At 38.5% G+C, this 144,179-nt stretch overlaps 3 protein-coding genes across 4 annotated transcripts; 2 read left to right on the top strand and 1 right to left on the bottom strand.

Moving 5' to 3' along the window:
- The first annotated feature begins 33,673 nt into the window (after window positions 1-33,673).
- LOC133632776 (leucine zipper putative tumor suppressor 1-like) lies at window positions 33,674-74,427 on the top strand. Its single transcript, XM_062025447.1, has 9 exons — window positions 33,674-33,842; window positions 52,718-53,024; window positions 53,114-53,233; window positions 60,229-60,385; window positions 60,450-60,766; window positions 66,407-66,580; window positions 66,656-66,787; window positions 69,147-69,341; window positions 73,566-74,427. The coding sequence occupies exons 2-9, from the start codon at window positions 52,809-52,811 to the stop codon at window positions 74,094-74,096; spliced, it is 1,842 nt and encodes a 613-aa protein (XP_061881431.1). The 5' UTR covers window positions 33,674-33,842; window positions 52,718-52,808; the 3' UTR covers window positions 74,097-74,427.
- Window positions 66,892-116,019, bottom strand: hspb11 (heat shock protein, alpha-crystallin-related, b11). 2 transcript variants are annotated; one of them, XM_062025450.1, is made up of 6 exons: window positions 115,837-116,019; window positions 108,765-108,871; window positions 94,986-95,054; window positions 94,858-94,901; window positions 94,653-94,760; window positions 66,892-67,733 (listed from the first exon to the last, which is right to left on the bottom strand). In XM_062025450.1, exons 1-5 carry the CDS (start codon window positions 115,926-115,928, stop codon window positions 94,668-94,670), a joined length of 405 nt encoding a protein of 134 aa, XP_061881434.1. In that variant the 5' UTR covers window positions 115,929-116,019; the 3' UTR covers window positions 66,892-67,733; window positions 94,653-94,667. The 2 variants fall into 2 exon arrangements, with proteins under 2 accessions (XP_061881434.1, XP_061881433.1); XM_062025449.1 differs by lacking the exon at window positions 66,892-67,733 and having other exon boundaries at window positions 94,096-94,760.
- Window positions 116,020-116,048: 29 nt separating this feature from the next.
- On the top strand, window positions 116,049-131,350 carry smn1 (survival of motor neuron 1, telomeric). The gene is made up of 8 exons (XM_062025448.1): window positions 116,049-116,203; window positions 117,433-117,504; window positions 117,580-117,687; window positions 123,762-123,953; window positions 127,082-127,261; window positions 127,351-127,425; window positions 131,047-131,154; window positions 131,227-131,350. Exons 1-8 carry the CDS (start codon window positions 116,156-116,158, stop codon window positions 131,281-131,283), a joined length of 840 nt encoding a protein of 279 aa, XP_061881432.1. The 5' UTR covers window positions 116,049-116,155; the 3' UTR covers window positions 131,284-131,350.
- The last annotated feature ends 12,829 nt before the right edge of the window (window positions 131,351-144,179 follow it).

The following is a 144,179-nucleotide window of genomic DNA, read 5'->3' as shown; positions in this document are numbered from 1 at the left end:
TATGGAGTGCTAATCAGGCATATTTGGTCACTGCATAACTGCAAACTAATCGATGCTAACATGCTATGTACATATTGCATCATTATGCCTCGTTTGTAGGTCAATTTGAGCTCATTTGATTTCCTTTACTTATGTCCTCCGTGTATTTAGTTTATTTGTCCATGTTTCAAGACACATTATCTGTATGTAATATTGGCTGCAGCTCTGATAGTTGTTAGTGTGCCATGTTGTTCCAGACCACAGCAAACGTTACCCAGCTTGCATTAGAAGAAGACAACCTGCAGTTTCCTTTAACTTGGACACACACATCTACACCTTTGGCCATTCTAAGACAGTCATTTCCAGGAGTTATCTCACCCTCTGAGAAGTTTGACTAATGTTTTCCAATGTTGTGACAATGTGTAGAATAAATATTACATTTCAACATTTCTGTCAACAAAGATTTGCGTCACCCTGCGACACATAGTCATTTTGATAGTAGGCTAATATAGCTAATATAGACACTCACATCATGTGTTGCCTTCATTATAACACTTATATAAGGCTTTTAATTTTTTGCGGCTCAAGACAGATTTTTTTTTTTTTTGTATTTTTGGTCCAATATGGCTCTTTCAACATTTTGGGATGCCAACCCCTGGCTTAAATGAAAGTGAAGTGGATAACTTTGCACAATTTGATAGTAGTGTCAATCGATTTACGCTAGCATGTCAAAATAAGGCTACCTCAGGGTTCGAAACGCTGATTTGGATAACAAATAAACATGATTTAGTTATTTATATGTCACAGAGGTAGTATATTTACTGTGTTTTCCGGACTATAGAGCGCACCGGTATAAAAAAAAAAAGTGTTTACATATATTAGTCGCACCGGACTATAAGCCGCAGATATATACGTTATGAAATAAGTTATTTACACAGAAATATTCTGTAAATGTTTATTTACATACCTTAATTGTCTCTAACAAATTTGACATTGGTGAGAAAGTTTGTTGGCACCAAAACAAGTTTTGGCAACAAATAAATACAAACTACAATATTTTTGGCGGATATTTTTTTGTATCATGACTTGTTTTCAATGCTTATCTTCGTATTTTTGTACGCTGTTATTGTTTTTGTGTGTTTCACCGTTTTTTTATTTTCAACGTTTCCCTTCTCACATTTTTTTACGGTTTCAAAATCATGGCGGTGCTTTGACAGGAAGGGGTGCCTGTGGGCGGGGCTTACAACAAGTTTACCTGGCAGTTTTACTAGACTTAGGCTTTCAGGTAAAACACAGTGGAAGAAGTCAGGCGAAGTTGAAGTTTATATGATGCATTTGTGCAAACCGAGCCATACTTTGAGGATGTACCGTATTTTCCGGATGATAGAGCGCACCGGTATATAAGCCGCACCCGCTAAATTTATAGAAAAAACAAATATTTTCCATATATTAGCCGCACCGGACTATAAGCAGCAGATATATACGTTGTGAAATGAGTTATTTACACAGAAAAAATTCTGTAAATGTTTATTTACATACCTTAATTGTTTACAAACAATTTGTAACACGGCAGTAAAACGGCTGATCAAACAAAACAGAAGTCATCGTCATGGACCCACTAGCTGCGGACACTAGCTCTCCAATCAGCTAAACAGACTCAATAACTCCACGTTGACGTTTTGGTGAATTTTCTGAAGAATTTGGGAAACTGAAACAATGCAAAAAGAATGCCATTGTAAGTTAGTAATACTAACACAGCCCCTTGTAAACGTGTTAGTGAATGAGCTAATGTTTAACAGCGCTGGCTTGATAACGCGTACGAATATGCATGAAAACACTCGTACAGACATCACACATGGGACGTTTTAGTAGGTAAGAATTATTTTAGTTATATTGTAAAAATTACAAACGTTGCTTGGAGTGATGAATGAAGAATCCATACGAGTAGAAACGCTATGGACGGAACAGCACTTTAACTTCCAGTTGAAAGCTCAGTCTAAAAAGAAGGGCGCTGCACCACCTGCAGTGAGCAAACTTGTCCAAAGGATGGCGCCATAGCACAAACATTAACACACCTTTTCAATGTCTTTTCCTGTTGTTTTTTTAAACTATTTGCATTATGGCCGTCAGAAAAGAAAAATCCATAACTTAGCCGCACCATTTTATAAGTTGCAGGGTTCAAAGCATAGGAAAAAAGTAGCAGTTTATAATTTACAATGCTCCCACTACCGCTAGCGTGCGACTTTTATTGTTGTTCGTCGGCGCGCACGCAACCTTTGTTTTCACTGGAATTGCTATTGTTGTTTCAACGGTGATGAAATCAAAAATGTACGCTACCAATATTAGCATCAATGTGAACTTGCTCACACTGTAAATGTATACGTGCTGACTGACAAGACACTTTGAAATAAAAAATGTTTTTTTAAATTACTTGGAGTGCCAGTGACAAAGCCAACTCTTATACCTACACGAGGTTGCTCCTTCCGATGGGTTTTCAACTCGAAAAAAACGTTTAGCGATGATGCAAAATTGCAATTTCCCCTCGGGGATTAATAAAGTATTTCTGATTCTGATTCTGATTCTGATGCGCATTTTGACGGGTAGCTTATTTCGACAGTACGGATAAATTGTCCGCTTGATGGTTTTCTTCGTCTCTCGCTTCAAACAGGGAGAACGAGGCCTCACTCTGTGAAATCGCTCCCTTTACTTAACGGTAGAGTTAACTGAACGCAGTGAGCCCTCTTGCCAGTCATTCACGATCTTTGTCTCGGTACGCGGACCGGATTCCACGGACGTCGCCTTCCTACTCGCGACTCGCAAAGCCACAAAAATTAAGAAGAAAAAACATGATTACCGCGCTAAAATGTCCCGCTGTGGGAATATATATCGGCTTCAAACCGGATGGGCAATACGAGCCCATCAACACAGACGGACGAGCGAGAATGCCGTGACGGCAACAAAAAACTGGGGGAAAAAAATTTACTTTAAGATGTTCAGCGTGTATAAAAGTAAAATTTTTGCTTACAGAGATTTTTGTTTTTGTTTATTTATTCAAGGTAACACAGCTGTCTACCTTCCAATTACAGTACAGTGGTAAACAATACAAGTTCATATACTTTTAAAATGTTACTTGCATTATTGTTTTGTGTTATAATTACAATAGTGCCTAATTGTAATCTAATCGTATGTGGGCTCTGTACCGAGGATGTCGTTGTGGCTTGTGCAGCCCTTTGAGACACTTATGATTTAGGGCTATATAATTAAACATTGATTGATTGATAATTTGCTCAGAGAAAATGCTGAAAATAATCAAATAATTTTGTAGGAGAAGATATTTACCTAAGTGCGTACTTTTGGAGCTTAGGTCTGAGTCTGGTTCCTCTTGTGGACGTCGGCTGCACCGAGCCGTGATGACCCACTGAGAAAGACCAAATAACTGTCCCAAATAGAGTAGCAGTCACGAGCGGGCCCATATTTGGCATTTTGACGTTTATCTGTATCGGCCTTTTTTTCTTTTCTTTTTATCTGTATCTGCCTTTTTATTTTATTTGTTTTACAACAACAAGTCTACTACATCAGCAGATACAATATCTTGTTTAAAAATAAATAAATGATTAGTGAAGTAGATAAATAATGAATACTGAGCAAGCACCAGCCCTTCTGTTTTAATTAGAAACGTTTTTTTTCACATTCTTTGAAGAAAAAAACCTACTCATTGTCAATAATTCTCCCCAAATACATTTTGGTAACATTTATTTCAGTTCTTGTGAGAGTTCTTCTCCGTGGCCACACCCCCTTTCTTACCTTGCAGTACGTTTTCCTCTGCCTAACTGTCAAAATGTTAAATTTTTTTTGCTGGGGAAAATCCAGTTGTTGTCCTTCTTTCCTGGTCCCGTTTTGTTTGCGCTCGCCACCGCGACGATTGAGTCGCCCGACAGGCCTCCGTCCGCAGCACTCGGAGCGTGGGCTGGTTAAAGGACCGCGACAAAGATGAACATCCAAACTTTGTGTAAACATCTCGACAAATAAGAGATGATTATATAAATAAAGAAGGTGAGGCAGCAGCTCACACATTCTCATACTTTCTGTAACACCCAGCTTGAAAAATGTCTCAACTATAATCTACGTAAAGGAGCATAGAGTTGTTTTTATTGAAATGGACAAGCATTTCACCAGGTAACCTTACAGTCTATAAACGACTATGAAATTGTGTAGATGGCGAGTTATTGAGATGTAGAGAAACTGCATATTTTCACCAAATTTTCCAGGAGATTTCTCATATTTTGAAATGCAAATGTCGATGCCCCTCTTAGACACACGAAATAAAGGTGTTTTTTGACAACTTTAGCGCCGTATTAAACATTACGTCGCTACTGGTCTGACGTTACCTTAAAAAAATAGATGAGGCAATTCCTGAAGGAATTGCGTGTGAATGCTCCAATGCTGAAGTTGAACTGAAATGCTGACAGAATGTAGTATGAATATAAGAATGCTTTGAATGTTTCCAGGAAAACCGGAATTTGGTTTGGAAAGTGTTCATTTGAATGTGTTGATGTTGGAATGGTTTGAATTAGAGATGTCCAATAATGGCTTTTTTGCCGATATCCGATATTCCGATATTGTCCAACTCTTAATTACCGATTCCGATATCAACCGATACCGATATATATAGTTGTGGAATGAACACATTATTATGCCTAATTTTGTTGTGATGCCCCGTTGGATGCATTAAACAATGTAACTTTACCATGAATTGATTAACATGGACCCCGACTTAAACAAGTTGAAAAACTTATTCGGGTGTTACCATTTAGTGGTCAATTGTACGGAATATGTACTGTACTGTGCAATCTACTAATACAAGTTTCAATCAATCAATCAAAAACAAGGTTTTCCAAAATAAGAGAACAACTTCAACTCCAGTTATGGAAAAAAGTGCCAACATGGCACTGCCATATTTATTATTGACGTCACAAAGTGCTTTAACATGCCTCAAAACAGCTTGGAATTTGGGACATGCTCTCCCTGAGATAATCCTGATACCCACTACAACTATGGTAAATACTATACTTTGACTTTCAAAAAGTGCATTATTTTGTATTTTTTTTAAACATGCTTCAAAACAACAGCTACAAAAACAATGAAGGCACACAGCTTCAGTCCAGAGTATACTAGAGCATTCTTGCCAACCTTGAGACCTCCGAATTCGGGAGATGGGTGCGGCGGGGTTGGGGGGGGGGGTGGTGTTTGATGGTAGCGGGGGGTGTATATTGTAGCGTCCCGGAAGAGTTAGTGCTGCAAAGGATTCTGGGTATTTGTTCTGTTGTGTTTATGTTGTGTTACGGTGCGGATGTTCGCCCGAAATGTGTTTGTCATTCTTGTTTGGTGTGGGTTCTCATTGTGGCGCAAATTTGTAACAGTGTTAAAGTTGTTTATATGGTCACCCTCAGTGTGACCTGTATGGCTGTTGATCAAGTATGCTTTGCATTCACTAATGTGTGTGTAAAAGCCGCATATATTATGTGACTGGGCCGGCACGCTGTTTGGAGGAAAAGCGGACGTGACGACAGGTTGTAGAGGACGCTAAAGGCAGTGCCTTTAAGGCACGCCCCCAATAATGTTGTCCGGGTGGAAATCGGGAGAAAATCAGGAGAATGGTTGCCCCGGGAGATTTTCGGGAGGGCCTCTGAAATTCGGGAGTCTCTCGGGAAAATCAGGAGAGTTGGCAAGTATGCCCTACGTCCGTGTTTTACCGGATATGTACCGCTCCGTACAGCGGCGTTTTAAAAAGTCATTAATTTTACTTTTTGAAACTGATACCGCTAATTTCCGATATTACATTTTAAAGCATTTATCGGACATCTCTAGTTTGAATAGGTTGAAAAATGTGGGAATTGTACAACTTGGGAAAATGTCAATGGGAACTTCCTGGAAATTTGGGAATTCAAGGAAAAGCTCGATTTTTTTTTAAATTATTAGGAGCATGAATGAGCTGGATTGGTTGGTGTTGGAATAGTTTAAATCAGTCAAGAAATGTTGAAGTACTAACAGTTTTTTAATTGAAAAATGGTATTACGGAATTTCGGGAAAACAGGGAATTTTTCAAGTTCTTAAACCAACTTTGTTTTTTGTCCTGACTAGGAAGAATGTTATGACAGTGGAACGGTTGAAATGGGTTGAAAAATGTGAACGTAGTCATCGCACTTAAAAAGGTTGGAAATAAGGTTTGGAAAAAAAACAGCAATTCCTGGAAATTTTTGAACGTGTAAAAATGGTTGTTTGAATTTCCAGGATGAATTGAATGTGTTGAAGGTAGAATGGTTTGAATCAGTTGAAAAATGTGGGAATTGTGGAAGTTTGAAAAATGTAATTCTGTGATGAGGTGGCGACTTGTCCAGGGATGTACCCCGCCTTCCGCCCGAATGCAGCTGAGATAGGCTCCAGCGACCCCCCGCGATCCTGAAAGGGACAAGCTGTAGAAAATGGATGGATGGATGGAAAAATGTAACTTTCATTTTGAATGGGGAAAATGTCCCTAAAAACTGGGAATTCTAGGAAATTCTGGAATTTTTTTTAGAATTGTTGTAGGAGAGCACGCAATTCCTGAACAGGCTGAATATTTTGAAGTTGGAACAGTTTGAATTGGATAAAAAAATGTGGGAGTTGTGGAACTTTGAAAAATGTCCCGCTCTTTTCAATGGGAATTTCACGAAAATTCAGGAATTCCGGGAAAGGAGAGAATTTTTTTGGAAATGCTAAAAAACTTGAATGTTCGAAATGGTTGGTGTTGGAATTTTTCAAAATGTTGGAGAAATTTTGAAGTAGTAAAATTTTTAATCGATAAATGGTATTACGGAATTTCTGGAACTTCGGGAAAACCGGGAATTTTTCCAGTTAAAAAACAACTTAGTTTTTTTGTCCTGTTTAAGAGGAATGTTTTGACGCTGGAACGGTTAAAAAAATGTGGAAAGAGTAGTTGACAGAAAAGAGGGTGAAAATAGGGTTTGGAAAACTGTGAATTCTGGGAATTCCTGGAATTTTTTTGGAACTTGGGAAAATGATAGTTTGCATCTCCAGAATGAGTGAAATATGTTGAAGGTGGAATGGTTTGAATCTGTGGAAAAATGTGTAAATGGTGGAAGTTTGAAAAATGGCCAATTCATTATGAATGGGAAAAATGGCCCAGAAAACTGTGAATTGTGGGAAATCTGGGAATTTGGTGAATTTTTCAATGGACAGCCTGCAATTCCCGAATAAGCTGAACAGTTTGAAGTTGGAACGGTTTGAATCGGATGAAAAATGTGGGGGTTGTGGAACTTTGAAAAATGTCCCGCTCTTTTCAATGGGAATTTCACGAAAATTTAGGAATTCTGGGAATAGAGGGAATTTTTTTTAGAAAATGCTGAAAAAAACTTGAATGGTCTGAATGAGTTGGTGGTTGGTGTTGGAATTTTTCAAAACGGTTGAGAAATGTTGAAGTACTAACATGTTTAATTGAGAAATGGTATTACAAAATTCCTGGAACTTCCGGAAAACCAGGAATTTTTCCAGTTAAAAAAAAAAACTTTGTTTTTTTGTCCTGATTAAGAGGAATGTTTTGACGGTGGAACGGTTGAAAAATGTGGAAGGAGTATTTGACAGAAAAGAGGGTGAAAATAGGGAATTTGTTTTGGAACTTGGGAAAATTATTGTTTGGTTGAAAAATGTGGAAATGGTGGAAGTTTGAAAAATGGCCAATTCATTATGAATGGGAAAAATGTCCCGGAAATCTGGGAATTTGGGGAATTTTTTGATGAAAAGCCCGCAATTCCCGAATAGGTTGAACAGTTTGAATTTGGAACGGTTTGAATCAGATGAAAAATGTGGAAGTTGTGGAACTTTGAAGAATGTCCCATTGATTTCAATAGGAATCTCCCAAAAAATTGGGAATTTCAGGAAAAGCGGGAATTTTTTTGAAAATGGTAAACAATTTGAATGGTCTGAATGATTTGAAATGGTTGGTGTTGGAATTTGTCAAATCGGTCGAGAAATGTTGAAGTAGTAACATGTTGAATTGAGAAATGGTATTACGGAATTTCGGGAAAATCTGGAATTTTTCCAGTTCAAAAAACAACTTTGTTTTTTGTCCTGATTAAAAAGAATGTTTTAACGGTAAAACGGTTGAAATGCGTTGAAAAATGTGGAAGGAGTAGTCGCCAGAAAAAAGAGTGGAAATAGGGTTTTGGAAAACCAGGAATTCTGGAAAATTCTGGAATTTTTTTAACTTAAAAAAAAAAAAGTAGTTTGCATTTCCAGGATGGTAGAATGTGTTGAAGGTAGAATGGTTTGAATCAGTTGAAAAATGTGGAAATGGTGGAAGTTTGAAAATTGGCTAATTCATTTTGAATGGGAAAAATGTCCTGGAAAACCTGGAATTATGGGAATTTTTAGAATTTGTCAAGGGAAATCCTGTGATTCCCGAATAGGCTGAACAGTTTGAAGTTGGAACGGTTTGAATCGGGTGAAAAATGTGGAAAGGTAAGGGTGCCAAAAATCTGGAGAAGAAGAAGAAGTTTAATAAATAGAATAATTTTGGTGTAGAAAACCATATGTGTGAATGTTTGGAGCATTCACACAATAATGATTAAAAAGCCTGGCCCAGCTCTTTAATGACATATAATACACATAACTTTTACTGCAATTGAGTATCGGCCCCAAATATCAGTTATTGGCCTCCTTGACTATTAATAATCGGTATCGGCCCTGAAAAAAAACATATCGTTCGATCTCTACTCCTATATTCTGTGATTGGAGTGAGAGGACCCCTGTAATGGTCTATCAAAAAGGTCAAATAGCTTCTAACCTGTAATAAATGAAAATAACATAACATAACATAACAAAAAGTGTCGCCGGAGGTTCATTTTCCGAGGGGCTTCCCCCCCAAAAACACCACACACACACCAGAATGTGAGCTGACTGTGCGTCCTCCTCCTACAGAATGTGAGCTGACTGTGCGTCCTCCTCCTCCTCCTACATTCATGCCGCCTGGGCAGATTAGGAGGTGGGAGAACGGTTATGCTCCGGAACGACAACCTTATCACTCGCTCCTCAGCTTGCAGGGTCATAGGGCCCCCCGTGCCAGGAAAGACCTCATTCTTCACTGCACCTATAATAACATGTGTATGTGTGTCTGTGTGTGTGTGTTCCTGTATTTCTACCCTTCTTGAGACATCGACAAGGATAAGTACCTTCCATATGAGGACCGGTGAACAAGTTAGGACCGAAATCATGGTCCCAATACGGAAAACCATTGCGTCTAATAGAGAGCCAAATACTGGAGTCCGTGAACATTGCTCCAAAGTCAGGATTTTTTTTTTGTTGATTTAATGTGCATACAAACTTAAACATTGACAGGTGCAAAGGCAGCAATATATGATAAAACAAGACGGCAGTTAAAGAAGGACTTCCCTATTCATCCCCGAAAAAACCCGTACATTTTGCACATTACAAAAAACAAAAAAGTAGAGATCTCATTTGCACCCCTGGTGGTGAAATCTATCAAAATTAGGGTGGACCCAAAAAGGAGGGATTTTTCAAATTGACTTTGTGTCGGTTTTAAAAGTGCTCCCCCTCTGGTCAACATATGAAATAACAAGTGTGTGTAAAGATTTGAAGCAAGCATATGTAATAACATGTGTTTGTGAGAAATTGAAATGCGCCCCCTTTGGCCAAAATGTATGTAAAAAAAATGTTTTAAAATATGTATATAGAGACATACTGTAATAACTTGAAGTAAATAATGAAGATTAAAAACCAATTACAAACAAAACAATTTTAAAAAAATTGTAAATTTACTAAAAGCTTACCTTTTTATATTTGCATAGTATGTATATATGATTAATGTTGTAAATACAAATCTTTATATATCTAGAAAGGGTGGTCCTAAAGAGGTAGGCATTTTTCGGAGGTCTCAAGAATGTAAGGAATAAAAGAATGTGTGTGTGTGTGTGTGTGTGTGTGTGTGTGTGTGTGTGTGTGTGTGTGTGTGTGTGTGTGTGTGTGTGTGTGTGTGTGTGTGTGTGTGTGTGTGTGTGTGTGTGTGTGTGTGTGTGTGTGTGTGTGTGTGTGTGTGTGTGTGTGTGTGTGTGTGTTTCTATCCTTCTTGAGACATCAACAAGGAAAAGTACCTTCCATATGAGGACCGGTGAACAAGTTAGGACATACATGTAATAGATGCATCTAATAGAGAATGTCTCATTTGTACCCCTGGTGGTGAAATCTATCAAAATTAGGGTGGTCCAAAAAAGGAGGGATTTTTTAAATTGACTCTGTCGGCTTTAAAAGTGCTCCCCCTCTGGTCAACATATGAAATAACAAGTGTTTGTAAGACATTTAAATGCGCCCCCTTTGGCCAAAATTAATTTTAAAAAAATTAGAAACAAAAAATAACTAAAAGCTTACGTTTTTTATATTTGCATTGTATGTATATAAAATCTTTATATATCTAGAAAGGCTGGTCCTAAAGAGGTAGGCATTTTTCGGACGTCTCAAAAAGGTAACAAATACAAGAATGTGTGTGTGTGTGTGTGTGTGTGTGTGTGTGTGTGTGTGTGTGTGTGTGTGTGTGTGTGTGTGTGTGTGTGTGTGTGTGTGTGTGTGTGTGTGTGTGTGTGTGTGTGTGTGTGTGTGTGTGTGTGAGGGTAATGTGCTGATTTTTCTTGGAAAAACATAATGTGTAATTTGTGCCTCCAAGGGGTAATCATGCAAAGGCGGCCTGCAATTAGTAAGCAATTCAAAAGGTGTGTAATAAATGTTGAGGAATATACCCGTAACACTTTCACCTCATGTTTTCACTCAGTGAAGTCAATATTTGATGTTACCGAGCTACCGGATTTAATATAAGGATATAAGCAGAGGTGGCCAGAGTAGACCAAGAATGTACTGAAGGGGCCACATTGAGTGAAATGAATTTGGCCGGGGGCCGGCCTACCTATTTGTGTGTATACAGTATGCAAACACACACATAAATATATATGCATATATATATGTATATATATATGTGTGTGTGTGTGTGTGTGTGTGTGTGTGTGTGTGTGTGTGTGTGTGTGTGTGTGTGTGTGTGTGTGTGTGTGTGTGTGTGTGTGTGTGTGTGTGTGTGTGTGTGTGTGTGTGTGTATGCGCACACACACATGAATATATGTATATATATATATATATATATATATATATATATATATATATATATATATATATATATATATATATATATATATGTGTGTGTGTGTGTGTGTGTGTGTGTGTGTGTGTGTGTATACAGTATGCACTTATACATATGTGTGTGTGTATGTGTATACAATATGCACACACACACATAAATATATATATATATTTTTTTTTTTTCTTTTTTTTTTTTTTCTTTTTTTTTTTTTTGTGTGCGTGTATACAGTATGCGCACACAAAAAACATACAAAAAACATTCATGAAGTTTGGTTCTTTTATGAATTTATTGTGGGTCTACTGAAAATGTGACCAAATCTGCTGGGTCAAAAGTATACATACAGCAATGTTAATATTTGGTTACATGTCCCTTGGCAAGTTTCACTGCAATAAGGCGCTTTTGGTAGCCATCCACAAGCTTCTGGTCCAATTTTTGACCACTCCTCTTGACAAAATTGGTGCAGTTCAGCTAAATTTGTTGATTTTCTGACATGGACTTGTTTCTTCAGCATTGTCCACACGTTTAAGTCAGGACTTTGGGAAAGCCATTCTTAAACCTTAATTCTAGCCTGATTTAGCCATTCCTTTACCACAGAACTTTCCTCCAGAAAGTCTTATTTTTATCCATGTGAAGTCACATGAAACAAAAATTGAGCTGTTTGGCCACAATAACCAGCAATATGTTTGGAGGAGAAAAGGTGAGGCTTTTAATCCCAGGAACACCATGCCTACCGTCAAGTATGGTGGTGGCAGTATTATGCTCTGGGCCTGTTTTGCTGCCAATGGAACTGGTGCTTTACAGAGAGTAAATGGTACAATGAAAAATGAGGATTACCTCCAAATTCTTCAGGACAACCTAAAATCTTCACTCCTGGAGATTGGGTCTTGGGCGCAGTTGGGTTTTCCAACAGGACAATGACGTCAAACACACGTCAAAAGAGGTAAAGAATGGCTAAATCAGGCTACAATTAAAGTTTTAGAATGGCCTTCCCAAAGTCCTGACTTAAACGTGTGGACAATGCTGAAGAAACAAGTCCATGTCAGAAAACCAACAAATTTAGCTGAACTGCACCAATTTTGTCAAGAGGAGCGGTCAGAAATTCAAGCAGAAGCTTGCCAGAAGCTTGTGGATGGCTACCAAAAGCGCCTTATTGCAGTGAAACTTGCCAAGGGACATGTAAACAAATATTAACATTGCTGTACCTATACTTTTGACCCATCAGATTTGGTCACCCTGATGTGGATTTGGAGAAGGCGTATGACCGCGTCCCCCGGGAGATCCTGTGGGAGGTGCTGAGGGAGTACGGGGTGAGGGCAACCCTGCTGAGGGCCATCCGATCTCTGTACAACCAAAGCGAGAGTTGTGTCCGGGTGCTTGGATGTAAGTCGGATCCGTTTCCAGTGGGGGTTGGTCTCCGCCAGGGCTGCGCTCTGTCACCTATCCTGTTTGTGATTTTCATGGACAGGATTTCTAGGCAGAGTCGTGGCCATGGCGGAGAGGGTATACGTCTCGGGGGGCTAAAGGTTGCGTCACTGCTGTTTGCAGATGATGTGGTCCTGATGGCACCTTCGGTTCGTGACCTTCAGCTCTCACTGGATCGGTTCGCAGCTGAGTGTTCGGCGACTGGAATGAGGATCAGCATCTCCAAATCTGAGGCCATGGTTCTCAGCAGGAAACCGATGGTTTGTACAGTCCAGGTAGAGAACGAGACTCTGTCCCAGGTGGAGGAGTTTAAGTATCTCGGGGTCTTGTTCACGAGTGAGGGAAAGATGGAGAAGGAAATCAGCCGGAGAATCGGAGCAGCTGGGGCAGTATTGCAGTCTCTCTGCCGCACTGTTGTGACGAAACGAGAGCTGAGCCAGAAGGCAAAGCTCTCGGTCTACAGAGCTATCTACAGTCCTACTCTCACCTATGGTCATGAAGTGTGGGTCATGGCCGAAAGAATAAGATCGCGGATACACGCGGGCAAAATGAGTTTCCTCAGAAGGGTGACTGGCATTTCCCTTAGAGATAGGGTGAGAAGTTCAGTCACTCTAGAGAGACTCGGAGTAGAGCCGCTGCTCCTTCGCTTGGAAAGGAGCCAGCTTAGGTGGTTCGGGCATCTCGTGCGGATGCCTCACGAGCGTCTCCCTAGGGAGGTCCTCGTTGCACGTCCCACTGGGAGGAGGCCCCGCGGCAGGCCAAGGACCAGATGGGGGGATTACATCTCCTCTCTGGCCTGGGAACGCTTCGGGATTCCCCAGGAGGAAGTTGCTAATGTTGCTCTGGAGAGGGAAGTCTGGGGGTCTCTGCTGGAGCTGTTGTCCCCGTGACCCGATTCCGGATAAGCGGTTGAAGATGGATGGATGGAGATTTGGTCACATTTTCAGTAGACCCATATTAAACTCATAGAAGAACCAAACTTCATGAATGTTTTTTGTGACCAACAAGTATGTGCTCCAATCACTCTATCACAAAAATAAGAGTTGTAGGAATTATTGGAAACTCAAGACAGCCATGACATATATATATATATGGAGGTGTACCGAACGAGTTTCCACACGGACATATTAAGTAGCGTAACGCAAGTTGTGTAAACAATGCACACCGAGGCACAACACACGGCATGCTAGCAACGACCGGGCTACGATAGACTGACCATACGTCCTCTTTTCACCGGACATGTCCTCTTTTGCGGAGCTGTCCGGGCGTAGTTTCTTAAATGCCTCAAATGTCCGGCATTTTGAGTTAGGGTTGCGTGTATTTTCAATGTACGTTCAGGGTTAAGAAGGGGTTGAAAACAAAACAAATTGTGCGCGCAGCAGCAGTCGTGAGGGAGGGGCGGAGACAGAGAGAGCGAGAGAGTTATGATAAACGCGCATGCGTCGCCAGGCTCTGCTTTTTATCGATAGATTTATCAGATTTAATTTGTTATTATCTATAGCAGGGGTGTCAAAAGTGTGCCCCGGAGGCCATTTGCGGCCCACAGCTAATGTTTTAAAGGCCCACGGCACATTCTAAAAATACTATTAAAATAAACAAAAACATAACAAAAGTGAAATAAAAAAGCTTAAAGGTTAAATATAATTTAGAAAAAGTTGCAATGTTGACTAATAAAACAAAGCTGTTTTTTTTTTTTTCAAACTGTCATTGCTCAAAACATAATATTGAATCAAAATCAATGTTATTATGAATTATTGACCTATCCAAGGTTCCGATTACTTCACATCAAATATTCCACTAAGAAAAATATTTTTGGTGGAAGATTTTGCAAATTTGGTAAATAAATAACCAAAAAATTTATATTTTGTTGTTTTCTTACTGTACGGAAAATGAACCGAACCGTGACCTCTAAACCGAGGTACGTACCGAACCGAAATGGTGTACCGTTACACCCCTAATATATATATATATGTATATGTACAACTCCTTTTCACAGACAAGACCGTGTGCGGGACAACGCAGCAATCTTTAGTGTGTAACGCTTTGTCATGTTCGCTCCGCACACACCTGGCGCTCCCGCCCGTCACTGTGGGCGCCCGCCATGATGATCTGCTCGTCTGCTCTTCATCGCTGAAGCCCCATTCATGTTCCAGCTCCTTTACAATGCACTAAAAGGATTAGCCAATTAGATGCTATTTCGCATTGTGAGTGCACTAGTGTGCGCGTGTTTGTGTTTGTGTGTGTGTGTGCGTGCGTGCGTGTGTGTGTGTGTGTGTGTGTGTGTGTGTGTGTGTGTGTGTGTGTGTGTGTGTGTGTGTGTGTGTGTGCGTGTGTGTGTGTGTGTGTGTGTGTGTGTGTGTGTGTGTGTGTGTGTGTGTGTGTGTGTGTGTGTGTGTGTGTGTGTGTGTGTGTGTGTGTGTGTGTGTGTGTGTGTGTGTGTGTGCGTGTGTGTGTGTGTGTGGTTAAGCGCCACCCCCAACCCCCACCTTGTCGTGTATGATACATTTGTGCTGCCAACATTTTCGTTTGTGTCAATACATTTTTGCGGGTATTAACATTTTATTTCTTCTATGTTATTATTGTGTAATTAACGTGTTAATAATCATAAACTACAGAGCCCATCCCCCATCTGTGTCAAAATCTCCCCAAATGTGTCCCAATCTTTTGTGCTTCAAAGATTTTAGCACCATTACAGTTTTTTGGTTATAGAATAGAACAGAATAGAATAGAATGGACTTTATTGTCATTATTTTTGCATATAAAGAGATTAAGGACTCCAATTTAAGGTGCGGTAGTGGGAACAAATATGGGGTAAAAATAAATAAATAATAAAATAAAATAAATTACACAACAGGCAATAAAGAAAGAAAAAAAAATAACAATTGAAATAAACAGACTACTATCCAATAAAAATAATAAGTAATCCTGTACAATATAAGACGAAGACCTCCATGAAGAATAAAAACGAAGGACCCAGATTTCCCTCGCCCGGACGCGGGTCACCGGGGCCCCCTTCTGGAGCCAGGCCCGGAGGTGGGGCACGATGGCGAGCGCCTGGTGGCCGGGCCTGTCCCCATGGGGCCCGGCCGGGCACGGCCCGAAGAGGCAACGTGGGTCCCCCCTCCAATGGGCTCACCACCCATAGCAGGGGCCATAGAGGTCGGGTGCAGTGTGAGCTGGGCGGCAGCCGAAGGCAGGGCATTTGGCGGTCTGATCCTCGGCTACAGAAGCTAGCTCTTGGGACGTGGAACGTCACCTCGCTGGGGGGGAAGGAGCCTGAGCTAGTGCGCGAGGTCGAGAAGTTCCGGCTAGATATAGTCGGACTCACTTCAATGCACAGCAAGGGCTCTGGAACCAGTTCTCTCGAGAGGGGCTGGACTCTCTTCCAGGCGACGGGCTGGGGTGACCATTCTTGTTGCCCCCCGGCTCAGAGCCTGCATGTTGGAGTTCAATCCAGTGGACGAGAAGGTAGCTTCCCTCCGCCTTCGGGTGGGGGGACGGGTCCTGACTGTAGTTTGCGCTTACGCACCAAACCGCAGCTCAGAGTACCCACCCTTTTTGGATTCACTCAAGGGAGTACTTGAGAGTGCTCCCCCGGGTGATTCCCTCGTTCTACTGGGGGACTTCAACGCTCATGTTGGCAACGACAGTGAAACCTGGAGAGGCGTGATTGGGAAGAATGGCCGCCCGGATCTGAACCCGAGTGGTGTTTTGTTATTGGACCATCCGCCGCCTCAGGAAGGGGAAGCAGTGCACTATCAACACCGTGTATGATGAGGATGGTGTTCTGCTGACCTCGACTGCGGATGTTGTGGATCGGTGGAGGGAATACTTCTAAGACCTCCTCAATCCCACCAACACATCTTCCTATGAGGAAGCAGTGCCTGGGTAATCTGTGGTGGGCTCTCCTATTTCTGGGTCTGAGGTTGCTGAGGTAGTTAAAAAGCTCCTCGGTGGAAGGGGCCCCGGGGGTGTATGAGACCCGCCCGGAGTTCCTTAAGGCTCTGGATGCTGTGGGGCTGTCTTGGTTGACAAAACTCTGCAGCATCACGTGGACATCGGGGGTGGTACCTATGGTTTGGCAGACTGGGGTGGTGGTTCCTCTCTTTAAGAAGGGGAACCGAAGGGTGTGTTCTAACTATCGTGGGATCACACTTCTCAGCCTTCCCGGTAAGGTCTATTCAGGTGTACTGGAGAGGAGGCTACGCTAGATAGTCGAACCTCGGATTCAGGAGGAACAGTGTGGTTTTCGTCCTGGTCGTGGAACTGTGGACCAGCTCTATACTCTCTGCAGGGGGGTCCTTGAGGGTGCATGGGAGTTTGCCCAACCAGTCTACATGTGCTTTGTGGACTTGGAGAAGGCATTCGACCGTGTACCTCGGGAAGTCCTGTGGGGAATGCTCAGAGAGTATGGAGTATGGGACTGTCTGATTGTGGCGGTCCGCTCCCTGTATGATTAGTGTCAGAGCTTGGTCCGCATTGCCGACAGTAAGTCGGACACGTTTCCAGTGAGGGTTGGACTCCGCCAAGGCTGCCCTTTGTCACCGATTCTGTTCATAACTTTTATGGACAGAATTTCTAGGCGCAGTCAAGGCGTTGAGGGGATCTGGTTTGGTGGTTGCAGGATTAGGTCTCTGCTTTTTGCAGATAATGTGGTCCTGATGGCTTCATCTGGCCAGGATCTTCAGCTCTCACTGGATCGGTTCGCAGCTGAGTGTGAAGCGACTGGGATGAGAATCAGCACCTCCAAGTCCGAGTCCATGGTTCTCGCCCGGAAAAGGGTGGAGTGCCATCTCCGGGTTGCGGAGGACACCCTGCCCCAAGTGGAGGAGTTCAAGTACCGCGGAGTCTTGTTCACGAGTGAGGAAAAAGTGGATCGTGAGATCGACAGGCAGATCGGTGCGGCGTCTTCAGTAATGCGGACGCTGTATCGAGCCGTTGTGGTGAAGAAGGAGCTGAGCCGGAAGGCAAAGCTCTCAATTTACCGGTCGATCTACGTTCCCATCCTCACCTATGGTCATGAGCTTTGGTTTATGACTGAAAGGACAAGATCACGGGTACAAGCGGCCGAAATTAGTTTCCTCCGCCGGGTGGCGGGGCTCTCCCTTAGAGATAGGGTGAGAAGCTCTCCCATCCGGGGGGAGCTCAAAGTAAAGCCGCTGCTCCTCCACATCGAGAGGAGCCAGATGAGGTGGTTCGGGCATCTGGTCAGGATGCCACCCGAACGCCTCTCCAGGGAGGTGTTTAGGGCACGTCCGACTGGTAGGAAGCCACGGGGAAGACCCAGGACACGTTGGGAAGACTATGTCTCCCGGCTGGCCTGGGAACGCCTCGGGATCCCCCGGGAATAGCTGGACGAAGTGGCTGGGGCTTCCCTGCTTAGGCTGCTGCCCCTGCGACCCGACCTCAGATAAGCGGAAGAAGATGGATGGATGGATGGATGTACAATATACAAAACACTATAGAGTACAAAATACTGTACAATATACAGAACAAGACAAGAGTACCGGAATAATAAATAACAATCAGTGTCGGACGTATTGCACTCCGACACTGACAACGTTTTATCGGTTTTTACGTTGATGTGTAATTAACTTAAAAACTAAACATATAGAACAAAAGTGTTTGCAGCACAAATGTTGCACAAATGAATGGTAAAAGTTTTGGGTCATTTTACAGAGTTCGGGGAGGGGGAGGGGCCCAATTTATGTAAAATAACATAAAAACCGTAAAACGTTTATAACTTAATAACTAATAGAGAAAGTTTTTGCAGCACAAATGTTGCACAAATGAATGGTAAAAGTTTTTGGTAATTGTACATAGTTCAGGGAGGGGGGGGGGTTAGTTATGATTAATAACACGTTAATAACATAAAAAACATAAAACGTTTATAACAGACCAAAGGTTTTTGCAGCACAAATGAATGAGAAAGGTTTTGGGTAATTTTGACATAGTTCATGGGGGGGGGGTCAAGTTATGTAGAATACCATGTTAATTACACGTTAATAACATAGAAAAAACTCCAAAAGTTTATAATTTAAAAACTAATAGACCTAAAGTTTTTGCAGCACAAAAGTTGCACAAATGAATGGGAAAGTTTGGGGTAATTTTGACATAGTTCGGGGGGTGGGAGTGAAGTTATGTAGAATAACATGTTAGGCCCCTTTTACACTAAGCTGGCTAAGGTTATCCAGGGTAAATCCCACCTAACCTTATCCTTGTCCACACACACACAATGGTCATTTAAGACCCCCTCCCTCTCTTCGTCAGCCGGCACAACGCGACCTAGTACGCATGTGTGAAAAATGCGCACGTCATAGTCACCTCCAGTGTTGCTTTGTGTGCAAGTTCTTAAATTAAATGTAACTTATCTGAACAATATCCAGTGTTGTGGTATTTCAATGAACTGGAATCCAGTGTGCTGTGGGGCCCTATTGTAGTGAATCACACCTGAGCCATCATAAATTAATCAAAGCTTTATTGGACATGTAAAATTAAGCAATGTGACAAAGAACATTTGATAACAATCAATCTAGGGATCTAGATATGTGGTCAGGACACTCCTCACTCTTTTGCCCTTACCTTCATTGTCCATTTGTTTTTGGTGACTTTATATACTCTGGACCTAGACGTTGAGTCTGTGACATAAATGGCGGACAATAACTGATACAGTCTGCTTTGCCAGTCCAAAATCATTCGCCGTTTTCCGTAGTTAGTCTTCCCTCGACAGCCAGGTAATACAAAGCACACGCTACCTTTTTTTTAATCAGATCCACGGGAGCCCGCATTCTCGTTGACTCTCCTTCGACAAATGAACAAAGTTTTTCGGTAAGTAGAATCACAGCTGACCCGGAAATCCGAAAGTTCTCTTGCCGTCTAAGATGTGTTGTATCCCAAATAGCTGCAATTGCGCGTTTCCTTCTCTTAAGGTATTCATGTGTGGTTTCCACAAGTGTCCGTACATGTAGAAGAAAGAGAAACATGGGCATGTCTGGATGTCTCGCCTCCATCTTTCCAATGGTTAGCTACGGTTGTTATGAAACTGGCTGTGGCGCGTTCTCTCTGACCTCACTTCCTGTGTGGGGCGCGGTCTTTCTGACTTCACTTCCTCTCCGAACTCAGTTTTTAAACGATCAATGAGTCCATACAAAGCTAAGAGCCGGAGATTTAAGAAATACACGGCGCACTTACCCGTGTAAAAAATTATCAAAGGAGGGGAACTTTAAACGCTGGTTTAGTGTGGCTGAAATGAGGCTTAGGCTAAATAAGTATTCGTTTAAGGGGTTATCCGGCTTAGTGTAGACATGGCCTTGTTGTTGTTGGCATAAGTAAGTCTCGGAAGACAATGGATTGGCGTTTTAGTTGGTCATGCAGCGTCTGCTGTGGCTGTACAGACCCACACGGGAGTGACAGTCTCTGTTGCACTTGGCGCACTTGTAGGTTGAGTCAGCTGCAGGATGTACGTAGTTGCTTGCTCTTTCTCAGGTGCTCTTCTTTTGGGATCCTGTTGATAAGAGAGTCTAACTGGCTGTAGAACTCGTCCTTGGTATTACTGGTGGCGCTGAGTGTTGGTGCATAGACACTGATCAGGTTGACGGGCCCAGTGGTGGTGTGGAGGCGGAGTGATAGCAGACTCTCTGTGCCTTGTTGACAGGGTTCTATCTTTCCCAGTAGAGACTTCCGGACAGCAAATCCAACACCATACTCTCTGGTTTCCTCGGCACTCTTCCCTTTCCAGAAGAACATAAAGTTATTTTCTCTGAGAGTCCAAGAGTCGGCAAGCCGCCTCTCCTCCAGTGCGGCAATGTCAACCTGCAGTCTCACAAGTTCATCGTTGATGACTGAGGTCTTCCGGGCATTGCTGATGGGCTGGAGGTCGTTAGACAGTCCTGGTGTCATTGTTCTGACATTCCATGTGCCCAGATTGAACGTTTTCATTGTTGAATTTGAATTTCTTGTGTTGTTGCCTGGTGCAGCAATCGCAGACCACTTGTCAGATACTCGTACCCTAAGCCCTACGCACCCAGTAAGGCAGGCGGACAGTGGCGGGACAACACCTATTTGGCTGGAGGCTACCCAGCTTGAGGCGGGCGGTAGTTGTCCAATGAGATATGGTGATCTCACCCACGGAGGAAAGCAACCCCTGGCACCAGCTCTACGCCAATCAAGCGGATGGCTTATAACCGGTAACTGTTGCTTCCCGTGTTGTTTCGACGCTTTGCAGCGAAGCTGGAGTGTCCTCTCCAGGGCACTAGCCTGGGCAAGGTGGTATGGAGAATCAGTTGTTGCCCATGCAGCAGATCCCCCCTTCCCACGCAGCTGATGGATCCAAGGGAAAGTTAAAACCGATACATCTTGGCACCAGAGTTGCTGGAATGACTATGAAGAGAAGGTCAGACCGCCTTAGGGACTCCAGCTCCGGGTTCGATGTCAGGGTTGACTCCCTTAGCCTTTGGTTATCCAAAACCTGCCCGCAAGGCAGCGGGAGACTCGTGGAGGGAGGCTCGTGGAGGGCGGGGAGAGTCAAAAATGTTTGCAGCACAAATCTTGCACAAATGAGTGGAACAAGTTTGGAGAGATTTTGCCATTGTTGGGGGGGGGGGGCAACATTACACAGAGTGTGTCAGAGAGAGAGAGAGAGAGAGGGAGAGAGGGTGACAGAGTATTACACCTCAATCATTCAAACTGTCATTCCCAGTTCCTGCTTCTTCCTCCTCGTTTTCTTCCCTCCTGCTCCCGCTTTAATTTGTGAGTTTAATTTCCCCCGTGTCACCACTGAGATAAGGAGGAAGTGGCCGCTTCATTACGCGGGAGGCGTCATCACTCACTTTGCGTGAAAACACAGATTGATTCCAGTTATCTAATGCGTTACGTAACACTGCCAGCAATACGTCCAGCATTACTTCCCCTCACATTAGGCCAATGGAGCGTGACAGTGAGCACACGGTCATATGTACTTCATCCCCAGGCAGAAATCATATTTCAAAACTGAAGCCATCAGCCGTGTCCAAAGTGCGGCCCGGGGGGCCATTTTCTGCCCGCAGCTAATATTTTAATGGCCTGTGACAAAAAAGTATTTACCATTCACATTTGAAACCAATACAGTTGGGAATTGCTTCAGGTAGCTATTTTCTGTACTTTTGTGTATGTTAATAAATAAATAAAAAATGTCTGCTGATAAAATCGCATTTTTATTTGAAAATGAGCTAGTTGTGATTACTGCTGTCCAGTTGTTTCATTGTCACATTTCTGAGTCTCATTTGCATGTATAGGACACTCAGTTGCAATTACAGTTGCAAATCCGAGACAGTAGTGAATAGTTGATGGCGTGTTGTTTTGTTGTTGTGCCCTAACAAGTGTTGACACTGTAAGTATTGCACTTTTCACGCAGCAGCTGTTTGATGGTAACGTAAATCTTAGTTGTAGTTTTCATTAACTCATTCATTTGATGGTGTTGAAATTGCCATGTGAAATCGCTAATGCTAATCAGTAGCAGGTCAATTTGTGTTTTTGTTTTTGTTTTTGTTTTTCCCCAAGATGGCACCGCTGTAGTGGTTGCTGGTGGCAGGAGCTCTGTGCTCTTGTGTCATCCTTTTGTGTTCCTGATGTTTCCCTCTTGTTTTCCTGTGGGAGGTTTTTTGTGCCTTTTGGTTCGGAACCCTTTGGGACTGTGCAATAAGGGGTGCCACTTTCGTGACTTTTGCGGTGCTTTCTTGTGGACTTCTGGATCTGCCTCCCAGGAGCCTTTTGGCCATGGAGACCAGCTGCTGGGTCTCTGCCACACCAGATGTTATGGTTAAACAGGGAGATGACGGCTCAGACATTAGGGGGCAGTAATGTTCAATCATTTATTATATATATAGTCAATGTATATAATAATAAACAATACTAACTAATAAACTACAGTAAGGAAATGGAGAGTGTCAAAACACAAGAGTGTGTGTGTGTGAGGCTATGTGTGTAGTTAGCTGAGGTGTGTGTTACCAAGTGCTGTCGAGAGCGAAGGAACACAGAAGTCCGTGGAGCAGGCAGATGATCCAGGGCAGGAGAGAAGAGACAAGGTCCGTGTCCAAGCGGGAGGCCGAGAATCCAAAAGGGCAGTCCAGGAAGCAAGGGAACAAAAAGGTGACGAGACGCACAACTCGCCAACACAGGAACAAGGGCAGACGCTGGAAGGACAAGGAAGAACAATGAAACACGGAGGGGAACACGCAGAGAGAGAGAGAGAGAGAGAGCCTAAAGATCCGATGATTGCTTACTGTACGCCAACAGAAGGTTATAATCCGGCCCGGCATGGCAGGTTGTGCCGGCTTATGAAGGCAGCTCGCTCATCACAGGCAGGTGCGCTGATTGCAGATTGTCTGCAGGCGAGAGGAGGCACGCCCGCAGCGGAGAGAGAGCGCCTGTGGGCGTGGCCCGCGGTGCACTCGTCAGGACGCAAAGATGAGGGCCAATGCGCCCTGGCCGTGACACCAGACTCTGTTTGGAGAGACTTGAGGAGATGCGGATGAGGAGACAGGGCTGCGGAGCTGGCGCTGAGCGGACAAGCTTCACAGTGTCTTGGCTGAATGAGCGTGTGTCGGACACCTCGGTCTCCTTGGACGTATCCTCGCTCTTCCATGCGGACTGGACACTGGCCGAGAGTTAATGGGCGGCCGAGGGTGGAGTCGGTTCTCTTGTTTGCTTTGTTGGGTCTGCTCCTGTCTCTGGCCATGCTCCCCTGCCTGTCCTAACGGGTACATGACGGACTCTTGGGAGAAGTGGCAAGTCCTGTGTCTGACAGTGTTTTCCGTGGAAGCTATTCGGAACTGTTGATACCAGGGCATCTGCTGATTGGATTGAGCATTGCTCTGGTTAATCGACAAATTCGGAAGACGTTCAAGGAGCCCACAGGCTGCCCATCGCGATGGATGGAATGGGCAGACCTGTGGGAACTCAGACTTTAGCGAGTTCGGAATTGAATCGCAAATTGGATAACATCTCAGAGAAGCTTTCCGCTCTACAGGGCAAATTATGATCAATTAGAGTGCTAGGATGGACAAACCATTGGAATGTGTCTGCTCGCCTGACACCAACAACAATCCTCATCTACAATTCGACTCCCTTGCAAATGGCTTCGGCCAGGCCGTGTGTAAACGTCCCAGTGAGACCAGTGCAGCGAAATACGCCCTGAACACGCTCTCTTTTTCAAGAACACCTCGGATGTTGAACTCTGTTCTGTGAACGCCGAGCTGAGCGACCTCCATGCCTTTCGACATAACACGCACTCATGAGGGCGCCCCATAATTATATATATATGTACATATATGTATTATATGTATGTATTAATGTATGTATATATGTATATATATATATACACTACCGTTCAAAAGTTTGGGGTCACCCAAACAATTTTGTGGAATAGCCTTCATTTCTAAGAACAAGAATAGACTGTCGAGTTTCAGATGAAAGTTCTCTTTTTCTGGCCATTTTGAGCGTTTAATTGACCCCACAAATGTGATGCTCCAATAACTCAATCTGCTCAAAGGAAGGTCAGTTTTGTAGCTTCTGTAACGAGCTAAACTGTTTTCAGATGTGTGAACATGATTGCACAAGGGTTTTCTAATCATCAATTAGCCTTCTGAGCCAATGAGCAAACACATTGTACCATTAGAACACTGGAGTGATAGTTGCTGGAAATGGGCCTCTATACACCTATGTACATATTGCACCAATAACCAGACATTTGCAGCTAGAATAGTCATTTAGCACATTAGCAATGTATAGAGTGTATTTCTTTAAAGTTAAGACTAGTTTAAAGTTATCTTCATTGAAAAGTACAGTGCTTTTCCTTCAAAAATAAGGACATTTCAATGTGACCCCAAACTTTTGAACGGTAGTGTATATACACATACTGTATATAGATTCCATTATATCTGTATATACACATAGATTATATATAGATTCCACATATATACAGTACGTATACATACAGTATATATACACATTCATAAATATATATATATATACACTCAAGGACACAGTACAATGCGGGAAAACACAGTAAATATAAGTAAAAAATATATAATAAAAATATGAAAATATCACCAAATATTTTTCAAACTGCTCAATAATTTTTTTTTTTGCTTTTTTTTTGCTTTTCTTCTTTTTTGTTATGTCTGAATACTTGCGACGAACCCACTCTGATGAAAACATAACCTTCCTGGCGTTCAGTAAAAGTGCGGCAGCCTCAATAGCAAGTTACATAAACTCCAAAATAAAGCCTCAGACCCCCCCACCCCCACCCCCCCCCCCCACCCCCCCACCCCGCGCCCCGACCCAAAGAACAATACCGAGAGTGACCTAAAAAAACACAGACACCGTGAACCAGATAGATTATACGTGCATCTGTTGAAAATGACCATTGAGAGGGTGAGAAATAAAGCGCTGCCATCTGGCCGTGTGGAGGTACAGTGGAAAGTTTCATGCTTGTTGTGGCGAGCGAGGCAGGTATAAATCTAACACAATGCCCCCTTCCACTGCCTTGCTCAAAAGGATTGGCTATGCTTTGGCACTGGGGGGGCGGGGGGTGGGGGGCTTTGTGTCAGGCAGGTCAGCTGTTGCTCCAAAACTAGGGTGATACCCCCAACACACACACACATATAAACACACGTACACACACACACGACAAAGAAGTGCAAACACTCCAGATGAAAGAACGCGACTATGCACCGCACACACACACTTCCTCGCTCTTAAATCACGCTGACTGCTCAATAAAATATTAAACATTCCTCACTTTAATACTCATAAAAGTGAAATGAAACCATCACTCCGAGGAAAGTGAATCTAAATAATAAAGTGGACTGACTGACACAATGAGCTCCCATACAAAAGCTGCAATAAAATACAAAGACAGCATTGACTTTTTAGTGTTAATGACTTATTTAGGTTTGATGGTCAAATTAACACCCGTGTGACAAAACTGAGCATTTAAGGTTAATCATGCACTAATACATAATACTACTCATTTTCCCAATAACAAATAATAATAATATAATCTAGAATTTGCCATTCCGATGTTTCGCATTCGACATATGTGAAGAGCAGTGTGGGTGGATGGTTGAAAGGTCAGAATCGGGTAAAAAAAAATGGCCCAAAATTTTGATAAATTTGGGCATTTTTTAACAATGGATATGTCCATTAATTTGAATGGGAATTTCCTGGAAATGTGGGAATTTCTGGAAAAACTGGATTTTTTTGAAAATATAGATAATGCACGGTGGCACAGGGGTTAGTGCATGTGCCTCACACACTGCAAAAACTGAAATCTAAGTAAGATTAAATATCTCAAATAAGGGTGATATTTGCTTATTTTCTGTCTGATAAGATCATTCTTCTCACTAAGCAGATTTTATGTTAGAATGTTTTACTTGTTTTAAGGGTTTTGGTCCTACATGATCTCAGTAAGATATTACAGCTTGTTGCTGAGATTTTATGACCTATATTGAGTAAAACATGCTTGAAACTAGAATATCAACTGTTGCAAAGCTGTGTCATCAACACTCACAAGTATAAAACTACTTTTTTAAAGTAATCATTTCTTACTTCAAGCATGAAAAAAAAAACATGATGCCGAGCGCATATCATTATGTCAAGATAATGGCACGAGCATTTAGTTGATTTAAGAATATTTTTTAACATATTGAGCAAAAAGGTCTCATTTGTTTTTCTTTCAAGAAAAGTGTTATTAGTGAGAATCTACTTATTTTAAAGTATTTTTGGGTTCATTGAGGTTAGCTAATTTTACTTGTTTTGGAAAGTCTTGACAAGCCAAATTTTCTTGTTCTATTGGCAGATAATTTTGCTTAGTTCAAATAAAATACCCTTAATTTTTGTATTTTGTTTTCTTGTTTTTGAACACTGACTTTTTGCAGTGCAACACGAAGGTCCTGAGTTCAATCCCAGGCTCGGGATCTTTCTGTGTGGAGATTGCATGTTTTGAAGGCAGAATGGTCAAAAACGGTTGAAAAATGTAGTCCGTGAAGAGGTGAAAATAGCGTTTTGGAAAACGGGGAATTCTGGGTATTCCTGGAAATGTTTTGAACTTGGAAAATGGTAGTTTGATTGTCCAAGGTGAGTGGAGTGTGTGGACGTCAGAACGGTTCAAATCGGATGAGAAATGTTAGATATACAGTCGATGTTTTGTATTCGACATATGTGAAGAGCAGTGTGGGTGGATGGTTGCAAGGACGGAATCGGGTAAAAATATTACGCAAGATTTTGAGAAATTTGGGCATTCTTTAACTATGGACACGTTCATTCATTTGAATGGGGATTTCCTAGAGATTTGGGATTTTCGGGAAAATACAGAAATTTTTAAAATATAGATAATACAACAATTGTCCTAGATGATATGAATGAGTTGGTGCTGGAATTTTTCAAAACAGTTGAGAATTATTGACGTAGTAACAGTTTGAAATCCTGGAATTTTGGGAAAACCGGGAATTTTTCTGGAAAAAAACCCCCAAAAACTTTTGTTGTCCCAATTAAAAAGGACGTCTTGAAGGCGGAATGGTCAAAAACTGTTGAAAAATGTGGACTGTGAAAACGGGTGGAATCAGGTAAAAAAAAATGGCGCAAAATTTTGAGAAATTTGGGCATTCTTTAACTATGGATAAGTCCATTCATTTGAATGGGAATTTCCTGGAAATTTGGGAATTTCTGGAAAAACGGGAATTTTGAAAATATAGATAATACAACAAGATGATATGAATGGGTGGGTGTTGGAGTTTTTTAAAACGGTGGAAAAATTCCTGGAATTTCGGGAAAGCCGAGAATTTTTACGAAAAAAAACAACAACTTTTGTTGTCCCAATTGAGAAGAATGTTTTGAAGGCGGAATGGTCAAAAACGGTTGAAAAATGTGGACTGTGAAAAATTTCCAGGAAGAGGTGAAAATAGTGTTTTGGAAAACGGGGAATTCTGGGTATTCCTGGAAATGTTTTGAACTTGGAAAATGGTAGTTTGATTGTCCAAGGTGAGTGGAGTGTGTGGACGTCAGAACGGTTCAAATCGGATGGGAAATGTTAAATATGCAGTCGATGTTTTGTATTCGACATATGTGAAGAGCATTGTGGGTGGATGGTTGAAAGGTCGGAATCGGGTAAAAAAAATTACGCAAGATTTTGAGAAATTTGGACATTCTTTAACTATGGACACGTTCATTCATTTGAATGGGAATTTCCTAGAGATTTGGGAATTTCGGGAAAATACGGAAATTTTGAAAATATAGATAATACAACAATTGTCCTAGATGATATGAATGAGTTGGTGTTGGAATTTTTCAAAACAGTTGAGAATTATTGACATGGTAACAGTTTGAAATCCTGGAATTTTGGGAAAACTGGGAATTTTTCCGAAAAAAAACCCCAAAACTTTTGTTGTCCCAATAAAAAAGGACGTTTCGAAGGCGGAATGGTCAAAAACTGTTGAAAAGTGTGGACTGTGAAAACGGGTGGAATCAGGTAAAAAAAATTGTGCAAAATTTTGAGAAATTTGGGCATTCTTTAACTATGGATAAGTCTATTCATTTTAATGGGAATTTCCTGGAATTTTGGGAATTTCTGGAAAAACGGGAATTTTGAAAATATAGATAATACAACAAGATGATATGAATGGGTGAGTGTTGGAGTTTTTTAAAAAGGTGGGAAAATTCCTGGAATGTTGGGAAAACCGAGAATTTTTACGAAAAAAAACAACAACTTTTGTTTTCCCAATTGAGAAGAATGTTTTGAAGGCTGTTTTTGAAACCTAACCCCCCTCCACACCCCGGATTGTAAATAATGTAAATAATTCAATGTGATGACTGTATTATGATGATAGTATATATCTAAAGGTATACTGTATATCTGTATCATGAATCAATTTAAGTGGACCCCGACTTAAACAAGTTGAAAAACTTATTCGGGTGTTACCATTTAGTGGTCAATTGTACAGAATATGTACTTCACTGTGCAACCTACTAATAAAAGTCTCAATCAATCAATCAATCAATGGTCAAAAACGGTTGAAAAATGTGGACTGTGAAAAATTTCCAGGAAGAGGTGAAAATTGTGTTTTGGAAAACGGGGAATTCTGGGTATTCCTGGAAATGTTTTGAATATGGAAAATGGTAATTTGATTGTCCAAGGTGAGTGGAGTGTGTGGACGTCAGAACGGTTCAAATCGTATGAGAAATGTTAAATATGCAGTCGATGTTTTGTACTCGACATATGTGAAGAGCATTGTGGGTGGATGGTTGAAAGGTCGGAATCAGGTAAAAAAATTACGCAAGATTTTTAAAAATTTCATTTGAATGGGAATTTCCTAGAACTTTGGGAATTTCGGGAAAATACAGAAATTTTGAAAATATAGATAATACAACAATTGTCCTAGATGATATGAACGAGTTGGTGTTGGAATGTTTCAAAACAGTTGAGAATTATTGACGTAGAAACAGTTTGAAATCCTGGAATTTTGGAAAAAACGGGAATTTTTCCGAAAAAAACCCCAAAAACTTTTGTTGTCCCAATTAAAAAGGACGTTTTGAAGGGGGAATGGTCAAAAACGGTTGAAAAATGTGGACTGTGAAAATGGGTGGAATCAGGTTAAGAAAATGGCGCCAAAGTTTGAGAAATTTGGGCATTCTTTAACTATGGATAAGTCCATTCATTTCAATGGAAATGTTCCTGGAAATTTGTGAATTTCTGGAAAAACGGGAATTTTGAAAATATAGATAATACAACAAGATGATATGAATGGGTGGGTGTTGGAGTTTTTTAAAACGGTGGAAAAATTCCTGGAATTTCGGGAAAGCCGAGAATTTTTACGAAAAAAAACAACAACTTTTGTTGTCCCAATTGAGAAGAATGTTTTGAAGGCGGAATGGTCAAAAACGGTTGAAAAATGTGGACTGTGAAAAATTTCCAGGAAGAGGTGAAAATAGTGTTTTGGAAAACGGGGAATTCTGGGTATTCCTGGAAATGTTTTGAACTTGGAAAATGGTAGTTTGATTGTCCAAGGTGAGTGGAGTGTGTGGACGTCAGAACGGTTCAAATCGGATGGGAAATGTTAGATATGCAGTCGATGTTTTGTATTCGACATATGTGAAGAGCATTGTGGGTGGATGGTTGAAAGGTCGGAATCGGGTAAAAAAAATTACGCAAGATTTTGAGAAATTTGGACATTCTTTAACTATGGACACGTTCATTCATTTGAATGGGAATTTCCTAGAGATTTGGGAATTTCGGGAAAATACGGAAATTTTGAAAATATAGATAATACAACAATTGTCCTAGATGATATGAATGAGTTGGTGTTGGAATTTTTCAAAACAGTTGAGAATTATTGACATGGTAACAGTTTGAAATCCTGGAATTTTGGGAAAACTGGGAATTTTTCCGAAAAAAACCCCCAAAACTTTTGTTGTCCCAATAAAAAAGGACGTTTCGAAGGCGGAATGGTCAAAAACTGTTGAAAAGTGTGGACTGTGAAAACGGGTGGAATCAGGTAAAAAAAATTGTGCAAAATTTTGAGAAATTTGGGCATTCTTTAACTATGGATAAGTCTATTCATTTTAATGGGAATTTCCTGGAATTTTGGGAATTTCTGGAAAAACGGGAATTTTGAAAATATAGATAATACAACAAGATGATATGAATGGGTGAGTGTTGGAGTTTTTTAAAAAGGTGGGAAAATTCCTGGAATGTTGGGAAAACCGAGAATTTTTACGAAAAAAAACAACAACTTTTGTTTTCCCAATTGAGAAGAATGTTTTGAAGGCTGTTTTTGAAACCTAACCCCCCTCCACACCCCGGATTGTAAATAATGTAAATAATTCAATGTGATGACTGTATTATGATGATAGTATATATCTAAAGGTATACTGTATATCTGTATCATGAATCAATTTAAGTGGACCCCGACTTAAACAAGTTGAAAAACTTATTCGGGTGTTACCATTTAGTGGTCAATTGTACAGAATATGTACTTCACTGTGCAACCTACTAATAAAAGTCTCAATCAATCAATCAATCAATGGTCAAAAACGGTTGAAAAATGTGGACTGTGAAAAATTTCCAGGAAGAGGTGAAAATTGTGTTTTGGAAAACGGGGAATTCTGGGTATTCCTGGAAATTTTTTGAATATGGAAAATGGTAATTTGATTGTCCAAGGTGAGTGGAGTGTGTGGACGTCAGAACGGTTCAAATCGTATGAGAAATGTTAAATATGCAGTCGATGTTTTGTACTCGACATATGTGAAGAGCATTGTGGGTGGATGGTTGAAAGGTCGGAATCAGGTAAAAAAATTACGCAAGATTTTTAAAAATTTCATTTGAATGGGAATTTCCTAGAACTTTGGGAATTTCGGGAAAATACAGAAATTTTGAAAATATAGATAACACAACAATTGTCCTAGATGATATGAACGAGTTGGTGTTGGAATGTTTCAAAACAGTTGAGATTTATTGACGTAGAAACAGTTTGAAATCCTGGAATTTTGGAAAAAACGGGAATTTTTCCGAAAAAAACCCCAAAAACTTTTGTTGTCCCAATTAAAAAGGACGTTTTGAAGGGGGAATGGTCAAAAACGGTTGAAAAATGTGGACTGTGAAAATGGGTGGAATCAGGTTAAGAAAATGGCGCCAAAGTTTGAGAAATTTGGGCATTCTTTAACTATGGATAAGTCCATTCATTTCAATGGAAATGTTCCTGGAAATTTGTGAATTTCTGGAAAAACGGGAATTTTGAAAATATAGATAATACAACAAGATGATATGAATGGGTGGGTGTTGGAGTTTTTTAAAACGGTGGAAAAATTCTTGGAATTTCGGGAAAACCGAGAATTTTTACGAAAAAAAACAACAACTTTTGTTGTCCCAATTGAGAAGAATGTTTTGAAGGCGGAATGGTCAAAAACGGTTGAAAAATGTGGACCGTGAAAAATTTCCAGGAAGAGGTGAGAAATCGGATGAGAAATGTTAAATATGCAGTCGATGTTTTGTATTCGACATATGTGAAGAGCAGTGTGGGTGGATGGTTGAAAGGTCGGAATCGGGTAAAAAAAAAAGGGCGCAAGATTTTGAGAAATTTGGGCGTTTTTTAACTATGGATACATCCATTCATTTGAATGGGAATTTCAGGAATTTGGGAATTTCAGGTAAATACAAGACAAATGGTAAATAAAAACACAATACAATGATTTGCAAATCCTTTTCATCCTATATTCAATTGAATAGGCGGCAAAGACAAGATACTTGACTTTTGAACTGGAAAACTTTGCAATTTTTTGCAAATTTTAGATCATTTGGAATTTGATGCCTTCAACATGTTTCAAAAAAGCTGGCACAGGTGGCAAAAAAGACTGACAAAATTGAGGAATGCTCTTTAAACACTTATTTGGAACATCCCACAGGTGAACAGGCTAATTGGGAACTGGTGGGGGCCATATGATGTGAGATGAAACAAAAATTGAGCCGTCTGGCCACAATAACCAGCAATATAATAACCAAAACAAGGTATTCTCCGGGACGGTATAGCTCGGTTGGTAGAGCGGCCGTGCCAGCAACTTGAGGGTTGCAGGTTCGATCCCCGCTTCCGCCATCCTAGTCACTGCCGTTGTGTCCTTGGGCAAGACACTTTACCCACCTGCTCCCAGTGCCACCCACACTGGTTTACATGTAACTTAGATATTGGGTTTCACAATGTAAAGCGCTTTGAGTCACTTGAGAAAAAGCGCTATATAAATGTAATTCACTTCACTTCACTTCACTTCAATATGTTTGGAGGAGAAAAGGTGAGGCCTTTAATCCCAGGAACACCATTCCTACCGTCAAGCATGGTGGTGGTAGTATTAGGGTCTGGGCCTGTTTGCTGCCATTTTAACTGGTGCTTTAAATGGGACAATGAAAAAGGAGGATTACGTCCAAATTCGCATTTTCAGTAGACCCATAATAAATACATAAAAGAACCAAACTTCATGAATGTTTTTTGTGACCAACAAGTATGTGCTCCAATCACTCTATCACACACAAATAAGAGTTGTAGAAATGATTGGAAACTCAAGACAGCCATGACATTATGTTCTTTACAAGTGTATGTAAACGTTTTGATCACGACAGTATATTTATTTTTTATTTTTTTAAGACTATATATGTATATTATGACTTTACATTTAGTCAGCCCAATTTTTTAGCACCAAGTCAAAAAGTCTGGCCACCCCTGTTCCAGCCAACAGTCGGGGGGACAAAAGAACATTGAGAGAAAGATTGAAAATAAAACATGTCAGCTTTAAAGAGACTCATTTGGAGAGTTAAAAACCGCTCGTGAAGATAGCATGATGTCACCAAGCGTCCCCCCTATTGATTTTGCGCGTGTGCGGCCGCGACCATGAATCTTTTGGCGAGTTGCAAAGCTGTCTCCTTTCTTCACGTTATGCAGAAAAACAGCAGCCGACCCGTGACATCTACGGCCCGTTGGATTTACGTCTTGATTCGTCCGCCCGCCGCTCCCGGCGCCGTAAAATACAGTTCTTTTGTCATTGCGCTCCTTTTGGAGCACAACGACTTGGGAATCGAACTGAAACTCTCTCCTGCCGAGCTATTGGACTGTTTGAATATGCGCTAAATCAGTGTTTAACAAAAAAAAAAAAAAAAAAAAAAAAAAAAAAAAAAAAATCATTGTAAGGACGAGTCATTTGTTCCACACTTAAATATGCTCCAGGGGTGTTTGTGGGAGAATACATCAACACAAAGAGAGGCACACTTCAACACACAAAGAGTGAGCAGAAGCGCCATTTTTTTTTTTTTTTTTTTTTTTTTCTCCTCTCCCTTGGTTGTTTGCTCAGCGTGGGTGCAGGGGGGGGGTTGGTTATCACACATTCGAAACAGGAGGTGTCTGGGCGGCATGTGGGGAGGGTGGATCTTTTGTGAAGGCCGGGAGTTAATCACTTGAGCGGCACACGTCGGGTCTGAGGGTGCACATGTTGTACACCCATGGGGGCGCTGGGCGGGTAGGGAAAACACACACACACACACACACACCAAACACACACACACACACACTTGAATTTACATGGCGGTTATAATGCAAAGCTGAGCCCACCCCCTTCCCTGCGCAGTTATCAGACCCTCTTAGCCGTGTGGGTTCGGTCAAGAGCATAAACACACACACGTGTGAGCGTGTCGGACGCGTCACTCCAGTGAGGCCGGAAGGGGATGCGAACTGTAAGTAACAAACCACTCGCCGTGAAAGTGAAAGCTAGTTTTTTGTGTGTGTGTGTGTGTGTGTGTGTGTGTGTGTTCGCTTTCCTCATGGATTTTAAACGCTTTGATGCAATTCTGGATTACGCAGGTTGCATTTTGCAAAATCAGACTTTTGTTCCCTTGTAATGATGTTCGTTGTGATGTCTGGCGTCTGCCGAACATCACAGCGAACTGGAATGAGGAAGAAAAAAAATGTATCCGTTGCGCTATTTGACGTGTATTTATAGGACTTGTGTGGAGCACTGGCCACAACTTTAGGCACACCCGGACACAACATTAGGCACACCTGCTCAGTGGAAGGAGCTGTATGTAGATTTGTGCTTTGGTTTTGTTGACACGTGTCATAAAAGACGCTTATGTTCGGTGTTGTCTTGTACTCCTGTTGACACGGAAATGTAACATTATATTAATATTATTTACATTTAATCCAATACGGTAACCATATCCCGGTACCTGGAAATCGATATCGGTACACAATGGTACCATTTTTTGTCCATTTATGTGTTTTGTCTATGAATGTTCTCTCAGAGCATTCAATCCATCTCAACTGGACTGCTTGGTTTTCGCCTCTCATTCCAGTAGACTTCATCAGTTTTTGGTCCTAGACTTAGATTGGTCAGAACTGGTCTTATAGACTTAGGTTGGTCAGATCTAGTCTTAGATTTAGATTGGTCAAATCTAGTCTTAGACTTAGATTGATCAGATCTAGTCTTAGACTTAGATTGATCAGATCTAGTCTTAGACTTAGATTGGTCAGAGCTAGTTTTAGGCTTAGATTGGTCAGAGCTAGTTTTAGGCTTAGATTGGTCAGATCTAGTCTTAGACTTACATTGGTCAGATTTAGTTTTAGAAATAGATTGGTCAGATCTAGTCTTAGACTTAGATTGGTCAGAGCTAGTTTTAGGCTTAGATTGGTCAGATCTAGTCCTAGACTTAGATTGTCAGATCTAGTTTTAGTTATAGATTGGTCATATCTAGTTTTAGACTTAGATTGGTCAGAGTTGGTTTTAGGCTTAGTTTGGTCAGATCTAGTCTTGGATTTACATTGGTCAGAGCTAATCTTAAACTTAGATTGGTCAGAGCTAGTCTCAGACTTAGATTGGTCAGAGCTAGTCTTAGACTTAGATTGGTCAGAGATAGTCTTAGACTTAGATTGGTCAGATCTAGTCTTAGACTTAGATTGATCAGATATAGTCTGAGACTTAGATTGGTCAGATCTAGTCTGAGGCTTAGATTGGTCAGATCTAGTTTTAGGCTTAGATTGGTCAGATCTAGTTTTAGACTTAGATTGGTCAGATCTAGTTTTAGACTTACATTGGTCAGAGCTAGTCTTAGACTTACATTGGTCAGAGCTAGTCTTTGACTTAGATTGGTCAAATCTAGTTTTAGACTTAGATTGGTCAGAGCTAGTTTTAGGCTTAAATTGGTCAGATCTAGTTTTAGACTTAGATTGGTCAGAGCTAGTTTTAGACTTAGATTGGTCTGATCTACTCTCAGACTTAGATTGGTTAGATCTAATTTTAGACTTAGATTGTTAGTGAGAAAAACAAGTGTTTTGATGCAAACAAACAATCTGAACTGTCAAAGCCAACGACTGTCGTTGAAGTGTAAATTCCCCTCGTTAGCATTGAGGTATTGTGTGGCAGAACGATCATTGTGGATCGGCTATTACCAGTCCAAAATAGTCGGTATCCCCCACGTAAGCATTCCATTCATTTGTAAACAAATGGCATTCTGGTCACCTGTTATTTGTTGGAGGCTAAATTGCAGTCTTTTAGAAATGGTTAAAAGGACAGTCACTATTGGTCATACGGGAGGCACATGGCGCTATTCCCTTTTAGCGCAATTAACTCCTTTTCCGGTTGACCTATGACGTCATTTGCGGAGCCTTAAAACTTGTTTAAAGTGATGTCCGCTGAAATATTGGCCCATATTGCCAATATTACATCTGTAGTGGCTATGTTGATGTTAAATAGCAGACGGCATCAATTCAAAAATATTCAATCCATTCAAAAAATATTCTTCTCGGTTTGACTTTTGCATATAATATATGTGTACATGCTTACGGTTCATTAAAACTCCGTACACTGTATGTTTAAAAAATTCAAATTCAAAAGTGTGAATAATATGATGATACAAATTTAATAATTTGACAACAATAATTGAAAAAATAATTTGGCACTAAAGGAACAACACAGTACACCAAATAATTACTTCTTTGTTCATTTATTGTTTAAATGTTCATATTTCACTGCATGTTAAAGGTGTACTTACAGTATGTGTGTGTCTCATAAATGCGTTTATTAAAACTGAGCCATATTATCCTTTGTGTGTGTACTTTACAAATAGCACCGTGTAGCACGTAAATCCTGAATGACCCCTTAGACAAATGTGATGTGATTAACTGCGCTTTAGTCATTATAAAGCACTGAGGGGCTGAGGACCAGCTGTTTAAGGGTGGGGGACCCTGTGAGCCTGACAGCCACCACTCTCCCCTTTTGGGTCACATCATGTCACTCGAGTGCACAGGTGTCCAACTCAAGGCCCGGGGGCCAGATCTGGCCCGCCACATCGTTTTATATGGCCTGCGAAAGCCTGGAAATAATATGTGTCAATAAAACTATCATTTCTTACTAAATATATACGTTGCTTATATTTTGACAGAAAAAAAAATGCATGTACTGCATAATTGCATATTTTTTCAGCTTTAATATGATCTAATATTGGAACAAATATTACATTACAATATATTCCAAGCATGTTTTTGTTAAAATACAAATAAATAAATAGCTAAATATCTGTTTTACTTATGATTTCAAAGCAACTTATCCATGAAAGTATACACTGTAAAAATGAGAAATGATTTTGCGGTAAAACTGGTAGCTCAGTTGCCAGCATTTAACCATAAATACTAGGGGGGGTTTTGCAGCATATTACTGTAAATTGAAAAAACAAACAGTAGCACTGTTTTTTACGGTTAAAAAAGCGTCAGTCTTCGGAATTTTATCGTAAAAAAAACTGTTCTACTTTACCGTAAAAAAACCCCTGTAGTGCTGTTTTTCTATTTACAGGAATACACTGTAACAACTTCAACCGTAGATTTTACGTTAAAAAACTTGCAGCTCCGTTACCAGAACAGTTCTGAAAAAAAAAAAATGTGGTACCGTTTTTTCCATTTATGGGAATACAAAATACAAAAAATTTGACTGTCGGTTTTACAGTAAAAAAACTGGCAGTTCACTTGCCAGAACTGTACCGTAATTGTTACTGTGTTGTTTTTTACAGCTATCACTGTAAATTGAAAATAACTTACTGTTTTTACGATTAAAAAAATGACAGTCTTCAGAATTTTACCATAAAAAACTGTCATAGCATTTTTACATTTGCAGTAATACAACGTAAAAAACAACAACCATAGATTTGATGGTAAAAAAATTGGTAGCCCAGTTGCCAGAACTGTACCGTGAAAAAAAACAAAAAACTGTGGTACCGTTTTTTCCATTTACAATAAAACAACCGTAGATTTTACGGTAAAAGAACTCCAGTTCAGTCGTCAGAATTTTACAGGGAAAAAAACGGTTGTAGCGTTTTTACATTTGCAGTAATACACCGTAAAAACAACAACCTTAGATTTTACTGTAAAAAAAAATGTGGTACCGTTTTTTCATTTACAGAAATACACCGTCAAAACTTCTGCTGTAGAGTTTGCGGTAAAAAAAAACTGCAGCTCAGTCGTCAGAATTTTACCATAAAAAACTGTTCTAGCATTTTTACATTTGCAGTAAAACACCGTAAAAACAACAATTGTAGATTTTACGGTAAAAAAAAAACCTGGCAGCTCAGTTGCCAGAACTGTATCGTAATTGTTACGGTGTTTTTTACAGCTATTACTGTAAATTGAAAAACACAGTAACACTGTTTTTTACGGGAGGAAAAAAACGGCAGTCTTCAGAATTTTACGGTAAAAAAAACTGTCTTAGCATTTTTACATTTGCAGTAATATAACGTAAAAACAACCGTAGAAGTGATTGTAAAAATTTGGTAGCCCAGTTGCCAGAACTGTACCGTGAAAAAAACCAAAAAACTGTGGTACCGTTTTTTCCATTTACAATAAAACAACCGTAGATTTTACGGTAAAAGAACTCCAGTTCAGTCGTCAGAATTTTACAGGGAAAAAAACGGTTGTAGCGTTTTTACATTTGCAGTAATACACCGTAAAAACAACAACCTTAGATTTTACGGTAAAAAAAAACTGGCAGGTCAGTTGCCAGAACTGTACTGTAAAAAAAAATGTGGTACCGTTTTTTCATTTACAGAAATACACCGTAAAAACTTCAGCTGTAGAGTTTGCGGTAAAAAAAAAAACTGCAGCTCAGTCGTCAGAATTTTACCATAAAAAACTGTTCTAGCATTTTTACATTTGCAGTAAAACACCGTAAAAACAACAATTGTAGATTTTACGGTAAAAAAAAACCTGGCAGCTCAGTTGCCAGAACTGTATCGTAATTGTTACGGTGTTTTTTACAGCTATTACTGTAAATTGAAAAACACAGTAACACTGTTTTTTACGGGGGGAAAAAAACGGCAGTCTTCAGAATTTTACGGTAAAAAAAACTGTCTTAGCATTTTTACATTTGCAGTAATATAACGTAAAAACAACAACCGTAGAAGTGATGGTAAAAATTTGGTAGCCCAGTTGCCAGAACTGTACCGTGAAAAAAAACAAAAAACTGTGGTACCGTTTTTTCCATTTACAATAAAACAACCGTAGATTTTACGGTAAAAGAACTCCAGTTCAGTCGTCAGAATTTTACAGGGAAAAAAACGGTTGTAGCGTTTTTACATTTGCAGTAATACACCGTAAAAACAACAACCTTAGATTTTACGGTAAAAAAAAAACTGGCAGGTCAGTTGCCAGAACTGTACTGTAAAAAAAATGTGGTACCGTTTTTTCATTTACAGGAATACACCGTAAAAACTTAAACTGTAGAGTTTGCGGTAAAAAAAACTGCAGCTCGGTGGTCAGAATTTTACCATAAGAAACTGTTCTAGCATTTTTACATTTGCAGTAAAACACCGTAAAAACAACAATTGTAGATTTTACGGTAAAAAAAAAACCTGGCAGCTCAGTTGCCAGAACTGTATCGTAATTGTTACGGTGTTTTTTACAGCTATTACTGTAAATTGAAAAACACAGTAACACTGTTTTTAACGGGGGGAAAAAAACGGCAGTCTTCAGAATTTTACGGTAAAAAAAACTGTCTTAGCATTTTTACATTTGCAGTAATATAACGTAAAAACAACAACCGTAGAAGTGATGGTAAAAATTTGGTAGCCCAGTTGCCAGAACTGTACCGTGAAAAAAAACAAAAAACTGTGGTACCGTTTTTTCCATTTACAATAAAACAACCGTAGATTTTACGGTAAAAGAACTCCAGTTCAGTCGTCAGAATTTTACAGGGAAAAAAACGGTTGTAGCGTTTTTACATTTGCAGTAATACACCGTAAAAACAACAACCTTAGATTTTACGGTAAAAAAAAAACTGGCAGGTCAGTTGCCAGAACTGTACTGTAAAAAAAATGTGGTACCGTTTTTTCATTTACAGGAATACACCGTAAAAACTTAAACTGTAGAGTTTGCGGTAAAAAAAAAACGCAGCTCAGTGGTCAGAATTTTACCATAAAAAACTGTTCTAGCATTTTTACATTTGCAGTAAAACACCGTAAAAACAACAATTGTAGATTTTACGGTAAAAAAAACAAACTGGCAGCTCAGTTGCCAGAACTGTACCATAATTGTTACGGTGTTTTTTTACAGCTATTACTGTAAATTTAAAAAAACAGTAACACTGTTTTTTACGATAAAAAAATTGGCATTCTTCAGAATTTTACCGTAAAAAAACTGTCTAAGCATTTTTTACATTTGCAGTAATACAACGTAAAAACAACAACCGGAGATTTTATGGTGAAAAAAAATTGGTAGCCCAGTTGCCAGAAATATACAGTGAAAAAAACAAAAAGCTGTGGTACCATTTTTTCCATTTACAATAAAACAACCGTAGATTTTACGGTAAAAGAACTCCAGTTCAGTCATCAGAATTTTACAGGAAAAAAAACGGTTGTAGCGTTTTTACATGTGCAGTAATACATCGTAAAAACAACAAACTTAGATTTTACGGTAAAAAAACAAAACTGGCAGCTCAATTGCCAGAACTGTACCGTAAAAATATTAATGTCGTACTGTTTTTCCATTTACAGGAATACACCGTAAAAACTTTGATTATAGATTTTAAAGTAAAAAAAACTGCAGCTCAGTGGTCAGAATTTTACCTTAAAAAAACTGTTCTAGCATTTTTACATTTGCAGGATTACAATGCAAAAACAACAACCGTAGATTTTAGGGTATAAATCTGGTAGCTCAGTTGCCAGAACTGTACCGTAAAAAACAAAACTGTGCTACCGTTTTTTCCATTTACAAGAAAACAACCACATATTTTACGATAAAAGAACTTCAGTTCAGTCGTCAAAATTTTACAGAAAAAAAACTTGTAGTGTTTTTACATTTGCAGTAATACATCATAAAGGCAACAACTGTAAATTTTACGGTAAAAAAAACAATAACTGGCAGCTCAGTTGCCAGAACTGTACTGTATTTATTACAGTGTTTTTACAGCAAATTACTGTGAATTGAAAAAAACAGTAACACTGTTTTTTACGGTAAAAAAAAAAACGGGAAAAAAAAGTTGCCATAACTTTACTGTAAAAAAAACAAAAAACTGTGGTACCGTTTTTCCATTTACAGGAATACACCGTAAAAACAACAACCATAGATTTTACGATAAAAACAGCAGCTTAGTGACCAGAATTGTTCCTTAAAGGCCTACTGAAATGATTTTTTTTAATTTAAACGGGAATAGCAGATCCATTCTATGTGTCATACTTGATCATTTCGCGATATTGCCATATTTTTGCTGAAAGGATTTAGTAGAGAAAATCGACGATAAAGTTCGCAACTTTTGCTCGCTGATAAAAAAAAAGCCTTGCCTGTACCGGAAGTAGCGTGACGTCACAGGAGCTAGTATTCCTCACAATTCCCCATTGTTTACAATGGAGCGAGAGAGATTCGGACCGAGAAAGTGATGATTACCCCATTAATTTGAGCGAGGATGAAAGATTCGTAGATGAGGAACGTTACAGTGAATGACTTGAGAGGCAGCGATGGACGTATCTTTTTTTCGCTCTGACCGTAACTTAGGTACAAGCTGGCTCATTGGATTCCACACTCTCCTTTTTCTATTGTAGATCACAGATTTGTATTTTAAACCACCTCTGATACTATATCCTCTTGAAAATGAGAGTCGAGAACGCGAAATAGACATTCAGTGCCTTTTATCTCCACGACAATACATCGGCGAAATGCTTTAGCTACGAGCTAACGTGATAGCATCTTGCTTTAACTGCATATAGAAACAAAAGAAATAAACCCCTGACTGGAAGTATAGATAGAAAATCAACAATACTATTAAACCGTGGACATGTAAATACACGGTTAATGCTTTCCAGGCTGGCGAAGGTTAACAATGCTGTGCTAACGACGCCATTGAAGCTAACTTAGCAACCGGACTGCACAGAGCTATGCTAAAAACATTAGCTCTCCACCTACGCCAGCCAGCCCTCATTTGCTCATCAACACCCGTGCTCACCTGCGTTCCAGCGATCGACAGAAGGACGAAGGACTTCACCCGATGCGTTTGGCGGCCCGGAGACGTAGGAAGTCAAGGTGAAGTCGGCGGCTAGCGCGGCTAGCGCGGCTAGCGCGGCTAGCGCTCCAACAAAGTCCTCCTGGTTGTGTTGCTGTAGTCCGCTGCTAATACACTGATCCCACCTACAACTGTCTTCTTTGCAGCCTTCATTGTTCATTAAAAAAATTGCAAAAGATGTCCAGAATACTGTGGAATTATGAAATGAAAACAGAGCTTTTTGTATAGGATTCTACGGGGTACCATAACTTCCGTTACTCGGACTTCGTCACGCGCATACGTCATCATACCGCGATGTTTCAGCCGGATATTTCCCGGGAATTTTAAAATGTCACTTTATAAGTTAACCCGGCCGTATTGGCATGTGTTGCAATGTTAAGATTTCATCATTGATATATAAACTATCAGACTGCGTGGTCGGTAGTAGTGGCTTTCAGTAGGCCTTTAAAAAACTAGTAGTGTAATATGCTGTAAAACCACCGTAATTTTACAATAAAATTCTGGCAACTGAGCTGCCAGTTCTTTTACTGTAAAATCTAAAAAAAATTTAAGTGTAGGTAAAAACTACAATAATCAAATGCAAAGAAAATTGTCTAATAATATGATGAGGCCAATCCTGTACATTGATGTATTATTCACTATAACAAGAGACCCTCTGGGGGCCCTCAATGAAAACAAGTATACAACATCTGGGGCCACGCTGTTTTTTTCCAAGCAAGTACAGAGAGTATTACTTGTATTGTATGTTTTGTTTGCAAATGGTCCTCATTTGAACACCCACGGGTATTTCGAGTGAAATCCAACGGTTAAGCCATGAATCTAAACACACAAAGCCAAAACAGTCATTTTATTCCACTTTGTTTACTTAGAAAATGGGAGCACACCTGCCTCAGACGTCTGCCTGATAAACGAACAGGAAGCAATGGACTTAAGTAAACAACAGTAAAAAGGGCTTTGATGTTGGAGGAATATCTTCCCTCCTTTTGGCAGAATAAAACGCCTCAGAAATCACTTGTACTTTGGCTCCCGCACTTATATTGTAGATACACACATACATACACACAGACGTATATTCATACATACATACAGAGGTATATTAATACATACATACGCACATACACACAGACGTATATTCATATATACATACGCACATACATATATGTATATTCATGCATACATATGCACATAAATACAGAAGTATATTGATACATACATACATATATACTTATATTCGTACATACATACGCACATACATACAGATGTATATTCATACATACATAAAGAGGTATATTCATAGGTTAATATAGTTCGCTCGTCTTTCTCCCCCATACATACAGACTTATATTCATACATACATACGCACATACATACTGACTTATAGTCACACATATATACATACATACATACAGTACATACGCACATACATAGACGTATATTCATACATATATATGCACATAAATACAGACGTATATTCATACATACATACGTGCACACACAGAGACGTATATACATACGCACGTACATAAACGTATATTCATACATACTGTACATATGCACATAAATACAGACGTATATTCATACATACATACGTGCACACACAGAGACGTATATACATACGCACGTACATAAACGTATATTCATACATACTGTACATATGCACAAAAATACAGACGTATATTCATACATACATACGCACATACACAGAGACGTATATTCATACATACATACGCACACACATAAATGTATAGTCATACATACATACGCACATACACAGCGATGTATATTTATATATAAATACGCACATACATAAACGTATATTCATACATACATACGCACATAAATACAGACGTATATTCCTACATACATACGTGCACACAGAGACGTATATACATACGCACGTACATAAACGTATATTCATACATACTGTACATATATACATATATATACAGACGTATATTCATACATACATACGCACATACACAGAGACGTATATTCATATATACATACGCACATACATAAATGTTTATTCATACATACATACGCACATAAATAGACGTATATTCATACATACATACGCGCACACACAGAGACGTATATACATACGCACGTACATAAACGTATATTCATACATACATATGCACATAAATACAGAAGTATATTCATACATACATATGCACATACATACAGACTTATAGTCATACATACATACACACATACATACAGACTAATATTCATACATACATACGCACATACACAGAGACGTATATTCATACATACATACGCACACACATAAATGTATAGTCATACATACATACGCACATACACAGCGATGTATATTTATATATAAATACGCACATACATAAACGTATATTCATACATACATACGCACATAAATACAGACGTATATTCCTACATACATACGTGCACACAGAGACGTATATACATACGCACGTACATAAACGTATATTCATACATACTGTACATATATACATATATATACAGACGTATATTCATACATACATACGCACATACACAGAGACGTATATTCATATATACATACGCACATACATAAATGTTTATTCATACATACATACGCACATAAATAGACGTATATTCATACATACATACGCGCACACACAGAGACGTATATACATACGCACGTACATAAACGTATATTCATACATACATATGCACATAAATACAGAAGTATATTCATACATACATATGCACATACATACAGACTTATAGTCATACATACATACACACATACATACAGACTAATATTCATACATACATACGCATATACATACAGACTTATATTTATACATACAGACTTATATTCATACATACATATGCACATACAGAGAGACGTATATTCATATATACATACGCACATACATAAATGTTTATTCATACATACATACGCACATAAATACAGACGTATATTCATACATACATACGCGCACACACAGAGACGTATATACATACGCACGTACATAAACGTATATTCATACATACATATGCACATAAATACAGAAGTATATTCATACATACATATGCACATACATACAGATGTATATTCATACATACATACAGACGTATATTCATAGGTTAATATAGTTCGCTCCTCTTTCTCCCCATACATACAGACTTATAGTGATACATACATACGCACATACATACAGACTTATATTCATACATACATACGCACATACATACAGACTAATATTCATATATACATACACACATACATACAGACTTATATTCATACATACATACGCATATACATACAGACTTATATTCAGACATACATACATACGCACATACATACAGACTAATATTCATACATACATACACGTATACATACAGACTTATATTCATACATACATATGCACATACATACAGACTTATAGTCATACATACATACACACATACATACAGACTAATATTCATACATACATACGCATATACATACAGACTTATATTTATACATACAGACTTATATTCATACATACATACGCACATACATACACACTTATAGTCATACATACATGTACATACAGACTAATATTCATACATACATACGCAAATACATACAGACTTATATTCATACATACATACGCACATACATACAGACTTATAGTCATACATACATATGCACATACATACAGACTTATATTTATACATACAGACTTATATTCATACATACATACGCACATACATACAGACTTATAGACATACATACATACGCACATACATACAGACTAATATTCATACATACATAAGCATATACATACAGACTTATATTCATACATACATACGCACATACATACAGACTTATAGTCCTACATACATACGCACATACATACAGACTTATAGTCATACATACATTCAGACTAATATTCATATATACATACGCACATGCATACAGACTTATATTCATACATACATACAGACTTATATTCATACATACATACGCACATACAGTACATACAGACTTATATTCATACACATATACATACAGACTTATATTCATACATACATACGCACATACATACAGACTTATATTCATACATACATACGCACATACATACAGACTTATATTCATACACATATACATACAGACTTATATTCATACATACATACGCACATACAGTACATACAGACTTATATTCATACACATATACATACAGACTTATATTCATACATTCATACGCACATACATACAGACTTATATTCATACATACATATGCACATACATACAGACTTATATTCATACACATATACATACAGACTTATATTCATAGATACATACGCACATACATACAAACTTATATTCATACATACATACAGACTTATATTCATACATACATACGCACATACATACAAACTTATATTCATACATACATACAGACTTATATTCATACATACATACGCACATACAGTGCATACAGACTTATAGTCATACACATATACATACAGACTTATATTCATACATACATACGCACATACATACAGACTTATATTCATACATACATACGCACATACATACAGACTTATATTCATACATACATACAGACTTATATTCATACACATATACAAAAAGACTTATATTCATTCATACATACGCACATACATACACTTATATTCATACATACATACACACATACATACAGACTTATATTCATACATACATACATACGCACATACATACAGACTTATATTCATACATACATACGCACATACAGTACATACAGACTTATATTCATACACATATACATACAGACTTATATTCATACATTCATACGCACATACATACAGACTTATATTCATACATACATATGCACATACATACAGACTTATATTCATACACATATACATACAGACTTATATTCATAGATACATACGCACATACATACAAACTTATATTCATACATACATACAGACTTATATTCATACATACATACGCACATACATACAAACTTATATTCATACATACATACAGACTTATATTCATACATACATACGCACATACAGTAAATACAGACTTATATTCATACACATATACATACAGACTTATATTCATACATACATACGCACATACATACAGACTTATATTCATACATACATACGCACATACATACAGACTTATATTCATACATACATACAGACTTATATTCATACACATATACAAAAACACTTGTATTCATTCATACATACGCACATACATACACTTATATTCATACATACATACACACATACATACAGACTTATATTCATACATACATACGCACATACATACAGACTTATATTCATACATACATACACACATACATACAGACTTATATTCATACATACATACAGACTTATATTCATACATACATACACACATACAGTACATACAGACTTATATTCATACACACATACATACAGACTTATATTCATACATACATACACACATACATACAGACTTATATTCATACATACATACAGACTTATATTCATACATACATACACACATACAGTACATACAGACTTATATTCATACACATATACATACAGACTTATATTCATACATTCATACGCACATACATACAGACTTATATTCATACATACATACGCACATACATACAGACTTATATTCATACATACATACAGACTTATATTCATACACATATACAAAAAGACTTATATTCATTCATACATACGCACATACATACACTTATATTCATACATACATACACACATACATACAGACTTATATTCATACATACATACATACGCACATACATACAGACTTATATTCATACACATATACATACAGACTTATATTCATACATTCATACGCACATACATACAGACTTATATTCATACATACATATGCACATACATACAGACTTATATTCATACACATATACATACAGACTTATATTCATAGATACATACGCACATACATACAAACTTATATTCATACATACATACAGACTTATATTCATACATACATACGCACATACAGTACATACAGACTTATATTCATACACATATACATACAGACTTATATTCATACATACATACGCACATACATACAGACTTATATTCATACATACATACGCACATACATACAGACTTATATTCATACATACATACAGACTTATATTCATACACATATACAAAAAGACTTATATTCATTCATACATACGCACATACATACACTTATATTCATACATACATACACACATACATACAGACTTATATTCATACATACATACGCACATACATACAGACTTATATTCATACATACATACACACATACATACAGACTTATATTCATACATACATACAGACTTATATTCATACATACATACACACATACATACAGACTTATATTCATACATACATACAGACTTATATTCATACATACATACACACATACAGTACATACAGACTTATATTCATACACATATACATACAGACTTATATTCATACATACATACGCACATACAGACAGACTTATATTCATACATACATACGCACATACAGTACATACAGACTTATATTCATACACACATACATACAGACATATATTCATATAAACAGACGCACATAAAAGAGCCATAAAATAAACTATACACCAAGTTTTGGCGAAGTTGGTAGAGTGGCTGTGCCAGCAATCGGAGTGTTGCTGGTTACTGGGGTTCAATTCCCACCTTCTACCTTCCTAGTCACGTCCGTTGTGTCCTTGGGCAAGACACTTCACCCTTTGCCTCCGATGGCTGCTGGTTAGCGCCTTGCATGGCAGCTCCCTCCATCAGTGTGTGAATGTGTGTGTGAATGGGTAAATGTGGAAATACTGTCAAAGCGCTTTGAGTACCTTGAAGGTAGAAAAGCGCTACACAAGTACAACCCATTTATCATTTATTATTATTTTCGCTTGTTACCGTCACGCATTAATCAAACAATCAAACTTTGTTTGTAAAGCGCTTTTCATACATAAAAGAAATGCAACACTAAGTGCTTTACAGACTTAAAGACAATACCCCAATGACCCACATCTCCCTTCATCGCACACACACACACACACACACACACACACATACACACACACGCACGCGGGTAAACACTACCACAGGAACCATATGCACCAGGAGGTCCTACACCTTGGCCACCAGGATGGCAGCACGGCTGATAACCCCTGATGCAGATGGCTCCATCTGAGGAACGCTAGGAAGTAAAAATAATAAAACCTTTAAAATAGTAAGAACCATGAGTAGGAACAAAGGATAAAATACAAGTAAAACACATGAAGATTACAAATAATATAGAATGCCGCAGGATTTTAGGGTCCGCGAAGGTTTGTTAGGTAAAAGCAAATCTAAAAGAAAAGAAGGCTCAATACCATAAAAATATTTATAAACCATAAGAAGAACCTGAAAATCGATCCTGAAACAAACAGGTAGCCAATGCAGAGATTTTAAAACTGGTGTAATGTGGGCCCGCCTTCTGGTCTTCGTCAGGACACGTGTCACGGCATTCTTGTGAAGATTTTGAAACCGTAACACCGCGCTATCTACAAAACCGTTACATCCCCAGTACGTACACACATACATTTACAAACCTACACTCAGGCATATAGTCACGTGTCATCACACATTTATTAGCGTTGTCCCCCCGGGGGAAACTGGGTTGAAGCACGGCACACTGATAAAGCTTAACCTATTTTACCATAACAATGTAAAAGGTTAATATAGTTGGCTCCTCTTTGAAATATTATAAATTATAATTAAATAATAGTTTTTTTTATAATGTCCACAAAGTTCAGTGACCATGTCTGTTGGCATTTTGTGTTGGTTGTATTTTGTTTTGTTTTTTCTTTCCCGCCATGACTAGGGAAGGTTGTTTGCATTGGGTCATATAAGTAAATGTTGCTGATCAAGTCTTAATTAAAGGTCATTGACCAGATAATCTCATGTTGTTCACTAGATGTCAACAGTTTAGCAGCATCTGCCGCAGTTTGGACAACTCTGTTCCAGAGTATTTATTAGTAGCCGGCGAGAAGGTATATTTTTGATGTGACACAACACAGGAAATATATTACCCGAGGGGGAGTGGCTAATTTTCTGAGTTCTTTGCATGCATTTGATACAATTTGACATGATAATAATGTTTGTGAATGACCTAAAAATAAGGTGGCACATTACACGGGACACGTAAATGTCATTAAGACAGCCAAAAGAGCTTGGTAGATGAGAATAAGTCTGGAGGTCAAATATAGTGCAGAAATGCACACAATTGCAGAAAAAGTCTTGATTTTCACATTTTTCTTTCAACTTTGTGCCGATAGAAATGTTCCTCTTATTTTCGTTTGTTTTCCTCTTTTTTTCTCAAAGGGTGCTCACATCCTAGAGTTCACTGATGACACAAAGTACAAATTCGGGTTGATTGCAAAGTTAAAAAAAACACACACAAAAAAGACGTGCTTGGCTTCCTGCGTGCGCACACTTTTTTTTTCATTTGTGTAGCAATTTTTTATATATATATATATATATATATATATATATATATACATATATATATATATACATATATATATATATATATATATATATATATATATATATATATATATATATATATATATATATATACATACAGTATATATATACATGTATATATATATATATATACAGTATATATATATATATATATATATATATATATATATATATATATATATATATATATATATATATATATATATATATATATATATATATATATATAGTCAAGGTTTCTGTGGTTTATCCGTTATACAGTGCTCGATACCAGGGTAGAGCGGAATATACGTTAGGTCAGGAAAAAACACAAGCCTGTTTCGCAGGTTTCCCTGCTCTTCAGGGGACTTTTTTTTTTTTTTTTTAATTAAAAATCCCCTGAAGAGCAGGGAAAACTGCGAAACAGGCTTGTAAGGATGAAATAGCCTCTGTGTATTTTCTTGACACAGAGGCTATTTCATCCCTACAAGACTGTTTCGCAGGTTTCTCTGCTCTTCAGGGGATTTTTAATTTTTTTTAAATATATATTTTATTTTTATAAAAATCCCCTCAAGAGCAGGGAAACTTGCGAAACAGGCTTGTAGAGATGAAATAGCCTGTGTTTATTCCTGACCTAACGTATATATATACATATATATATATTAGGGCTGCAACAACTAATCGATTAAATTGATTATAAAAATAGTTGGCGATTAATTTAGTCATCGATTCGTTGGTTCTATGCTATGCGCATGCGCAGAGGCAATTTTTATTTTTTGTTGTAATTTTTTTATTTTTTTTGTAATTTTTTTTTATAAACCTTTATTTATAAACTGCAACATGTACAAACAGCTGAGAAACAATAATCAAAATAAGTATGGTGCCAGTATGCTGTTTTTTTTCAATAAAATACTGGAAAGGATAGAAATGTAGTTTGTCTCTTTTATCGATTATTAATCGATTAATCGAATTAATAATCGACAGATTAATCGATTATCAAATTAATCGTTAGTTGCAGCCCTAATATATATATATATATATATATATATATATATATATATATATATATATATATATATATATATATATATATATATATATATATATATATATATATATATATATATATATATATATATATATATATCCATCCATCCATCCATCTATCCATTTTCTACCGCTTGTCCCTTTCGGGGTCGCGGGGGGTGCTGGAGCCTATCTCAGCTGCATTCGGGCATCTGAGATAGACTCAGATATACAGTATATATATATATATATATATATATATATATATATATATATATGGTAACAGATTAGTATGGGGAACATATTCACCATTAATTAGTTGCTTATTAAAGTAACAAAGACATAATTTAGAGTTATTTGGACACTAGGGGAACATACAAGGGTTAGGGTTAAGGTTAGGGTTACTAATAAGCAATAATTCTGAGGATATTGAGGGAAGACTCGCTTAATGGTTGTATAGTAAGGCCATGCAGAATAAGGCATCTATAAGTACTTGATAATGACTAATTAAGAGCCAATATGTTTCTAATTTGCATGTTAATAAGCAACTAATTAATGGTGAATATGTGTTCCCCATACTAAAGTGTTACCATATAAATATATATATATGTATATTTATATTTATATATATGTATTTATATATAATATATCTATATATATATACATATATATATATATATATATACATACATATATATATATATATATATATATATATATATATATATATATATATGTATATGTATATGTATATATATATATATATATATATATATATATATATATATATATATATATATATATATATGTGTGTGTGTGTGTATATGTATGCATACATATATACATATGTATATATATATATATATATATATATATATATATATATATATATATATATATATATATATATATATATATATATATATATATATATATATATATATATATATATATAAAATAAGAATGAAAAAATGTAAATAAATACAATTAAAAGCCACAGACAACTGCAGTTGGGAATGGCCTCAACATGGTGCAGCAATACACAAAAGAACAAAAAGGCGCATCAATCAGCACAATTCAACCACGTCTCAATTGGGGCCAAACATAAGATCAGTCTCCTTTACATGTCTTAGGAATGTGCGCACTATTTGATACGCCCAAATTTCTACCGGCGTACGTTGTTTTCCGGATTTTCAGCGGGACCGCTATGTACACGAGGGCCCCAGGCGCGGGAGAGAGAGAGCCAAGTTAACTTTCAGTTTGTAGCCTCGACGAGGCGGGAGCGTGCAAGGATGGACAAAAGCGTGAGAGGCGGGCCACCATTTTGGAGTTTGCGGCGAACATTAGACGGATCGGTCCTTCCTCTCCAGCGCTGATACCACGGTTGTTTGTGCTTACTCCTTTTTGAGCAATAAATGATATAAAATGTCAATTCCAGTTTGAGACAGCCTTAGAATAAAAAGGTTCTTCCCTGTTAAAGGGTCGAAATATTTGACCATTTCAATGTGCTGTCTTGCAGATGAAGCGAGCGACTCGACTGCGGGGGCGGGGCCTCATGAGCCGAGTCGCCCCGTTTAACCGGTGAGTCACCCCCGCCTGCCGGCAGGGACATGGGTAGTGTCAGCAGCCTCGTCAGCAGCGACGGGCTCGACGGCAAACACTGCACGGCAACCCGGCTGAAGTCGAGAACCAGAACCGGCGGCGGTTGCAGCCTCGACGCCTTACTGAAGTGCGGCTTTACTCAGGGCCCCTGCTCGCCCCTCCACGCCTCCAGGGGCCTGTACCACTCGCGGTCCGGGCGAAGCGAGGACTTTTTTTACATAAAGGTGGGCTGTTTTTTGTTGTTTTTTTTACAAAATAATGCTCCCACAATGAAGGTTTGAAACGTAAAGGTGCTGTGTGTGGTCCACTTAAGGTGAGCCATAAACCGAGGCCAGTGCATCACAAAGGAGGATCGACGGAAAACGGCGCTCGGAACAAAGCAGAAAAATCTGATGAGCGACCAAAACTGATGCTTGTGTCAGGAACTGATGGGGTGAGATATTTTTCTGTATGGAAGGTGGTAAGCTGGATCCTACATCCTAGCTACATGCTGGACCGATCAGTAGCGTGTCTAAGGGTGTACCTGGAATCTGATAGGCCACGCCCCTCAGAGCCTCCAAATTAATTTGAAAACATTTGCCAGAGTAATTTCTTCAAATGTGCTGCTATCTTGTAGATAATTCAGGTGAGTGACCATGAATTGCACTCTAAACACAGCACAGCATTTACTTATATGGCCCATTACAAACACCCTTTCCCACTCATGGCGCAAATAAACCAACACAAAAAAGTCAACACACATGGTCAAACATAACACAACCTGATTGCTGAACTTTGTGGACATTATAAAAAATGTCCAAGCACAACACATCATTTGAAAATTACTTTTAAATTCTTTTTGTATTCTTTTTGTATTGGTGGGGACGGCGTGGCGAAGTTGGTAGAGTGGCCGTGCCAGCAATCGGAGGGTTGCTGGTTACTGGGGTTCAATCCCCACCTTCTACCATCCTAGTCACGTCCGTTGTGTCCTTGGGCAAGACACTTCACCCTTGCTCCTGATGGCTGCTGGTTAGCGCCTTGCATGGCAGCTCCCGCCATCAGTGTGTGAATGTGTGTGTGAATGGGTGAATGTGGAAATACTGTCAAAGCGCTTTGAGTACCTTGAAGGTAGAAAAGCGCTATACAAGTATAACCCATTTATCATTTATTTATTCAGTTTTGTAAATTCCCCAAAACGTCACCGTGGAGTTATTGAGTCTGTTTAGCTGATTGGAGAGCTAGCTTCCGCAGCCTGTGGGGTCCAGGACGATGACTTCGGTTTTGTTTGATCCGCCGTTTTACTGCCGTGTTACAGACACCGTTTGGAAACAATTAAGGTATAAAAATAAATATTTACATAATATTTCTGTGTAAATAACTAATTTCACAATGTATATATCTGCGGTTTATAGTCCGGTGCGGCTAATATATGGGGGGGGAAAATTTTCTATTAAATTTAGTGGGTGCGGCTTATACACCGGTGCGCTCTATAGTCTGGAAAAATACGGTATATTAATTATTATCCATTACAATAAAATATGTATGTGGAAGTGTGTGTGTGTGTGTATATATATACATATATATATATATATATATATATATATATATATATATATATATATATATATATATATATATATATATATATATATATATATATATATATATATATGTATATATATACATATATATATATATATATATATATATATATATATATATATATATACATATATATATATATATATATGTATATATATGTATATATATATATATATATATATATATATATATATATATATATATATATATATATATATATATATATATATATATATATATATATATATATATATATATGTACAGTATATACAGTGCATATTAGGGTTGTACGGTATACCGGTATTGGTATAGTACCGCGATACTAATGAATCATATTCGGTACTACATCGCCTCTAAAAAGTACCGGTCCAAATGCCATGGGTGGATCTATACCTAACATCCACTGTAATGATACCAAGTACAGTAGCGTATCTAGTTGATAATACTATGATTACATCAATATTTTTTAGCATCACAAAATTTATTTTCGTTTTTTTGAAATGTATATTATGTTTATAAACTCGGGAAATATGTCCCTGGACACACGAGGACTTTGAATATGACCAATGTATGACCCTGTAACTACTTGGTATCGGATTGATACCTAAATTTGTGGTATCATCCAAAACTAATGTAAAGTATCAAACAACAGAAGAGTAAGTGATTATTACATTTTAACAGGAGTGTAGATAGAACATGTTAAAAGAGAAAGTAAGCAGATATTAACAGTAAACTAACAAGTAGATTAATAATTCATTTTCTACCACTTGTCCTTAATAATGTTGACAAAATAATAGAATGAGAAATGACACAATATGTTACTGCATATGTCAGCAGACTAATTAGGAGCCTTTGTTTGTTTACTTACTACTAAAAGACAAGTTGTCTTGTATGTTCAATATTTTATTTAAGGACAAAATTGCAATAAGAAACACATGTTTAATGTACCCTAAGATTTTTTTGGAATAAGGCGCTTTTGGTAGCCATCCAGTTTCTGGTTGAATTTTTGACCACTCCTCTTGACAAAATTGGTGCAGTTCAGTCAAATTTGTTGGTTTTCTGACATGGACTTGTTTCTTCAGCATTGTCCACACGTTTAAGTCAGGACTTTGGGAAGGCCATTCTAAAACCTTAATTCTAGCCTAATTTAGCCATTCCTTTACCACTTTTGTGTGTTTGGGGTCATTGTCCTGTTGGAACACCCAACTGTGCCCAAGACCCAACCTCCGGGCTGATGATTTTAGGTTGTCCTGAAGAATTTGGAGGTAATCCTCATTTTTCATTGTCCCATTTACTCTCTGTAAAGCACCAGTTCCATTGGCAGAAAAACAGGCCCAGCGCATAATACTACCACCACCATGCTTGACGGTAGGAATGGTGTTCCTGGGATTAAAGGCCTCACCTTTTCTCCTCCAAACATATTGCTGGGTATTGTGGCCAAAAAGCTCAATTTTTGTTTCATCTGACATCACATGGACAAAGATAAGACCTTCTGGAGGAAAGTTCTGTGGTCAGATGAAACAAAATTCAAGCAGAAGCTTGTGGATGGCTACCAAAAGTGCCTTATTGCAGTGAAACTTGCCAAGGGACATGTAAGCAAATATTAACATTGCTGTATGTATACTTTTGACCCAGCAGATTTGGTCACATTTTCAGTAGACCCATAATAAATTCATAAAAGAACCAAACCTCATGAATGTTTTTTGTGACCAACAAGTATGTGCTCCAATCACTCTATCACAAAACAAAAAAGAGTTATAGAAAGTATTGGAAACTCAAGACAGCCATGACATGATGTTCTTTACAAGTGTATGTCAACTTTTGATCGCAACTGTACACAAACAAACAGGCCACACTCGTGCGGAGATCGGTTTTTACGCTGCATTGTTTCGGCGCTTCACACGTCTGTAGGTGACTGAAGGTTGACTTTATTTTGAAGATGCGCGGTGAAGCCTCCTTTGTTTCTCACAAAGGAACTATCTTGATTAGAGTAGGTGTGCGCCGTGACAGCTGCCTTTGGAATAATAGCGCGGCGGTACATTGTGTGAGCGGCAGCCTGGGCTAAAGAAGGGACTTCCTGGTGCTCCATTAGGCTCCATTAAGGAGTCGTACTTCATGAGTGCACTCTAAAAAGCTCCCAGCCATTATTCAGGGTAGACCTCTCCCAGCAGGTAGCAGACAGTCTTGAACATCTCCATCTTAATAATTACCCCCTACCAATTGGAATGGCCGGCAAATGCCTTGATCCGAGCGGAAAATATTCCTTGTTTTCAAATCCCAACGTTGACAGGTATTAAAATAGCCCTCTTTAAAAGCCTCCGAGTGCCTCGGGCCAAGGTATAGGATGTAGATTTGAAAGGAGAGAATGGCAGATGGATCAGAGTCCTAATAGAACTTGAGGGCTTGCGAAGGCGATTCTTTTTATTTATTTATTTATTTTCAACAATGGATTTAGGCATCCCACATCCCAGTCATGGAGTCGGTGAGGAGAAATGCTGAGTTCACAAGCTTCCCCCTCTTTACCTCAGCAGCACATTTTATTAATAACACTGTAAAGGGCCATTCATCTTCCCTGTGGCAGCACGTGTGGGAAGGGAGAGGGTAGGATGCAGATGCAGGCCACAGAAAAGGGAAGGAGGTACCGCATGGTACTACTTGTGTCGTTCTCCGACAACACGGATGGAGACCATGTTTGCATCGGGGTAAAAGTCACACAATCACAACATTTTAGGGTTTTTGCATGAGAATGCGGTGGAATCATAAATATATATATATATATATATATATATATATATATATATATATATATATATATATATATATATATATATATATATATATATATATATATATATATATATATATATATATATATATATATACATATATATATATATATATATATATATATATATATATATATATATATATATATATATATATATATATATATACATATATATAGTCCCGATCAAAAGTTTACATACAGTAGACCCATAATAAATTCATAAAATAACCAAACTTCATGAATGTTTTTTTGTGACCAACAAGTATGTGCTCCAATCACTCTATCACAAAAAAATAAGAGTTGTAGAAATTATTGGAAACTCAAGACAGCCATGACATTATGTTCTTTACACGTGTATGTAAACTTTTGATCGCCACTGTATATATAGATAAAGTGTATATATATCTTTTGTTTATTTGAAAAAAGATATACATATATACAAATACATATATATATATATATATATATATATATATATATATATATATATATATATATATATATATATATATATATATATATATATATATATATATATATATATATATATACATACATACATACAGAAATATATACATATATACAGTACATATACACATATACAGTACATTTACACATATACATGTATATATACATATAAACATATATATATATATATATATATATATATATATATATATATATATATATTATATATATATATATATATATATATATATATATATATATATATGTACATATATATAAATATACATCCATCCATCCATTTTATACAGCTTGTCCCTTTTTTGGGTCGCGGGGGGTGCTGGAGCCTATCTTAGCTGCATTCAGGGGGGAAGGCGGGGTACACCCTGGACAAGTCGCCACCTCATCACATATGTATATAAAAATATACATCCATACATACGTATACATCCATCCATCAATCCATTTTCTACCGCTTGTCCCTTTCGGGGTAGCTGGGGGTGCTGGAATATATATATATATATATATATATATATATATATATATATATATATATATATATATATATATATATATATATATATATATATATATATATATATATATACATACATACATACATACATACATATACATATATTTATGCATAGAACGTTCAGTGTCTATTGTGATGTTTATTATTTTAAATATTTTTTAATCTTATACCCTTTTTTTGCACCATTTGTATGCATTTTAACTGTGTTTTATGTATAGAATTTTTAGTATTTGTGATTTTTTTTATTTTAAATATTTTTTTTATCTTTTACGCTTTTTTTGCACTATTTTTATGCATTTTAACTGTGTTTTATGTACAGAACTTTCAGTATTTATTTGGATTTTATTTATTTTTTTAAACATGTTTTAATCTTATATGCACTGTTTTTATGCATTTTAACTGTGTTTTCTGTATAGAATGTTTAGTATTTATTGTGTTTTATTATTTTTAATATCTTTTACGCTTGTTTGCACTATTTTTATGCATTTTAACTGTGTTTTATGTATAGAACGTGCAGTGTTTGTGATTTTTATTATTTTTAATTTTTTTAATCTTATCTGCTTTTTTGCACTGTTTTTATGCATTTTAACTGTTTTATATATAGAATTTTTAGTATTTGTGATTTTTATTATCTGTGATGAGGTGGCGACTTGTCCAGGGTGTACACCGCCTTCCGCCCGAATGCAGCTGAGATAGGCTCCAGCACCTCCCGTGACCCCAAAAGGGACAAGCGGTAGAAAATGGATGAATGGATGGATTTTTATTATTTTTTAATATTTTTAAATTGTTTACGCTTTTTTTGCACAATTTTTATGCATTATTTTAATGCATTTTAACTGTGTTTTATGTATAGAACGTTCAGTATTTATTGTGATTTTTATTATTTTCAATACGTTTTAATCTTTTACGCTTTTTTTGCACTATTTTTATGCATTTTAACTGTGTTTTCTGTATAGAACATTTAGTATTTATTGTGATTTTTATTATTTTCAATATGTTTACATTTTTTACGCTTTTTGTGCACTATTTTTATGCATTTTAACGGTGTTTTATTTATAGAACGTTCAGTATTTATTGTGATTTGTATTCTTTTTAATATTTTTCTATCTTTTACGCTTTTTTTGCACTATTTTCTTTGCATTTAACTGTGTTTTATATATAGAATGTTTAGTATTTGTGATTTTTATTATCTGTGATGAGGTGGCGACTTGTCCAGGGTGTACCCCGCCTTCCGCCCGAATGCAGCTGAGATAGGCTCCAGCACCCCCCGCGACCCCAAAAGGGACAAGCGGTAGAAAATGGATGGATGGATGGATGGATTTTTATATTATTTTTAATATTTTTAATTTTTTACGCTTTTTTTGCACTATTTTTATGCATTATTTTAATGCATTTTAACTGTGTTTTATGTATAGAACGTTCAGTATTTATTGTGATTTTTATTCTTTTCAATATGTTTTAATCTTTTACGCTTTTTTTGCACTATTTTTATGCATTTTAACTGTGTTTTCTGTATAGAACGTTTAGTATTTATTGTGTTTTTTATTATTTTCAATGTTTTAATCTTTTACGCTTTTTGTGCATTATTTTTATGCATTTTAACGGTGTTTTATGTATAGAACGTTCAGTATTTATTGTGATTTTTATTCTTTTTAATATTTTTTTATCTTTTACGCTTTTTTTGCACTATTTTGTATGCATTTAACTGTGTTTTATATATAGAATGTTTATTGTGATTTTTTTTTTTTTTTTTTTTAAAACACCTTTCTGTTTTAATCTGCACAGCACTTTGGGGCAGTAGTCTGTTTTAGAAATGTGCTACATAAATACATCTACCTTGTCCTTGACCTATTCATTATCGAAACATTTTTTTTGTATATTTTTTAGATGACATTTATAGTTCATTTGATCATCAATTTACACCGAAGAATGGGATTTATTTTACCCTTTCAATGTCTATATTTGTATTTGTGTTCCACCAGAAAGGAGTTAGCCAATAGAACAAAGGGGAAGCAATAGCCAGTGTTTCTGATGATGTCGTGTCATTTCACTCTTGCAGACCACCGCTGAGAAGTCACTGGTCCGATCCACTGTCTACAAGCCTTTAATTCCTAGGACTGTATCGTCCACGGAGGGAGAGCGCAACAGCCTGGACTTCATCCAACTGGAGCAGGCAAAGACTCCTGAGGTCCAACACAAGCGAGACACACCCTCCCGTATGTGCAGGAGCCCAACTTATCCCAAACAACTTCAATGGTTCACCTCGGCTTTTCTTCTCAGGCACTCTGTCGGACTCTGGGCGTAACTCTATGTCAAGCCTCCCCACCCACAGCACCAGCGGCAGCCTGAGCGCTTCCACGGGTCCTGTCAGTCACAGCGATGGCCTCTGCAAGGGAGGGCAACCCAATCTGTCCCCGTGGGCGAGGGGCAGTGGCCGAGACATCGGCTCCAGGGAGGCTGGCTCCCCGCCGTCTTCGGATCGGCTTCATCGTCTCTCTGAAACTGCGGGAGGCGTTCGGTCGCCTCTGACAACAGATGAGTCGCTGATTGAAACGTTGGAACAAAGACTGCTGGAGAGCGATCTGCAGGACTTACAGGTATAAAGTTTATATGACCGAGAAAAAGTCTTTTTGAAAGTTACGCTCATGGAGTGAAATTACTGCCAAAACTCCACCAAAATGTTTTTTTACTCACGCCCAACGATTCGCAAGTATAAAGAAAACAATTTTCTGCAATTAAGAAAATGATTTGCGAGTATAAAAACAATTTTCTTCAATCAAAAAAGCAATGTTCAGGTATAAAAACCTTTTTTCAGTTAAAAAAACGATTTGCAAATATAAAACAATTTTCTTCAATTGAAAAAACAATTTTCAACTGTAAAAACATTTGTTTTTTCAATAAAAAAAAGCAATTTGCGAGTAAAAACAAATGCTTTCAATTAAAAAAACTATTTTCAGGTATAAAACTATTTGCAAGTATAAACGACCACTTGCGACCACTAGGCTTAGTGGCCTTGTGGTTAGAGTGTCCGCCCTGAGATCGGTAGGTCGTGAGTTCAAACCCGGGCCGAGTCCTACCAAAGACTATAATAATGGGCACTGCTTGGCACTCAGCATCAAGGGTTGGAATTGGGGGTTAAATCACCAAAATGATTCCCAGGCTCACTGCTCCCCTCACCACCCAGGGGGTGGAACAAGGGGATGGGTCATATGCAGAGGGTCCACACCACATATAGTATATATATATATATATATATATATATATACTGTATATATATATATATATATATATATATATATATATATATATATATATATATATATATATATATATATATACCACAGATAGTCACACCACACCTAGTGTGTGTGTGGCTATCAGTGGTACTTTAACTTTTAACTTTAAAAAAAACAATTCGCAAGTAAAAAAATAAATAAATAAATTATGCATAAAAAAATGATTCACAAGTTTAAAAAAAACTATTTTCTAGGAGTAAAACATTTTATCCAAGTGAAAAAACGATTCGCTACTTTAAAAACATTTTTCTTCAATTAAAAAAAAAAATTTCAAGTATAACAAATTTGTTTGTTTTTTTATTAAAAACAATTTTCTTTAATTAAAAAATGATTCTCAGGTATAAAACATTTTATTTCACTTAAAAAAACGGTTTGCAAGTTTGAAAAAAAAAAATTCCAATAACAAACGATTTGCAAGTAAAAAAAACAAACTGTTTTCTTCAATGAAAAAAACTATTCGCAAGTTAAAAAAAATTCTGCATGAAAAAAACCGATTCACAACTAAAAAAACATTTAAAAAAAAAAATGTTTTGCAAGTAAAAATTGATTCGCAATTTTTAAAAAAAACTATTTTCGAGGAGTAAAAAAATGTCTCCAAGTGAAAAAATGATTCGCAAGTATAAAAATTGTTATCTTCAATTTCAAAAACAATTTTTTTAATACAAAAAAAATGTTTTCAATTAAAAAAACGATTTGCAAGTATAAAAAACTAGTTTCTTCAATTAAAAAAACTATTTTCAAATATTAAAAAAAACGTTTTTAATTAAAAAAAAACAATTTGCAAGTAAAAAAAAAAAAAGTTCTTCAATTGAAAAAACGATTAGCAAGTTGTCTAGGGTGTAGCGCGTCTTCCGCCCGAATGCAGCTGAGATAGGCTCCAGCACCCCCAAAGACCCCAAAAGGGACAAGCAGTAGAAAATGGATGGATGGATTAGCACGTTAAAAAACGATTTTCTTTGTTAAAAAAACAATCGCAATTAAAATAAAACAATTTTCTTCAATTAAAAAAAATATTTGCAAGTAAAAATAAAACAATTTTCTGCATTAAAAAAACGATTCACAAGTATAAAAACAATTTTCTTCAAGTTAGAACTTTTGGCCGTAATATTCCACCCTGCGCGATCCACACACTTGCACGCAGAGCACACGTAATTTGCACTCCACAACGACAGGTGGTGCTGCCGAGTAAATTTTAGGGCCGTCAGAGCTGCTGTTATTTGGGCATGGTGCCGTCCGCACAAAAATAACAAAGATGGTGGTGATTTACAACTAGGGGATGGTCAAATTAATGTGTTAACTTACAGGTTGAGCTTGTTTCTCCTCTCTTCTGTCCGCCATTCTACTCCCCACCCTGCTTCTTCGTACTTGTAAATTGATTTTGACTTGCAGACACTTGGTTTTTTTTAACTTTTGAATCGGGTTTTTTTGAAGAAATTTTTATTTTTTTTACTTGCAATTCATTGGGCGTGAGTAAAAACATTTATATACAGTATATATATATATATATATATATATATATATATATATATATATATATATATATATATATATATATATATATATATATATATATATATATATATATATATGTATATATATACATATACAGTATATATATATATATATATATATATATATATATATATATATATATATATATATATATATATATATATATATATATATATATATATATATATATATATATATATATATATATATATATATATATGTATATATATATATATGTATATATATATATATGTATTTATATATATGTATGTATATATATACATATATATATATATATATATATGTATATATATACATATATATGTATATATGTATGTATATATATATATGTGTATATATGTATACGTATATCTATACGTACATATATATATACATATATGTATATATATATATGTATATGTATGTATATATATGTATATATACATATATATGTATAGATGTATGTATATATATATAGTGTATATATATATATGTATATATATATATATATATATATATATATATATATATATATATATATATATATATATATATATATATATATGTGTGTATATATATATATATATATATATATATATATATATATATATATATATATATACATACATCTATACGTACATATATATACGTATATAAATATATATATATATATATATATACATACATCTATACGTACATATATATACGTACATATATATACGTATATAAATATATATATATATATATATATATATATATATATATATATATATATATATATATATATATATATATATATATATATATATACATTTCCATAGTTTAGTTAGCTAAGGTATATAATGTACAGTGTATTTTGTCAACAACTGTATGTGTGTAACGTATTTTTAGTGCTGAGCGATCATAAATCTGCTGCGGAGACACACTGTGTGAGGCTCGTATCATAACCCCGCCTCCTGGTGCCAAGCATCTACGCCGCAGAATGCACCGCCCGACGGGAGCACCGCGGCCACACCAACCAAAGCCCACACCCAAACCCTCCACGTGCAAGAACGAATCCACCCAAAAAAAGTCACTTAACAAGAAGCCAAAAAGGGCAAAAACAACAATGCTCGCGCTGCAGGAGCCGCGAACGACCGCAGGGACACAACATTAGGTACACCTGCACTGCAGGTTCATATGTTTTTAAATTTGACTGTGATGATGCAGTCGTGCCTCACCAGACATCAACCTCACCGCACGCCACTGATATATATATATATATATATATATATATATATATATATATATATATATATATATATATATATATATATATATATATATATACATATATATATATATATATACATATTTATATATACATATATATATATATATATATTTATATATACATATATATATATTTATATATACATATATATATATTTATATATACATATATATATATTTATATATATATATATATATATATATATTTATACATATATATATATATATTTATTTATTTATATTTTATATATATATATATATATATATACATATGTATGTATATATATATATATATATATATATATATATATGTATGTATATATATATATATACATATATATATATACATCTACATATATATACATCTGTACGTACATATATACATATATAAATATATATATATATACATATATATATTTATATATTTATATATATATATATATTTATACATATGTGTGTATATATATATATATATATATATATATATATATATATATATATATATATACACATATGTGTGTGTATATCTATATATATATATAATATATATATATATATATATATATATATATATATATATTTTTTTTTAATAAATATATTTATGTATATATGTATGTATATATATACATATAGAAATACATGTATACCTCTAAGATGTTGGTCGAGAAGGCCTGGCTCTCAGTCTCCGGTCTAATTCATCCCAAAGGTGTTCTATCGGGTTCAGGTCAGGACTCTGTGCAGGCCAGTCAAGTGCATCTACACCAGACTCTGTCATCCATGTCTTTATGGACTTCGCTTTGTGCACTGGTGCACAGTCATGTTGGAAGAGGAAGGGGCCCGCTCCAAACTGTTCCCACAAGGTTGGGAGCATGGAATTGTCTGAAATGTTTTGGTATCCTGGAGCATTCAAAGTTCCTTTCACTGGAACTAAGGAGCCAAGCCCAACTCTTGAAAAACAACACCACATCATAATTCCTCCTCCACCAAATTTCACACATTTGGCACAATGTAGTCTGGAATGTACCGTTCTCCTGGCAACCTCCAAACCCAGACTGGTCCATCAGCTTGCCAGATGGAAAAGTGTGATTCATCACTCCAGAGAAGGCGTCTCCACTGCTCTAGAGTCCAGTGGCGACATGCTTTAACACCAGTGGTCCCCAATCACCGGGCCGCGGCCCGGTACCGGTCCGTGGATCGATTTCGGGGCGAAATTAAAAAAAAGGAAAAAAAAAAGTTTTATTTTTAAATTTTTTTTATTAAATCAACATAAAAAACACAAGATATACTTACAATTAGTGCACCAACCCAAAACATCTCCCTCCCCCATTTACACTTATACACACTCATTCACACAAAAGGGTTGTTTCTTTCTGTTATTAATATTTATGGTTCCTACATTATATATCAATATAGATCAATACAGTCTGCAGGGATACAGTCCGTAAGCACACATGATTGTATTTTTTTATGACCCCCCCACAACCGGTCCGTGGGACACATTTTCAAGCGTTGACCGGTCCGCAGTTACAAAAAGGTTGGGGACCACTGCTTTACACCACTGCATCCCACGCTTTGCATTGGACTTGGTGGTGCATGCCTTAGATGCAGCTGCCCGGCCATGGAAACCCATTCCATGAAGCTCTCTGCGTACTGTACGTGGGCTAATTGGAAGGTCACATGAAGTTTCGAGCTCTGAAGCAACCGACTGTGCAGAAAGTCGGCGACCTCTTTGCACTATGGGGTCTTGCACTATGACCCCTCTCTGTCAGTTTACGTGGCCTACCACTTGGTGGCTGAGTTGCTGTTGTTCCCAAACTCTTCCATTTTATTATGATAAAGCCGACAGTTGGCTTTGGAATATTTAGGAGCGAGGACATTTCACGACTGGATTTGTTGCACAGGTGGCATCCTATGACAGTTCCATGCTGGAAATCACTGAGAGCGGCCCATTCTTTCACAAATGTTTGTAGAAACAGTCTCCATGCCTAAGTGCTTGATTTTATACACCTGTGGCCGGGCCAAGTGATTAGGACACCTGATTCTCATCATTTGGATGGGTGGCCAAATACTTTTGGCAATATAGTGTATGTCTCCGCTAATTCTGGCCTATTATTGAGAGCTGGCCCTCACTGAGATGTCTTCCCCTGACAACAACAGGTCAGCTGTGAGGCGAAGGAAGCAGCCACCTGCCGGCTGGTTGAGGAGGGACTACAGTATTGCGCTGACGAGACGGAGGACTTAAACCAACACTGCTCCTCCACGATACCGCAAGCCTCTCAGACGGCCGCAAAAAGCCAACAAGCTCTGCAGCTGCAAGTCAGCCGGCTCCAGGTCAGCCCTGCTTCCTCTCAAATATGCCGTCCTAACCATGGCTCACTGGATGAACAAGGTTTGCTTATGATGCAGGCAGAAAACCAGAGGCTCAAAGAGGATCGGGCAAAGCTGAGCCGAGAGAGGGATCTCGTCGACCGGAGACTTAGGTCCTACGAGGAGGAGAGGACGCAGCTCGCTCCAACTCTGGAGGAAACTCAGTGGGAGGTGGGTGACATTTGTGAGAAAAATTAGTCATGAAAACATTCCTGTCCACAGTACAGTCTACAAGTGACACCCAGTGTTCAATAAACTACTGTATTTTCCGGACTATAGAGCGCACCGGGATATAAGCTGCACCCACAAAATTATAGAATAAAAATGCATTTTCCATATATTAGTCGCTCCGGACTATAAACCGCATATATATACGTTGTGAAATTAGTTATTTACACAGAAATATTATGTAAATATTTATTTTCATACCTTAATTGTTTCCAAACGGTGTCTGTAACACGGCAGTAAAACGGATGCTCAAACAAAACAGAAGTCATCGCCATGGACCACACTAGCTAGCTCTCTAATCAGCTAGACTCAATAACTCCATGGTGACAAAACTGAATCAATACAAAAAGAATGCAGTTTGTAAGTTAATAATACTAACACAGACACTCGTAGACGTGTTAGAATATTAGCCAATGCTAACGACGCTAGCTTGATTACATTACGATAGCACGTACAAATATGCATGGAAACACTCCGACAGACATCACACATGGGACAGTTTAGCAAGTAACAATTGTTGTAGTTATATTGTAAAACTTACAAACATCGCGTGGAGTAAAGAATGAAGAATCCATAAAAATAAGAAGCACTACCGATAAATGGAAGGACGCTGCAGCACCTGCAGTGAGCGAATTTGTCCAAAAGATGGCACCACAGCATAAAAAATAAAACACCCTGTCAGTGTTTTTGCTTGTTTTTTTTAATAAAATAATATTTGGTATTGTTGTTTATTTACATACCTTAATTGTTTCCAAACAGTGTCTGTAAAACGGCGCATCAAACAAAACAGAAGTCATCGTCATGGACCACACTGGCTGCGGAAGTTAGCTCTCCAATCAGCGAAACAGACTCAATAACTCCATGGTGATGTTTAGGTGAATTTACGAAACTGAAACGATAGAAAAAAGAAGGTCATTGTAAGTTAATAATACTAACGCAGACACTGGTAAAATTGTTAGCATATTAGCTCATGCTAACGACACTAGCTTCATTACAATACGGTACCATGTACAAATATGCATGAAAACATTCCGACAGACATCAGGCATGGGACGGTTTAGTAAGTAAGAATTGTTTCAGTTATATTGTAAAACTTACAAACGTTGCTTGGAGTGATGAACGAGAATCCATACAGGTAGTATTGCTATGGGTGGCTCGAAGACGGAACAGGCCTGGGACGGTTTAGCAAGTAAGAATTGTTTTAGTAATATTGTAAAACTTACAAACGTTGCTTGGAGTTATGAACGAAGTGTCCATACGAGTAGGAACTCAAGGAGGATCGGGTAAAGCTGAGCCGAGAGAGGGATCTTGTGGTTAGAGTGAGATCGGTAGGTCGTGAGTTCAAACCCCGGCCGAGTCATACCAAAGACTATAAAATTGGGACCCATTATCTCCCTGCTTGGCACTTAGTAACAAGGGTTGGAATTTGGGGTTAAATCACCAAAATGATTCCCGGGCGCGGCCACCGCTGCTGCTCACTGCTCCCCTCACCTCCTAGGGGGTGATCAAGGGTGATGGGTCAAATGCAGAGGATAATCTCATCACACCTAGCGTGTGTGTGACAATCATTGGTACTTTTAACTTTAACTCTACGGACGACTAGAAGACGGAACGGCACTTGTACTTCCAGTTGAAGGCTCAGTCTAAACAGAAGAGGCACTGCACCACATGCAGTGAGCGCCACAGCACAAACAATAACACAACTATTCAGTGGAGTTGCTTGTGTTTCTTGAAAAATCAGAATCAGAATCACAATAGTTTTATTGCCATTGTTTGAGAACGGGTTCACAAACTAGGAATTTTTCTTGGTGCAATCGTGCAACATAAAACACATATAACACATATTTGGTAATAAAATGAGCTGTAACTGAGCTATCAGATAGACTTAGAAGGAATTCAAGGCAATAGCTCTTCGCGGGTGTAAGAGCACCCGGAAACACAATTTATGCACAAAAACAAACAAAAACGTTACGGCCGTCAGTGAAGAAAAAAACGTATTTCGCAGCAAAAAATGTTGCAGCTTATAGTCCGGAATTTATGTTAGGGTTATTGTTCTCTGAGTAATGTCACTTTCCGCAATGCAAAATGATCAAAAGTATGTGTGACGCACGCTGATATCGTATCGGATCAAACTCAGTATCAGCCAACAGTCAAAGCTCCAATATCGGTATCTTATCGGAAGTGATTGAAAAACTAACTAACACGAAATATGCTAAGATGAACTATTTGAACAGATCTCCCCGTCGGGCACGTCCGAGGACGCCCGTGCAGCGTGTTGACAAACGTGTGTGTCCCGGTGCAGGTGTGCCAGAAAGCAGGGGAGATCTCCTTGCTGAAGCAGCAGCTGAGAGACTGCCAGGAGGACGTCAGCCACAAGCTCAAGGAAATAGTCAGCCTGAGGGCGCGGCTGAAGGAAATCACAGCAAAGACCGCCGTGCTGGAGAAGGAGAACAAAGACCGCCGCGACAAGCTGCGTACGCGCAGCGTCGAGGTCGAGGTGGGTCTCCTTTGAAACCGCCATCACACACCAAAGTTCAAACAGATGCCGAGAACATTTGTGTTGATACGACTAAGCACTCAGGAAATAAACCAAAAAAACTCATTATTGTTAAGTAACTGTGAGAACCGATACAAACACAAACTCTGCAACATTTCTTTGAACAAACAATATGTAATATTATAAGTAAATACCTCTCAGTGGTGTCCAAACTACAGCTCGAGGACCAAGTGTGGCCCCCCAGCCTCTTTAGTTTGGCCCGCGAGCATACTTGCCAAAGTTGAAACCTCCGATTTTTGAGGGGATGGCAGTGCAGGCAGCATTCCCCTTCCCCTTCGAGCTGTCCTGGATGAAATTAAATTCCTTTTTTCCAATCATTTTGGAACTTGCAAGCGTATTTCTACTTCTTACTCGTCGTCGCCATGTCTCTTCTTCGTTCTTTTGCTTCGTCTCCTTCTTGTTGTGTGTGCAGTTGTGCACTGAGCTCCAAAAGCCGTAGATGTTATTGTAGCGTCCCGGAAGAGTTAGTGCTGCAAGGGGTTCTGGGTATTTGTTCTGTTGTGTTACGGTGCGGATGTTCTCCCGAAATGTGTTTTTCATTCTTGTTTGGTGTGGGTTGACAGTGTGGCGCATATTAGTAACAGTGTTAAAGGCCTACTGAAATTAAAAAAAATTATTTAGACGAGGATAGCAGATCCATTCTATGTGTCATACTTGATCATTTCGCGATATTGCCATATTTTTGCTGAAAGGATTTAGTAGAGAACAACGATGATAAAGGTCGCAACTTTTGGTCGGTGATAAAAAAAAGCCTTGCCTATACCGGAAGTAGCGTGACGTCACTGGAGGAAGGACTCCTCACATTTCCCCAATGTTTACAATGCAGCGAGAAAGATTCGGACCGAGAAAGCGACGATTACCCCATTAATTTGAGCGAGGATGAAAGATTTGTGGATGAGGAAAGTGAGAGTGAAGGACTAGAGTGCAGTGCAGGACGTATCTTTTTTCGCTCTGACCGTAACTTAGGTACAAGGGTTCATTGGATTCCACACTTTCTCCTTTTTCTATTGTGGATCATGGATTTGTATTTTAAACCACCTCGGATACTATATCCTCTTAAAAATGAGAGTCGAGAACGCGAAATGGACATTCACAGTGACTTTTATCTCCACAACAATACATCGGCGAAGCTCTTTAGCTACTGAGCTAACGTGTTAGCATCGGGCTCAAATGCAGATAGAAACAAAAGAAATAAACCCCTGACTGGAAGGATAGACAGAAGATCAACAATACTATTGAACCATGGACATGTAACTACACGGTTAATAATTCCCAGCTTGGCAAAGCTTAACAATGCTGTTGTTAACGACCCCATTGAAGCTAACTTAGCAATGGGACCTCACAGAGCTATGATAAAAACATTAGCGCTCCACCTACGCACGCCAGCCAGCCCTCATCTGCTCAACACTCGTGCTCACCTGCGTTCCAGCGATCGACGGAAGGACGAAGGACTTCACCCGATCATCCGTGCGGTCGGTGGCTAGCGTCGGCTAGCGCGTCTGCTATCCAAGTCAAAGTCCTCCTGGTTGTGTTGCTGCAGCCAGCCGCTAATACACCGATCCCACCTACAACTTTCTTCTTTGCAGTCTTCATTGTTCATTAAACAAATTGCAAACGATTCACCAACACAGATGTCCAGAATACTGTGGAATTTTGGAATGAAAACAGAGCTTTTTTGTATTGGATTCAATGGGGTACCAATACTTCCGTTTCAACGATTGACGTCACGCGCATACGTCATCATACATAGACGTTTTCAACCGGAAGTTTAGCGGGAAATTTAAAATTGCACTTTATAAGTTAACCCAGCCGTATTGGCATGTGTTGCAATGTTAAGATTTCATCATTGATATATAAACTATCAGACTGTGTGGTCGGTAGTAGTGGGTTTCAGTAGGCCTTTAAAGTTGTTTATACGGCTACCGTCAGTGTGACATGTATGGCTGTTGAACAAGTATGCCTTGCATTCACTCATGTGTGTGTGCTTGAAATTAACGTTATCATTAAGCCAGTTAAAAGATCATCCAACGTGTCAGCATTTCTTGACATCTTCGAGTAAAGACCATTGTTAAACCCGTCCAACGCTACATTATTATATGACTGGGCCGGCACGCTGTTTATATGGAGGAAAAGCGGACGCCTGGACAGCATGCGGCTGTTAAGGGGTGAAGGTTTCAGGTGAGAGAGGACGCTAAAGGCAGTGCCTTTAAGGCACACCCCCAATATTGTTGTCCGGGTGGAAATCGGGAGAAATTCGGGAGAATGGTTGCCCCGGGAGATTTCCGGGAGGGCCACTGAAATTCGGGAGAATGGTTGCCCCGGGAGATTTTCGGGAGGGGCACTGAAATTCGGGAGTCTCCAGGGAAAATCGGGAGGGTTGGCAAGTATGCCCGCGAGACGTCATGAGTTCAACAAAGCTTCGCACCGCGTCTTCAAATTAATATTAAAAACCAAGTGGCCTCTGAATGCTACATACTTGTTGCCAAATTGAGGACAATGTGAGTAAATCGGATCAATGACCCTTAAAAGTGCATTTAAAATAATAGCACAGCATTTACTTATATGACTCAATCCAAACAACCTTCCCTAGTCATGGTGCAAAAAAAAAATAAAAACTGGTGCACTATAAAGGTCAACACACATGGTCACACATAACACAACCTGCTCACTGAACTTTGTGGAATGTTATGAAACACGTCCAAACGCCATAAACATTTTCAAAAATACACCCATTTAAATGCATTAGATGAACTTTAAGTCTTTTTCTGTTACAAACTAAAAACAATGTTGATACAGTTATTTGTTGTAAGTTGATGTACACTATATTGCCAAACGTATATTGCCACCTGCCTTGACTCACATATGAACTTGAAGTGCCATCCCATTCCTAACCTATAGGGTTCAAGATGATGTGGGTCCACCTTTTGCAGCTATTACAGCTTCAACTCTTCTGGGAAGGCTGTCCACAAGGTTGCGGGGTGTGATTATAGGAATTTTCCACCATTCTTCCAAAAGCGCATTGGTGAGGTCACACACTGATGTTGGTCGAGAAGGCCTGGCTCTCCGTCTCAGTTCTAATTCATCCCAAAGGTGTTCTATCGGGTTCAGGCCAGGACTCTGTGCAGGCCAGTCAAGTTCATCCACACCAGACTCTGTCATCCATGTCTTTATGGACCTTGCTTTGTGCACTGGTGCACAGTCATGTTGGAAGAGGAAGGGGCCCGCTCCAAACTGTTCCCACAAGGTTGGGAGCATGGAATTGTCCAAAATGTTTCACTGGAACTAAGGAGCCAAGCCCTTCTGAAACTTCTGAAAAACAACCCCACACCATAATTCCTCCTCCACCAAATTTCCCACTCGGCACAATGCAGTCCGAAATGTACCGCTCTCCTGGCAACCTCCAAACCCAGACTGGTCCATCAGATTGATTCATCACTCCAGAGAAGGCGTCTCCACTGCTCTAGAGTCCAGTGGACTTGGTGGTGTATGACTTAGATGCAGCTGCTCGGCCATGGAAACCCATTCCATGAAGCTCTCTGCGTACTGTACGTGGGCAAATTGGAAGGTCACATGAAGTTCGGAGCTCTGTAGCAACTGACTGTGCAGAAAGTCTTTGCACTATGCGCTTCAGCATCCACTGACCCCTCTCTGTCAGTTTACGTGGCCTACCACTCGGTGGCTGAGTTGCTGTTGTTCCCAAACTCTTCCATGTTCTTATAACAAAGCCGACAGTTGACTTTGAAATGTTTAGGAGTGAGGAAATTTCATGACTGGATTTGTTGCACAGGTGGCATCCTATGACAGTTCCACGCTGGAAATCACTGAGAGCGGCCCATTCTTTCACAAATGTTTGTAGAAACAGTCTCCATGCCTAAGTGCTTGATTTTATACACCTGTGGCCGGGCCAAGTGATTAGGACACCTGATTCTCATCATTTGGATGGGTGGCCAAATACTTTTGGCAATATAGTGGTATTTCTTTATTTGTTTTCTTTGATGTTAATATGGATACGACAATATGCAGAGGTATAATCCTCAAAACTTGGCAACTTTTGCCTCTGTGGCGACCAAGGCAAGGAAAAACCTCGAACAGAGACAAATACAGTGCCTCAAGCGATCCAATATATTTTATTATAAAGTTTGGTGTGTTTTGTTTTTAATTTAGGTTTGCCAAAACGAACTTCAGCGCAAGAAGAATGAAGCCGACCTGCTCAGAGGGAAAGTGGGCCAACTGGAGAAGGACATTCAGGGACAGAAACGAGACTTGACTGCGGCCAAAGACCAGGAGCGGCATCAACAGACCTCTCCGCAGGAAGCTTGTGGGCAGACCGTGGAGAGAGCCGCCACCATCCAGAACCAAACAGACCGCCCTGGTGGAAAAGTCTCCGTTGACCTCCTCCAAAAAGAAACCGAGGGACTGAGGCAGCAACTCCGCCAGGAAAAGGAGGCTCAAGAGAAGCTTGTGGCCAACTTTGAGCAGGAGAGGCGCATGTGGAACAAGGAGAAGGACAAGGTGATCAAGTACCAGAAGCAGCTGCAGATCAACTATCTGCAGATGCATAAGAAGAACCAGGAGCTGGAGAGGGTTCTGAAGGAGCTGACTGCTGAGCTGGACACCAGAGCAGAGCTGGGCTTGAACCTCCACTACGGCTCAGGGTTACAAACCTACGATGATGTCATCGCCACTGAGATATGACGGCCTGCCTTCACAGTGGCGGTCATTACTAACCACTGTTACTCTAGCACTCAGACATCAATTAGCAGATGGGAGCTTTAGTGACTTTTAGAAGAAGAGTAATCAAAATCTATTTTGTGCTGCATGATATTAATTTATTGAGGGCTTTTTTTTTATTCATTGTCTTTGTACTTACACAGCCTATAGGAGGATCCCTCATTAAAATGATGTACGATGCTCTATATTACCTCATTAATCTGTCAAACTGGGAAAAAAAAGAAAGTTTATTAACATTGAACAATTAGAATTGTGATAATATATATATATATATACAAACCCCGTTTCCATATGAGTTGGGAAATTGTGTTAGAAGTAAATATAAACGGAATACAATGATTTGCAAATCCTTTTCAACCCATATTCAATTGAATGCACTACAAAGACAAGATATTTGATGTTCAAACTCATAAACTTTATTTTTTTTTTGCAAATAATAATTACCTTAGAATTTCATGGCTGCAACACGTGCCAAAGTAGTTGGGAAAGGGCATGTTCACCACTGTGTTACATGGCCTTTCCTTTTAACAACACTCAGTAAACGTTTGGGAACTGAGGAGACACATTTTTGAAGTTTCTCAGGTGGAATTCTTTCCCATTCTTGCTTGATGTACAGCTTAAGTTGTTCAACAGTCCGGGGGTCTCCGTTGTGGTATTTTAGGCTTCATAATGCGCCACACATTTTCAATGGGAGACAGGTCTGGACTACAGGCAGGCCAGTCTAGTACCTGCACTCTTTTACTATGAAACCACGTTGATGTAACACGTGGCTTGGCATTGTCTTGCTGAAATAAGCAGGGGCGTCCATGGTAACGTTGCTTGGATGGCAACATATGTTGCTCCAAAACCTGTATGTACCTTTCAGCATTAATGGCGCCTTCACAAATGTGTAAGTTACCCATGTCTTGGGCACTAATACACCCCCATACCATCACAGATGCTGGCTTTTCAACTTTGCGCCTATAACAATCCGGATGGTTCTTTTCCTCTTTGGTCCGGAGGACACGACATCCACAGTTTCCAAAACAATGTGAAATGTGGACTCGTCAGACCACAGAACACTTTTCCACTTTGTATCAGTCCATCTTAGATGAGCTCAGGCCAAGCGAAGCCGACGGCGTTTCTGGGTGTTGTTGATAAACGGTTTTCGCCTTGCATAGGAGAGTTTTAACTTGCACTTACAGATGTAGCGACCAACTGTAGTTACTGACAGTGGGTTTCTGAAGTGTTCCTGAGCCCATGTGGTGATATCCTTTACACACTGATGTCGCTTGTTGATGCAGTACAGCCTGAGGGATCGAAGGTCACGGGCTTAGCTGCTTACGTGCAATGATTTCTCCAGATTCTTTGAAACCTTTGATGATATTACGGACCGTAGATGGTGAAATCCCTAAATTCCTTGCAATAGCTGGTTGAGAAAGGTTTTTCTTAAACTGTTCAACAATTTGCTCACGCATTTGTTGACAAAGTGGTGACCCTCGCCCCATCCTTGTTTGTGAATGACTGAGCATTTCATGGAATCTACTTTTATACCCAATCATGGCACCCACCTGTTCCCAATTTGCCTGTTCACCTGTGGGATGTTCCAAATAAGTGTTTGATGAGCATTCCTCAACTTTATCAGTATTTATTGCCACCTTTCCCAACTTCTTTGTCACGTGTTGCTGGCATCAAATTCTAAAGTTAATGATTATTTGCAAAAAAAAAAAAGTTTATCAGTTTGAACATCAAATATGTTGTCTTTTTAGCATATTCAACTGAATATGGGTTGAAAATGATTAGCAAATCATTGTATTCCGTTTATATTTACATCTAACACAATTTCCCAACTCTTATGGAAATGGGGTTTGTATATACATACATACATACATACATACATACATACATACATACATACATACATACATATATATTAGGGCTGTGAATCTTTGGGTGTCCCACGATTCGATTCAAAATCGATTTTTTTTTTTCAATTCAACACGATTCTCGATTCAAAAACAATTTTTTTTCCCGATTCAAAAGGATTCTCTATTCATTCAATACATAGGATTTCAGCAGTATCTACCCCAGTCTGCTGACATGCAAGCAGAGTAGTAGATTTTTGTAAAAAGCTTTTATAATTGTAGAGGACAATGTTTTATCAACTGATTGCAATAATGTAAATTTGTTTTAACTATTAAATGAACCAAAAACATGACTTATTTTATCTTTGTGAAAATATTGGACACAGTGTGTTGTCAAGCTTATGAGATGTGATGCAAGTGTAAGCCACTGTGACACTATTGTTCTTTATTTTTTGTTTTTATAAATGTCTAATGATAATGTCAATGAGGGATTTTTAATCACTGCTATGTTGAAATTGTAACTAATATTGATACTGTTGTTGATAATATTCATTTTTGTTTCACTACTTTTGGTTGTTCTGTGTCGTGTTTGTGTCTCCTCTCAATTGCTCTGTTTATTGCAGTTCTGAGTGTTGCTGGGTCGGGTTTGGTTTTGGAATTGGATTGCATTGTTATGGTATTGCTGTGTATTGTTTTGTTGTTTTTTTAAATAAATTAAAAATAAAAACAAATCGATTTTTTAAAAATGAGAATCGATTCTGAATCGCACAACATGAGAATCGCGATTCGGATTCGAATCGATTTTTTCCCACACTCCTTCTGTGACGGAAGGAAACACCTCCTAGGTAACACATGAGCCAATCACCACGCCCCTACGACTGGCTGTACTTACCCGTTCTGAGCCCTATATAAACCATGGTATGTGAATGCTTCTATTAAAATCTCCTGATGATTGAGGGAACCCCTCATGAAACAGGCCTGTAGAGATGAAGTAGTCTTGTGATTTTTTTTCCACACATACATATATGTATATATCCTTCCAGCCATCCATTTTCTACCGCTTGTCCCTTTTGGGGTCGCAGGGGGTGCTGGAGCCTATCTCAGCTGCATTCGTATATATATATCTACATACATACATACAGTCATGGTCAAAAGTTTACATACACTTGTAAATAACATAATGTCATGGCTATCTTGAGTTTCCAATAATTTCTACAACTCTCCTTTTTTTGTGCTAGATCAGGGGTCACCAACCTTTTTGAAACCAAGGGCTACTTCTTGGGTACTGATTACTGCGAAGGGCTACCAGTTAGATACACACTTAAATAAATTGCCAAAAGTAGCCAATTTGCTCAATTTACCTTTAACTCTGTTATTATTAATAATTAATTATATTTATCTTTGTGGAAACACTGATCATCTTAATGATTTCTCACAATAAATATATATAGAAACAGATAAATATCAATATGCAACTCTTTATTTTTATATTTTCTCTAAGTGCACATTTTTCAAATTGAACATTTTCAAATGATCACTTCTAAGACAGTCTTGTGAAATCACAATATCCCATTTTAACTAGCTAGCCACTAACATTTTTTTTAACAAATCATGAATTACTTTGCACCATGTTTGTACAAATAATAACTCATGTAAAATACAAAAGTAAACTCTCAAATTTTTAAATCATGTCACACTTTGAACTGGACACCAAATCTGTTATCTGTTTCTTTGTCAGTTAGTGGGAAGCCTGGCATTGCATGCTGTTAACTAGTGTGTTGTACTCTGGTGTGTAACTTGACACTGCAACTCTGAGTGAGTCTTGCAGATGTGCATCAGTGAGGCGTGTTCTGTGTTTGTTCTTGATGAAGTTCATGTCAGAAAAGGCCGATTCACAAAGATAAGATTTTTCCTCATTGTTTGCGGAACCTTCTTAATCGTTTGGACATATTTTCACAGCAATCTGGCCTTAAGCTTAATTATGATAAATGTAAAATGTTAAGGATCGGAAATCTAAAGGGAACGTCCTTTCGAATGGAATGCAAAGTGCCTGTTTTGTGGACAGATGGACCAGTTAACATACTTGGTGTTGTTGTCCCAGAAAATCTGGAAGATCTAGGCTCAGTAAATTATGATAATCGACTAAGAAAGCTGGACAAAATTATGCAATTATGGAAAGGGAAATCCCTAACCTTGTATGGTAAAATGTCTATTGCCAACTCGTAAATTATTCCTCAATTTATTTATTTGTTTTTGTCATTACCAGCTCCATCACAAAACTTTTTTAAGATTTATGAGCGGAGGGTCTTCGATTTTGTCTGGAACGGCAAACCAGAAAAGATTAAAAGAAAGGTTTTGTACAAAGAGTATGATATGGGGGCCTGAAACTTCTCAACCTTGAAGCTATGTGTCTGTCTTTAAAAGCATCAATTGTTCCAAAGATGTATTTAAACATTGAGTGGTACACAAATGTCCTGTTGGACAAAGAACATGTACTGTATCAAAAGAAATTGTATCCTTTTTTACAAGTGATCCCCTCCCAGAGAGTCTGCTGGGAAACATGGCGGGGTTCATAAAGGAAACAATCCACTCATAGTGGTGTTTTCAATCTTATGTGCCAGAAAAAAGAGACAATATTTTGCAGCAGTTAATATGGATGAACTCTAATATTGTAAAGCCTTTCTTTTGGAAAAATATGTTTGAAAGAGGAATCATTTTTGTCAATGATATTATCAATGAGAATGGTAAAATTATGAAGTATGATGAATTTAGAGCTATGTATGCTTGCGCAAGCTTTTCATTTTATCAACTAACTGGAGTAATTGGGAAAAGATGGAAACAAATAATTAATTATGGAACTACTAAATTATTAGTTTGTAAACCTCTAATAAGAAATTCTAGTTGGCAAAAAGGAACTAAAATAAATAGAAAAATATATTATTTTTATTTAATAAAGAAATCTTTGAAGGCTGCCTCATACAACACAAATGGAAAATTGGAGGACTTTTTTGACTGCCCGTTGCCATGGGATGCCATATTCAAACTAATCTATAAAACCACTATCGATGTGCAAAATCGTTATTTTCAAATTAAAATTATTTATAACTTCTTACCCACAGGGAAAATGTTAAAATTATGGAATATGACAGAGTCAGATGATTGCCGATTTTGTTGTCAGGAGCCTGAATCCACCCTGCATTTGTTTTGGTATTGTCATATTGTGTCTTTGTTTTGGGTGGAAGTTGAAAAAATGTGTTTAAGGATTGGTTTGTTTATGAAGCTTAATGTGGTTTCTGTTATTTTAGGAGAGTTCATTGACAATCATGATTTAGTCAATTTAATTATAGTACTCGGTAAAATGTTTATTTTTAAGGCCAAAAACAGATATTCACGTAGTATTACTTTCTTTAAAACATTTATTCAGTATTTTCTAACTTTAGAAAGTTACATGGTTGAAAACGATAATGATGCCAAAAAACATTAAAAAAAAGATGAGAAGTCCTCAAAGGCTTATTTTGAAAGTATAATTATGTTTATAGATTATATGATATCTGTTGTTGTGTTCCCTAATTTGAGTGACCTGGACATAATCTGGACTGTACATAAATGCTTATTTTGAAAATGTAATTTTGTTTATAAATTATATGCAATCTGTTGTGTTCCCTAATTTTTTTCTGTGTACATGAATGAAGGTGTGTGTTGCTGAGTCCGACTTGGACATTATCTGGACTGGGCCTGGTTTAAAAAACCCTTTAAACAAATTTAATTTCATTGACAACCTGGTCTGTTGAAGATAAGGCCCTTTTTTAAAAAATAAAATAAAATAAGATAAATAAATAAAAAACATTTTCTTGGATAAAAAAGAAAGTAAAACAATATAAAAATAATTACATAAAAAATAGTAATTAATGAAAATGTTAGTGGACCAGCAGCCTATACAATCATGTGTGCTTCAGGGACTGTGTCCCTTGTAGATGTGTTGTCTATGTTGTGGGAACCAGAATATTGGTAGCAGAAAGAAATAACCCCTTTTGTGTGAGTGGGTGTGGATGAGTGTGCATGGGGGAGGTTGTTTGGGTTGATGCACTGATTGAAAGTGTATCTTGTGTTTTTTTCTATGTAGATTTAATTTTTTTTATTTTTTTTTTTATTTTTTTTATTTTTTTTTAAACTTTTTTTTTTCTTTTTTTAGAACAGGCCCGCAGACCTGGTGCCCGCGGGCACCGCGTTGGTGACCCCTGTGCTAGAGTGATTGGAGCACATACTTGTTGGTCACAAAAAACATTCATGATGTTTGGTTCTTTTAAGAATTTATTATGGGTCTACTGAAAATGTGACCAAATCTGCTGGGTCAAAAGTATACATACAGCAACATACAATATACATTTTTGGGATGTAGAAAAGTTACAATCAAATCAAATTATCTTCATGGCATGGCCTCTTAACTTCATGTGAGTGATTATGATTGACGACACCTGTTGACTTCTCTGAGCCCATTTAAATAGGGCTCATGGGATGCAGTCATTAGACTCGGTTACAAACGCGACAACGGGAAAGTCAAAGGAACTCAGCACATATCTGAAAAAATGAATCATTGACTTGAACAAGTTAGGAAAGTCACTTGGAGCCATTTCAAAGCAGCTTAAGGTCCCAGGAGCAACTGTGCAGACAAACAGCTCAATTTTTGTTTCATCTGACCACAGAACTTTCCTCCAGAATGTCTTATCTTTGTCCATATGATCAGCAGCAAACTTTAGACTAGCCTTAAGGTGTCACTTCTGGAGCAAAGGCTTCCTTCTTGCATGGTAGCCTCTCAGTCCATGGCGATGCAAAACACGCTTGACTGTGGACACTGACACCTGTGCTCCAGCAGCTTCCAATTCATTCCAGACCTGCTTTTTGGTCGTTATTCTTTGACTCTTGATCTTCCTGACCAGTTTTCTCTCAGCAGCAGGTGATAACTTGCGTTTTCTGCCTGATCATGGCAGTGACAAAACTGTGCCATGCACTTTATACTTAGGAACAATTGTCTACACAGTTGCTCTTGGGACCCAGTCAACAGGTGTCATCAATCATACACACTCAAATGAAGTTAAGAGGCCATGCCATGAAGCTAATTTGATTTGATTGTAACTTTTATACATCACAAAAATGTATATTGTATGCTGCTGTATGTATACTTTTGACCCAGCAGATTTGGTCACATTTTCAGTAGACTCATAATAAATTCATAAAAGAACCAAACTTCATGAATTTTTTTTGTGACCAACAAGTATGTGCTCCAATCACTCTATCACAAAACATAAGAGTTGTAGAAATTATTGGAAACTCAAAACAGCCATGACATTATGTCCTTCACAGGTGTATGTAAACTTTTGACCACGACTGTAAATAAATATATATATATTTTTTAAAGAGCCTTTCAAAAAACTTAAGGATTTACCAATTAAAATTATTATCATTATTATTGTTGATAAACCAGGGTTGTCCAATCCAACGTTTTTCCACTGAGCGCCACAGACTGAAAAATCAAAATATGCGTGGGCCATTTCGTTGTTTTTCACTTTCAAAAGCAGGACAATATATAGATCTTTTTATTTATTGATATTCGTCATGATCCCTCATGACAGTTGTCAGTTTCTGGTATTTTGTTTTATTTCCTGTCCGGCGCGCTTATTTTTGTTTCTTCCTTTTTGGCTCCATTTGCATTCACGTTTGCTTGTCTGAGCGCTGGCTCCCTCACCTGTCCCTGGTTGCCAATCAGGACTCACCTGTCCCCGGTTGCCACTTAAGACCCACCTGTGCCTGGTTGCCAATCAAGACCCACCTGTCCTCGGTTGCCAATCAAGACCCACCTGTCCCCGGTTGAAAATGTTGACTTTAAAATCTTTTGAAACCCTTGAATTTTATGCAAATGCGCCGGGACTGAGACCTACTAGAAATTTGGAGGATGCGAGTAATATTGTGTTCACGTTAGATATTGCATTTTTGTTGTAAAAAGATCGGGATTGACAAAAAAATATGAATTGACAAGACACACCTATTCCTGGTTGCCAATCAAGACCCACCTGTCCCCGGTTGACAATCAAGACCCACCTGTTCCCGGTTGACAATCAAGACCCACCTGTCCCCGGTTGCCAATCAAGACACACCTGTGCCTGGTTGTCAATCAAGACACACCTGTCCCTGGTTGCCAATCAGGACACACCTGTCCCTGGTTGCCAATCAGGACACACCTGTCCCTGGTTGCCAATCAGGACACACCTGTTCCTGGTTGCCAATCAGGACACACCTGTCCCTGGTTGTCAATCAAGACACACCTGTCCCTGGTTGCCAATCAGTACACACCTGTCCCTGGTTGCCAATCCGGACACACCTGTCCCTGGTTGCCAATCCGGACACACCTGTCCCTGATTGTCAATCAGGACACACCTGTCCCTGATTGTCAATCAGGACACACCTGTCCCTGATTGTCAATCAGGACATACCTGTCCCCGGTTGCCAATCAAGACCCACCTGTCCTCGGTTGCCAATCAAGACCCACCTGTCCCCGGTTGCCAATCAAGACCCACCTGTCCCCGGTTGCCAATCAAGACACACCTGTGCCCGGTTGTCAATCAAGACACACCTGTCCCTGGTTGCAAATCAAGACACACTTGTCCCTGGTTGCAAATCAAGACACACCTGTCCCTGGTTGCCTATCAGGACACACCTGTCCCTGGTTGCCAATCAGGACACACCTGTCCTTGGTTTCCAATCAGGACACACCTGTTCCTGGTTGCCAATCAGGACACACCTGTCCCTGGTTGTCAATCACTACACACCTGTCCCTGGTTGCCAATCAGGACACACCTGTCCCTGGTTGTCAATCAAGATACACCTGTCCTCAGTTGCCAATCAAGACACACCTGTCTCTGGCTGCCAATCAAGACACACCTGTCCCTGGTTGCCAATCAGGACACACCTGTCCCTGGTTGCCAATCACTACACACCTGTCCCTGGTTGCCAATCAGGACACACCTGTCCCTGGTTGTCAATCAAGATACACCTGTCCTCAGTTGCCAATCAAGACACACCTGTCTCTGGCTGCCAATCAAGACACACCTGTCCCTGGTTGCCAATCAGGACACACCTGTCCCTGGTTGCCAATCAGGACACACCTGTCTCCTGTTGCCAATCAGGACACACCTGCCCCTGGTTGACAATCAGGACACACCTGTCCCTGGTTGTCAATCACTACACACCTGTCCCTGGTTGCCAATCAGGACACACCTGTCCCTGGTTGTCAATCAAGATACACCTGTCCTCAGTTGCCAATCAAGACACACCTGTCTCTGGCTGCCAATCAAGACACACCTGTCCCTGGTTGCCAATCAGGACACACCTGTCCCTGGTTGCCAATCAGGACACACCTGTCTCCTGTTGCCAATCAGGACACACCTGCTCCTGGTTGACAATCAGGACACACCTGCCCCTGGTTGCCAATCAGGACACACCTGTCCCTGGTTGCCAATCAGGACTCACCTGTCCCTGGTTGCCAATCAGGACACACCTGTCCCTGGTTGCCAATCAGGATGCTTTTCATTTTCCACGAATATAAGTGTTTGTTTTACACGTAGTAATCATTTGTGGTCGGACGAAGTCCCAGCAATGCAGCTTTAGCAAGCATGCGCGCTCACACGGCATTAATCCATTTTCGTCAGGGGCCCCTTGAAAAAATGTAATTCCCCCTCTCTTAAATGTTTTGGGACTGGTGCATATTTTCAACCAAAAGTATATTTTTTATTGAGTTTTTAGGATCAACCAATCACAGCTTTTGAAATGACTGATACCTTGCAACGGGGTCAACCACACCTCCTCACTAAGATTGACGTTTCTGTCCATTCCTTGCTTAGAGTTCTCTGAGAATGTTCTAATCTAAGACTCGGTTCTAGGAATGTTTAGATTAAGTTAGGAGCTCTCTGAGAGGATTCTTAGGATCTTTAGGAATACGGGCCCAGATAGGTGTCCAATGCGCCTGCGGTCTGAACGCTCCAGTCGCGTTCATCAGGCCAAAGCGCCATCAAAAAGCGATTAGCGTCTTAATTATTCGCCAAAATATACAGTTGCAAAATAAATAGTTGAAAAATGAGCAGAAAACAGGTATATTGTTTTAGGAACTCACGTGAATGTTCCAACACTCCTGTCTCCAACTGCTCGCCCGCACGTTCTTTGAAGCAAACGTCCCACAAACTGTCAGACCTCTTCCTTCTTGATCTTCTACGCAATCTTTTGAAACCCCTGAATTTGCCGCATATGCGCCAGGACTGAGACCTCCTAGAATTTGGAGTATGCGAGTAAGATTGCGTTCACGTTAGATATTGCATTTTTGTTGTAAAAAGATCGGAATTGACAAAAAAATCTGAATTGGACATCCGACCCTGCAGTGTGAACATAGCCTAAAGGTGAGACTATATGTGTGTTAATTCAGTTAAGAGGGCTCTAATAATGTTTTAAAAAAAAACATATTTATGTCATTAACAGTTTTTTATTGCTCTGACTATGAAAATATTCGATTTAATAATAATAATTGTACTTTACGGAAATGCGTGTACCACAGTTAGCCGCGACAAACAAGGGATGACTGTATTCTTAATGGGGATTCATGTTGTGACCCTTGCGTGTGTGTGTGTGTGTGTGTGTGTGTGTGTGTGTGTGTGTGTGTGTGTGTGTGTGTGTGTGTGTGTGTGTGTGTGTGTGTGTGTGTGTGTGTGTGTGTGTGTGTGTGTGTGTGTGTGAGAGAGAGAGAGAGGGAGAGATTAATGGGGTCTCGAGAGAATAAAATGAAATAAATTCCAGAGATTGTGGAGAAGAAATTGAAAAAGTGTAATCTCTCGCTGCATCTCTATTCTCTTCAACTTTCTCTCCAGCGCACATCCAACTTTCTCCAACTGAGTTGGAAGTCATCCAGTTGGATCCTTCCTAAAAGCTGCAGTCATAGAAAGTACTGTGCTGGTCTATAATGACTTTGTGATAAGGTTACTTAGATCATTCAACTGTCTAACAAGGATGGTCCAAAAGAATCTGCCAAATCTGGTGCAAACAAAGCAACAGGTATAAAAACAAAGCAATCTGGCATCATATGTTTTCCAAATAGTTGTATGTATACAGTATATGTATATGTATACAGTATGTATACATATACAGTCATGGTCAAAAGTACATATACTTGTAAAGAACATAATGTCATGGCTATCTTGAGTTTCCAATAATTTCTACAACTATTATTTTTTTGTGATAGAGTGATTGGAGCACATACTTGTTGGTCACAAAAAACATTCATGAAGTTTGGTTCTTTTATGACTTTATTATGGGTCTACTGAAAATGTGACCAAATCTGCTGGGTCAAAAGTATACATACAGCAATGTTAATATTTGGTTACATGTCCCTTGGCAAGTTTCACTGCAATAAGGTGCTTTTGGTAGCCATCCACAAGCTTCTGGTTGAATTTTTGACCACTCCTCTTGACAAAATTGGTGCAGTTCAGCTAAATGTGTTGGTTTTCTGACATGGACTTGTTTCTTCAGCATTGTCCACACTTTTAAGTCAGGACTTTGGGAAGACCATTCTAAAACCTTAATTTTAGCCTGATTTAGCCATTCCTTTACCACTTCTGACGTGTGTTGGGGGTCATTGTCCTGTTGGAACACCCAACCTCCGGGCTGATGATTTTAGGTTGTCCTGAAGAATTTGGAGGTTTTCATTGTCTCATTTACTCTCTGTAAAGCACCAGTTCCATTGGCAGCAAAACAGGCCCAGAGCATAATACTACCACCACCATGCTTGACGGCAGGCGGGATTAAAGGCCTCACCTTTTCTCCTCCAAACATATTGCTGGGTATTGTGGCCAAACAGTCAATTTTTCTTTCATCTAACATCACATGGACAAAGATAAGACCTTCTGGAGAAAAGTTTGGTGGTCAGATTAAACAAAAATTTAGCTGTTTGGCCACAATACCCAGCAATATGTTTGGAGGAGAAAAGGTGAGGCCCTAAATCCCAGGAACACCATGCCTACCGTGGTAGTATTATGTATAGTATTATGCGCTGGGCCTGTTTTGCTGCCAATGTAACTGGTGCTTTACAGAGAGTAAATGAGACAATGAAAAAGGAGGATTACCTTCAAATTTATTAGGACAACCTAAAATCATCAGCCCGGAGGTTGGGTCTTGGGCACAGTTGGGTGTTCCAACAGGACAATGACCCCAAACATACATCAAAAGTGGTAAAGGAATGGCTAAATCAGGCTAAAATTAAGGTTTTAGAATGGCCTTCCCGAAGTCCTGACTTAAACGTGTGGACAATGCTGAAGAAATAAGTCCATGTCAGAAAACCAACAAATTTAGCTGAACTACACCAATTTTGTCAAGAGGAATGGTCAAAAATTCAACCAGAAGCTTGTGGATGGCTACCAAAAGCGCCTTATTGCAGTGAAACTTGCCAAGGGACATGTAACCAAATATTAACATTGCTGTATGTATACTTTTGACTCAGCAGATTTGGTCACATTTTCAGTAGACCCATAATAAATTCATAAAAGAACCAAACTTCATGAATGTTTTTTGTGACCAACAAGTATGTGCTCCAATCACTCTATCACAAAAAGATGACATTATGTTCTTTACAAGTGTATGTAAACTTTTGACCACAACTGTATATATATACACTACCATTCAAAAGTTTGGGGTCACCCAAACAATTTTGTGGAATAGCCTTCATTTCTAAGAACAAGAATAGACTGTCGAGTTTCAGATGAAAGTTCTCTTTTTCTGTCCATTTTGAGCGTTTAATTGACCCCACAAATGTGATGCTCCAGAAACTCAATCTGCTCAGGAAGGTCAGTTTTGTAGCTTCTGTAACGAGCTAAACTGTTTTCAGATGTGTGAACATGATTGCACAAGGGTTTTCTAATCATCAATTAGCCTTCTGAGCCAATGAGCAAACACATTGTACCATTAGAACACTGGAGTGATAGTTGCTGGAAATGGGCCTCTATACACCTATGTAGATATTGCACCAAAAACCAGACATTTGCAGCTAGAATAGTCATTTACCACATTAGCAATGTATAGAGTGTATTTCTTTAAAGTTAAAACTAGTTTAAAGTTATCTTCATTGAAAAGTACAGTGCTTTTCCTTCAAAAATAAGGATATTTCAATGACTTTTGAACGGTAGTATATATATATATATATATATATATATATATATATATATATATATATATATATATATATATATATATATATATATATATATATATATATATATATATATATATTATATTATTAATTATATATTATGTGTGACCATGTGCGTTGACTTTCTGTTTGGATTGGGTCATGTAAAAGTGCAATCCATGGTCATTACCCCCAATTTATCTACGCTGTCCACAAAATGGCAGATAATGTGCAGCAATGATCCTGTCAGGTATTTAAAATGAAGTGGGCCAGACTCCTTATTAAATTTGCGACGTCTCGCGGACAGACTGAGCACGCCGGCGGGCTGCACTTGGTCCACATGCCGTAGTTTGGTCAACCCCTGCTCTACGCAGCCACGTTAAGGTTGCAGACAACCACCAGCAATACTCCAAGCCACGCGTCATAAGGGATGTTCGTGTCTCCGCCTGCTGCTGCTGATTATTGTTTCACGCCACAATAAGTCCTACTATTTTTTTGTTATTCGCCCCGTTTTGATTTTCACGAATAAAGAAGTAGGATTTTTTTCCCCCCCCTCTTGTCTAATCATCTTCTTCTCCAGCCTGCATTGTCGTAACTGGGCGGATCGGACCGAATCAGGAGTGAAATCAAATTAACACCCATTGGCGGCACACAGGCCTCGTGTTAATGACATGCATGGAAGACCGCACAAAATGATATCAGGACACGTCCAGAGTCAGCTAAACAGAGCAGAAAGGGCCAACAATGCACATGTATATAAATATATTATGATTCATATACAGCCTTCAGTTGTTAGTTAAGTATATAGTTGGTTTTCTCAAAAAGCGTTGACCTAAGAAGAAGCCGTTAGATTTCTGTAGATCTGAATTAAAGGTGAAAGAACAATTTATGACATTTTCCTTCACTTCTCAATGAGGAATTTATGCAAATTTGGGCCAAGACAGACATAATTGTGCTCGACTTAGTGCTAAACGTTTTGTCCTTGCCAGGTAAGGAGCCATATTTGTTCATTTGAGTGGTCAAAACAGAGCCCACATGACTTTGAGACTGAACTGCACATTATCCCCAAGCCAAAAATAATAATAGTAATAACGCACTGACCCCAATGTAAGACGGTGTTTTTCTGCAGAAAAGCCTGACAATCTTTACTGGAAAAAAAATCTGTAGATTTTACAGTAAAAAACTGGCAGCTCATTCGACGGAATTTTACCGTAAAATTTACGTTATTTGTTTGTTTTTTACTCTACTTTAAATGTAAACAAGTTGTCACTGTCATTTTTACATTTACATTCTGGCGACTGAGCTGCCAGTTTGTTTGTTTTTTAACCATAACATCTGCGAATGTTGTTTTTACAGTGCATTACTGTAAATGGAAAAACCTTACTACCGTTACTGTTATGGTAAAATTCTGCCGACTGAGCTGCCATTTTTTTTAAATCGTGAAATCCATTGTCGCCGTTTTACAGTGCACTAATATAAATAGAAAAACTGTACCACTTTTCTTTCACGGTAAAATTCTGGCAACTGAGCTACTCCTTTTATTTCCCATTAAATATACGATCTTTGTTTTTACAATGCTTTACTGTAAATGGAAAAATGGTACCACATTTATTTTAACAGTAATATTCTGCTGACAGAGCTGCCCTTATTTTATCGTGTCAACGTTTTACAATGCATTACTATAAATGGAAAAATGGTACCAATTTTATATTTATGGCAAAATTCCGGCAACTGAGCTAAGCTTTTTTTTTTACTGTAAACTCTATGTTCGTTTAGCATTACAGTAAATGGAAAAACGGTACTACTGTTATTTTTACAATAAAATTCTGGCAACTGAGCTGCTAGTTGTTTACCTTAAAATCTACGGTTTGTTTCTACAGTACGTTACTGAAAATGGGAAAACGGTACCAATAAGCCCTTTTCCACCGCGTGAACTTTTTCAGGAACTTTCCCATTTACCCAGGTAAATAAAGTTCCCCCTGTGTTTCAACCAAAAACTACCCAGGTAGATTTAGTTCTTAAGGTTCCTGGAAATTTCGAGGGGGCGGCTGATTGGTTGATCACAGTCGGGGGCATTGCTAAAAACTTCTATTTCTAACATGTGGCCGCCATTACGGAGCATGCGAGGGCGACTTGTTTATTTACCTTTTCTTGTGTATTTCTGTTACAACAAACTTGAAAACGGCAAGAAAAAAAAAGGAAAGTAACTTTCGACTTGCAGGAACTTTTGTGGGGCATCTTTGTGCTGAACAATAGAACTATCTTGCAGTGTTTTTACTCAGCCGTAGTCTTTAAACCATATGCAGTTTATCGTTGTTTATTATTTTTTACAAACTTAATTTCAATACGCAAAGCTACGAGAAGAAACTTAAAGTTTCTGAACTTTTGGTGGAAAAAGGCCTATTGTTATTGTCGTGATTTCCACAAGCGTCTGTACAGACGGAAGGAAAAACACGGGCATGTCTGGATGACTCGCCTCCATATTTCCAGTGGTTACCTCCGAGTGACGAAACCGCTTTATTATGAAGCTGGCTATTGCGCGTTCTTTCTGGCATCACTTCCTGTGTGGGGCGCGGTCTTTCTGGCGTCACTTCCTTTCCAAACTCAGTTTGTAAACGATCAATGAGTCCATGCAAAGCTAAGAGCCGGAGATTCAAGAAATACACGGCGGACTTATCCGTGTAAAAATTTGTCCGAGGAGGGGAACCTTAAACGCCGGTTTAGTGTGGCTGAAACGGGGCTCAGGCTAAATAATTATTCGTTTAAGGGGTTAAACGACTTAGTGTAGACATGGCCTAAGTCGCGTTGCAGAGGGGGATGAGGGGGTCTTTAACGACCATTGTGTGTGTGTGGACAAGAATAAGGTTAGGTGGGATTTACCCTGGATAGCCTTGTGTAGAAGGGGCTTAAAGGCCTACTGAAATGAATTTTTTTTATTTAAACGGGAATAGCAGATCCATTCTATGTGTCATACTTGATCATTTCGCGATATTGCCATATTTTTGCTGAAAGGATTTAGTAGAGAACAACGATAAAGTTCGCAACTTTTGGTCGCTGATAAAAAAAAGCCTTGCCTATACCGGAAGTAGCGTGACGTCACAGGAGGAAGGATTCCTCACAATTCCCCGTTGTTTACAATGGAGCGAGAGAGATTCGGACGGAGAAAGCGACGATTACCCCATTAATTTGAGCGAGGATGAAAGATTCGTGGATGAGGAACGTTAGAGTGAAGGACTAGAGTGTAGTGCAGGGTGTATTTTTTTTCGCTCTGACTGTAACTTAGGTACAAGCTGGCTCATTGGATTCCACAGTCTCTCCTTTTTCTATTGTGGATCACGGATTTGTATTTTAAACCACCTCGGATACTGTATCCTCTTGAAAATGAGAGTCGAGAACGCAAAATGGACATTCACAGTGACTTTTATCTCCACGACAATACATCAACGAAACACTTCAGCTACGGAGCTAACGTGATAGCATCAGGCTCAAATGCAGATAGAAACAAAATTTTAAAAAACCCTGATTGGAAGGATGGACAGAAGATCAACAATACTATTAAACCATGAACATGTAAATACACGGTTAATAATTTCCAGCTTGGCGAAGCTTAACAATTGAAGCTAACTTAGCTACGGAGCGGCGGCGGGCGCTGTAGCTTTCGACGACACCCCGGCCGCCATCAGAGTCGGCAAGAAACATATATTTCCCCAAAGTTACGTACGTGACATGCACATAGCGACACGCACGTACGGGCAAGCGATCAAATGTTTGGAAGCCAAAGTTGTACTCACGGTAGCGCGTCTGCTATCCAGCTCAAACAGAACACAACCTCCTGGTTGTGTTGCTGTAGCCAGCCGCTAATACACCGATCCCACCTACAACTTTCTTCTTTGCAGTCTCCATTGTCCATTAAACAAATTGCAAAAGATTCACCAACACAGATGTCCAGAATACTGTGGAATTTTTCGATGAAAACAGAGCAGTTTGTATGGTGACACATTGGGTCCGAATACTTCCGTTGTCGTCGTGACGTCACGCGCATACTTCATCATACATAGACGTTTTCAAGCGGAAGTTTCCCGGGAAATTTAAAATTGCACTTTATAAGTTAACCCGTATTGGCATGTGTTGCAATGTTAAGATTTCATCATTGATATATAAACTATCAGACTGCATGGTCGGTAGTAGTGGGTTTCAGTAGGCCTTTAAGTCTAAGTCTAAACCCGCATCCACTCTGAGACATTCTTGGTAGTAGCGTCAATCCAAGATAATTTCTTGATGCTGTCCTCTATTTAACATCAGCATAGACAGAGATTTAATATTTGTAATCTGCGCCAACATTACTGCGGACATCAAGTAGTACAGATCTAGGTTGTTGATTAAGGAGCCGCAGATGCCTTGTTTTGGTGTGACGTCTCAGGTCAACCGGGAAGGCAATACATTAATCCGCGCTAAAAGGAATTAAGCGCCCCCCAGTGTACGCGAGCCACTCGACCTACGACCAATAGTCACATTAAACGGAGTGCATGGACACTGGGACTTCACATGTAGGTGTGGCAATACAAAAAAACGAACTATTCGACAAATCAGACTAATTCAGCACATGGAAACGTAGTCAGTGAGCGTTCCATGTTAGAGAGTCGTGGTCCGACAGGCGCCTCGGTGTCATTGGACGGCCGTGAGAAGACACCGGCTGAGAGATTAGCGCTGCCCTGCAGTGACATGACAATGACACTCTCATATCCTGCTGTGATTCTCCTGATCGGCTGACAGTCGCGCACAAAGGGGCCTGAATGTATTAGTGCCGGACGGAATCATATTTACATCAGAAAATACCCCGTTGTACCTCATGACCACAGAAAGAACATTCCACACCGGTGAATAATAGATGAGTCAATAACATTGTATCAGTTGTTACCTTGCCCTCATTACTCATTACACTCGCATACTCAAATGTGCTATATCGCGGTCGTACCCCTGAGCAATTAGTTGCTCCGAAAATATCAGGGGGCTTGTTATTTAGGAGTGTATTTTACACTTTTATTGGTTTATTTGGAGGAGCGTGCTACAGCAAACACCGCCTCAGCAAGTCCCCGAGCTCCTCTGCAGTCAGCAAAGTAATTGGGGAGGGAGTCCCAGAGGGTCCTCGCACACTGCGCAACCTGATAAGATGACATGGCAGTGGAGGTAGATAGGAGGGTAGTGAACGTGTGGCAGTGTGTGTGTGTGAGAGAGAGAGAGAGAATAGGCCTGCAGTCTTCAGAGACTTGCCGGTTGGCTGGGAAACCATCTGGTTCCCCCAACCCCCAGTTGCATCACCCGTGGTCCCCCTATTTCTATGGGGGATGTCAATATCTGCACATGGGGGTCTGTCCAGATGCCAGTTCAAGCCTGCCTTCCTTCTGCTGGAAATTAGTTAATTAACTGTGTCTCTAAGAGAGAGTGAGCGAGAGCGATGCCCTTTGTATTTGTGCTGTTCGTCATAATCCAACTCTTTTATTCTAAAGCTTTGCCAAATTAGCAGAAGCAGATGAAAATGGTCTCTGAAGTAAATCCCTATCTTTAATTAATTTGGGTCGAAGCAAATGGAAAATGTTCACGCCGCATTCAAAACTATCTCCCGTGCGGCAATGCATCTTTTTTCTGCCTGGAAGTTATTTGGAATGCAATTTGTCCACATATTATTAGAACATGCTTATTACACTGGCGATCACTGTGTGCGTGTGTGTGTGTGTGTGTTCTTGTGTTTCTACCCTCCTTGAGACATCAACAAGGAAAAGTACCTTCCATATGAGGAGGTGTGAACAAGTTAGTACGTAAATCATGGTCCCAATACGGAAAACCATTGCATCTAACAGAGAATGTCTCATTTGCACCCCTGGTGGTGAAATCTATCAAAATTAGGGCAGTCCCAAAAAGGAGGGATTTTTCAAATTGACTGTGTGTCGGTTTTAAAAGTGCTCCCCCTCTGGTCAACATATGAAATACGCAATAAGTGTTCAACTTCAGCCTAAACCCTGTCGGTCTGCAACATTTTCATTTTCAATTAATGAATGTACAACTGTTTGTTTATTTTGTTGACGATTGACCGAAGAATAATAAATTTAAAAAAAAAAATAAAAAAAAAGAATTGTAAAAAAATCACTAATCCGTGTCTCCATGGCGACAAATAAAGTAAGTTTCTTACAAGTATCATCCCTGCAGGACGAGGAATAGCTAAACATGCTTCATTACACACCGTAGCTCACCGGCATCAAAATGTAAACAAACGCCATTAGTGGATCGACACCTGACATCCACTGTAATGATACCAACTACAGGAGCATATATTGTCGATACTACTATGATTACGTCGATATTTTTTGGCATCACAACATCTTCTTTCGTTTTTTGTTTTTTTTATTTATATTATGTTTATAAAATCAGGAAATATGTTCCTGGACACATGAGGACTTTAAATATGACCAATGTATGACCCTGTAACTACTTGGTATCGGATTGATACCCAAATTTGTGGTATCATCCAAAACTAATGTAAAGCATCCAAACAACCGAAGAATAAGTGATTATTACATTTTAACAGAAGTGTAGATATAACATGTTAAAAGAGAAAGTAAGTAGATATTAACCGTAAATGAACAAGTAGATTAATAATTCACTTTCTACCACTTGTCCTTAATAATTTTGACAAAATAATAGAATGAAAAATGACACAATATGTTACTGCATACATCAGCAGGCTAATTAAGAGCCTTTGTTTGTTTAGTTACTACTAAAAGACAAGTTGTCTAGTAAGTTCACTATTTTGTTTAAGGACAAACTTGCAATAAGAAACATATGTATATTGTACCGTGGGATTTTTTGTTAAAATAAAGCCAATAATGCAATTATTTGTGTTCCCTTTTATTTAGAAAAGTATCGAAAAGTATCGAAATAATTTTGGTACCGGTACCAAAATATTTGTATAGGGACAACATAATATAGTATAGTATTTCCCCAGCAATGGTCATGTGGTGACAAAAATTATGGTATTTTGAGAGGTATTCTTTGAAGTCGGACATCACTGAAGGCCTAGGTGGGAAACGCACGGCCCGCCACTGCTTCACAACATGTTCAAAAAGGAGTAGGAAGAAGCCAAGCTTATTTAATCCCACCCTTTTTCCATTTTGTTGCAATTACTGACACATATATTCACTTCCTGTCCTCATCTTGCAACACAATTTACATCAATCAAACACAACAAATCTCTCAATTGTAGTTATGATTCACATCTGAGATGAAAAATATCTCATTTTATAATCATCAAAATTTGTCTTCCTAGTTTTGAACAGCCTCTTATTGCGTGTCCAAAAGATAAAAATGTTAAACTGGAGTTAAAGTACACAATTTTCATTGGACAGTGACAATAAATCCAAAATAACATGTAATGTGTGAGTGTGTTGACAATGCTGAGCATACCAGCAAAAGCGCGTGTCACTTCTGCACACTGACTCTGTGCACCGAGACAAAGTGATCATATCCTGAGGCGATGATAAAGCGAAGGTGAGTTGCAGTGGTTCCGTTTAGCTGGGGGGAAAAGTGAAAAAAAAAGCAAACTAGTTCAGTTAGGAATTTGCCTCCTGGTTCATCCCATTTAAAACTTGATTATTCATTTTCAGCCTACCGAAATAGAATTTGACTGAAGATGTCCCTCGGTGTGTTTGAACTCTAAGGAGAAAGTTCATTATGCTTTAAAAAAATAAACTAACAAGCGGGTGACTAATAGCACACGTCAACATTCATTATCCCTACCTTTCTCCGCCACAAACTCAAAGTGAGAGGCATTCTCTGATGTGTTCTTTTCCACTTGTAGGTGTTGGACTGCAAGAAAAGATGGGGAGGGGAAGAGAGAGGAAGAGTCATCGGCCCTGTCCGGGAGAGTTAATTATCACACCACGTAATGCAGAAGACCTGTCACTGAAATGAAATGAACAATGGCTATTATTCGGATGAGGACATAAAGGCCTTGGAGGAACATTCTAACAGGAAGTAGGTGAGTCATGTGTAATTGCAATAAAGACTTTTTTTCGCTCATTTATGAAACGCACCTGAAGCCTTAAAAATAAACTAACTCTGTTTAGGCAGACGTGGGCCGGCACTTAGTATGTTAGTTAAGTTAAGTTTTTGGAATTTTGCCACTATAGAGACGATAACACACATGTCTTTATTTTATTTTAAAGATGTTAATATTAATACTTTATTGCAATGGTTCCACAAAATAATATAATATGTGGTCCTTTAACATTGCACTTTTTGAAAGAATTAAACAGTGAATGTCATGTATTAAAAATAAATAAATAAATAAAATAAAATAAAAATAAGTAGAGATAAACAATTAATAATTAAATATTGGGAATACAAAACAAGAAAAAAACACTCAGATCTGTATACTCGCATACATACAGATGAAACAAAAATTGAGCTGTTTGGCCACAATACCCAGCAATATGTTTAGAGGAGAAAAGGTGAGGCCTTTAATCCCAGGAACACCATGCCTGCCGTCAAGCAGGGTGGTGGTAGTTCTATGCTCTGGGTCTGTTTTGCTGCCAATAGAACTGGTGCTTTACTGAGAGTAAATAGGACAATAAAAAAGGAGGATTACCTCCAAATTCTTCACGACAACCTAAAATCATCAGCCCGGAGGTTGGGTCTTGGGCGCAGTTGGGTGTTCCAACAGGACAACGACCCCAAACACATATCAAAAGTAGTAAAGTAATGGCTAAATCAGGCTAGAATTAAGGTTTTAGAATGGCCCAAAGTCCTGTCTTAAATGTGTAGACAATGCTGAAGAAACAAGTCCATGTCAGAAAACCAACACATTTAGCTGAACTGCACCAATTTTGTCAAGAGGAGTGGTCAAAAATTCAACCAGAAGCTTTCCAGAAGCTTGTGGATGGCTACCAAAAGCGCCTTATTGCAGTGAAACTTGCCAAGGGACATGTAAGCAAATATTAACATTGCTGTATGTATACTTTTGACCCAGCAGATTTGGTCACATTTTCAGTAGACCCATAATAAATTCATAAAAGAACCAAACTTCATGAATGTTTTTTGTGACAAACAAGTATGTGCTCCAATCACTCTATCACAAAAAAATAAGAGTTGTAGAAATTACTGGAAACTCAAGACAGCCATGACATTATGTTATTTACAAGTGTATGCAAACTTTTGACCACGACTGTATATATATATATATATATATATATATATATATATATATATATATATATATATATATATATATATATATATATATATATATATATATATACACACACACACACATAAATATACTGTATATATATATTTTTTTCATCTTTATTTATGCTTAGTAGCTAAAATAACCCTGCTAATTTTGCTAATGTTTGATTCCGTAAAGATATAAGCAATACATTAAGTTGTGTGCTTCTTGGGGCAAACACAGCTCATTAGCTTCAAAGCTGCAGACACAAAACGGTGTGTTCTGTTAGGGGAATATTTTCTAACTTTGGGACAGAGGGAACTGTACATGAGATCTCATCTCATTATGTTCAAGGACATGACAATGAATGTACCCTGTGTTTTCTATCTTTGAAAATACGAACATGGTAGCTCATTTAAGTCTCGGAACAAGAGGTACCAGGGACGAGACAAAGGCAGAGTGGACAGATGTGTGTGTGTGTTTCCAACAACCCTGCCAAGCTAACTTTCGGTTTCGATCCCTGCCAAGGCTGGCTGCATGATGGACAAAGGCATATGAGGAGACTGGCCATTTTAGGGAAGGCTCGGGTCCTCTCTCTAGCGCTAGTATTGCTATTGTTTGTACTTACTCCTTTTTGCAGAATAAATTGTTCATCTTCATTTCTAGTTACCACTCTTTATTTAGACAGCCTTCGAATAAAATAATCTGGGAGCACTCTTCTCTGCAAAAGGGAGGGTCCCAATAATTCCCAGTAGGTCTTATTAAAATCCCTTTCTAAATTTCCAGCATCAGGGCTAGACTTTGGGCAACAGACTTTTAATACGCTCTGGTGGGACCTTTAGTATTTATTTAAAAGAGTACAAGCTGAAAAGTAGCATAATAGATCATATTTAAAATAAATATTTGTGAAGGTGTATGCATGAAGACAAGTTATATGAAGGTGGTTTGTCAATTCTCAAGGGGGTTTGTGAAATAGGAAAACAATTTGTACCAAAAAGTAGGGTACAACATATAGAAAACACCTGATACAGGCAGTTTGTGGACCCTCTATTATGGAGGTTAATTTGTGTCTTTATTATGAAACCTTTTTTTGAGACTGATTTTATACAACTTAATTTTTTGCGTTTGAATTTTGTGCAAATTATGAAATTATGCTGACAATTTCATTCAAAACAAATTCAGTGTAAAAAAAATCAGTGTATAAAAATTCAGTCCATAAAAAATCATCGTATAAAAATTCAGTGTATAAAAATTCATTGTATAAAAATTCAGAGTAAAAAAAAAAATTCAGTGCAGAAAAAGTCAGTGCCGGAAAATTTGCTGCTTCAAAAAACAAGCCTAACTTCGGGTAAATTAAGGATGAAGCAGACAATTCTGTCTCAGAACCAGCCAGTGACGTGTCAAGTTTAAAGTCATGTGACAGGGGTCTTGCAAAACAGCATAAAAAGGCAGTTAACTGGGCTACTTGGGCATAAACTGTGTCACAAATAGGGTTGCAAAGGGGTGGAAAGTTTCCGGCAAATTTCCGGAAACTTTCCGGAAATTTACCACGGGAAGTTAATCTCGGGAAGTTTGGAAATTTTGACCATTTTTTGATTATTCAAAGTTGGACACTGTCCATGTTATTCTGTAGAATAAGATGAGAAGCTTGTAAAACACTAATGCAATGCCACATACAGATATAAATAGTCAGCTAAACAATTGGAGTAGTCTTTAAAAATATTTTACTGATGGACAAATGAATAGAAATAGGCTAGATGAATAAATGAACACTCCATCAGCATGCTAAATCAAACTATAACCTACATTCTTGTATGACAACAGAAAGGCTAGCAGAACAGAAGGCAGAGGAAACTGCACGTTTTGATTTAGTATTTGCTAGTTGAACTTTACAGATCACAAAAAATGTAAATTCGGATCGCTAACATTGTTAGCATAAATGAATGGGATTTAACGTAGAGAACATTAGCATCACAGCTAACGGAGAAATATTTTCGGTTCATTATGAGACTGTGGTGGTACATAAACCTAGCTAGCTAGAGATATTGGCCCCAAAATCATTTAACAAGTACAGGAACAGCTAGCTAGCTTGAGTGGAAGTCTGCTGGAGTAGCCTACAGTCATACAGTAACAAGCAATAACACCGCTATTAAACTTAAATACCATAGATCAAATATATTTACCCCAGTAATATCATCAAAACTTTCCTGACTGGATGAAGTCCTTGGGCTCAAATACTAGTGTGGCCTCAATAGCCCTGCTGTAGTGTGTAGCATGCTGGGAATTATCTGTGCATGTGATGGAAGAATGCACTGCACATGTGATGGAGGAATGCACAGTGCAGGGTTGAAATTCAACTGAATTTGCATTAAATCAGGTTGTTTTAGCTTATAATCATGCTGTAAGATCTAGCATGTTGCATTCAATGTTTATTCCCATTAATTTGCCATTAATTCTCTTTCATTCCCGTTAATTCCCATGGAAAGTTTCCAACTTTGAATATTCCCGGAATTTTGCAACCCTAGTCACAAACATGAAGAAACACATCTTTTACACATTAAGCATGCAGGAAAGGAAAGACATCAACTGAGTGGTAAGGAGCGAGATAAGGGAAGCTAAAAGAGTTTATAGGGAAAAGGTAGAACAGAAATATACTAGTGGACATCTTCGTGCAGCTTGGAAAGGAATAAAAGCAATGACCTCCATCTCTCCGGGAAGTAGTAATCCTCTAAGAATTGAGGGAATAAATATGACTGACCTCCTAAATGGATTAAATAGTTTTTATTTTTGCTTTGAAAATAATAACATTTCCGATAATATTTCCCTCCTTAGAGTCTCTTACCCCTGATCCAAACATTATCATCAAGCAGGAGCCTGTTAGAGAGCTTTAAAAACGAGTCAAAATAAGTAGGGCCCCTGGTCCAGACCTTATTTAGGGGTGCATGCTCCAATATTGTGCTGACCAACTTTGCAGTGTCCTCGGAACATATATTTCAAATGTCACTGAACTGTAACCAGATTCCTGGCATTTGGAAATCTTCTACTGGGGTCCCCATCCCAAAAACATGTAAATCTAAACAACTTAGCGATTTTAGACCAGTTGCATTAACGTCATTACAGGGCTCTAATTTAACCGCGGCAACAGCCGCAACCGCCCTCGTCACTTGCCATAATGCCCTAAAAAATTGACCAACATCGACGGCAAGAACATGCCGTGACCACCCTTGACTTTTTGCTTGTTAATGGACTAGGGATGTAACGGTAAACAGTTTAATGATAATTTGCGATAAAATTCCCGACGGTTAGTAATACTGTCTAATTTTCTAACTACCGAAAAAACGTCATTTATTAATACACTTTAGGCAACACGAAGTCAGGCGCATGTGCACTAGCGTCCTTTGGCTTGATAATCATGGCGGTATAACTACACAGACTTTGATCCGGAGATTTCCCCTCGGAGTAAACGGAGCCAAGCGCTTGGTTTAACGTAATTTTCCCCTCGCTTCCCGGCGTGTGTTTAAGAGCGCACTGCTGTCTTTAGATGGAGACAGGTGTGGACAATATTGGAGACAGACACACTTGTCCCCACCCTAAAAGTAAACAGCGAAAGGAGAAAACTATTTGATGTTGCTTTTATTTTCTCAATACAGCGTCCATCAGATGCTGTGACTGAGAGTTAATGAGGTGAGGAAACATGCAGCAGGTGATGTGTTGTGAACGTTGTCCCAACTTGTTTATAAAGTCTTTAGTTTGTTGACTGGGATGTTCACTCGTGCCTTATTTAACTGCAAACTGGATCAGTGTTCAAATAACATCAGTACTAGCTCAAATGTTTTGTCATCTCATCGAATTGAACGCAGATTATGTATGAGGTGTGAGAGGTGTCACTCTTTGTTTTTGTTGCACTGAACCACAAGCAGGCGTTGTTGGAGAAGAACAAAGCTTGTTTATTAGACTTTATCTTCATTAGCCAAACTGCTTTGAGTTTTATATTTATATCAAAAAGGAAACACCACTGTTTTTTTTTACATTACTTGTGTTTTTTTCATGTCACAAGTAGTACTTCAAAGACCATTCACGTGACACAGCATTTTGTTAATGTATTATTGTGTATTTTTCGGACTATAAGTTGCAGTTTTTTTCATAGTTTGGGTGTGACTTATACTCAGGAGCGACTTATGTGTGAAATTATTAACACATTACCGTAAAATATCAAAAATTATTATTTAGCTCATTCACGTAAGAGACTAGGGATGGACCTTGTTCACAAGGGATGGACCTTGTTCACTTCTGGAGTTGCTCAGGGTGTGAGGGCACAGGCGGGTGTGGGGATACTCACGAGTCCCCGGCTGAGTGCCTGTACGTTGGAGTTCACCCCGGTGGACAAGAGGGTCGCCTCCCTTCGCCTTAGGGTTGGAGGGGGGAAAACTCTGACTGTTGTTTGTGCATACGCACCAAACAAGAGTTCAGAGTATTCTGCCTTCTTGGATACCTTGCATGGGGTCCTGTATGGGGCGCCGGCAAGGGATTCCATAGTCTTGCTGGGGGACTTCAACGCGCACGTGGGCAATGACAGTGATACTTGGACTGGCGTGATTGGGCGGAACGGTCTCCCTGATCTGATCCTGAGTGGTGAATTGTTATTGGACTTCTGTGCTAGTCACGGACTTGCGATAACAAACACCATGTTCAAGCATAAGGATGCTCATAGGTGTACCTGGTACCAGAGCACCCTAGGCCAGGGGTCGGCAACCTTTACCACTCAAAGAGCCATTTTGGCAAGTTTCACAAATTAAAGAAAGTAATGGGAGCCACAAAAAAATTTTTAAAATTTAAAATGAAAAATACCGCATACAAAGCTTAAATGCTTTGTGCTTTGTTAACTAGGGGTCTCCGACACACGCACCGGCACGCACTTTAATGTGGAAATTTGATGTTAGTGCAGCCCGCGAGTTTTGAATGAATGGCGCTTGATAGCGTCATACTTGCCAACCCTCTCATTTTTCCCGGGAGACTCCCGAATATCAGAGCGTGATGACACTGCATTTGGCGCCCTCTACAGTCTGCCCTAACAGTGTACCTGCTCGACCACACGTAGAATGCAATTTCAGCTTGCTCACGTAAGTGACAGCAAGGCGTACTAACTCAGCAGCCACACATCTTACACTGACGGTACCAATACCCAGAATCCCATGCAGCCCTAACTCTTCCGCTCAACCAACGCACGGAGAGGGGGGGGGTTGATGTGTGGGGGGATTTGGTGGTAGCGGGGGTGTATAATGTAGACCGGAAGAGTTAGGGCTGCATGGGATTCTGGGTAATGGTTGTGTTGTGTTTATGTTGTGTTACGGTGGGATGTTCTCCAGAAATGTGTTTTTCATTCTTTTTTGGTGTGGGTTCACAGTGTGGCGCATATTTGTAACGTAACAATGTTAAAGTTGTTTGATACGGCTACCGTCAGTGTAAGCTGTGTGGCTGATGAGTAAGTATGCTTTGCTGTCTCCTGTGTGTGCAAGTAATAACAACATGCAACATGTGGCTGGACTGGCACGCTGTATGTAAATGCTATAGAGGACAATTACTGCAGTGCAATTAGGGCACGCCCTTTATTTAGTAATTAGAGTGTAAATAGGATTATTTTTTCCCTGGGAGTAATATATGAGGGACACTGAGATCCATAAGTCTCCTGGGAAAATCGGGGGGGTCGGCATGTATGTAGCTGAGCCGCATCAGAGTGGTCAAGGAGCCGCATGCGGCTCCGGAGCCGCGGGTTGCCAACCCCTGCCCTAGGCCAAAGATCAATGATCGATTTTGTAATCGTATCAGCTGATCTGAGGCCGTATGTTTTGGACACTCGGGTGAAGAGAGGGGCTGAACTGTCAACTGATCACCATCTGGTGGTGAGTTGGGTCAGATGGCGGGGGAACCTCTGGACAGAGCTGGCAAACCCAAGCGTGTAGTGCGGGTGAACTGGGAACGTTTGGAGGAGTCCTCTGTCCGGAAGGACTTCAACTCCCACCTCCGGCGGGACTTCTCTGCCATCCCTGTGGAGGTTGGAGACATTGAACAGGAATGGGCAATGTTCAAAGCCTCTATTGCTAAAGCTGCAGCTGCGAGCTGTGGCCAGAAGGTCTTAGGTGCCTCAAGGGGCGGTAACCCTCGAACACCCTGGTGGACAGTGGTGGTCAGGGAAGCCGTCCGACTGAAGAAGGAGTCCTACCGGGGTATGTTATCCCGGGGGACTCCGGAGGCAGTTGCAAGGTACCGACAGGCCCGAAGGGCAGCGGCCGTGGCTGTGGACGAGGCTAAGCAGAGGGTGTGGGAGCAGTTCGGGGAATCCATGGAGAAGGACTATCGGGCGGCACCAAAGCTGTTCTGGCAGACCATACGGCACCTCAGGAGGGGGAAGCAGGGAACCATCCAAGCTGTGTATGGCAAGGATGGGACTTTGCTGACTTCAAGTGAGGAAGTCGTAGGGCGTTGGAAAGAGCACTTCAATTACATCAGACACACCCTCCCTGATAGGAGCAGGGCTTGAGGATGATGGGGGCTCAGCGTTGATCTCTCGGAGTGAAGTCACTGAGGTAGTTAGACAACTCCACAGTGGCAAAGCTCCGGGGGTTGACGCGATCCGTCCAGAAATGCTGAAGGCTCTGGGTGTTGAGGGGATGTCTTGGTTGATATGCCTTTTCAACATTGCGTGGAACTCTGGGACAGTGCCGAGGGAGTGGCAGACTGGGGTGGTGGTTCCCCCTTTCAAAAAGGGGGACCAGAGGGTGTGTGCTAATTACAGGGGTATCACACTACTCAGCCTCCCTGGGAAAGTTTACGCCAAGGTACTGGAAAGGAGGGTCCGGCCGATAGTCGAACCTCAGATTCAAGAGGAGCAATGTGGATTCCGTCCTGGTCGTGGAACAACTGACCAGCTCTTTACTCTTGCGGGAATCCTGGAGAAGGCCTGGGAGTATGCCTATCCAGTCTACATGTGCTTTGTGGATTTGGAGAAGGCGTATGACTGCGTCCCCCGGGAGATCTTGTGGGAGGTGCTGAGGGAGTACGGAGTGAGGGGAACCCTGCTCAGGGCCATCCAATCTCTGTACAACCAAAGCGAGAGTTGTGTCTGGGTGCTTGGATGTAAGTCGGATCCGTTTCCAGTGGGGGTTGGTCTCCGCCAGGGCTGCGCTCTGTCACCTATCCTGTTTGTGATTTTCATGGACAGGATTTCTAGGCGGAGTCGTGGCCATGGCGGAGAGGGTATACGTCTTGGGGGGATAAAGGTTGCGTCACTGCTCTTTGCAGATGATGTGGTCCTGATGGCACCTTCGGTTCGTGACCTTCAGCTCTCACTGGATCGGTTCGCAGCAGAGTGTTCAGCGGCTGGAATGAGGAGCAGCATCTCCAAATCTGAGGCCATGGTTCTCAGCAGGAAACCGATGGATTGTACAGTCCAGGTAGGGGACGAGACTCTGTCCCAGGTGAAGGAGTTTAAGTATCTTGGGGTCTTGTTCACGAGTGAGGGAAAGATGGAGAAGGAAATCAGCCGGAGAATCGGAGCAGCTGGGGCAGTATTGCAGTCTCTCTGCCGCACTGTTGTGACGAAACGAGAGCTGAGCCAGAAGGCAAAGCTCTCGGTCTACCGAGCTATCTACATTCCTACTCTCACCTATGGTCATGAAGTGTGGGTCATGACCGAAAGAATAAGATCGCGGATACAAGCGGCCGAAATGAGTTTCCTCAGAAGGGTGGCTGGCATCTCCCTTAGAGATAGGATGAGAAGCTCGGTCACCCGAGAGAGACTCGGAGTAGAGCCGCTGCTCCTTCGCTTGGAAAGGAGCCAGCTTAGGTGGTTCGGGCATCTCGTGCGGATGCCTCACGAGCGTCTCCCTAGGGAGGTCCTCGTTGCACGTCCCACTGGGAGGAGGCCCCGCGGCAGGCCAAGGACCAGATGGGGGGATTACATCTCCTCTCTGGCCTGGGAACGCTTCGGGATTCCCTAGGAGGAAGTCGCTAATGTTGCTCTGGAGAGGGAAGTCTGGGGGTCTCTGCTGGAGCTGTTGTCCCCGCGACCCGATTCCGGATAAGCGGTTGAAGATGGATGGATGGATGGACGTAAGAGACTAGACGTATAAGATTTCATCGGATTTAGCGATTAGGAGTGACAGATTGTTTCGTAAACGTATAGCATGTTCTATATGTTATAGCTATTTGAATGACTCTTACCCTAATATGTTACATTAATATAGCAGGCACGTTCTCAGTTGGTTATTTATGCGTCATATAACGTACACTTATTCAGCCTGTTGTTCACTATTCTTTATTTATTTTAAATTGTCTTTCAAATGTATATTCTTGGTGTTGGGTTTTATCAAATAAATTTCCCCCAAAAATGCTACTTATACTCCAATGCGACTTATATATGTTTTTTTCCTTCTTTATTATGCATTTTCGGCCGGTGCAACTTATACTCCGGAGCGACTTATACTCCGAAAAATCCATCCATCCATCCATCCATCCATTTTCTACCGCTTATTCCCTTCGGGGTCGCGGGGGGCGCTGGAGCCTATCTCAGCTACAATCGGGCGGAAGGCGGGGTACACCCTGGACAAGTCACCACCTCATCGCAGGGCCAACACAGATAGACAGACAACATTCACACTCTCATTCACACACTAGGGCCAATTTAGTGTTGCCAATCAACCTATCCCCAGGTGCATGTCTTTGGAGGTGGGAGGAAGCCGGAGTACCCGGAGGGAACCCACGCAGTCACGGGGAGAACATGCAAACTCCACACAGAAAGATCCCGAGGCCAGGATTGAACTCACGACTACTCAGGACCTTTGTATTGTGATGCAGACGCACTAACCCCTCTGCCACCGTGCTGCCACTCTGAAAAATACGGTAGTTAATTCCTATATGAAATATTTTTGCTCAAACTCTTAATGGATCTGTCCCAATACATCATCTACATGTTGTAGATATAAATGTACATAACTTAAAAATAATAATATATTTTTTTTTTTTTTTTTTAAATATATATATATATATATATATATATATATATATATATATATATATATATATATATATATATATATATATATATATATATATATATATAATGCAGTCATGCTTTGGAGCCTATGCCTCGAAAGAAAATAATGTTTGCCTTTGTGCCCTTCCAACTTGCCTTGGTGCCCTAAAACATGTGCACTCCTTTAAGGCAACACTTACCTTGACCTTAAAAAGGTAAAATTCGAGGCCTGTCATTAATCACGAAAATCTTTGAAAAAATAGTTAAAAGCCTGGTCTTGTCTTCTATAGAGGGACTTGATCCACTACACTTTGCCTATCAAGCAGTGAGAGGTGTAGATGATGCCAAGCTTTTTATACTCAACCACCTCTACAAACACTTACAGAAGCCACAAGGCTCTTTTTTGCTGATTTCTCTTCAGCATTTAACACAATGCAGCCACAGCTCTTAATAGAGAGGCTTGTGTCTACATTAGAATTGTCTCACCAGCTTGTGCTATGGATTTTAGACTTTTTAACTGGCAGAGAGCAAAGAGTCTCTGTAAACAGCTGTCTCGCTGACTCTGTAACCAAATCCCCGGGTCCACCCCAAGGATGCGTCCTTCCTCCCTGACTTTTTATGATGTATACTGATGAATGCAGGAGTAGGCAGGAGGACACCTATCTGAATACATTTTCTGATGACACGACATTGCTGTCCCTCCTCCATGGTTCACAATCAAAGCAAGAGAGCGCCCTAATGGATTTTATCTCCTGGTGTGACTTTTTGGATTTAAATGTACCTAAAACCAAATAATTAATTATTGATTTTAGACGTAAGAAGAAAATTTCTACGGAGTGCATCATACATAACAAAAAAGTTTACATTATTTCATTGTATAAATCGTGGGTCCCCAAACTTTTTGACTGGGGGGCCGCATTGGGTTAAAACAATTTGGCCGGGGGCCGGGCTGTATATACGTATATATAAAAATGGATTAGAAAGGACAGATTGTAAAAGGAATTGCGTGTGAATGCTCCAATGCTAAAGTTGAACTGAAATGCTGACAGAATGTAGTATGAATTTAAGAAGAATTGTGGAAGTTTGAAGAATGTCCCATTGATTTCAATAGGAATTTCCCAAAGATTTGGGAATTTCGGGAAGTGTGGGAATATTTTTTAAAAAAGGTAAAAAAAACGTGAATGTGTTGAAATGGTTGGTGTTGGAATTTTTCAAATCGGTCGAGAAATGTTGAAGTAGTAACATGTTGAATTGAGAAATGGTATTACGGAATTCCTGGGATTTGGGGAAAACTGGGAATTTTTCCAGTTAAAAAAAAAACTTCTTTTTTTTTTTCCTAATTAAGAGGATTGTTTTGACGATGGAACGGTTGAAATGCGTTCAAAAATGTGGAAGGAGTAGTCGCCAGAAAAAAGGGTGGGGAATAGGGCTTTGGAAAACCAGGAATTCTGGAAAATCCTGGAATTTTTTTGAACTTGGAAAAAAGGTAGTTTGAACTTCTAGGATGAGTGGAATATGTCGAAGGTGGAATGGTATGAATCGGTTGAAAAATGTAGAAGTTTGAAAAATGGCCGATTCATTTTGAATAGGAAAAAATGTCCCGGAAAAACCTGGAATTCTGGGAAATCTGGGAATTTTTGGAATTTGAAAACCCGCAATTCCCCAATAGGCTGAACAGTTTGAAGTTGGAACGGTTTGAATCGGTTGAAAAATGTGGAAGTTTGAAAAATGGCCAATTCATTTTCAATGGGAAAAAATGTCCCAGAAAAACCTGAAATTCTGGGAAATCTGGGAATTTTTGGAATTTGAAAACCCGCAATTCCCCAATAGGCTGAACAGTTTGAAGTTGGAACGGTTTGAATCAGGTGAAAAATATGGAAGGTAGAGCGCGACAAAATCTGGAGAAGAAGAAGAACAAATAGATGAATGTTGGTGTAGAAAACCATATGTATGAATGTTTGGAGAATTCACACAATAACAAAAAAAAAAATTATTATTATTAATTTTTTTAAGATGGATTTTGGACGCTGGCGGGCTGTATTCAGGCGGGCTGTAGTTTGGGGACCCCTGGTATTAATACTTGGGGGCCTTTTTTGACGACCAGCTGGAGTTTGATGTGAACACAGATTTTAGAGTGAAGCGAGCACAACAGAGAATTCATCTTCTCTGGAAACTAAATTATTTCTCTGTCAGGCCTATCATACTCCTATGTGTTTTTCTTTCTTTTGTTGTTGGTTTCACTGACTGACTAGTATTGTTAAGTCTTGCTGTAAGATTACCGGAGTAAAACTTAAGAGACTTAAACTTCCTCTGCGACCAGCAAATCATCTAAAAAGCAAAGAGCATTTTAGCCTCCCAGAGCCATGTCCTTGCAGGTGAATTCTCTCTGCTGCCTTCAGGGCGACGTTATGTCCTTCCATTGAGTAAAAACAAATAGATTTTCCAAATAATTCGTCCCCTCTGCACTCAGACTCTTAAACTTTAACATTTTTCACAGTGTTATATTGTTGTACTGTTTATGCATTTATTGAGTATCTATTTATTGTGGGCTTTTCGAACCTCGACAACCTGCTGCTCAAAATTAATTGCCCCTTGAGGGTTTAATAAAGTTATTTTATTTGATTTGAATAATACAACATAAACCCTTTTTTTTTGTTTGTCCTGTCCAGCCACTCATATTGTTGATGTAGATGATCATATTTTCTGTACATATTTACTTTACAAAAGAGAAGTGTGGGATACATCTCTTGTTGCCTTATTTGTATTTGACTTTATTAAATTGATTAATATTCATGTTTGGCGCAGCCGGACCGGAGCAGGAGGGGATAGAAAGATAATAAACACTTCTGACCGCCAGGTGTGACGTCACACACACTAGCACTTGACCACCAGGTGTTAGACCGAATTTGTATACACTGAATTTTAAAACACTGATTTTTTTTTATATAAAAATAAAATCCAAACGTTAAAAATGTTGTTACATAAATTCAGTGTCAAAACAACGCATTTGTAATAAATACACAAATTGACCGCCATATTTATTCAGTTTTCTGTGTGCGTAATTAGACTGGACTGGACTGGTTATATGCACTCTAGACTAAAACCCCATACCTCTCTGGTACTGTCAACAAAATCTCATTTATGACATAGCAGATTGAAAACCCACTTTTGTGCCAAGTTAGTGTATATTACATTTAAATAAATGTTTTTAATAGTGTTTGGACATCTATGGTCTGCCATATATAAAGCGTTCAATGTTGAAAGAGTTTTTCAGAGTACCGTAATTGAAGACTTTATTGTTTGATGGACACCAACTTACCGTTGTAGCTGTCAAATGTCACCGAAGAAACATTTGTCATTTCAGCAAAGCGAATGATGAACTCTTGAGGAAACATCCCGGTGGACATCCAGAAGGTTTTTGTGTTTCTGGTTCAAACAAAACGAAACAAAATCAGTTATTGTAGTGCAAAAACATAAGAATATATAGACCGCAACTAAAGCCACAAGTGTGATCTACTGTGCAGCCTTAGAAAACTCCAAAAATAAAAATAGCTTTGCGTATAATTGATGAATTAATGAACTAATTATTAATGATCTAGCACCAGTCTCCTCTCAAGAACTTTGTAAGAAGAAATGCCAACTGGACAATTGGGTCTCTTTAGAAAAATGGGGTTGAGCAACTCTCATTTTCTTATTGAGCGTAGGGCTGGGCGATATGGCCTTTTTTTAATATCTCGATATTTTTAGGCCATGTCACGATACACGATATATATCTCGATATTTTGCCTTAGCCTTGAATGAACACTTGATGCATATAATCACAGCAGTATGATGATTCTATGTGTCTACATTAAAACATTCTTGTTCATACTCCATTAATATATGCTCATTTTAAACTTCCATGCAGAGAGGTAAATTACAACTAAGTCAATTGACCAAAACTGTATTTATTAAACAGTTATTTAGCAGTGGCACAAACGTTCATGTCATTTCAAAACAGAAAGTGCAAGATTGTCAGAGACATTTTAAAACAAGCTATGAGTGCACTTTTGTGCATGATGTCACTAATATGACATATCAAAAACCACACTAAATTAAAGTGCACGTTTTGTACAGAACGCCACTACAATAGTTTAAAACAAATAAAGTGCACTTTTGTGCATGATGTCACACAAGATATTTCAATAACTGTCAAATAAAAATGAGCTGCATAATAGGAAATCAAATAGTGTACACCCTTCGGTATGTGGTAGGTCACTGCGGATGTTATCTCCTTCTGTTGTTGACTATTTTTTTCATACGGTGTTGATGTGGAAATGGTTGCCTCGGCATTTTGTTGGTGTGGCACCGAACGATGTTGACATGCAGAGTTTCAAGCACTCTTCATTCTCTAGCGGGTGACTTTTCAAATGATGCTACTTATTAGCAGTAATGCTACTTTTTGTAGCAACGCTTTTGCCCCACACTTGACAAATTACGGTTGTCTGTTCGACATATTCCCACTTGAAGCCAAACCACCGCCAGACGATGGACCCCCTGCTGTTTTTCTTGGGAATTAATTCTTCCTTTATTTGTTACCAGATTCGCACCTTCTTTCTCTCGTATTACCACTCGCACCACAGCTAACGTTACCCATGTCGCTACCTCTCTGCTCCGCGAGGGCATATACGTATGTGACATATGTAAGAAGGTGCGCTTGTTTTACGTCTCTGTGAGAAGGAGAGACAAGAAAGAGTGACAAGAGCCTGTAGTGTAATGCCCGAAGATAAAAGCAACTACGTCTGCGTGAGAACGTATACTCGAATATCACGATATAGTCATTTTCTATATCGCACAGAGACAAACCCGCGATATATCGAGTATATCGATATATCGCCCAGCCCTAATTGAGCGTGTCAAATATGGAACACGATACATGTAATTAGGGGTTTCATGGTCCGATAATGACATCAGAAATCGGTCGATATCAGCAAAAAATAAATACAAAATTAAATTTAAAAAAACAAGCATCGGATTATATTGGCAATCTCCCATATAAACTTCGGTACAAGCAGTGTTGTAGCACATTTACTTGTATGGCCACTTAATATCTAATTTGTTCTCCAATAAGCACACAATGTTGGTCTTTTCTTTTATATTAGTCATTTACAACAGGTCAACATGCTCAGCTAAAAGCTACAAGGAACCAGCAGCTACACAACAGCTAAGCACACAATAGCACACAAGCCAAACATACGTAATAAAGTGTCCTTAGTTGAACAACAAACAGCACATGTGTCAATTTAAACAAATACCAAATAATTATAGTTGCATATTATTTACTTATACAAAACATCCTCATTCAATTTACTGCGTCGTGAGCTTCACTTTATAAATTGTTGTGGCCACTAGGTGTTGCCAAAAAGCAATTACCACTCCACATCAACTTAAAAACAGCATTAGTCCATTTCAGATGGTTAACAATAAATAAGTTAGTGATGTTGTGGTCTGTTTGACTTGTTTTCCTTGATCAAAATGTTTGTAACATTTCACACTACGAAAATATGTATGATCAGTGCAGTTACAGTATCGGATTAATATCCGTATCGGCCAATACTCAAGGCTCCACTATTGTTACCGTTTCGGAACTGGTTAAAAGTTGTATACAAGTTTTAAAGTTGTATATAGTCTGCAAATATGAAAAAATATAGCAACACAAGCATCATTTAATAGGGCCGTGACAAAAATGGCTGCTGAGAGTGAATATTGTAATTCTAGTTGATACTGTAGACTACTGGTATAAATAAGAAGTGCTAAAGAGGTCAGATTATGATTTTTTTCTACATGCAAACAACTTCCTTGTGGTCTACATAACATGTAATGCTGGTTCTTTGGTCCAAATGTTGCCTTAGATTATGTTTTACAGACCATTTTCAAGCTCAGTATGCGCCGTTTTGTGGGCGGTCTTATTTACGTGCCTCCACTTCGACTGCATTTTTTCTCCGCCATCCTTGTTGAAGTGAAGTGAATTATATTTATGTAGCGCTTTTTCTCTAGTGACTCAAAGCGCTTTACATAGTGAAACCCAATATCTAAGTTACATTTGAACCACTGTGGGTGGCACTGGGAGCAAGTGGGTAAAGTGTCTTGCCCAAGGACACAACGGCAGTGACTAGGATGGCGGAAGCGGGGACCGAACCTGGAACCCTCAAGTTGCTGGCACGGCCGCTCTACCAACCGAGCTATACCGCCCCAGTTTTGTTGTTGTTGTAGTTTTTTAACCTTCCATATGGAGTCTAGACAAATATAAGTTCAAATTATACGGTACTTTGTATTAGAAATGGCAACAGCGGAGGATGCATGTGCATGTGCGAGCCAGTCTGCCGCACAACAAGAGGATCGAGAAAAAGAAGGAACTAATTGATTACAGTTTTGGACTACACAGCTCTTCGGGTACATTTCTACCATATATGGATAATCCGCTGACATTACAACTGGGGAAAATGTCACAAAATGGGCAAATTACAGAACAGCTGCTTTGGAGGGAGTATGAAGGAAGGCAAGTGTTATGTTTTTTCCCTGCCTTCTCTTTTGTTGTGATTTGTTTCCTCAGCTCATTAGTCTCCAGCGAGGGGCGGACACTAAGGCACACCTGCAACCTATTTTCTACCAAGGAGTATTTAAGCTCGTCACCCACAGCTGGTCAGGAGCGCCCTAAGTGGCTGATCCGTTGGCGGTCCCGTCAGCGGGATTGTGCCGAAAATGTAATTTCAGTTCTTATGTGTCTTGTACATGTTAAGAATGGACAAATAAAGCTGCTCTAATGCTCTTGTCGGTTAATTTATCCTGCACCTTCCACGTGCATGCGTCTGCTTCGTCTCGTCAGTCCCGGTACGTTGCTTTTCCTTTATCCTGTATGTCCTAACGTTGTTTTGTTTGTTTCCTAGCCTCCTTGAGGCCGCAAGGACTTTTACCCTGTGCGTAGTACGCCCTGGCTTTTCCCCTGACGACCACTGAGAAACCTGTTCCATTTAGTATTTCATGGTGTGCACTTCTGCCCCATCGCTTTTTGTTAACACTTTGTGGACTCATTAAATTTATTCCTTTTTGTTATTCAAACTTGCCTCCCGTCTCTGCATCCCGGGGTCACCCCCTTGACCAGTTCCTAACAGCAAGGTTGTTTTATAAATATCTCCGCTATGCCTCTACGGTTTGATTTCAAATTTGCAGGTCTTACAGTATGCAGATCCCAAATACACAACAGCAAGTACCCATATACAGTAGGTAAGGAAAGTTTTTTTGCATAATAGGTATTATTATGAAATGTGTATAACTTTTGTATTTTTTCCATTGGTTGATGTATTCGTCTAATGCGGGGGTCGGCAACCCACGGCTCTAGAGCCACATGTGGTTCTTTAGCGGCTCCCAAGAGCTTTTTCTAAAATGTATGAAAATGAAAAAAAGATGAGGGGGAAAATATATTTTTTGTTTTAATATATAGGAGGACAGACATGCCACAACCCTTCGTAATTGTTAGAAATCCCAGTGTTTGTATTAAACATGCTTCAATGATGACATTATTTGACAAGTGCCGTTTTGTCCTACTAATTTCGGCGGTTCTTGAACTCACCGTAGATTGTTTACATGTCCAACTTTCTCCGACGCTGCCACAGAAAGACGTGTTTTCTGCCACTCCTTCTTCGTCTCGTTTTGTCCACCAAACGTTTTATGTTATGCGTAAATGCACAAACGTGAGCTTTGTTGATGTTATTGACTTGTGTGGAGTGCTAACCAGGCATAATTGATCAGTGCATGACTGCAAGTTAATCAACGCCAGCATGCTATTTAGGCTAGCTGTATGTACATATTGCATCATTATGCCTCGTTTGTAGGTATATTTGAGCTCATTTAATTTCCTTTACTTATGTCCTCTGTGTATTTAATTTATATTTGCATGTCTCATGACACATTATCTGTATGTAATATTGGCTGCATTTCTGATAGTTGTCTGTGTGCCATGTTGTTCCAGACCACAGCAAACTTTAGCCAGTTTGCAAAGATTGTAATAAATCCATTAGAAGAAGACAGCCTGCCATTTCCTTTAACTTGAACACACACATCTATACCTTTGGCCATTCTAAGCCAGTCATTTCCAGGAGTTATCTCATCCTCTGAGAAGTTTTACTAATGTTTTCCAATGTTACAGAAATGTTGTATAATAAATATAAAATTTGAACATTTCTGTCAACAAATTTTTGCATCAGCCTGCGACACATTATCATTTTGATAGTAGGCTAAAATAGCTAATATAGACACTTACATCATGTGTTGTCTTCATTATAACACTTATATAAGGTTTTTCATTTTTTGTGGCTCCAGACAGATTTTTTTTGTATTTTTGGTCCAATATGGCTCTTTCAACTTTTTGGGTTGCCGACCACTGGTCTAATGTAGAAGATAAAATTGTGGCAGTGGATGATTTACAACAGTGGAATTTTACATTTTAGTGTTTAGTTTGTGTACTGTTTCGTATGGGTTTGCTTTTTTTTTAACATCAACTTTCCGAGGGACTAGTGATGGAAATTAGCAATTAGCTGTTGTCGCATACTCTCATTCGTGGTCAAAAGTTTACAGATATTTGTAAAGGACATAATGTCATGGCTGTCTTGCGTTTCCAATCATTTTTACAACTCTTATTTTTTGTGATAGAGTGAATTCATGAAGTTTGGTTCTTTTAGAATTTATTATGGGTCTACTGAAAATGGGACCAAATCTGCTGGGTCAAAAGTATACATACAGCAATGTTAATATTTGGTTACATGTCCCTTGGCAAGTTTCACTGCAATAAGGCGCTGTTGGTAGCCATCCACAAGCTTAGTCTACTCAGTGGCCTAGTGGTTAGAGCGTCCGCCCTGAGATCGGTAGGTTGTGAGTTCAAACCCCGGCCGAGTCATACCAAAGACTATAAAAATGGGGCCCATTACCTCCCTACTTGGCACTCAGCATCAAGGGTTGGAATTGGGGGTTAAATCACCAAAAATTATTCCCGGGCGCGGCACCGCTGCTGCCCACTGCTCCCCTCACCTCCCAGGAGGTGATCAAAGGGATGGGTCAAATGCAGAGGACAAATTTCACCACACCTAGTGTGTGTGTAGACAATCATTGGTACTTTAACTTTAACTTAACTTGACTTCTGGCAAGCTTCTGGTTGGATTTTTGACCACTTCTCTTGACAAAATTGGTGCACTTCAGCTAAATTTGTTGGTTTTCTGACATCAGCATTGTCCACATGACATCACATGGACAAAGATAAGACCTTTTGGAGGAAAGTTCTGCGGTCATATGAACCAAAAATGTAGCTGTTTGGCCACAGTACCCAGCAATATGTTTGGAGGAGAAAAGGTGAGGCCTTTATTCCCAGGAACACCATTTCTACCGTCAAGCATGGTGGTGGTAGTATTATGCCATGGGCCTGTTTTGCTGCCAATGGAACTGGTGCTTTACAGAGAGTAAATGGGACAATTAAAAAGGAGGATTACCTCCAAATTCTTCAAGACAACCTAAAATCATCAGCCCGGAGGTTGGGTCTTGGGCACAGTTGGGTGTTCCAACAGGATAACGACCCCAAAGAAACGTCAAAAGTGGTAAAGGAATGGCTAAATCGGGCTAGAATTAAGGTTTTGGAATGGCCTTCCCAAAGTCATGACTTAAACGTGTGGACAATGCTGAAGTCCATGTCAGAAAACCAACACATCTAGCTGAACTGCACCAATTTTGTCAAGAGGAGTGGTCACGTGCATACATACGTATGTATGTATGCACGTATATATGTATGTATGTTGTGAGTATATACACGTATATATGTATGTATGTTGTGAGTATATACACGTATATATGTATGTATGTTGTGAGTATATACACGTATATATGTATGTTTGTTGTGAGCGAACTGTGGTGCTGAATTTCCCCCAGGGATCAATAAAGTACTTTCTATTCTATTCTATTAAAAAATTCAAGCAGAAGGTTGCCAGAAGCTTGTGGATGGCTACCAAAAGCGCCTTATTGCAGTGAAACTTGCCAGGGACATGCAACCAAATATTAACATTGCTGTATGTATACTTTTGACCCAGCAGATTTGGTCACATTTTCAGTAGACCCATAATAAATTCATAAAAGAACCAAACTTCATGAATGTTTTGTGTGACCAACAAGTATGTGCTCCAATCACTCTATCACAAAAAAAATAAGAGTTGTAGTTACAAGTGTATGTAAACTTTTGACCACGACTGTAGATGTCAGAGGTGCATTAGTAAGAATTGTAATGTGTAGTTTGATTAAAGAAAATCTACAGCTGGAGAGAGAAATTGAGAAATCGATTCACTCTGACAAGACACGCACAAGGATATACTTACCCGTCAATTATGTTTTCTGATGGGTGGTTCTCATCGTTGGAGGTCGCCACGACCACTTTCGCACCCAAAGAGCGAAGGGGGGCATCAAACATCGTCAATGAATACTAAACAACACAGATGCCAACCTCTGGAGAAGTCTAATACGCAGCAAAGCTACAACAACCTAGCGTTGCCAGGCCAACCCTCGGCGTCGCATAATATAGACGTCACGTCGCTGTTGTTACGTCATCAGGCTAGTTGACGCCCACCGACGCCATCCTCCATGCATGGAGCTACGAACGTTGGTTAGCGCCTGTCTTTGAAAAGTAATGTTTTCCTAATGGCTAATGAATGCAAAGAAGAGTTATTTAGGCGGGGGAGTGGACAGGTAAGTCATGCCGGACTGTGAAAGACTAGAATCAAAATAACAAATGTTGAAGTATTTTCAGACGCTGTGGTTTTTTTTGGTGTGGAAGGATGAGCTAGCTTGCTAAGTTAGCAGACAAAGCTCAAACCAATATGGACAGAAAATAATGAATATTAGTGTAGTGGTGTAGGTACTATTTAAAAGATAAGAGAGGTGGGCATATTTATTTATTTATATATATATATATATATATAAATATGTGTGTGTGGGTATATATATATATACGGTATATATATATGCATGTGTGTGTAATATACATATGTATGTATATATATAGATATATGTACGTATATATGTATGTATATATATATATATGTGTGTGTGTGTGTATATATATGTATATGTATGTGTGTATATGTATGTATGCATGTATGTATATATGTATGTGTATATAAATATGTACGTGTATATACGTATGTGTATATATACATACTGTATGTGTGTATATATATATATATACGTATGTGTATATATGCGGAGTGGCGGAGTTGGTAGAGTGGCCGTGCCAGCAATCGGAGGGTTGCTGGTTACTGGGGTTCAATCCCCACCCTCTACCATCCTAGTCATGTCCGTTGTGTCCTTGGGCAAGACACTTCACCCTTGCTCCTGATGGCTGCTGGTTAGCGCCTTGCATGGCAGCTACCGCCATCAGTGTGTGAATTTGTGTGTGAATGGGTGAATGTGGAAATACTCTCAAAGCGCTTTGAGTACCTTGAAGGTAGAAAAGCGCAATACAAGTATAACCCATTTATCATTTATACTGTATGTGTGTATATATATATATATATATATATATATATATATGTATGCGTGTATATATATATATGTATGCGTGTATATGTATGTGTGTATATATATGCATGTATGTATATATGTATGTGTATATAAATATATACGTATGTGTATATATACATACTGTATGTGTGTGTATATATATATATACGTATGTGTATATATACGTGTATATATATACATACTGTATGTGTATATATATATATATATATACGTATGTGTGTATATATATACACATATATATTAGGGGTGTAACGCATACTTGCCAACCTTGAGACCTTCGATTCCGGGGGTGGGGGGTGGGGGGTGGGGTGGGGCGGGAACATACTTGGGTGTTAAAATGTCATATTTGCTGTCAGATTAACTTCTGTGTCCACCTGTAAACTGTTATTTTCCAGAGTGAAGACTCGGATATTTGGGACGACACCGCCTTAATAATTGCCTACGATAAAGCTGTTGCTTCATTTAAGGTATCCAGAGTGAAGTCGTGTTGAAATACGGCTAGTTTTGGGTCTGTTGCTCACACTGTCTTTTCTTGCCGACAGTCCGCCCTGAAGGGTGAAGAAGAGCCTCAGTCTATGGACCAAGTTCCACCAGGTAAGAAGCGAAGAAACAACAGAAGGACAAAAGCCAAAGCATCAACAGATAAAGAGGTATGAATATGAAATCGGCGTTCATAGAATCCTTCCATTTACAGAGTATTCACAGCGCTTTACGTTTTCCACATTTTGTTATCCAAAATAGAATCGATTAATAAATCCTCAAAATTCTGCACACAATACCCAATACCTTTTTTTTTTTTTTTTAGAAATTTTGGAAATGTAACATGACTAAATGCTGTTAATGCTTCCCGGACACACTTTATTTATTAAGGATGGGATTTATGGCTCTTTGAAGAGAGCCGGATCCTAAGGAGCCGTTAAAAAGACTGGCTTGTTTTTATAATTAAAAAACAAAAAATTTCAACAACGAAACAATTGATAGTATCAGTTTTATGATAAGACAGAGATCTGAATGATTGAATTTACACGAATATTATTACGTTGGTGGGAATTTACACGAATATTATTACGTTGGTGGGAATTATTCGGAAATATTGGCTATCATTTTATTAGTTGTTTTCATTGTAAACATTTCATAAGGTGCTGCCGTATTTCCATGTTTTTGAAAAAAATATTCAAGTATTAAGAGCATTAAAGTGTAAATAATACTACAAAAAAAATTAGGATGTAATAGAAATGTGAGTATAAAATTATTCTACCATACATAGTGTATGTACGCTTAAACTACAAAAATACCATTTATGTATGCGTAAATATTCGCGGCGTGGCGAAGTTGGTAGAGTGGCCGTGTCAGCAATCAGAGGGTTGCTGGTTACTGGGGTTCAATCCCCACCTTCTACCATCCTAGTCACGTCCGTTGTGTCCTTGGGCAAGACACTTCACCCTTGCTCCTGATGGCTGCTGGTTAGCGCCTTGCATGGCAGCTCCCGCCATCAGTGTGTGAATGTGTGTGTGAATGGGTGAATGTGGAAATACTGTCAAAGCGCTTTGAGTACCTTGAAGGTAGAAAAGCGCTATACAAGTATAACCCATTTATCATTTATTTATTTATATATGTTTGTATATATATCAGGGGTGTGGGAAAAAATCGATTCAAATTTGAATTAAGGCTGAAACAACGCGTCGACGTAGTTTTTGTGCGGATGCCACCCGAACGCCTCCCTAGGGAGGTGTGTAGGGCACGTCCAACCGGTAGGAGGCCACTGGGAAGACCCAGGACACGTTGGGAAGACTGTCTCCCGGCTGGCCTGGGAACGCCTCGGGATCCCCCGGGAAAAGCTGGACGAAGTGGCTGGGGAGAGGGAAGTCTGGGCTTCCCTGCTTAGGCTGCTGCCCCCGCGACCCGACCTCAGATAAGCGGAAGTAAATGGATGGATGGATGGACGCGTCGCATATTTACGTCACACTACCGTCATGGCGGAGCGCAAAGCAGACGGTGCGAGCGAGGGGGAAAAAGCACGCCAAAAGTGTGGGAGTATTTCAATACACGGCCTAATAATATTGTTGTATGCACACTGTGTCGAGCGGAAATGGCCTATCATAGCAGCACAACGGCTATGAACGAACATTTGAAAAGAAAACCATCAACTAGTCAATCGTCCGCGTGAGTATACGTTGTCATCATTACACAAAAACATGAATGTGTCATTTGTATCTGCTAGGGGTGTAACGGTACGTGTTTTGTATTGAACCGTTTCGGTACGGGGCTTTCGGTTCGGTACGGGGGTGTACCGAAAGAGTTTCTAAGCTAAAGTCTTAACAAGCTGCTTTGCTCCTTCTGCCTCTGTCTCAGCACCCAGCATTGTCCCACCCACACAACCATCTGATTGGTACACACAAAGCGTTAACAGCCAATCAGCAGTGCGTATTCAGAGCGTTAACAGCCAATCAGCAGTGCGTATTCAGAGCGCATGTAGTCAGCGCTTCAGCGTCGAGCAGATAGGTGTTTAGCAGGTGAGCATCAGGCAGCGTACTCTCCCCAAATGATAATAAACACCTCCCAGTCAACTACTAGTAACATCACTATGAGCCCGTTCACCTTCTAGAAATATAAACTGCAGCTCAGCTCACTCGCAGTCCTGGCTTGAGGTGAAGGCTAATTACCTCTCAGTTCCAGCCACATCGACCCCTTCTGAGCGCCTATTTTCAGTTGCTAGGGATATTGTAAACAAGAAAAGAACCAGAGCATGTAGACATGCTAACTAGAGCCGATATTATCGGCCGATATATGCGTTAAAATGTAATATCGGAAATTATCGGTATCGGTTTTTTTATTATCGGTATCGTGTTTTTTTTTTGTTTTTTTTTATTAAATCAACATAAAAAACACAAGATACACTTACAATTAGTGCACCAACCCAAAAAACCTCCCTCCCCCATTTACACTCATTCACACAAAAGGGTTGTTTCTTTCTGTTATTAATATTCTGGTTCCTACATTATATATCAATATATATCAATACAGTCTGCAAGGGATACAGTCCGTAAGCACACATGATTGTGCGTGCTGCTGGTCCACTAATAGTACTAACCTTTAACAGTTAATTTTACTAATTTTCATTCATTACTAGTTTCTATGTAACTGTTTTTATATTGTTGTACTTTCTTTTTTATTCAAGAAAATGTTTTTAATTTATTTATCTTATTTTACTAATTTTTTTAAAAAGTACCTTATCTTCACCATACCTGGTTGTCCAAATTAGGCATAATAATGTGTTAATTCCACGACTGCATATATCGGTTGATATCGGTATCGGTTGATATCGGTAATTAAAGAGTTGGACAATATCGGAATATCGGATATCGGCAAAAAGCCATTATCGGACATCCCTAATGCTAACCTTTCTTCATTACAACTGTTAGTCACTCACTGGAATGAGTATAATTGGTTATTGTGTACTGTGTTGGACTGGATGTTTATTTTGCACATTTTAAAAGCAATACTTAATGTTTACAGTGCTCCAGGATATTTAGATTGGCACTTTTTTGTATTGGATGTTCAAGTTCAAGTTCAAGTTTATTATTCTTCGGTCAATCGTCAACAAAATAAACAAACAGTTGTACATTCTTAAATTGAAAATGAAAATGTTGCAGACCGAAAGGGTTTAGGCTGAAGTTGAACACTTATTGCGCCTAACCCTATAAACAATGTCAAGTACAAAATAAACTTCCGAAAATGATTGAATGTCCATTGTACAACATATTATAAATACACATTATACATAACATGAACACAGTTCAATTATATACACAGTAAAGGCATGTGAAATATCCTTGTAGACATGTTAAACCTTTGTACCAATTTATATACTATATACAAACAATTGTACTTCCATTATTATTTATAACCCACATTTAGTATTTGAATTAACATTGATCATAGTATTAACTACTGTGTTGATTCTAGAGTGATATATTTTTTCAAGACATTGGTCTTGAAGTGTTTTTTAAATGTGTGAATAGAACTGGAACATTTTAAGGAATAATCCAAGCTGTTCCACAGTTGAACCACCCTGACAGAAACACATCTACTTTTTAAGCTTGTTCTTATCTTAGCTTTCTGGAAGACAGCTGAACCTCTGAGGTCATAGGGATTCTCTCTGGGTTTAAACCTCTCCTGTAGACACCCAGGCAGCATGTGGTTATGAGCTTTGTACGTCACAATAGCAGTGTTGAGGTCAACAAGATCGTGCAGTTTTAATGTTTTTAATTTAATAAACAGAGCATTGGTATGGTCATGATAATCTGCATAATTTACAATTCTAATCGCTTTCTTTTGAAGTAAGAATATAGATTTAATGTTTGTTTTGTAATTGTTACCCCAGATTTCGACACAATAATTAAGATAAGGGAGTACAAAAGAATTATATAACATGATAAGAGCCTTTTGATTTACGGAGTTTTTTATTTTATGTAACATAGCAATATTTTTTGCCATCTTTGTCTTAAGTATATTTATGTGCAGTTTCCAATTTAATTTATCATCTATATGGATTCCCAAAAATTTTGTTGAATACACCCTTTCTATCTCCATATCATCAATTCTTATATGACACTGTTTGTTATTTTTCCTATTTCCAAAAATTATGTATTTTGTTTTATTTAGGTTGATTGATAGTTTATTGGCATCAAACCATTGCTTTAGTATGTGGAGTTCACTCTCTACAGTCCCTAAGAGATGGTCTTGCCCAGAACAGTACAGACTTGTATCATCAGCAAAGAGAATACATTTGAGTTTTTTAAAGATTTTACAGATATCATTAATGTACAATAAAAACAATTTTGGTCCCAATACAGAACCTTGGGGTACTCCATGTGTTATAATCTTTTTATCTGAATCTACATTATTCATATGCACGTACTGTTCTCTGCCACCAAGATAACTTTTCAACCAATCATGAGCAAGACCTCTAAAATGTTTATGATGTTTATCTTTATTTTTGCACATTTTAGCAAATAAGCAATACTTTCACTTTTGTTGAAATGTTTACACTGTTGTTACAGAATATTTCGTTTTGCACTTATTTGTATTGGATGTTTATCTTTATTTTTGCACATTTTAAAGCAAAATAAGCAATACTTTTACTTTTGAAATGCTTATACTATTGCAGAATATTAAGATTTGCACTGGATGTTTACTTTTATATTTGCACATTAAAAAGCAAATAAGCTTCTTTTAATTTTGTTAAATGTTAAAAGTTTTAAATGTTTACATTGTTACAGAATTATTTGTCATGTTGTTGTCAAAGTTGACTGAGTGGCCATACTTTTTTTTTTTTGTAAATAAAAGCCATGCCTTTTGAAAAAACTGGCCTACATTTATTTTTTCATCTTCATTTTAAATAAAAAAATAATCCATCCATCCATCCATCTTCAACCGCTTATCCGGAATCGGGTCGCGGGGACAGCAGCTCCAGCAGAGACCCCCAGACTTCCCTCTCCAGAGCAACATTTGCGACTTCCTCCTGGGGAATCCCGAAGCGTTCCCAGGCCAGAGAGGAGATGTAATCCCCCCATCTGGTCCTTGGCCTGCCGCGGGGCCTCCTCCCAGTGGGACGTGCAACGAGGACCTCCCTAGGGAGACGCTCGTGAGGCATCCGCACGAGATGCCCGAACCACCTAAGCTGGCTCCTTTCCAAGCGAAGGAGCAGCGGCTCTACTCCGAGTCTCTCTCGGGTGACTGCACTTCTCACCCTATCTCTAAGGGAGATGCCAGCCACCCTTCTGAGGAAACTCATTTCGGCCGCTTGTATCCGCGATCTTATTCTTTCGGTCATTACCCACACTTCATGACCATAGGTGAGAGTAGGAATGTAGATAGCTCGGTAGACCGAGAGCTTTGCCTTCTGGCTCAGCTCCCGTTTCGTCACAACAGTGCGGCAGAGAGACTGCAATACTGCCCCAGCTGCTCCGATTCTCCGGCTGATTTCCTTCTCCATCTTTCCCTCACTCGTGAACAAGACCCCGAGATACTTAAACTCCTCCACCTGGGACAGAGTCCTGTCCCCTACCCGGACTGTACAAACCATCGGTTTCCTGCTGAGAACCATGGCCTCAGATTTGGAGATGCTGATCCTCATTCCAGCCGCTGAACACTCGGCTGCGAACCGATCCAGTGAGAGCTGAAGGTCACGAACCGAACACGACACAGAACAAACCAAAAGTAGTGAAACAAAAATGAATATTATCAACAGTATCAATATTAGTTACAATTTCAACATAGCAGTGATTAAAAATCCCTCATTGACATTATCATTAGACGTTTATAAAAAAAAAAAGAACAATAGTGTCACAGTGGCTTACACTTGCATCGCATCTCATAAGCTTGACAACACACTGTGTCCAATATTTTCACTAAGATAAAATAAGTCATATTTTTGGTTCATTTAATAGTTAAAACAAATTTATATTATTGCAATCAGTTGATAAAACATTGTCCTTTACAATTATAAAAGCTTTTTACAAAAATCTACTACTCTGCTTGCATGTCAGCAGACTGGGGTAGATCCTGCTGAAATCCTATGTATTGAATGAATAGAGAATCGTTTTGAATCTGGAAAAGACTTGATTTGTTCACGAATGTCCCATCTCTATTATTTATACCAAACATGAGGACCTTACATTTCTTTGGTTAGTAACCTCATGATGGACCATTTTTGTCACAGTGGCGGGTTGGAGATTCCTGCTCTGCCTACTGGTCGGAGGATGGCCAACTATACTCAGCGACCATCTCCTCTCTGGACGAGAAAAAGGGAACATGCGTAGTTGTCTACACGGACTACGGCAATGAGGAGGAGCATAACCTCGAGGACTTGCTTTCAGAGATCTCTGAGGGGGATGACGAAAGCAATTACAAGGTAAAGCATCGTATATATTAAAAAAATACTTGTATTGCAAGCGTAAAAAGATGTTGGCAACTGTGAAACATAAAAAAAGAAAGCACTAACTTTTGCTAACAAGTGCTGACATGCATGATGAGGACAAAAGTATCAGGACTCTTTTTACTGCTTGTGTCACTTCCTGTAAATATTATTCTCATGTTGTCATTCTTTTAACAATCCTTTATTGAAGAAGTCTTGCAAAGAAAAGCCTGTTCATATTTTGCTACAAACTGAGTAGGGCTGCGCTATTGATTATTTTAGTAATCCGTCTACCGTATTTTCCGAGCTATATGAACCGCACCCACAAAATTTTAGAATTTTTTTTTTTTCCATATATTAACCGCATCAAACAATATATATGTTGTGGAAGTTAGTTTTTTACACAAAAATATTTTTATAAATGTTTACTTACATACTTTAATTGTTTCCAAATGGTGTCTGTAACACGGCAGTAAAACGGTTGATCAAACAAAACAGAAGTCATCGTCATGGACCCACTAGCTGCGGAAGCTAGCTCTCCAATCAGCTAAACAGACTCAATAACTCCACAGTGATGTTTTGGGGAATTTACTGAGGAATTTGTGAAACTGAAACAATACAAAAAGAATGCTGTTGTAAGTTAATAATACTAACACAGACACTCATAAATGTGTTAGCATATTAGCTAATGCTAACCATGCTAGCTTCACTATTTTACAATAGCACATACAAATATGCATGAAAACACTCCTACAGACATCACACATGGGACGGTTTAGTAAGAGAGATTTGTTTGAGTTATATTGTAAAACTTACAAAAGTTGCTTGGAGTGATGAATGAAGCATTCACACGAGTAGAAACACTATGGGCGATTAAAAGACACACTACTTGGGGACGGCGTGGCGAAGTTGGTAGAGTGGCCGTGCCAGCAATCGGAGGGTTGCTGGATACTGGGGTTCAATCCCCACCTTCTACCATCGTAGTCACGTCCGTTGTGTCCTTGGGCAAGACACTTCACCCTTGCTCCTGATGGCTGCTGGTTAGCCCCTTGCACGGCAGCTCCCGCCATGAATGTGTGTGTGAATGGGTGAATGTGGAAATACTGTCAAAGCGCTTTGAGTACCTTGAAGGCAGAAAAGCGCTATACAAGTATAACCCATTTATCATTTATTTACTTCTTCCGGTTCAAAGATAAAAACAGCAGGAATTCAAATTCAGCCAGCTGCACCTGCAATGAGTGAATTTGTCAAAAAGATGGCGCCATAGCACAAACAATAACACACCATTTAAGTGTCCTTGTACGGGTTTAATTAAAACTATTTACATTATGGCCGTCAGCGAGAAAAATCCATATGTTAGCCGCACTGTTTTATAAATTGCAAGGTTCAAAGCGTAGGGAAAATGGCAGCTTTTCATCCCGAATTTACGGTAATAAATAGTTTGATCAAATAAATAAGTAAACCCCAATTTTTTAGCCTGAATGCGTTTTTTAGGGAAAATAGTTTAAATAGAAAAATGTTCTATTGGCCTTTTATTCTTTGTTCCTAAATGTGCACATACCATTGAAGTAGCTCTTTTACCACGGGAGCATCACTATATTACTTATATTTGTAAAAGCCTGTATGGCCTAAAACCAGACACAGTAATAAATAATAAAGGACCAAACTAAACAAAAAGACAACGTATGACAAATTGGGTGAGGATGTATTTAACAATTTAACACATACACATTAGAAAAGGTAATAATTGGAGGAGTACGGTTTGCTTGTTGGACAAACCGGGATTAAAGTCCTCACCTTTTCTCATCCAAACATATTGCTGGTTATTGTGGCCAAACAGCTCAATTTTTGTTTCATCTGACCACAGAACTTTCCTCCAGGAAGGTCTTATCTTTGTCCATGTGATGTCAGATGAAACAAAAATTGAGCTGTTTGACCACAATACCCTGCAATATGTTTGGAGGAGAAAAGGTGAGGCCTTTAATCCCAGGAACACCATGCCTACCGCCAAGCATGGTGGTGGTAGTATTATGCTCTGGGCCTGTTTTGCTGCCAATGGAACTGGTGCTTTACAGAGAGTAAATTGGACAATGAAAAAGGAGGATTACCTCCAAATTCTTCAGAACAACCTAAAATCATCAGCTCAGAGGTTGGGTCTTGGGCGCAGTTGGGTGTTCCAACAGGACAATGACCCCAAACACACGTCGAAAGTGGTAAAGGAATGGCTAAATCAGGCTAAAATTAAGGTTTTAAAACGGCCTTTCCAAAGTCCTGACTTAAACGTGAGGACAATGCTGAAGAAACAAGTCAGAAAACCAACAAATTTAGCTGAACTGCACCAATTTTGTCAAGAGGAGTGGTCAAAAATTCAACCAGAAGCTTGCCAGAAGCTTGTAGATGGCTACCAAAAGCGCCTTATTGCAGTGAAACTTGCCAAGGGACATGTAACCAAATATTAACATTGCTGTATGTATACTTTTGACCCGGCAGATTTGGTCATATTTTCAGTAGACCCATAATAAATTCATAAAAGAACCAAACTTCATGAATGTTTTTTGTGACTAACAAGTATGTGCTCCAATCACTCTATCACAAAAAAATAAGAGTTATCGAAATTATTGGAAACTCAAGACCAGCCATGACATTATGTTCTTTACAAGTGTATGTAAACTTTTGACCACGACTGTATGTCCGCATACATTACTCCTTTTACGAATCCTCCAAGCAACAAAATACAAATCCAAGCTTTTTTTCTAATTGATTTTTTCGATGAATCGTTGCAGCCTTAAAACGGAGATGTAACTTGAAACCTCCCGGTTTTGTGTAACCTGAAGGCTTTTTTTTCTTCTGACAATCTGCTAAATGCAAACATATTACTGTGTAATCTGTGAATCGCTAATTCCGTTTGTATTCGCATTGTTCACCGTGGAATATTTTCACGGTTATTGGGGAGAACGTTTGAAGATCTGTCCAGGAACCGGAGATGAAAAATAGCATTTATGCTAATTCTGTTGCATTTGCAGCAATGTCATATAATGCACATTGTCCCTATCGAATAAACTAATTAATACATACTTTAATATCGGGGTGTGCTTTTTTTAAGCTCTATTTTTGCCACATTTCAGACACGCGAGGTAGATTCATCAACAGAGGAGAGCGGCAGCAGGTCTCCACCAGAACTGCCCCAGTTCAAACCGCAGCCACACAGTAAAGGCCAAAAGGCCAGAAACCACAAAGGTCCCCCTCCTCCTATGTGGGGTCCAGGATTCCCACCTGGCTTGCCTCCTATGCCGCCATTCAGACAGGTGAGATGCCATCTCTTCCTTTGACACCTCGCCATGTTGGCAAAGCCACAGTCTCTTAACGGCTCTTTTCCTTATTACTTTTATTCCAGGGTGGGAAAAGGCAATCTGGTCGTCATGGACCTGTGCCGCCCCCTTGGCATCCCATGATGCACTTTGGCCCACCGGTGAGTTTTGACAGATTGAAGTAAATCCAGGGTTTCCGCGGGTCATTTAAAAAGGATTTTGAGAAAACGATGACCTTAAATGACATTAAAAATAATCAAATGTGATGTCCAAAGACATTTAAAAATCATACAATTGCAAATGGCAACAAAAAAGACAACAAAACAAACCACCCAACCCAGTTTTTTCAACTGGGCAGGAAAAACTGCACTTTAAGATGTTCAATATTTATTAAAGTGCAAATTCAACTAAGAAATATTGAGTCCATTTTATTTTGATGTTTGTTTACCTATTTAGCATAATTACATTATTCATAAAATAGCGTTAAAAATAATTAAATGTGATGTCTAAAGACATTTTACAAAAAGCATACAGTTGCAAATGGCAATTTTAAAAAAAATCATGTAATTGTAAATGGCAACAAAAAAGACAACAAAACAAACCACTCGACTCAGTTTTTCAAATTGGGGGGAAAAAACTGCACTTCACAATGTTCAATATTTATTAAAGTGCAATTCTTGCTAATAAATATTGAGTCCATTTTGTTTTAATGTTTGTTTACCTATTTAGCATAATTAAATTATTAATAAAATGGCATTAAAAATAAATGTGATGTCCAAAGACATTTAAAAAACAAATAATGCAATTGCAAATGGCAACAAAAAAGACAACAAAACAAACCACCCGACCCAGTTTTTCCAATCGGGGGGAAAAACTGCACTTTAAGATATTCAATATTTATTAAAGTGCAATTTTTGCTCACAAATATTGAGAGACCATTTTATTTTGATGTTTGTTTACCTATTTAGCATAAATAAATTATTCATAAAATGGAATTAAAAATCATAAAATTTGAATGTCCAAAGACATTTTTTTAAAATCATGCATTTGCAAATGGCAACAAAAAACACAACAAAACAAACCACCCGACTCAGTTTTTCCAATTGGGGGTAAATAAAAAACTGCACTTCACGATGTGCAATATTTATTAAAGTGCAAATTCAACTAAGAAATATTGAGAGTCCCATTTTATTTTGATGTTTGTTTACCTATTTAGCATAATTACATTATTTATAAAATAGCGTTAAAAATAATTAAATGTGATGTCTAAAGACATTTTAAAAAAGCAAACAGTTGCCAATGGCAACAAAAAAGACAACAAAACAAGCCATCCAACCCAGTTTTTTCAATTGGGGGAGGGAAACTGCATTTTAAGATGTTGAATATTTATTAAAGTGCAATTTTTGCTAACAAATATTGAGTCCATTTTATTTTGATGTTTGTTTACCTAATTAGCATATTTCAATTATTCATAAAATCGCATTAAAAATAATTAAATTTTAATGTCAAAAGACATTTAAAAAAAAATCATGTAATTGTAAATGGCAACAAAAAAGACAACAAAACAAACCACTCGATTCAGTTTTTCGAATTGGGGGGAAAAACTGCACTTCACGATGTTCAATATTTATTAAAGTGCAATTCTTGCTAATAAATGTTGAGTCCATTTTGTTTTAATGTTTGTTTACCTATTTAGCATAATTCAATTATTAATTAAATGGCATTAAAAATAAATGTGATGTCCAAAGACATTTAAAAAACAAAAGTGCAATTGCAAATGGCAACAAAAAAGACAACAAAACAAACCACCCGACCCAGTTTTTCCAATCAGGGGAAAAAACGCTCTTTAAGATGTTCAATATTTATTAAAGTGCAATTTTTGCAAACAAATATCGAGAGTCCATTTTGTTTTGATGTTTGTTTACCTAATTAGCATAATTAAATTCCACTTACAATAGTACAAAATACCACAGTATTGAAAAATATGTTTATTGCATATTAAAAAAGTTACCTACATTCTTATTTGTTACATAATTTTATTGTTTTGTTCTGCTTACATTAGCTCTTAATCTGGCCAGAATTAATATAAACTTTTCAACTATTCAACATTATTGTTGTCAGTTGTGTGCTTTTAATTGTATATAATGTCTGCAGTTGGACATGGGCATTACATTAGTTTTAAGTTGCGGTGTAAAGGCACTAGAAAGCATTGAATTAGATTTGCTGACACCTGCAGAAACCCTGAAATCAGCGCTATGTCAAAAGTCAGGACAATTTTACCTCAACTTACAAGTGGTTCTGTTTTTGGCTCCGAATCAAAACTCTTGTATCGCACATCGTCTTCCATTAGAACCAATTTGATTGGTGTTTGGTCCTCTCAAAAGTGCACCTTTTTACACGGAACATGACTTTTGGATAATAAATGTTGTATGAAAACAACACCCTAGACCGGGGGTCGGCAACCCAACATGTTGAAAGAGCCATATTGGACCAAAAATACAAAATACTAATCTGTCTGGAGCCGCAAAAAGGTATAAGCCTTTGTAAGTGTTATAATGAAGGCAACACAATAAGTTAGTGTCTCAGAGGGTGAGATAACTCCTGGAAACTATTGGCTTAAAACTGCCAAAGGTATAGATGTTTGTGCCCAAGTTAAAGGAAAGGACCGGCTGTCTTCTTCCAATGGATTTATTACAATCTTTGCAAGCTGGGTAACGTTTGCTGTGGTCTGGAACAACATGGCACACAATCAGAAATGCAGCTAATATTACATACAGATAATGTGTCATGAGACATGCAAATATAAATTAAATAGACAGAGAACATAAGTAAAGGAAATTACATGAACTCAAATATAGCTACAAACGAGGCATAATGATGCAATATGTACACACAGCTAGCCTAAATAACATGTTAGCATGGATTATTAGCACTCCACGCAAGTCAGTAACATCAACAAAGCTCACCTTTGTGCATTCACGCACAGCATAAAACATTTGGTGGACATAATGAGACAAAGAAGGAGTGGCATAAAACACGTCTCTCTGTTGCAGTGACGGAGAAAGTTGTACACGTAAACCAACTACTGTGAGTTCAAGGATCGCCAAAATTAGTAGGACAAAACGGCGCTCACCAAATACTGTCATCAATGAAGCATAAACACAAACATAAAACAGTGGGCTTTCTAACAATTAGGAAGGTTTTTGTCATGTTTGTCCTCCTACAGAAACATTATTAAAAACAAATACATTCTGTGTTGGCCCTGCGATGAGGTGGCGACTTGTCCGGGGTGTACCCCGCCTTCCGCCCGAATGCAGCTGAGATAGGCTCCAGCACCCCCCGCCATCCCAAAGAGGACAAGCGGTAGAAAATGGATGGATGGATATTTTTCCCCCATCTTTTTCCATTTCCACCCAAAGCTCCAGGGAGCCACTAGGGCGGTGCTAAAGAGCCGCATGCGGCTCAAGAGCCGCGGGTTGCTGACCCCCGCTCTAGACTATGAAGTAATGTAGTCATAATATGCAGAATATACCTTGGAGAGTGGACTTTTACAGTATTTCCTTCCCGCTGCTTCTACGTCAGCAGCTTCTTCATATTTTCATGTATAAATGTCCACCTTTTAGATATTATGATAACATTCTTGGACTCATTCTGCTTCAGCATGGTGCAGACCAGCAATGATGCGCTTGATGATTTTATTATATTTTTTGAATTCAGTATCCTCCACTCATGTCAGCACACTCGCGGGTGGAAATCAAACAAATGTTTATTTCCTCCCCCAGATGATGCCTCCGCCTCCACCCATGAGTGCGGACATGGGCGATGACGAGGCCATGGGCAGCATGCTCATCTCCTGGTACATGAGTGGATATCACACGGGCTACTACTTGGTGAGTAAGGGTCGTCACACAAACAACACTTTGGAGAGTTACTCCGTTTGTTCACATTTCATCTTTGTCCAGGGTTTAAAGCAAGGACGTAAAGAAGCTGCTAAATGGACCAAACCCGATCAGAAATAAGATTTGAGTTTGTTTAGGACACTTTTGTATTCTCTGTACATAAATAACATAAAGGATATTAAAAGCGCTCTGGTAATGTACTTTTTGCCACAATGCAGCACTGACTTTATTAATTATTCACACACGACGTATTACTGATTACACTGCCTGGGCAACAGACCCACTTCTAAATTCAGTTGGTACATATTTTAGGTCGGGGGTGTCCAAACTTTTTGCACTGAAAAATCAAAATGTTGATATTTTTCCTGGTCAAAACCAACACAATATATAGATTTATTTTCTTCAGGGCTTCCCTCAAGTTTGTGCGCAGAGACACAGAGAGGTCTGTCGAAAAAATGTTAGGTCATATATTATTTTTTTCCCCACGCTTAATTAGGTAAATTAAAGATTTGTCGATATAAAGTGTAAATTGTTATGCCCTTTTTATTAAAGAAAACACGTTTTTATGGCAAAAACACAAAAAAATGCAACATTTTCCTACAAAAAAAATCAAAGTGCAATATTTTTTGTAAAGTAATTGGTGCCTTAAATAGGTCAATAATTTTTTGGAGCAATGAGGTTTTTTTGTTTTTTTTTAAAGCATCCCACAAAAATGTTTAGGTGTTAAATGATAAAAATAAGGCATGCATTTTTTTTCTTTTATCTTATTTTTACTTTCAACACTTAATTCTCTAGATCAGGGGTGTCAAACTCATTTTAGCTCAGGGGTCGCGTGGAGGAAGATCTGTGCACACGCAAGCCGGACTATTAAAATCATGGCATTAAAACTAAAAAATAAAGACAACTTCAGATTGTTTTCTTTGTCTTACTTTGGCCAAAAATATAACAAACGCATTCTGAAAATATTACAATAAAAATTTCGAAAAAAATACCGGCAGCGGTAAAGTTTATATCCATGCAGGAAAGAAGAAAGTGAATTAATATTTATAACTGAATACATTTACATATGCATAAAAGTTAGTTTTCTTTTGTATTATTGTTTTTAATTAATTAACGTTTATGACGACCTTTTTCCAAAACACAATGTATCATGTGAGATATAACGGGATAATGCATACATTTATCATTTGTTTTCAAAGCGGTTACAAAAAAGTGGAAACCCAAAAATTTATTGTGGGACCCCATTTTTATGACTTGATGGGGTCCCTGGTGCATGCAAAACAGCAGCAGGCGGCTAATCAAATATCATTCCAGGGGCCATAGATCATTAATTTGCGGGCCGGACTTGGCCTGGTGGCCTTGACTTTGACATTCCTGCTCTAGATCAACTTAAGATCTGTTGATATAACGTTTATATTTTTATGCCTTTTTTGTTCAAGAAAACCTTTTTTTTTTGGCTAAAAACAAAAAAAATTGCAACATTTCCCCACAAAAAATAGGTCAATAATTTTTTTGCGCAATAAAATTATCAGGTGTTAAGTGTTCAAAATAAGTCATACATTTATTTTATTTTTACTTTCAACGCTTAATTCTCTAGATAACTTCGGATCTGTCGATATAAAGTTAAAATGTGTATGTATTTTTTTATATATATATATATTCTATAACCTTTTTGTTAAAGAAAACCAATTTTTATGGCAAAAATGCAATAGTAATTTGCGCTTTAAATAGGTCAATAATGTTTTTGAGCAATGAGGTTTTTTGTTCTTAAAAAAAACCAACATCCCATTAAAATTCCAAAGTGTTAATTTTTTTGTTACTTTCAACGCTAAAATCTTTAGATCAACTTCAGGATTTATCTGTTGATTATGCGTTTGTTTTATGTTTTATGCCCTTTTTTTAAAGAAAACCCAGTTTTTTTTATGGGAAACAAAATATATGCAGTATTTTTCACAAAAACTATTTAAAAGTGGAATGTTTATGTGAAGTAATTGGAGCCTTAAATAGGTCAATAATATTTTGGAGCAATGAGGTTTTCTGTTTTTTTCAAATAACATCCCACTAAAGTTCTCAGGTGTTAAATGATAAAAATAAATCTTACATTTTTTTAAATATTTTTTATTTTATCTTATTTTTATTTTCAACGCTCAATTCTCTAGATCAACTTAAGATCTGTTGATATAAAGTTTACATTTGTATGCCCTTTTTGTTAAAGAAAACCTTTTTTTTGGCAAAAAAAAATTTATTGCAACATTTTCCCACAAAAACTAGGTCAATAATTTATTTGAGCAATGACTTTTTTTGTTTTTTATAACAAAAAAACATCCCAATAAAACGATCAGGTGTTAAGTGTTAAAAAATAAATCATACATTTATTTTATTTTTACTTTCAACACTTAATTATCAACTTAAGATCTGTCGATATAAAGTTTAGATTTGTATGTATTTTTTTTAATATTCTATGACCTTTTTGTTAAAAAAAACAAAAACAATTTTTATGGCAAAAATGCAACATTTTCCCACCAAAAAATTCAAAGTGTAATATTTTTTGTGAAGTACTTTGCGCTTTAAATAGGTCAATTTTTTTGAGCAATGAGGTTTTTTTAAAAAAAACATCCCACTAAAATTCCAGTGTTCATTTTTTTTTCAACTTTCAACGCTAAAATCTCTAGATGAACTTCAGGATTTATCTGTTGATTATAAGTTGTTTCTTTTATGCCCCTTTTGTTAAAGAAAACCCAGTTTTTTATTGGGAAACAAAATATATGCAGTATTTTTCACAAAAACTATTTCAAAGTAAAATGTTTGATGTGAAGTAATTGGAGCCTTAAATCGGTCAATAATTATTTTTTTGACCATAGACAATTAAAAGGAAAAAAACAACTCCAAAATGATCAGGTGTTATTTGTTAAAAATAAGCCATACATACTTTTTCTTTTTTCTTTTTTTACTTTCGAGGCTTAAATCTTGAGATCAATTTCAAGATCTATCTGTTGATTTTACATTTTTAATATTAAAAAAAAAATGTAGCCATTGTTTTAAGGACAACTCATTTTTTTTATGGCAAACACAAAATATGCAGTGCCGGGAAAAAAATATTTCAAAGTGTAATATTTGATGTGAAGTAATTGGAGCCTTGAATATGTCAATAATTCATAACAACATTGATTTTGATTCATTATTATGTTCTGAGCAGTGACAGTTTTAAAGAAAAGCATCTTTTGTGTTTTTAGAGTCAACATTGCAACTTCTTCTTGTCACATTTCACCTGCATAATCTTTTACTCTACTTTTTAAAGTTATTTTGTTGTAATAGTATTTTTAACTTTGGGCACCCCGCCTCTCGGTTAGCATATTGTGCAGGTGTACCTAATGCTGTGGCCGGTGGTTGTAATGGCACGCGTTGTCCAGCAGGAGGCAGACTCGCACAGAGCAGCCCAGTCATGATGAGGAGCTCTGCTGAGAAGACAATGAAGAAGAGGTGGAGAGACATTTTAGCATCACCTGGTCTAAAATGCATGGATGAAAACTCTATCACCATAAGTTTCGTATCGCTCGATATCGATGATTATTGATATTTGTTATGACCTATGGAAAATATTGACCAGGAGAAAAATATATAAAAATGTTTTCCTCTGATTATAATCCCCTCAGCTATCAAGGCAGAAAGGGAAATGTCAACAAAATAGTAAAATCTCATTGAACACGTAACAATAAGGTGCAAAAGTAAGGAATATGCGGGAAAAAAATAAAGTGTAAGAAAATAGTGTGGAAAAGGTAAACATGAGAGGTTTAGTGCCAGGAAGTTACAGCTGTGCTCTAAAGGGTGAGCGCGGTCTTGCATCATTTACATGACCACGGGGCCGGTATATCTTGATTGGTGGAGTGGCCGTGCCAGCAACTTGAGGGTTCCAGGTTCGATCCCCGCTTCCGCCACCCTGGTCACTGCCGTTGTGTCCTTGGGCAAGACACTTTACCCACCTGCTACCAGTGCCACCCACCATACTTGCCAACCCTCCCGATTTTCCCGGGAGACTCCCGAATTTCAGTGCCCCTCCCGAAAATCTCCTGGGGCAACCATTCTCCCGAATTTTGCCCAATTTCCACCCGGACCACAATATTGGGGGCGTGCCTTAAAGGCCTACTGAAAGCCACTACTACCGACCACGCAGTCTGATAGTTTATATATCAATGATGAAATCTTAACATTATAACACATGCCAATACGGCCGGGTTAACTTATAAAGTGACATTTTAAATTTGCCGCTAAACTTCCGGTTCGAAACGCCTCTGAGGATGACGTATGCGCGTGACGTAGCCCGGCGAACACGGGTATGCCTTCCACATTGAAGTCGATACGAAAAAGCTCTGTTTTCATTTCATAATTCCACAGTATTCTGGACATCTGTGTTCGTGAATCTGTTTCAATCATGTTCATTGCATTATGGAGAAGGAAGCCAAGCAAGCAAAGAAGAAAGTTGTCGGTGCGAAATGGACGTATTTTTCGAACGTAGTCAGCCACAACAGTACACAGCCGGCGCTTCTTTGTTTACATTCCCGAAAGATGCAGTCAAGATGGAAGAACTCGGATAACAGAGACTCTAACCAGGAGGACTTTTGATTTGGATACACAGACGCCTGTAGAGAACTGGGACAACACAGACTCTTACCAGGATTACTTTGATTTGGATGACAAAGACGCAGACGTGCTACTGTGAGTATGCAGCTTTGGCTTTTTTTTGCGTATGTACGTAACTTTTTTAAAATATATAAGCTTTATGAACCTTGGGTTAGGTGAACGGTCTTTTGGGCCGAGTGATTGTGTGTGTTGATCATGTGTTTGAATTGTATTGGCGTGTTCTATGGAGCTAGGAGCTAGCAGAGGAGCTAGCATAACACATACCGTACCTACGTGCGCGTCACGTACGTAACTTTTTAAAAATATATAAGCTTTATGAACCTTGGGTTAGGTGAACGGTCTTTTGGGCCGAGTGATTGTGTGTGTTGATCATGTGTTTGAATTGTATTGGCGTGTTCTATGGAGCTAGGAGCTAGCAGAGGAGCTAGCATAACACATACCGTACCTACGTGCGCGTCACGTACGTAACTTTTTAAAAATATATAAGCTTTATGAACCTTGGGTTAGGTGAACGGTCTTTTGGGCCGAGTGATTGTGTGTGTTGATCATGTGTTTGAATTGTATTGGCGTGTTCTATGGAGCTAGGAGCTAGCAGAGGAGCTAGCATAACACATACCGTACCTACGTGCGCGTCACGTACGTAACTTTTTAAAAATATATAAGCTTTATGAACCTTGGGTTAGGTGAACGGTCTTTTGGGCTGAGTGATTGTGTGTGTTGATCAGGTGTTTGAATTGTATTGGCGTGTTCTATGGAGCTAGGAGCTAGCAGAGGAGCTAGGAGCTAGCATAACAAACACGCAGGTGTTATTATGCAGGATTAATTTGTGGCATATTAAATATAAGCCTGGTTGTGTTGTGGCTAATAGAGTATATATATGTCTTGTGTTTATTTACTGTTGTAGTCATTCCCAGCTGAATATCAGGTACCGTGAGTATGCAGCCTTGGCTGCTAAACATTCGATAACTTGACCGTATGTGCGCGTCACGTACGTAACTTTTTAAAAATATATAAGCTTTATGAACCTTGGGTTAAGGAAACGGTCTTTTGGGCTGAGTGATGGTGTGTGTTGATCAGGTGTTTGAATTGTATTGGCGTGTTCTATGGAGCTAGGAGCTAGCAGAGGAGCTAGGAGCTAGCATAACAAACACGCAGGTGTTTTTATGCAGGATTAATTTGTGGCATATTAAATATAAGCCTGGTTGTGTTGTGGCTAATAGAGTATATATATGTCTTGTGTTTATTTACTGTTGTAGTCATTCCCAGCTGAATATCAGGTCACCCCCGGCTCTCACAGCATCTTCCCTATCTGAATAGCTTCAACTCCCCACTAGTCCTTCACTTGCACTTTACTCATCCACAAATCTTTCATCCTCGCTCAAATTAATGGGGAAATTGTCGCTTTCTCGGTCCGAATCTCTCTCACTTCATGCGGCCATCATTGTAAACAATAGGGAACTTTGCGTATATGTTCAACTGACTACGTCACGCTACTTCCGGTAGGGGCAAGCCTTTTTTTTATCAGATACCAAAAGTTGCAATCTTTATCGTCGTTGTTCTATACTAAATCCTTTCAGCAAAAATATGGCAATATCGCGAAATGATCAAGTATGACACATAGAATAGATCTGCTATCCCCGTTTAAATAAAAAAAATTCATTTCAGTAGGCCTTTAAAGGCACTTCCTTTAGCATCCTCTCTCACCTGAAAAGGAGACTATTATATATGTCTCAGTTATCCATAGGTTTATCTATAACCCATAAAGTGTATGTATGTATATATATATATATATATATATATATATATATATATATATATATATATATATATATATATATATATATATACACTACCGTTCAAAAGTTTGGGGTCACATTGAAATGTCCTTATTTTTGAAGGAAAAGCACTGTACTTTTCAATGAAGATAACTTTAAACTAGTCTTAACTTTAAAGAAATACACTCTATACATTGCTAATGTGGTAAATGACTATTCTAGCTGCAAATGTCTGGTTTTTGGTGCAATATCTACATAGGTGTATAGAGGCCCATTTCCAGCAACTATCACTCCAGTGTTCTAATGGTACAATGTGTTTGCTCATTGGCTCAGAAGGCTAATTGATGATTAGAAAACCCTTGTGCAATCATGTTCACACATCTGAAAACAGTTTAGCTCGTTACAGAAGCTACAAAACTGACCTCCCTTTGAGCAGATTGAGTTTCTGGAGCATCACATTTGTGGGGTCAATTAAACGCTCAAAATGGCCAGAAAAAGAGAACTTTCATCTGAAACTCGACAGTCTATTCTTGTTCTTAGAAATGAAGGCTATTCCACAAAATTGTTTGGGTGACCCCAAACTTTTGAACGGTAGTGTGTATATATATATATACATATATATATATATATATATATATATATATATATATATATATATATATATATATATATATATATATATATTAGGGCTGCAACAATTAATCCATTAAATCGATTAAAATCGATTATAAAATATTGGCGATTAATTTAGTCATCGATCCATTGGATCGATGCTATGCGCATGCGCAGAGGCAATTTTTTTTTTTAAATAAACCTTTATTTATAAACTGCAACATGTACAAACAGCTGAGAAACAATAATCAAAATAAGTATGGTGCCAGAATGCTGTTTTGTTTCAATAAAATACTGGAAAGGATAGAAATGTAGTTTGTCTCTTTTATCCGATTATTAATCGATTAATCTAAGTAATTATCGGCAGATTAACCGATTATCAAATTAATCGTTAGTTGCAGCCCTAATATATATATATATATATATATATATATATATATATATATATATATATATATATATATATATATATATATAAGAAATACTTGAAAATATATACACCCCTCGCCCCCTCCCCACCCAACCTCAACTCTGCCCACATCTCCCGAATTCGGAGGTCTCAAAGTTAGATGGATAGATAGTACTTTATTGATTCCTTCAGGAGAGTTCCCTCAGGAAAAGTATGTCAAGTATGCCACCCACACTGGTTTAAATGTAACTTAGATATTGGGTTTCACTATGTAAAAGCGCTTTGAGTCACTAGAGAAAAGCGCTATATAAATATAAAAATATAACTCCCATTGGTCTGACTACGGTCAATTTTTATAAAACGAAAAAAACTTCCATTCTGTCCAGGTGACTTTTCCTCTTTAATCCACAATTTCTCCGTTTTGACTTTCTCTTCCCGCTCCGTGCAAAGAATCAACCAAACGTGATAGTTGATACTGTTACCTGATTGGCTATTAGCATGTCCCGCCCACTGAGCAGTGATCACTTCCTGCATTGCTCGGTTACCTTTGTTCATGCAACCAACCTTGCTGCGCTACATCCGCTTTCTTCCGACAAAGATACAAATTTCCAAACGTTTTATCAAACACATTTTTTTTATTGATATCAATTACAAGTCTATCACGATTAGGGTTGTCCTGATAGCATCATTTTGGTACTGATGCCAATACCAAATACCAAGTAGATACAGGATGATACTTTGGTCTTATTTAAAGTTCTCATGTGGCCAGAGACGTATTTACTGACTTTATAAACAATAAAAAAGACAAAAGATTGTGTAATAATAAAAAATATCGATGTAATCATTGTAGTATCGACTATATACGGCTCTTGTACTTGGTGGCGTTACAATTGATATTTTTATAGCTCCACCCATTTGTTTACATTGTGGAGCGCTAGCGGTTAGCTATTGTATCCTCCTAGCATGTTTAGCTATTCCTCGTCCTGCAGGGATGATACTTGTAAGAAACTTACTTTATTTGTCGCTATGGAGACCAGGATTAGTGATTTAGAAGTAGCTAAAACACCATGAAGAGACGTTAGCCGCGAGCTAGCTATGTTTTAAAGCACCGCTCAGTGTTTATAGCTTCATCTTTATCGTTAGTTTTGAAGCCAAAATACGTCCATTCTCCCTCTCTTGTCTCCACACTGTTTCTGCTTGTAAGTGGACGTTATTTGATGTTTTGTTCTGTTGTGTTTTTGTTGTTAGCTGAGGATTTGAGCATATCTTAACGCTTTGTTTTAAAGATTATACTAAATATAAAAAAACAAAACATTTTTAAGGCAAAAATGCAACATTTTCCCACAAAGAATTCAAAGTGCAATATTTTTTGTGAAGTAATTTGCGCCTTGAATAGGTCAAAAAAATTTGGGGCAATGAGGTTTTTTTTTTAAATTTCCCACTAATATTCTCTTTTTTTAATCTTATTTTTACTTTCAACGCTTAATTCTCTAGATCAACTAAAGATCTGTCGATATAAAATTTACATTTTTATGCCTTTTTTGTTAAAGAAAACCTTTTTTTTTTTTGGCAAAAAAAATTAATCAAATTTTCCCACTGCTGGAAATGGGCCTCTATACACCTATGTAGATATTGCACCAAAAACCAGACATTTGCAGATAGAATAGTCATTTACCACATTAGCAATGTATAGAGTGTATTTCTTTAAAGTTAAGACTAGTTTAAAGTTATCTTCATTGAAAAGTACAGTGCTTTTCCTTCAAAAATAAGGACATTTCAATGTGACCCCAAACTTTTGAACGGTAGTGTATATATATACACAGCCAAAATATACAATATAATGTATTATAATACAAACCCCAAAAGCAGTGAAGTTGGCACGTTGTGTAAATGGTAAATAAAAACAGAATACAATGATTTGCAAATCCTTTTCAACTTATATTCAATTAAGTAGACTGCAAAGACAATATATTTAATGTTCAAACTGAGAAACTTCTTTTTTTTGTGCAAATAATCATTAACTTAGAATTTAATGGCAGCAACACATTGCAATAAAGTTGACACAGGGGCATTTTTACCACTGTGTTACATGGCCTTTCCTTTTAACAACACTCAGTAAAGGTTTGGGAACTGAGGAGACCAATTTTTGAAGCTTTTCAGGTGGAATTCTTTCCCATTCTTGCTTGATGTACAGCTTAAGTTGTTCAACAGTCCGGGGGTCTCCATTGTGGTATTTTAGGCTTCATAATGCGCCACACATTTTCAATGAGAGACAGGTCTGGACTACAGGCAGGCCAGTCTAGTACCCGCACTCTTTTACTATGAAGGCATGCTGTTGCAACACGAGGCTTGGCATTGTCTTGCTGAAATAAGCAGGGGCGTCCATGATAATGTTGCTTGGATGTTAACATGTGTTGCTCCAAAACCTGTATGTACCTTTCAGCATTAATGGCGCCTTCACAGATGTGTAAATTACCCATGTCTTGGGCACTAATACACCCCCATACCATCACAGATGCTGGCTTTTCAACTTTGCGCCTATAACAATCCGGATGGTTCTTTTCCTCTTTGGTCCGGAGGACACGACGTCCACAGTTTCCAAAAACAATTTCAAATGTGGACTCGTCAGACCACAGAACACTTTTCCACTTTGTATCAGTCCATCTTAGATGATCTCAGGCCCAGCGAAGCCGGTGGCGTTTCTGGGTGTTGTTGATAAATGGCTTTCGCTTTGCATAGGAGAGTTTTAACTTGCACTCACAGATGTAGCGACCAACTGTAGTTACTGACAGTAATTTTCTGAAGTGTTCCTGAGCCCATGTGGTGATATCCTTTACACACCAATGTCGCTTTTTGTTGCAGTACCGCCAGAGGGATCGAAGGTCACCGCCTTTCTCCAGATTCTCTGAACCATTTGATGATATTACGGACCGTAGATGGTGAAATCCCTAAATTCCTTGCAATACCTGGTTGAGAAATTGTTCTTAAACAATTTGCTCACGCATTTGTTCACAAAGTGGTGACCCTCGTCCCATCCTTGTTTGTGAACGACCGAGCATTCCATGGAAGCTGCTTTTATACCCAATCATGGCACCCACCTGTTCCCAATTAGCCTGTAGACCTGTGGTATGTTCCAAATAAGTGTTTGACGAGCATTCCTCAACTTGCTCAGTCTTTTTTGCCACTTGTGCCAGCTTTTTGGAAAACATGTTGCAGGCATCAAATTCCAAATGAGCTAATATTTGCAAAAAATAACAAAGTTTCTCAGTTCGAACATTAAGTATCTTGTCTTTGCCGTCTATTCAATTGAATATAAGTTGAAAAGAATTTGCAAATCATTATATTCTGTTTTTATTTACCATTTACACAACGTGCCAACTTCACTGGTTTTGTAGTTTTGGTCCATGAAAAATCTTTGACCTTTTGGATTTGCATTCCTGGTGTGTGACCCACGTAAGACCCTGACTATGTTAGATGTTGTAAAGAGGGCAGTGGAAGCACTACAACTATGCCTTCTATATTTAGAAGCCAGACAACCACATAATGCTAGCCTGGAAAACCCACAGTCATTCTCCTGGATACTTTGGTTCATGGAGAAGCCAAATCCCAAGTATATTTGACACGGATCGAAGTCGGCGTACAGTATATTTACAGGAAGTGTGTGAGGAAGCTGCACAATCATTTTCTTTCTCCGTGATGAGCAGCTGCCCCGTCAGTGTCGACTCTTTGTTTGGAGTTTTTTTCCCGAGCAAAAAGTATATAGTTGGCCAGATTTACAGACGGAAGATGCGTTTTTTATCGAGAAGCGATAAAAGCAGGCCTATCTTCTCCTTCCAGATGGTTTTTCAAATGTGCCGTGACAAGGCGTGCGCTTGAGCACATCGCGCGCGGGCCTCTGAGCCGCCCAGAGGGCTCGCGCGGAGCCCCCCCACCCCCCGAATCCCCTACAGGAATTGAAAGTTGGTCGGGAAAAAGAAAGCGTCCCTTAAACCTCACCCCGCCGGTCTACCCCCTGCTGACCAGGCTGTAAACATCATCTGCAATTCTCTCTCTCTCACACACACACACACACACACACACACACACACACACACATGTCGGAGTTAGATCACATTGCTGCATGAGATGCAGAGCCCTCAGCTATTTACACAAGCAGCCGTCAACAAACATCCTGCCTTTAAAGAAGATGGCTCCTTTCACCCTCCAACATGCAGCTATCATCACGACACTGTATTCCACGCCAACTCACCATTTGTTAGCACGGGCAAAAAAAAAAAAAGAAAAGATTGTCGAATGCATCGCCATTTTAATTTGTAACAATTCCTAATCAAACAAAAATTGACCTTATTAATTGTTTGCGTAGAATTGTATTAAACAAAACCAGTTTTCTTTTTAAGGGATATAAACATGTATCACAGCTGTTTATCTATTTTACGGAGGAATGTAGTTAATCATAAAACTGGCACCCAGTGTTATTTAAAAAACTACTGACTTTGAATCGAGAATCGAATCGTTAGCCCCAGGAATTGAATCGGGTGGTGCCCAAAGATTCACTGCCCGAGCCCAGCAGGCACAAGACGTTGATACAACGTTGATTATACGTACTTGTCCTTTCAAGCTCACTTTGAAACAACGTTACAAAATAGTTGTATTTGTAAATTGAGACAATGTTGGTGTCTAAAGTTGGATCCACGTTGACATGACCAAATTTCAATGGTCAAATCAACGCCACAACCACGACATTAATTAAACGTCGTCAAAAAGCATGTTGTTTCAAAGTTGTATTTGTGTTGTAGAATATTGGTTGGGAAATGACCAAAATTCAACGGTCAAATCAACGACAGAACCCGACGTTGATTAAACGTCGTCAAAACGCATGTTTTTTCAACATTGTATTTGTGTTGTAGAATATTGTTTGGGAAATTACCAAAATTCAATGGTCAAATCACGTCACAACCTGATATTGATCAAACGTCGTCAAAAAACATGTTGTTTCAATGTTGTATTTATGTTGTAGAGTATTGGTTGGAAAAATGACCAAATTTCAATGGTCAAATCAATGTCAGAACCCAACATTGATTAAACGTTGTCAAAAAGCATGTTGTTTCAATGTTGTATTTATGTTGTAGAATATTGGTTGGAAAAATGACCAAGTTTCAATGGTCAAATCAATGTCAGAACCCAACATTGATTAAACGTTGTCAAAAAACATGTTGTTTCAATGTTGTATTTATGTTGTAGAATATTGGTTGGAAAAATGACCAAATTTCAATGGTCAAATCAATGTCAGAACCCAACATTGATTAAACGTTGTCAAAAAGCATGTTGTTTCAATGTTGTATTTGTGTTGTAGAATATTGGTTGGAAAAATGACCAAATTTCAATGGTGAAATCAACGTCATAACCTGACACTGAATCAATGTTGTCAAAAAGCATGTTTTTTTTTTCAACGTTGTATTCGTGTTGTAGAATATTGGTTGGAAAATGACCAAATTTCAATGTTCAAATCAACGTCAGAACCTGACATTGGATAAACGCCGTCAAAAAGTATGTTGTTTCAACGTTGTATTTGTGTTGTAGAA

The sequence above is a fragment of the Entelurus aequoreus genome, linkage group LG17 (assembly GCF_033978785.1).
Source record: "Entelurus aequoreus isolate RoL-2023_Sb linkage group LG17, RoL_Eaeq_v1.1, whole genome shotgun sequence".
In the NCBI taxonomy this organism is placed as follows: domain Eukaryota; kingdom Metazoa; phylum Chordata; class Actinopteri; order Syngnathiformes; family Syngnathidae; genus Entelurus; species Entelurus aequoreus.
This window is presented reverse-complemented; position numbering and strand designations above follow the sequence as displayed.

Bases quoted from the DNA above. Each gene is read 5' to 3' on its own strand.
- LOC133632776 (XM_062025447.1), top strand. From the start codon at position 52,809: ATGGGTAGTGTCAGCAGCCTCGTCAGCAGCGACGGGCTCGACGGCAAA. The intron at 53,025-53,113 runs GTGGGCTGTTTT...GGTCCACTTAAG, and splicing joins AGGACTTTTTTTACATAAAG to GTGAGCCATAAACCGAGGCC. The intron at 66,581-66,655 runs GTCAGCCCTGCT...CTTATGATGCAG, and splicing joins TGCAAGTCAGCCGGCTCCAG to GCAGAAAACCAGAGGCTCAA.
- hspb11 (XM_062025450.1), bottom strand. From the start codon at position 115,928: ATGTTTGATGCCCCCCTTCGCTCTTTGGGTGCGAAAGTGGTCGTGGCG. The intron at 95,055-108,764 runs GTAAGTTGGTGT...CTTTTCTTGCAG, and splicing joins GACATTTGACAGCTACAACG to TCCAACACCTACAAGTGGAA. The intron at 94,902-94,985 runs GTAGGGATAATG...CTTTCTCCTTAG, and splicing joins TGAGTTTGTGGCGGAGAAAG to AGTTCAAACACACCGAGGGA.
- smn1 (XM_062025448.1), top strand. From the start codon at position 116,156: ATGGCTAATGAATGCAAAGAAGAGTTATTTAGGCGGGGGAGTGGACAG. The intron at 117,505-117,579 runs GTATCCAGAGTG...TCTTGCCGACAG, and splicing joins AAGCTGTTGCTTCATTTAAG to TCCGCCCTGAAGGGTGAAGA. The intron at 127,426-131,046 runs GTGAGTTTTGAC...TTCCTCCCCCAG, and splicing joins TGATGCACTTTGGCCCACCG to ATGATGCCTCCGCCTCCACC.